Source organism: Mustela nivalis (assembly GCF_964662115.1).
Source record: "Mustela nivalis genome assembly, chromosome: 15".
Classification (NCBI taxonomy): Eukaryota; Metazoa; Chordata; class Mammalia; order Carnivora; family Mustelidae; genus Mustela; species Mustela nivalis.
In genome coordinates, this window is record NC_139034.1 from 59,656,399 (window position 1) to 59,800,577 (window position 144,179).

Below are 144,179 nucleotides of genomic sequence, written 5' to 3' on the forward strand. Positions count from 1 at the left end.
TCAGTCATAAAATTTGCAGATTTCTAGCTGAATTTGAACTTTTATTTTGTTTTAGCAGGAAAGAAGGTCTTGATGAACTTATCAATGTAAGCCCCAAAGCTGTCAAAAACATGGCTGGGTAAGAGAAAGATGTTATTTGTTTGTTTGTTTTGGCTTTTTTTTCCTCTTTAAGTACAGTACGAACGTAAGTGGTTTATAGTTATTCTGTGCACAAACTGCATATAGGTATTAAAAAGCCATCACAGTTTTTATATGTTCCTGGAAATAAATATCTATTTGTTACTAGCAAGAAAGAGCGATAGCTGGAGAAAATAATGTGGTAGTGACTTCCCTTGTCTCTGGAACTGATGAAAATATATTAATAATAGTTCATGTTTATAAAGACCTAGAACATTTTATGAGATTCATTATCAGCAATACCATGCACTTCATTTTTAGGGAGTGTTCTCTGGTAGTCAGCAGAAATTTTATGAGCCGTATTGTTCCTTAGATCATTTGATGCTTCCAGCCAAGTTATGGGCCTAAATTTGTTATTTCTTTAGGTGGTGTCTATAAGATGATAAAACTCATATTTTCTCTGGGTACATGAGGATTTTTAATACAGTTTCACACTAAAGGAGTATATAGATAATATACACATTATATAAGATTATATATTATATATGTCATATATAATATATATACATATATACACATGCCACTTAAGAATGTTCTCATGATTTCCCTTATTGAGTTTAGCTGGTACATATAAAATTGCAAAATTTTAGAGATGAAGAAAGGAAGCTGAGAGAACTCCCAGCCCTGTTAGTTTGAATAGTTTTGAAAACTGCTGTTCCAGTCAAATTGATTCCATTTCCAGAAGAGGAAGCAGACTCACGAAGGCTAAGTGATATGACCAGGATCACAGAGAAAACTGATGGAAGACTGGTAGTAGTTCTGTGATATGCTAGGCAGAGAATAATTACTGAGCACCTACTGGGTTTGAAGCTTACAACTAGGTATCATTAGTTGCACATTAGGTATAATTATAGGCCATGGACGCCAAAAAGAGAATTCAGTAGACATATTCAATCTTATTAACAGCAGGCAATTATCAAAGATTAAAGCTAATTATGTACTGGGGGCACAGAGATGTTACTCCAAGAGAATAATAGGGTGTCAATTTAATATATTACATTTTGGAACACTCATATTCTGCTTGCTGAATATAGAATGCATTGTCAGGACATTGCATTTAAAAAGAAAAGGTGACATTAACTAGCTAGTATAGTAAACATGACAGGCAGTCAGCTTCATATTCATAGATTCCTAGGAGTAGATGTTAGGGATGGGTGGATTCTTACAAATGGTCTGATCTCCTTATTTTAACAGATGAGAATAGTGAGGCCAGGAACAAAAATCTCATAGTCTCCTATGAGTTCTTCTCACTCCCAGACCAACTCCTGGTCTCGAAATCACAGACACAAACTTTGATCTTAAAATAAATCAAAGTTAATTAAGAACCTATGGAAATAGAGACTTATAAAGCTAGGATTGTTGCTCTTGCCATGGGATAGCCCAGAGATGTCCTTTACTTCTCTTCAGAGTCTCTTGAAATACGGCTTCATACATGACAATGGCACAAATGTGCAAATGCCTGCAAACTTTACAACTCTTCAACTACGTGGAGGTAATAATGGCTAAATATTTGGATATATCTCTTTACTACATCCTTGAAGCAAAACAAATGAAAGCAGTCACTTGAGTAGGAAGAACGTTACATTTCCTGGATAAACTTTAGATATAAGATTCCTTTGTATGCAGGGATCCAGGGCCTTAAAAAAAAAAATAAGGTCTATACATTTGTTATTTTTAGTTCATTGAGATAAACCACATGATGCTATCAATCAAGGCAATTCAGAACTGACACCAAGATCTTTATTTTGTTAAAAACGCCGTGCTGTCTTTTTAGGAGTAGTGATGAAACATAGCATCTATTTCTATATTTTCTAAGCTAGGATTTCTCAAACTATAGGTCAAAACCCATTAAAGCGTCTTGCAATTAATATAGTAAGTGGCAATCAGCTTTTTTTTAGTTAAATTAATTAAATAGAGGGGAAAATATGAGTGTTCCTATGTAGTAAAGGTGTTATTTAATGAAATTCGTGTTTGCTTCTGTATGTCTGTCTGTCTGAAAAGAGAGTATTGGGCTGTGATGCAAAATGTATTTCTTAATGGGTTTTATGAAACAGTAATTTGAATATCACTGTCCAGGCTGTTAGATAAATCAGATTTTCTGTGCTCATCAGAACAGTGAAAATGGAAGTTCTCATGGTTGTGTGTGCAGCTTATTCTAATTTTGCTGGTACATGAATATTACATGCAGTTATACTAAGAGATATTGTGATTAATTTATATGTTAAAAGACTGTGACCTTTGAATACTTTTTCTTCTAATATATGAAATTAACCTCACTTTATTTTATTTTAATTCCAGTGTAGTTAACATACAATGTTACTTTAGTTAGAGGTATACAATAACCTCCCTTCAGACGAGATCGGGCGCGTTCAGGGTGGTATGGCCGTAGACCAATAACCTCCCTTCAGAGGTTATTGTCTTTTAGGCACCGTTGAGCTTTATAAGATTTGCAGTCAGCTCATGCAAGGAAACTGTATTTTGGATAGCTGTCATATGTTATCATTCCTTTAATAGTATTTGTAGACACCAACTGATTATCTTTAATTGCAAATACTATTATTGGAGATAATTCAAAATAGTAAATATTCAATTAGCAGCTTTCTGTCTACCATGAAAATCTGAAAAGAAACTGAGTGAAGCCAGGAGCTGGGAAGCACATTCTATGGAAACGTTAGGGTTGAGGGAGGGAAATGCAGAACTTTCCTTAGAATTTTTTGGTGATGAAGCTCTAAATGCCTTCCCGTCAGTTCTTAACTTTGTTCCAATCTTTTTGATGGGTAAAATGTCTCTTATTTTTCTATAAGGAAAAAGGGCTGCTGAGGGGGTGGGAAAGGGGAGACAGGCAGTTTGTTGTCCAAGAGGGTACGGAAAAGCCAGTGTTCTCAGTCCTGCAATTTCTTGCCAAAACAGGCTATCTTATTTCCCGGAATAAATATTAAAAAGGGGTTTAAGAGAACACTTTGAAAAATCATCACTTAAAACAAGGTATTATACTGAGGCAGTGAATGGCAGCAAACTTTGTAGGAAGAAATAGTGTTCATGACTGAGAAAAGGAACTGGTAGGGCTTACAGTAGGAAGTGGACAGTCTTCAGAGTCTGTAAGTCATTTGACCATGAGCAGCTGCATTTAATTCAGTTTTTTAGTTACTGTAAAGGAAAAAAAGTCACCAATTTAATGGATTGCTGGGATTCTCCATGCCAAGCCTTAGGCTAAGTATAATCCCAATTTTAGAATTTATTAAAAAAATATCTTTAGTTGGTGAATAGGATCTTAAAAATTACAAAGAAAAGGACATGAAAATCAGCATGTATCTTCAGAATGCTAAAACACTGCAGAGTGCTAAGTTGTTAATCACCAGATGTTTGCTGTGAATGCCTGCCAACGTGCCCCTGTGGATGTGCTCTGGCTATGAAGTATGTAAATTCAGAGCAGCTTCTCTTCTAATCCAGCATAATTTGTCCCCCTAGATTAGCTAGAAAACTTATTTCAAGGCTGTTCTATGCCAAACCAGTATGTATCATACTACACGATAAGATAGCTAATCTTTTCTTCTAATTCCAGCCAACTTGAACATGCATTTTCTCTAACACAAACTTCTTTAAATTTTTTTCTACTTAAAGAAATCAAGATCTTGATAAACTCATCAGAGTGAATCCTGAAATTCTCACCAACAACCGGAGGTAACAGATCTATATTCATTTTTGTGCTTTGGTCAGGAAGAATGTTTTGTTTTATTGTTATTTCAAGCAGATTTGTAACCCGACTGCTCCTGCCAAAAGAACTTTATCATTAACCTGCTCGCCTTTTATTTTTCTATTTAAAGAAACCAGGATCTGGATAACCTCATCAAAGTGAATCCTGCAGTGGCCAGAAGTCGTCAGAGGTAATCAGATAAAAGCAGTCATTTCATGTTTTCATCTGTCTGTTGCCCCTGGATGGAGTGGATTTATAATGTTGCTTTATTGATCTTGCCCAACCAAAAACCTATCCCTAATCTGAACTTTTTTTTTTTTTTTTTTCTCTTTCAAACAGTGAAGGCTTGGACAATCTCATTAAAGTGAAATCTTCAGCTCTCAGAAACCCTGAGCGGTAAATGACTTTGCCTAAGTATCTTGATAGGTCTCAACATTCTGGTTAGGAATTTTGTTTCCTTCTCTCCCAAAAAAGAGAGTTTTTCTTTTCTCTTTCTTTAGTGTTCAAGTGAAGACACAATTGTGACTCATGTTTCTCCTGTCAGCAAGGAAACATGTTGCATTCTTCTGGAATCAACAATCAAACCACTCTTGACTCAGTTTTAACTTTTTATTTGCAGTAAGACAACTTAGTGTTCCCTGTCTGTAGCAAATGGAGTGTTAAATCAGGAGAAAAAGTATTTTGAGGAATTGAACCAAACTGGTGGCTCATAAGGATGACTGTAGAGCATCAGAAAGGATATTTAGGGTCCTCAAAATCACAGGCTCAACAGTCTGTGTGGGCTCACAAAATATTACAGCAGATTTTGTCTGTGAACTTCCAGTTTGAGTTCTACAAATATCTTACAATTTACTATCTTTACGTGACATCTTTCACCTAAAGTCCTTTATTAATAAACAATAAGATAATATACGCTAATAAGATAATATTAGCTAATGCCCCAGAGTACATTATATTAGAAATTCAAATTCAAATTGTTCACAATGTTATCATGATAAACACAGAGCTGAGAACTATAGTCTCAATATTCTAGGCTCAGAAAGCAAGTTAATCTAGGGAAAAGTGCTGCAGACCACTGGGAGAAAGAAGACCTTTTAATACACACTCACTGGCTCAGATCTTCTATCTCCTAGTTTGTTGTCTACATTCATGCATGATTTTGCCATTTCTGTTTGTATGTTTTTATCTCTGTGCTGCTGGGGTCTTTGGAATAGGCGGGCATAAAGAGGTTTGCAGAACCATCCCTATTGAGAGTAGCATTTATCGAGCACCTCCTGTGTGACTGGCAATTTCTATACATTTAATTCTTACAACTACCCAAGAGAAATTTATTCACAAACCCTGTTTTATAGAAGAGGAAACTGTAGCTCAAAGTCATTAAATGACCTTATTAAGAAAGAAAACACATCCCAGATCTAAACATCTAAACTCACACCTTTCTGATGTCACTGTCTAGAAGAAGAACAAAAACTGTGGCCAAAACAGTTCAGACCCTCTTTTTCTGTCCACCCTTCATATTCCCCACAGTCTCTTCCCTTCTAAGTCCCCACCTCCCACTCTGCAGCCAAAGGGCTACAATTAGAAACATTTACTCTAGAAAGTTATCACAAAAGTGACAGGGAGGAGAGAAAGTAGCCTCATAGAGGTTTCCTGATAGCTGAAATGACAGCAGACTTCTGCTGACCCTGCTACTGAGAATTGTATGGGAATATCTTTGTTAAGTAAAACCATTTCTTCATAGTGGTTTTGGTGGGGACAGATTTTTCTTTTCATTAGTAACAGTATGAGGAGGTTCCCCACCATGTTGGAAGTGATTAGGTTTACTAACCACATGCAGAATCACTAACAGTGATTACTGTAGCCAACTCTTCCCTCAGATTCCACAAAATGTACAACTATCTCTGACACACGCGCACACACACACACACACACACACACTTTCCCCTTTATCTCACTTTCCCTTCCTTCTCTCCCTACGGCTGGCAAATGTGCTTTGTGGACAGACAATGGCAACTTTCTCGTGTTTCTTTGCCTATTGTTTCTTAGAAGACACTAATTTTATAAAAAGGTAGTTCGTATTTCAGCAACTTCTAGAACAATTTCTATAGAAAGAATTTTCCTTATATGGATGAGATTCCTAAGAAAAGGAAATTTTAAAATCTTGGCCATCATGTGGCATTCAGAAGGCAGCCATGAATCCATGAATGGAACCTAAGCAATGTCTCACTGTTCTTTAGGGGTGACACCAGATTTAATGATGACCAGCCAGGTTGTTCAAGAATTAGAGCAGAACAGACGAACAGGAAAGCTGCATATTTGAAAAGAGTGACTTCATTCAATTGGCACAGCCACCCGCAACTATAATGTATCTATCGTACCCACTTGATTTTAGCAGGGCTGGGGGAGGATGGGGTGGGAGGGGGGAGAGGGGCCTTTTAAAGGGTCTCCCAGAGGAATAACAGCCACAGGCACTTTTACATCCAATTCAATGTGACAGGAGCACCGATTATTTAATAGTAGAACAGCAGTGAATCAGAGGCCTTTTTATGTGATTTTGCTGACATTTCCAGCAGCTGTATATTTAATTCACAGTTAGAGGCAGAATAAACTTTGGTCATCGATCTGAATGTAAGTAGGTATCCCTGAGCTCCTTCTAGGAACACAACAACTTGAACAAATGCAGATGTGCACAGAATTTTCATTTATTCAGGGAGAAACTACAAGGCTTTTAGCAGGGACAGTTTCACATTTTCGTGAACCAACATAAAAGGAAGACATTCAGTTATCTGTCGCGTATAAACTGCTGCTCCCAAATGAAGATTGAAAAGCAGCTAGTGCCATTTAGGCCTTTACAGTTAGAAAAGGCATCCTTCATCTGAAGTGAAAAAATATTCTGAAGTATTTGTATTTGTATTTGCACTTCCATATTTTAAGGGCTTCCTATTGACTAAAACATACACCTCCAAGTTTTAGTACTCCAACAAGAGAAGAGGTTCTTGCTATCTTCCTGATGCAGATTTCTCATATAGCTGCTCAAGAAAAAAAGCTGGGGGGGGGAGGGATAACCTCAACTCTTTCCAGTGCTTCATTCCCCACGTAATCAGTAGGCTATTTTGGATGCTTCTATCTCAGGGACTAAGACACTTGATCTTCCCTGATACTACCATAATCAGATTGCAAATCGGTCTCCTAACTGATCCCTCTGCTGTCAGTTTTGCCTCCTGATCTTCAATCCATTGGCAACAGTATAGAGTGACCTTCCTAAAACACACATCTGATCATGTCATTCTGATCAAATCCAGGGGCTTTCCATTACCATTGGACAATGACCATACTCCTTAACATGGTTTCCAGTCTACCTTATCCTGCCTCCACAGGTTTTCCCACGCCTACCTCCCATCATGCTCCCCCCACCAGCAAACCTCACCCATCCTTCATCTGTATTGCACTAACTTTTACTTATCCCTTAGGTCTCAAAATAGGTGTCTCTTATTTAGCTCTGGAAGGTCCCCTGGACCCACCACCTCTGCCTCAATTGCTTCTTCTAGAAATTCTCAAGCTCTCTGAACTTCCTGTCCTATGGCTTTTGTCTCATAGAGGGAATTATTATTTAATCACCTCCAAGAATTGGGTCTGTCTTACTCCCTTCTTTATTTGCAATGCAGAATATAATGCTTGCTCCCAATTAGATGCTTAACAAATACTTTGTGAATCAAAGGTCAAAATCTCAAACTAATAGAGGACCTTTGATCATCCAGCTACTAAAGCTTATTGCTTTCCAGGTCTACCATTCTGAGTCCCCCAGAAGTGAAATCAGATTGAAGGAATCTGATATCTTGGGATTGGTCTGCTTGCTTAAGCCAAAGACTAACTCTTGCTCATGGCATAATCTCAATCAACCATGGTGAATTAGAGTCACTAAAATTCTTGGTTACATCTTATATTTAAAATACCTATGTTGTCCAATTTCTCTATGGACATGTTAATTTCTTAAATATAAAATATTAAAGCCTCTCTCATTGAAAAGAACTATATATACATTGAGCCCATTTTGCTGTGTCAACAGAACCGAAGAGTTATACCAGTAATTTCACTGTATTCTATACTCCTTTCAGAGAGCCAAATATTCCCTTTGAACTAAAGTTTAATGCCTAAGATTTAGTTCTTGGCACAAAAGAACTGCCATAGTAAATTTTTTATATGGAGGCTCTTAATTTTGCAAATGTGTTTGGTACTCTACAAAAGCAATTTAAGTAAGCTGTAGAGAGAGAAACATATTGCAGCTTTTAATAAATACCTCCCACACCCTCATGAGAGAGGAAGAGCAGTGGTGAGTGAGCTGTTAACTTTTTCTCAGGCAGAGCTTATCTCAGGAAAAGTTGTGTAATACCAGACATAGTAATACCTATTTTTTTCTTAATCTGATCTGTAAGGGACGTGTCACCGTCCTTAATGAGACAGTGGAAAACACATTACGATAGCAAGGATAAATGGCTTATATTCAAAAGTTGTGCTGTGACACTACATAACAGAGGACTCATTCCCCCTCCCCCAAATTTTCAAATCTACATTAAAAAAATATTTTTCGTTGCAAAAATTAAAATTTCTTTTTAGCATTTCTCATTGTATCCACAGAGAACTTTCCTTGGAGCTAATTCCAACTGCTCATAAATGTACACAGGTCTTCCTTCCACTGCAACTGCCATGAGAAGGTTCACAATCAAGTTTTGCTCCACCCTGCTGCCTGGGCCTGGGTTTCTATAAAAATCCTCTTGTCACACTTTGGCTCACAGTGTTTCATTTTCTGCCATAGTGTAAAAGACAGGATGCAGTAGATATGTTCTTTTTTTTTTTTTTTTTAAAGATTTTATTTACTTATTTGTCAGAGAGAGAGCAAGCGAGAGAGTGAGCACAGGCAGACAGAGTGGAAGGCAGAGTCAGAGGAAGAAGCAGGCTCCCTGCGGAGCAAGGAGCCCGATGTGGGACTCGATCCCAGGACGCCGGGATCATGACCTGAGCCGAAGGCAGCCGCCCAACCAACTGAGCCACCCAGGCATCCCAATATGTTCTTAATTAAAGAGTGAAAATTTATTTTTATATCCTTCAACTTGAGCACTTTATGGGCAATCTGAACTTCTTTTATTGGATCTTCAGATCTAGCTGATGACATCAGTCAGGGTGAACAACCACAGCAAATACACATTCCTTGCTTTTCGTAATCTGGAACTTTTCATCTTGCTTTAAATATTGGTATAGATTATTCAGAATAAAATCTTATAATTCACTCTATCGAACTTGATATGTGATGCTGTTTAATAAAAACACCAAAAATTCTATGAAACCACTAATAATATGGCTTACTTGATGGTTCGTAATTACATCACTTTGGGAGCATGCTTCTTTGAAGATGTGCATAGGTTCCAATTTTGAGTTACCTACTTGTAGTTATTAGATCTGCTCACTTCTTATTCTTCCTCAGGTCCAAACTCATTCCTGCTCTCCCTCATGAGAGCTGGGATCCAAAAAGGCTTGGGTCCTGAGGCAAGGGTGAGAGGATACACAAAGATCCAGTATCTGCAGCAGCCAGGAACAAATGGAAAGTACCAGCAAAAGAGAGGATGTCCAGGATCAGAAACAAACTAAATGTAATTGTGTTGTGAGGGCAGAAGCAGATCTCCGTTGGTTTTCTAGGGTTGTCATAACACATACCACAGACGGAATGGCTTAAAATAGAAATTTTCTCACAGTGCTAGAGGCTGAAAGTCCAAGAATAAGATGTCTGTAGGACTGGGTCCTTCTGAAGATGGAGAAAGAAGACTCTATGTTTTTCTCCTTGGCTTCTTGAGGATTGCCTTTATCCTATAACTTCACATTGTCTTTCATCTGTGTGTGTCTTCAACCAAACTTCCTCTTCTTGTAAAGACACCAGTCCAACTGGATTAAGGCCCACTCCAATGACCTCATTTGAACTTGATGACCTGTGTGAAGACCCTATCTTTAAAGAAGGTCGCTTTTTGACCATACTAGCATTAGGACTTCAACATACGAATTTGGTGGGAGAATACAATTTGGCCCGCAACAACATCCCAAAACAAGGAAACAAAGCCAGAGTTGAGAGCTATAATAAAAAAGAAATATATGTAATTTGGGGGTGAGGTAAGGCAGGTTCCAGGTGACTGACACCAATGGAGATGAAATATCCATCACTGCCTTTACTGATCTTTTTCTACAAGGTCATGGTGCACACTGTGTCTAGATGTGGGTAGAGCTGACTGCCTTAAAGGTTCAGAGTCTAATGTCTTCCCCTTGGGGCCCCTTTAATATCTTTTCCCAGAGCTAGGTAAGGTAGTTAAAGATTTCCACTGGGGAAGTAGAAAAAGAGAATTTAAGCTTAATTTCCTATTTCAGTATGTTAGGAGAAGCTTCCATGTACAAGGCCATGGAAGGCCATGGTAATGAGGCTCTACTCGCAAGTTGTAGTGAAGACCACCAGAGTCCTTAAAAAATGGCACTCAGTTCATCCTAGGTTAGTAGTGGAAGGAGAATCATTTGCTAGGAAAACATTCTAATTCCTCCAAGATTCACAGTTCTGGTGATATCACTATTTACTACTGCCAACCATCTCCTAAGAGAGTAGATAATATAACATTATGGTTCATTTTTTAATTTTATTTCACTATCCCCCAAGTATTTAGTAAAATATTATTTTAAAATGATAAAAGGAGGACCACTTAATGCCAGGTTATTAAAATAGTACAGTGGTCCCTGAGGCCACGGAGGTAGCTTTAATAATCTGGGGCCAAGGACCATCAGGGTGTCAACAAAAGCCTTCTGTCTCCATTTCCAAATTTGAACGATGTGATCTGGGAGGTTTCCTTACATGGTTCTAGCAGTTATGTTGAGGGAGTAAGATCTGAATTTTACATCATTCAGACTGCAGCATCAAAAGATTGCAACACTTCTGAGCTACTTCTGAAACCTTGTGCTTTTGACATGTATTAATTAGCATGTTTTCCTGACTATAATTCGCATGAAAAAATAATCTAACTAATTTCTACATTTTCAAAATTATGCAGCTAGTATTTTAAATGTGAACTTTAAGTGTGGCTATGGAATGCTGCCTAATTTACAGATTGAACAATTATTGAGGGTTTGGATGTTATGTAAAAAGAGCATTACATCTTGTTACACTGCAAGAACTTTTTAGAGTATTTTTCATCCTTATCAATATTAATTTTAGGAGTGATAATACATACTCTGATTCCATGTATAATAATCTTATTTAAATCTACTATTTATAATCATGAGAAGGGAGATTTATGAAAACTAGTGCTAATTAAAAAGGTGAAAAAAATTAGAGCGGAAGTAAAAATGGAAAGGTAGTCCGTCAAAATATTGGAATCAATGGTGCCTACTGCTGTGTCACCGAACTTCTAGTAATTATTTACTTAGGCTTATTCAGTTCACCCACGACTGGGGGCATTGTGCCATGACTCTTATTTACATTAGCTCATTCATTCTCACCACAACCTGATGAAATTAGGTATGATTAGTCTAGTTTACAAAAAGAAGATTAGGAAGTTTGATTAACAAGGAAATAGAGAAAGAGATGACTTCATTGTTTTGACTCCTAAAAGCTTTCTCATCAATTGGGTTCAGGACAAAGGCTTTTCCAAACTCATGGGGAAAAAAAAAATCAAGAACCACCAGTGTTGTAACCAAATATATGAATAACTAATGTATAAACAACATACTAGAGGATATTGTATATCATGAAAGTATATCAGATCATTACTGTAGCTCAAGATTCAAGAATCTGATTGTCCCATTTATTCTCCACATTGTGAATTGTTTACTAAAATTTTGGGTTTCATGTTTCTGTGATCTACAAAGCTGGAATGAAGACTCTAATTAAATATCCAAGAAGTGATTTCAGATGGGCAGGTGGCTTGGCCTCAAATCTTGACTCTTTTACAAATTAGTTAATTGACCTTGGAAAATTCACTTAGCCTTCCTGAGCCCCAGATGCTGTCCTGCAGGATTTTGTGAGAGCTGAATGAAATAATCCATGTGAAAATACATAGTTAGTACTTTGTGACACAAAGTTAGTAATCATTAAATGTTAACTGAATGGGACTATAAATTGGTTGTCTATTTTCATACCAGATTTCTTAAAACTACTAAACATTAGTTCTTTATTTCTCTATCACGCATAATCAATGGTTTTATAAATGAGTTGTATAGATCAATTAACTCAAAGTTGGATTTCCAATGTCCCATATAATATACATATTTTATATTTGTACATATATATTATACATGTTAATTATATATATTTTTCTCCTATAGAGACCAAGATCTGAAAAATGAAGTAAATTCTAATGTGCCTAAAAACAAAAATGGAAGGTAAGAGTTATTATAATTTCCTTTTTTGTTATCAATCCCGTATAAGTCTACATAAATTATATAATCTTAAATCTTAGAAGATTTGCTGAGGAGTTATATTATGGTATTTAGTTATAAATGCTACTGAAATACAAAAATTAATATACAGGGTACTTAATAGTTGATATGGAAAAAAGTTAACAAAATTTAAATTCTGTTGGAATTTCTGTCAAAGAGCCTTCTACTCAATTCCTTCATGTTAAAGGTATCATGGAAATTCAAAGCTCTGCACTTGGGCTGTGAAGATTTATTTTTACTTTTTGTTGCTTTGTAGTTTTCAATGGTGCAGAAAACACTCTGGGACTCTCTTCCTTGGATACCTAGTGCTAAAAGAATGTACAAATTCTTCACAGCTACAAGACAGGACCTAGTTTTGAAATTTCTTTACACCACAGAGTATAATGACATTAAAACTGTTGTACTTTTTTTTTTTTAAAGGGCAAGTATACTTCATTGTTGTTACAGACTGTTTAAGAAAGAATTAAAAATATTTTTCCATGTTTTATAATCCTCCCACACACATATAGGAGACCCAAAACCTATAGGTTCTTATTTTTTACCTTTGTAAGGGGCAGTTGTCTTTTCCAGTAAAAATTTTTTATGCAAAGAAATGATATTGCCAATATTGTATGGAGAGTAGAAAAGCAAAAATGATCTGGGTCACTTTTTCCCCCATAATGTCTACAAAAGATTGCATCTAATGGGTAATTTCGTTCTGTCCCTTAATTCCCTACATCATCTTCTGCCTTCTCTTCTTGTGGTCACAAAAAAGCCTTTGATAAAATGAGGGAGGGTAAATTTTCAGTAGGATCTGTTTATCTTAGAAAAACATCCGTTATTTTGAGAATAGGATTGGGTTTACAATTAACCAGTCTTCCAGATAATTTGAGTATTATATGGAAGTGATCAAGGTAAAAAAAAATTACAAGTAAATGATCATGTATGCTTAAGGAATGTCTCATTTAATATGATTTGAAAGATGGTCCAATTTCAGTGTGGCTTTTTCACAAAATGGGTTTTATTGGAAGTATTAATGAAGAAATGAAATTGTATGGAACTTCAAGAGCAGGAATGGTAGTATGCCCAGGTCTCATAGAGACCTGAACTGGAAGGTTGTTCCTTCTTGGCCAGAGAACATTCCATCAGGAATCCCTGAACACTAACCCGAGTTCCTTATCATTACTGTAACTCAGCTACTCCCTGAATTTTGGCTCATCCCAGTTTTTCTCCCAGTCTTTCTTCTGCCCGTTGGCTTCCTTATTCTCTACTCTGTATCTGTTTGATAACCAAGATTCTTTGCTGCCTCTCAGTTTCTGCCTCCTCATACCTGGAGCTTACTTTAGCTTTCCGTGGTCTGTTTGGCCTCCTAAAGCAAGGCAGTATGGGTTTGGCCATCTGCATTAAAGATGGTGTGTAGAGGGAAAACACCATGGTTGAAAATAAGGTGCACAGTCTCCTTTCCTTTCCAGCAATTTCATCTGTGTCTCCTGCCTTCCATAATCCAATGATGACAGAAACGTTTGCAAACACACCCACTCTTTCCCAGGGAGATGGGAATCAGCACAATCGGTGTCTACATCCAGATGCCTTAACACCACCATTACAAGACATTTGTTGATCCCTGAATTCTGTTTTTAGGTGGTGTTTATTCTCCTTCAGATCTATCACTATCCTGTATGTGTACAATTTCTCATGGTTCTGCTATCTAAAAATTAAATGGAAAATGACACTCCCACCCTGGCACTGACACAACCATCATAATAAAAATTTTCACCCAGAAAAAAGTGGAAAGAAGAAATCTCTAGGCCCAAATTTTATGCCCATGGAATGGATTCTGACTGCAAAAAGGACTGTCAAAATGGGTGAATGGGTAAATCTCGAATAGAAAAAAATTTGAGAAAACTCACAGAGAGTAAGAGACGACTAAGTGTGGAAGATTACTAAGTCAGAGAGGTAGGATGAATCCAAGTGTTAGGGCAGCAAATCCTCTCTAACAATTTTTACAATAGAGTACTTTTTTAAAAAAATATTTAAAATTTGAAATTTTTACAAGAGCTTAAGACCTTGACATTTTGTAGAAGTAAACCTAACACATATCATACAAAATAGTGGGCTTTTAATAAGAATTTTATTCTTTATGCAAAAGAGATTTATAAAGTTCATAGGGGCATAGATGTTTATCTGTTGAAATTGTTTTATGGTAGTTAACGTCAGGCTGCCAAGTTTAATCTAGTAAGACGATGGAAATCTAAATAAGAATCTTGGGCCAATGTGCTAAACAGACTTGATTCACTTTAGGAATGCATTCACTTTGTATAGTAATTGGATGTACGAGTAAATATATGTTCCTAATCAGTATACGCATGCAGATGTGCAACCATCACCACAGTCCATTTTAGAACATATTTGTCACCTCAAAAAGAAACCCCATATTGTTAGCAGTCACACATCATTTTCTCCCCAACCTTTCATCCTAGGTGACTGCTAATCTACTTTCTGTCTCTGTGAATTGCCTATACTGAACACTTCATATAAATGGAATCATACAATATGTGGTCCTTTATGACTGGCTTCTTTCACTTTTTGTAATGTTTTCAAGATTCATCCGTATTATAACATATATCAGTACTTTGTCTTTTTATTCCCAAATAGTTCTTATTCCACTGTATGGCTAAACAGCATTTTGTTCCTTCATCAATTGATGGGCATTTGAATTGTTTCTGACTTTGGAGGTGTATTTAACTATTGTGAACAATGCTGCATACATAGCTTTTTCGGGGGGGGGTATCTTTCATTTTTCTTGGGTATATATTTAGGAGTGGAATTGCTAGATTGTATAGTAAATCTGTGTTTAACTATCTTAGGAACCGCCAGACTGTTTTTCAGATCAGCTGTACAATTTTATACTCTCATCGGCAATCCATGAGGGTTTCAGATAGGTAAATTTTCAGGGTGAATTTCCACTGCAGGAAACATTTTCTCAAGAGCAATTTCATTAAGAATTCTGTAAGATCCTACGCAGTGCTTGAGTTTATATTTTGTAGAGTTGTTATTTAATTGAGACAAAACTATGACCATTAATTGGAAGTTATAATTCAACAATTTTTTTCAATGAAGAATAGATTCTTAATCATAAAACTGTTTTTTATCAACAAACATTGTGAGTCATGAGTTCTCCTTTATGAGGATTATTCAAGGCATCTGAGACAAATACTTGATTTGTACTGGTTCCCAAACTTTAGTGCATGTCACAACCACCTGCTGACCCAGGGATCACACTTTGAGAACCAGTGCTCTTTTTGGTAAGATGTGGGGCTGCCCAACCTCTAAGGTGTTGGTTTTCAACCTTCACTTGTGTGTGAGACTCACCGGAGAGGCTTAAAAGAATCCCAGTACCTAAGCTGCTATTCAAGCTAATTAAACCAGAATACCTGGTGGTAAGACCCAGTAGCATTAATAAAAGCACTACAGGTGATTTCACTGGTTGACAAAGTATTTTCTAACTATTTCTATGGTTCTAAATAATAATACAAAATAGATCACCACTTATTGGCATCAAGATAGATGTGTAACATCTATCACCATCTCACGAAGAGCAAAGAAAGACTTGGCAACAATCACAGACCCTAGAACACTAGAGAGACATGATGATTTTGTGAAAGATATATCCTGGTTCTGATTCTGGAACTGAGAAAGGGTATCAGTAGAAAAATGGACGAAATACAAATGAAGTCTATAGTTTAATTAACAGTATTGTACTGACGTTGATTCCTTAGTTTTGACAAATGTACCATGGTTATGTGTGATATCAGTATTAGGAGAAGCTGGGTGAAGGGGTGACACGGCTTGGCCACATCATCTTTGCACTTTTTCCACACATTCAGAGTTACTCAAGAATAAAAGATCTCTCCCTTTTTTTAATTAATCTGTCATCTTCCAAACCTAGTGGCAGAGCAAAATCCATCAAAGAGTTTGTTGTTCCACATTTCAAATTGGTTTACCAGTGTTTGGGTTTTATTCACAATTATAAAAATTAAATCTTCACGAAGGCATTGTTATTAATCTCATAAACACAACTAGGAAATGCTACTCATATTATCACTCTGTCTGGGCGGCCATAACAAAAATACCACAGACCAAGTGGCTTAAACAACAGAAATTTATTTTCTCACAACTCTGGAGGCTAGAAGTCCAAGGTCAAGGTGCTATCAGGTTTGGCTTCTCCTGAGGCCTTTCTCCTTGGCGTGCAGATGGCCACATTCCCACAGCCTTGCATGGTCTCTCCTCTGTATTTGTACAAACACACGCAGATCTCTCCTGTCACGTCCTTTGTTTAAAAGGACACAAGTCCTATGGCCCCTCCCATGACCTCACTTAACCTTTTTTACATTCTTATAGGCTCTGTCCGCAAATCACATTGAGCATTAGGGTTCCAACATATGAATTTTGTGGGGAGACAATTCAATCCATAGCAATACTGTTTGCAGATTAATTCCCTTTCTTATTTGCTGATTTTGCTAACTGGTGATACTCAATTTTATCCTGCCAAGGATGGTACAAACACATTTCAAACTCACGGACAACCTTTATGCTTTGAAGCAGTTTATCTGTTAAAATTGGGTTTTGCTTTGTATATGATATGATTTGAATGTTTCCAAACAACTGCTAGTTAGGTTAATAATTCCTGGAGTGACATATTCTAATAATTAGGTTAGAAAATCTAATGTAAATTCTACTTTCTCATTACTTAGTATCATTTTAATGTAGCTGTATGTTTTGTGAAACATCCATCCTAAAACTTGAAGATGATCTTCTGTATGCCAGAGATAATATGTGAACAAATGTTTTCCTCTTCTTTAAGAGCTCTCTGGGAGGGCGCCTGGGTGGCTCAGTGGGTTAAGCCGCTGCCTTCGGCTCAGGTCATGATCTCAGGGTCCTGGGATCGAGTCCCACATCGGGCTCTCTGCTCAGCAGGGAGCCTGCTTCCCTCTCTCTCTCTCTCTCTGCCTGCCTCTCCATCTACTTGTGATTTCTCTCTGTCAAATAAATAAATAAAATCTTAAAAAAAAAAAAAAGAAAAAAAAAAGAAAATTAAAAAAAAAAAAAAAAAAGAGCTCTCTGGGAATGGAAGGAACAGCGTGTTTAAAAATGATAAGGCTTGATTAAGATCAAAACTATCCTCTTGGTTATCATCTCTTCTATATCAGAGTTTACTAAATTGCAGGGAGAAAAGTGGCTAAAATTCTAAAGCTATTCCTGCTTTAAAATTTTCCTCTGTTCCAGAGGAAAAAGAAAATATGCCTACAATTTGTTAAGCATAGTGACATGTTTTAGTTGACTGAAATCTAGGTCAGGGTTCTGTAATCCTCAAAATATTGCTTTCCATTAAAAACAAGATGGAAACTGTAATTTCCAAAAGCAATCCCTGGATAATTTTCATCAAGTTGATAAGCTCAAGATACACAAGAGAAGCTTCCTACAGTGGCACTGCTGGTGTGACAATGTTACTGGAACCAATTTCAGATGGTTTTTGCCCTTGGTGAAAAGGTATTCTGTCCTAGTGTTAGAAAATATGACACATGCCTGAGGATTATTCTTAAAGGTAAGACAGTGGTTGCTGTGGAGAGTAATTCTATTCGTGTATCTGCACAGAAACCAGAAAAATATAGTGAGGTTCACTGTATGTAAAGAATGTTAATTGAACAAATTTTAAAAAAACAGAAAACTTCTAAGTGGCCTTCGAAATGCCAAATATCCGCGTTTGCTTTCCCAGGCTAGATGGCCAAGTCAATGGATCCACGGATGCTTTGAACGACCAGCTCACTGGATCTCCTGCCCATTCGTATGAAGCCAGGAAGAATCTCAGGTACTGTAGCCAAATATAAAACAAATGACAGGTCTACTCTCCTGTTTTTAAAAATCATCTTATATATAACCTGACCGCTCCTTTGAAATGCTTAAGTTTCTAATTTTATCAGTGGCTGTATGTAAACTGCTTCACACAAAGGCATTAAGTCAGAAACTTAGTTATTGGGAAGTTTTGATATCTGGATAGGAAAATGCAAATGTGATTTTTCCCTGAAATTTTTACTTTTTTTTTTGAAGAGCCTCTTTGTGACAGTAGTGTTGAGATTCTCTAGGTAGATTTAAAGTTTTCATTAAAATGGATGTTATCATGTTAATTCATTAAGGTCAACTTTTTGAGGTTTGTGGGGAAAGAGGTGGTAGAGGTGGTTTGGAAATATGAATGAAACACCCAGGAAACAAACACCAAAATGTATGATACAGATACTCCAAATAATCTTCATGCTCTACAGCAGATATTCTGAGTGACCAATTTTCATAGTGTTCTGGAAGTAGGCCAAGACAGTGGAAGCTAAGAATAAAATAGGAGATATGCAGACATTTTGCAGAAGTGGGTTAATACCCTTTTAACAATTACATTTCAAAAGTTATAATTTAAAAGGAATATATAAGCACTGTTTGTTTGCACTGAATTGCATAACAGCCTAATTATTTTTGTTATCCTTGTAACTGAACTTTAAACATTAAATAAATGGTTCATATTGCAGCTTCAATGCTGAAACCAGGCATGCAGGACCAAAGGATACCTTTGTGTATACAAGGACATATGTGGAAAACAGGTACTGGAAATTTATTTAAAATATTTTGCTCCATTTATTCCAATTTTGAAATAATCTGTGTGTAAGAAGAGATGCTATTATTTTGGAGTAAGCTTGTTTTTTGTTTTTGTTTTTTTTTTCAAATAGAAGACCATTTTAGAATATATTAAGTTCTAGGCATATAATTCTTTATAATAGATCCAGTGTTAAGTTTTTTGGCAAATAATCATAAATAGTCATTGGTTGAACCAAATACTTGAATATAACAACTGTATACATAATAGGATAACCATTTGTCAGTTCTCACATAATTGTATGTAACTATTTGTCTGTAACAAGCTTTATAAAATCATGCAATACAAAATGACTCCATTATTTCTATGGTAATTTTAAGTCCCATTTTAATTAAATAACTCTAGTTCTATCTCCTCTTGTTTACTTCCAATCTGAAATAGGGGGTATTACTTTTAGGAGATACACTCTGGCTCAAATTACAGAGAATTGGTATCTCCAAAAATCTGCTGCTTGGGGTGATGAATGTTGAGGAAAACATCAAACAAGGTCATTAATTCATAACTCATTCCATTTTAAGGAGTTCAAAAATAAGAATTAGCCTAGCTGTGGGATAATATACTGATGGGGACTGCAAATGTGATCTATGTGACATATGTGTTAACCAGAGCCCATTTCAAAGAAGGGAGAGCATCTGTGGAGAAGGCTCCCTGAAAGGACTCAAGGAACTTCATTATATGTCAGGAAGTGGACAATTTTCCAAAAAAGGTTTTTCAAAGCACACATAAGTTACCTTGTAAAATGTAGCTTCAAGTTTGATTTTTCTGTCGAATCTAATTCTCCCTAAATTGTACACTGATGTTGCAGTATTGTGTGGAGATCCTGGCTTCAGATTTGGGATTGAATCTCTATCATTTACTAACCATGTAGTCTTGGCAAAAGATACTTAATTTCTTCACATCTCAGTTTCCTCATCAATAAAATGGGAGTAATAATATATGTATGTATCTTGCACAAATGTGTGCAAACTCTTACTTAGCATTGTGGGTTACGTATTCTGACAACAGTCTGCCTGTGGGCAGTTTGAAGGGAGAGAGAGATTTCCTATTTACAAATTTCAGGGGAAGGTTGTGGAATTACCACTCACTGTATGAAGTAATAGCAATGTATTGCTTCCAGCCGTAATATACTCCAGGTAGCCCAAGTACTGGGAAGCAATTTTGAGTGGCCAGCTGGTTAGTGCATTGCCAGACTCCGTTGGTCTCCCGGAAAGACTGACATTTACAAACTGGGGCAGTCTGAGAAATGGAACAAAGAGACTTAAAATTACTTTTTTTTTTTTTTTTTGCTTTCATTCTGGACCATTCTTTTTTGGGTGTTTTCAAGTAAAAACAACATTTCTACCTACGAGTCTCTGCTTCCCTACCTGAATGGTGATGTTTGTAGGTGCTTATACTGGTTCGTGCTTTGTGTATTCCCTTTTCTCTGTTAGATTACATGTGGCTTTCTTTTCGTAAATGAACAAGGGAGGGGCAAGTATAAATTTCATGAGAAACAGTAACTTCTTATCCCATTCACCCTTGTCCCTGTGCTCTTGCCCTATTCTCTGTTTACTTCAGTTGATATGTCAACTTATGTCATCTTGGAAATGGCTTATGTGTTAGATCTTCTCTGTATTAAAAAAAAAAAAAAAGACATTAGTACATGATGTTGGTAACATCACAGAGAAGAATAATAAGGCTGCATGAGGAGGTATGTGTGCTTTGTCACCTGCATATCGGTGTGTACAATAAGACTATGGAAATCGCCCAATTCTCACATGTCCATGTGTGTTTGTTTCTAGTAAATCACTGAAGGATGGATATCAGGAGAATATCTCCGGAAAATACATACAAACTGTTTATTCAACTTCAGACAGGTGAGTTTGTCTGTATTTCCACACCTAAAAGTATGTATACACACATACTTACACAGACATATGTTCACTTATATAGACATATATGTGTGTATATACACTTTTAGAGATAATATATATTTTATTTATTTTACTGTATATGTATATATGTATGTATGCATACATATATGTTCATATATAATATTTTATATTCACATTTGATGTATTTTTATTTTATATATATATACTATTGAAATATGTGATTCTTGTTGTCCGTTGTACTTAGAGATGGCACTCCTGACAGTTACTGTTGCATATGTGTACGAATGGAACAATGTACAACAACCTCTGAATCCAGGAATTAATTCTTTGACTTCCTGGCTATTGCTGCTCTCTGATTTTGATGTACTTGATGTACTTGATTCCAACAGAGCTTTGCACACCTTCCAGCTTCTTCACAGACCAGCCCCTAGACTGTTGCTGATTCCCAGGAATTCCTGTTGATGTCACATTTTTAGTGTCTAGGCTTCATTGCATCACTTGACTATGCCCTCAACCCTCCCTTCTTCTGGTTTTCAAAACCCAGCTTACTTACCCACCGCTGCGTGGATTTGGATATGCTGCTATGACCCACTCTGGGCCCACTCTCAGTTCTCAAGACAGGGGTTACAGTGCATATCAAGTTAGTTCTGGGAAAGAGACGCCAGGCTTTTGCGGTTGGTGATCCTTTTTTACCGTTTAATGTTCAGGGAGCACATAGGCGATGCTCATGAGAATATAGCCTGCAGATTGCCAGTGGACAAAATGAAAATAATTAGTATTTCAACCCAACCACTGGAAACCAGCTATAGTGCAAATTTACAACATTCTATGAATGGTATTTCTTTATAGCAGAGGCTGGACATATGACTTATGAGGGTGAGGGCTTATCTTATTTTTATGCACAGCCTCAGCCTGAAATGCAGTGTTTGGCCCCCAGCAGGTACTCAGTAAATGTTTTCAGAAAAAGAAAACTAATGCTCTATTTGCTACAGAAAACACAGATAGGCCAGCCATCAAAATTATACCCTTCTTGTCTCTTTTATAAGATCTTGTAGTACTAGTCATCTTTCAAGTGTCTTGCCTTTAAGTCACACTGCCTTGAGGAATAAAGTCATCCCTGCAAGCGTTAGAACTACAAATACTGTCTAGATAACTAAAAACAAACAAATTTTTAAAAAACAAAGTTTGGTTTTTTGTTTTTTTTTTTCATAATGCTTTGAAAAAGGTATTTGACTAACAGTATGATCTTAATAAGGACAATACCAACATCAGGGCTTTCCCTTGGCTCATATTGTTATTATTAACTTAAGGAAGGAAAACATTCTTCACAAAAGCATTGCTCTTAATGTGAAGAATTTCAGTTCTGTTACTCAAGTGGTCCTTGAAATTTTATCTTAGTCCTCAGAGCAAAAGTCAGTTCTCTGCAAGACTAGCCAAGCAACTTTTTTTGTTGATTATTGTGTGAAATTAGCTGAATCCCCTGAGTTCTTATCTAAGCATTTCAATCCCATTTAAAGTGGCTTCCCCCTTTACAGGATAAAGACTAATTCCTTTGCACAATTATTTAAGGGCCTTTAGAATTGCTCCTTCTGAATATTAACTGATGTTTAATGACTTCAGATACCCTCTTGGGTATATCCTGTTCACTCTGTTGAATTCCTCTCTCCTGCCCCTCTACACCTCGCCGAGCTCACCTTGAAGGCCCTCTGTCTTCAAGCTTTAACTCATGTGGCACTTTTTCCAGCAAGACCTCCCTGACTCCAGCCTGGGGAATAGTTGCTTCGTGGGCCACGGTCTCCTAATTCTCTCCATGTAGCCATAATACGCTGTGATCATACACTTGAATCATACACTTGGCTGCCCTCATGAAAAGAAGGAGATCATTTCACTCTTCTTTATATTCCCAGCTCCTCCCTCAGTGCCTCTGGAATGGAAGTAGAATAGAGAGTGCCTGTTTTCTACTCTTCAAGAGCTTGCAGTCTTACAGGGGAAATTTATATGTGTGTGTACATATGTATGTATGTATATGAATTTTCCATAGGAAAATGCTTGCCAGGAATATATACCCAAGTACCTTTAGAGTTAATTGAAAGATGAAAATATTTATTGATATACATAAGGACTAGAAAGACATGGCTTAGAATGACCGAAAGTATAAAATTGGACAATATTCTTCTACTTGAATCTTCTCTCCTACCTCCTTCTTCTAACCATTTTCCCTCCTCTCTGCTTCTGGTCCTGGGCTTGATCCTAGGATCAAGGCTCCCGGGCATGCCTAGTTCACTTTTCCACAGGGAGTCTGAGAGTCTTTGTGGGCAGGCCTAGGTAGCACAGGGACTCTAGGGCCACTCTGCCTTCACTCAAATCCTGCTGCTGCCACTCAGCTAGCTGCATGACTGGAACAAATTTCTTACCCTTCTGTGCTTTAGTTTCTTCTTCTGTAAGTTGATGTAAAAATAGTAGTACCTGCTTTTCAAGACATGTGGTGAAAAATAAATGAGTTTAAGTGAGCCAAGTGCATGGAAAGCGCACTGCCCGCATAAAGCCGATTAGCACTCTGTAAGTATTGGTTATTTAAAAAAATATATTTATTTTAGAGAGAGAGCACGCATGAAAAAGGGGAAGGGTGGAAGGGAGGGGCAGAGGGAGTCAAGCAGGCTCCACGTTGAGAACGGAGCCCAAAGTGGGGCTCAGTCTCACGACCCTGAGATCGTGACATGGGTCAACACCAAGAGTCAGATGCTTAACTGCCTGAGCCCCCCAGGTACCCAGTATTGGATATTTTTATTTTACCACCCCATTGTGTATTCTACTGTGGAAATTTCAGGCCTGCCTGAAACTAATAAACTTTGTGAGGTGCTACATAAGACAGTTCTAGTACCTTCCCAAAGGAAAAGAATTGCAGAGCTGTTGGCCTTCTGTAAGGTGCTGACGCGAGGTCTTTGGGACTTGCTGATCGTATCTGTGGTTCATGTTATTGGACACTATTTTTTGAAAATAAATAACAAAACTCTTTTCCTCATCAAATATGTGAGTTATTTCTGATTGGAGAACATAAATTTGGTCATGAAAGCTAGCCCTGTATTCTGAGTCTTAAAAGACACCAAGAGATTATAGGAGTTGTAGGGGAGCATTTTGGGGACTCTAGACCCTGGAGTCTGGGGTAATACGGGCCCAACATTTGTGAATTTACCAAAATATTTTTGAGTGGATTTATATTTTTATCCTATTAAATGTTTCGAGACCTAAAATTTTATATTAATCTACTGTATAATTTTTTCTATGATATATGCAAATTAATAATTCAAAACCTCTTCTAGCTTCAAGGGGTACTCATGACCTAGTTCAATTAGGAAACTGTGAACATCTTTGCCCTGTTCAATTAGGAAACTGTGAACATCTTTGCCCTGCCCAGATGCACCCTTGATTGCTAATGAATTAATAATTTGAGACTTTCCTTCATGTTAATTCTTTGATATCATTTTGAGGTAACTAGAAGAATAAATTCTATCAATAGAATAAGTAAGTCCCAAAATTTCCTTGATTTTCACACAATTTCCTAAAGTATCAACAAAATTAACATATTGCTTCTACATGACTTTATGGGGAAAACATCCATCTCTTGCATGATGACAAATGTATCTGTAATTCCTTACATCCCTCTAGGTCTGTCATAGAAAGAGATATGTGTACTTATTGCCGGAAACCTTTGGGCACAGAAACAAAAATGATTTTAGATGAATTACAAATTTGCTGCCATTCCACTTGCTTCAAGGTAAGGACATGTTTATTGTAGTTAATGAAATATAAAACTGCATAATGATGGCTGGAATCAAAATAATTATTTAATGAAATACATGAGATGAAGTTAAAGCCTTCAGAAACACTCTCATCCACATTAATAATGCACTACTTAAATATTTCTCAGAGTTCTGCAGCCTGAACCTCAAAGGTTTATAATTACTATCTTGGCTTTAGGCTTAGAGTTGATTACTGACACATTTATTACTCTTACCCTAGAGATTTAAATCTGTAAAAATATAAACACTTGTCCTCTTCCATCCATGTTGTCGCAAATGGCAAGATTTCATTTCTTTTGATGGCTGTAGGAGAAGAATAAATGAAACAAGATGGGTTTGGGAGGGAGACAAACCATAAGTGACTCTTAATCTCACAAAACAAACTGAGGGTTTCTGGGGGGAGGGGGTTTGGGAGAAGGGGGTGGGATTATGGACATTGGGGAGGGTATGTGCTTTGGTGAGTGCTGTGAAGTGTGTAAACCTGGTGATTCACAGACCTGTACCCCTGGGGATAAAAATATATGTTTATAAAAAATAAAAAATTAAAAAAAAAACACTTGTCCTCTTTATAAAAGCTTTTGCAACATTTTAATGAATCATGCGTTGCATAAAAAAGTCACAAAATCCAAAAAGAAAAAGAAATTGTTGAGAAGAAACCTAGCAACTTTTTACATGAGGCATGTGGTTAGGACTGATAAGCTTAATAGTTGAAACTCAGTCTGCTTTTGAGAACATGGTTAGTTATAACTAATTGTGGCTTAGTGTAATAAAAATAAAGCTTATGCAGAAGAATGCTTCAGCTTGTGCTCATTTGCCATTTCTTTTGCTTCTCACAATAATATTGGGTAGGTCAACATGACAGTTGGTGTAACTTGATGAGCACTGGATTGGGAGTCTGAAGGCCTGAGTACAAGTTCTCACTTCCACAAGCTGTGACTGTCATTTTGGACCAGCCCCTAATTAGCTTGGCTTCAGTTTCCTTTTCTGTTAAATGAGGTAGCTGACTAGACTAGTGGTTCTCAACTTGGCTGTACATTATCATCACCTGGGGGCAGTTAGGAGAAAAATAGACTGCTTAGGACCAGCCCCAGTTAAATAAAAAACTCTCAAAGATTCCTGAGCATTGGTATTTTTAAAAGCTCCTTGCATAGATCCAAGGGCAACCAGTTTAAGAATCATTTGCCTAAATCCAAGTGTCCTTTCTGTGCTGACCTTCTGTGGTTGATATAAATTACCTAATGTGGTCAAGCACCTGTAATTCTTTAGACAACTGATTGCTTCTCCTTCAATTTGCTTTTAGACAGTGACACATAGCAATCAGATATATGATGCCTCATTTTGAGAAGAAAAGTCAAATTTTAGGCCACAATTTATAGAATTCCATATAAAATAAAATGTGAAATTTGCACAATTAATTATGGGAAAATGAAATTTCCTTTTAGTTATGAAAATTTACTCAATAAAAGTTAGTCCACATTATCTTTATTGAAAGTTATTATGCAGAAAACTTTAAAATAAAATAATTCTCCCATTTATTTTTTTGTAAATAACAATAATTTCCATTTATTATATATTTTTAAAAGATTTTATTTATTTATTTGACAGGAAGAGAGAGGTCGCAAGTAGGCAGAGAGGCAGGCTGGGGGTGGGGGGGTGGGGGGAAGCAGGCTCCCTGCTGAGCAGAGAGCCTGATACGGGCCTCAATCCCAGGACCCTGAGATCATGACCTGAGCCGAAAACAGAGGCTTAACCCACTGAGCCACCCAGGCGCCCCATTTATTGTATTTTGGATGATTTATTTCCATTTTTGGTTTAATTATAAAATACTACTGAGAATAAAAATGTCGCCACACTCCTCGGAAAAGAGGTATTGCTCTTATAGCCATGATAATAGAGAACCACCTGGACTTGTTTAAGCATGCTGAATTGATCAATGACAATTTGCTGCAGTGAACTCACCTCTGAAAGCCATCCAATCAGTAATAGCCTCATGCCTGAAAGTCAGCCATCAGCAGTGAACTTGTTTCCAAAGAACACAGGTCAACATTTTTCGGCCTCCATAACCAACACAATGCAAAACAAACTGTTCCCTAAAGCCTATTTAAGATCACAGGTCTGTTTTGTCCAGTGAGACTCTAAGCAGACAACATAATTCATCCTTAGCAAGCCAGCGATACGCTTTGTGCTTTTGTTTGAGATATTGAGTGGTGATCTTGCTATTGACATTAACCCATTTTTGAAAAATTATATCTACTCTGTTGTGAGTTAAATGGACGTTCCGGTGCTAATATGCCCTGAAATGCACATTTTCAGAGTAGCGAGATGTCGTAAGAGTTTGTTTGAAAAGTTCAATGTTTGGATCCTGGACAAGTACATTCTCACAATCCCTGAGGGTTCTCTTTCATCTGAGTGTTACTGTGCTGAATGAAGTGAAAGGGCTTTTCTATCCTGTTGCACTAAGAATCTAGACACCATGCATAATACATGTTAACTTCATGTATCTTTTTTTTTTTTAAAGTGTGAAATATGCCAACAGCCTTTGGAAAACCTACAAGCAGGTGACAGTATTTGGATTTATAGACGGACAATACACTGTGAACCTTGCTACTCTAAAGTTATGGGTAAGTGTTAAGCACTTTAAGAAATGATCACTGTTACAAATAATAATGAGCACTTGATGTTGAAATGAAAATGTAAAGTAAATAAAGTAAAAAATACTTAAATAAATAAAATAATAAAGTAAAAAAATATTTTATTAATTATACTTAGCTAAGAATTCAGCTGAAGGTAGTTACACTATCATAGTGTTTTAAAGTATATAATCAGTCAACATGTATTATTGTCGCCTGATATCAGACCAGGCATAATATAACTAAATAATGAAACCACTTAATTTGGGAAGTTTTTTTATTTTTTCCAAACAAAAATAAAGATCTTCTTTGTTCAAATAATTTCTTGACTTGAAGTCCATTTCTGTGAATGACCTTTTATTTTTGCACTGAAATATAATTTTGTACCTAATTTGTTTATTACAGAAATCCTTTAATGTTATTTTTAAATGCAAGGTTTAGAGCTAGTTCTATATAATTTTATATTAATATAGCATCTAAGTATTTTTTAATGTGCTCTTAATTGTCATAAATGATATGAAAAGAAGGACTGGTATTTTTAACTCATTTTCTTCAAACAGTGTGAAAACTGTAAAAGTTGATCTTAAAGTTATGTACAATGTACACTAAGATAGTAAAATAAAATCCTATTAAACTTGAGTAGTTTTTAATAACCAGTGTCAGCATTTTATTTATTTATTTTTCTTTTTTTTATATATATATTTTTTATATATAATTTTTTATTTTTTATAAACATATATTTTTATCCCCAGGGGTACAGGTCTGTGAATCACCAGGTTTACACACTTCACAGCTCTCACCAAAGCACATACCCTCCCCAATGTCCATAATCCCACCCCCTTCTTCCAACCCCCCTCCCCCCAGCAACCCTAAGTTTGTTTTGTGAGATTAAGAGTCACTTATGGTTTGTCTCCCTCCCAATCCCATTTTCTTTCATTTATTCTTCTCGTACCCGCTTAAGCCCCTATGTTGCATCACCACTTCCTCATATCAGGGAGATCATATCATGCTTAGCGAAATAAGCATTTTATTTTTTAATTCAATGGTACATAGAATAACCGAGGTGATATTGGATACCAGGACAACAGCCCTACATGGGGGCAAGTTCCCTGACATCTTACTGGTGTGGTAAATAAAAGAGGAGCATGTGGGATTCTTCCATGGGATCCAAAATATGGAATTTAATGACAAATGTGTGACATTAATGAGGTACTGGGAGGCTGCATCTGGAAAATGTTCTGAGAAATACTCAGAAACCCACGTTCCATCAGGCTGCAGTATCAATTATAAGAACAAACCCAATTATATTCACACTTTGCTTTCTATTTCCTGCTTTCCCCAGCCAGTTCCCATATTCTGTTTTCTTCCTAATTTAGCAGACTTATTATGATCCAGTATTGTATCAAAGGCCTTGGTGTGCATGGTGACAATCTGAAACTTTCAGTCTTCTAGAAATCCATGACATGGATTGGGAGATATGATTACCAGAAGACTCAGAAATCTTTGTATCTTCCTCCCTGTCTAGGTGCACTCCACAGGCATTGCCTTTTTTATAGTATGTATCAGTTGTCAAGACAGGACTCTCAAGACATCTCATAAGTACAAGTACCAGGCATTGGTAACTTTGTGTTTATGGTGTCTGACCAAAAGCCATAGTAATGAATGCAGTAGAAAGAAAACATTAAATGCTTAACCCACCACTACCCCGCCAATGATAGTTATTTAACATTTTTTAATTGTAGGCTTATGTTTGTACTGAAGTCGTATTTCTAACTGTTATTTTCTTTCAAATTTTCAGCAAAGTGGATTCAATAATTCTGGCACATGGAAATCAAGAGAAAAGCATACATCAAGAAGTTAAAATTTTATTTTAAGAATATGTCATCTAGAAAAGGATTTACACTGAAGATTGACTCTTGTATCTAACAATGCTGCTATTGCACAAATAATCTAATTGCCTTCAATAAGGTCATATACAAAAAGGAAACCATCTGGTGTCTGGCTAGATTTAGCCATGAAAAATTCAAGAGGTTCCAGCTACCAGTGTCCAAGGAATGATTGTTCTGAGGGCAGTGAGCTGTGTCAACCTTAACTAGGTCCATGTCTGTCCCCTATGTGTGTGTGGATGTTGTGGTTGCTGTTATAGAAGAGTTTCCTTTTTCTCATCTTTGTTTCCCTAAGGATTTGGATTTACAGACATTATTGATATCCTGACAAACTGTCAAAAAAGCAAAATATGTTTCTTTTATGCTCAAAAGAAATGTTGATTGAAATTTTTTATGAAGTTTGGCAGAAAGATGTTTCATATAAAGTTGTATGAACCTCAGAGAATCACTTGACCCTTCCAAACAAAATGATTTCTAGGGTCCCTTTCTGCTCCCCAAATTATCTGATTCTAAAGCAAGTGTTGTTTTCTTCTCAAAACTACAACTGAATATGTGTTTGTTAAGCATATTGAACTAAATAGTACATTCTAAACAATTTGATATTATCCTTCAATTTGCCAGAGATATAATTTTTATAGAATGTTTTAAAAATAGACATGGATTTATGGGTAATGGGAAAAATCACATGATGTGGATAGTTTACATATGATAAATTGTTCAATTTTCTTTGCATGTATTTCAAAATCCCGGTATATGAATAATCTCTGAGAAATAATGGTTGTGGATTACAAAGACATGTTCTTCTGCTTGTTGCGTATCTATTCATACTACATAGCACTTTACAGCTACAGACAGCATATAAATAAAAATAAAATGAATTACCAGTTACACAGAATCTTTTTGTGGAATATCTATAAATATTCACTGACTTTGATGTCATCAGTTACAGAGATCACAATTTATTATATTCTATGCCATACTGGTTAACTTAATTCTTTAACTACTTAAACTGTAGTTTTTATTTTATTATATTATGATGATGATGATGATGATGATGATGATGATGAGAGAGAGAGAGAGAGAAGCGCAGTGGGGGAGGGGCAGAGGAAGAGAGAAAATCCCGAGCAGGCTCCATGGCCTGTGCCTATCCTGACACAGAGCTCCATCTCAAAACCCTGAGATCATGATCTGAGCTGAAATCAAGAGTGGGGTTGCTTAACTGACTGAGCCACCCAGGCACCCCACAGCATTTATTTTTTAAGAGCTTTTTCTTTTCTTTTCTTTCTTTCTTTCTTTATTTATTTGACAGACAGAGAGATCACAAGTAGGCAGAGAGGCAGGCAGAGAGAGAGAGAGGGAAGTAGGCTCCCTGCTGAGCAGAGAGCCCGATGTGGGGCTCGATCCCAGGACCCCGAGATCATGACCCGAGCCAAAGGCAGAGGCTTAACCCAATGAGCCACCCAGGCTCCCCTTAAGAGCTTTTTCTTGAGGAATTGAAAATTCAATAATCCTATATGAGGATCTAGTATATTTGTGAGAAATTGTTCTTATAAACTATATTATGTGCACATAGAACTGCTTTCTCAAAGGAAGGCATACAGAACATTGAAGAGAGGGTGGAATTTTAGGGAAGCCTAAGGTAGTTGTGAAAAATGGACATCAATTAGGGAGATTAAATGATCATCATATATTTTCCAAATGTTGATAAATTTAAAGAATTATTCTTCTGTGTAATGATATCAGCATCTGTTCCTCTTAGAGACTGGTCTGCAAAGTGTTAAATACAAAACCCTTATCAAAACACAGCAATGTATAATTGTCCTATGGAGAGGAAGCCAGAAAAAAACAATTAATAATAATTTGATATTCATTAATTCATGCTTGATGAGAAGCAGTGGTAATTGGGCCATATGTTTTATTGTTCTTTTATTACATGCTATCAGAGTGGATCAAAAGAAATAATTTTCTTAGGGTTGGAATTTGTGGCAGAAAAGGACGGATGGAAGAGTATCCCTCCCTTTTATATAAAGTCTATTAACATCTCAATGCCTTTGTAGTAATTAAAAATCATTTGAACAACATTTTAGAAGTATTCTAATTTTTAATGCTGCATTTAAAAAAACTTAAAAGAAACATATTTCTACTTTTCTGTAGCTGTTTAATGGACTCTTCCTTCTATAATAATGTATTAAATGAAACCAAAAACTGTTGTAAAAATGGAAAGAATACAGAGTAGAGAGAGCAAGGCTTCCAATTCACTAAGACCACTTCATTATGTCTGGGTTTATTTGCACCATCAGAATACAGATTTCTTTTTTTTTTTTTTTTTTTAAAGATTTTATTTATTTATTTGAAAGACGGAGATCACAAGTAGGCAGAGAGGCAGGCAGAGAGAGAGAGAGAGAGGGAAGCAGGCTTCCTGTGGAGCAGGGAGCCCGATGCGGGGCTCGATCCCAGGACCCTGAGATCATGACCGAGCCAAAGGCAGCAGCCCAAACCACTGAGCCACCCAGGCGCCCCAGAATACAGATTTCTAAGACGATTTGGAAGGTTATAGTTTTTTTGTTTTGGGTTTTTTTTTTTTTTTTTGGCAGCAAATTAATTATGTTATAACTGCTATACTTTTCCTGGGCACGATTGCCTAAATCTCAAACACCAGGTCCTGAATTCTATTGCTAATTAAGAGATGCTTCTGAAAAGAATGGCTGCAACATAGCAATATCCTTCTAAAAAAGCAAAATGGAAGAAATATAATAATCTCAGAAATAGGATTTGTTAAGATAGTATTCTTTCTTTTAATAAGGTTAAGAAATAAAAACATAGTCAGGAACTAACTTGTACACCCTAATTGTTTGATTGCAACTACTCCTGTCCTTAAATATGAGTGATGAGTTATGGTCCAGCACTTGCTGTCAGTGTGGTCTCTGACTTGTCTACTACCATAGAAAATCATGAGTGTTTGGAACATTTTCCTATGTGGCTTGATTCAGAGTTCTACCAAAACAAGTGACTGTTTGGTCTATATTATGGCAAACTGACAATGCCGATGTTGATTTTTATTTGTATGTGTGTGTCCTACTGAATTTACTGGTTATTTTGTAACAATGTAAATAAGTTAGTTTTAGAATTCTACCTATTCAGTACTCAGCATTTCCCAGGGGCACCCCTAAATGTCTCCTTTAACTTGGGGCATGCCCTTTCCCCTGTGGTCCTATTCATTACTTAAAATGTGAGATTCAGGGGTGCCTGGCTGGCCCAGTTAGTAGATCATGCAATTCTTGATCTTGGGGTTGTAAGTTCAAGCCCTATGTTGGGGATAGATTTCACTTAATAAAAAAAAGTTTTAAATAAAAATAAAATGTGAGATTTAGAACACTTAGAACATGTACCCTACCAGCTCCAACATTGCATGGATCTGTGAACCTGCTGCTTGCCTCATTCTGAGATAATCTCTTTCATTAGATGCCTACAGGTTGTTGAATGTTTTATATTTTTATTTTTTCTTTATGTCTATGGACTTGATGGTGGTGGTGGTTTTCGGTTTTGCTTTTTTGTTGTGGGTTTTTTTTTGAGATTTTATTTATTTATTTGAGAGAGAGAGAGTGCAGGTGAGAGGAAGAGGGAGAGAGAATCTGAAGCAGAACACTGAACACAGAGCCAATGTGGAGCTCGATCCTACAACTGTGAGATCATGACCTGAGCCAAAACCAAGAATTGGATGCTTAACCAACTGAGATACCCAGGTACCCCTTGTTTTTGTTTCTTAAGATTCCACATATAAGAGAGATCATTTTGTGTTTGTTGTTCTCTGACTTACTTCACTTAGCACTGACCTTAAGATCCATCTGTGTTGTTGCAAATTGCAATTTTATTTTCTTTGAATACACACCAAGAAGTAGAATTGCTGGATTATGGGGCAGTTTGATTTATGTATTTATGTATTTATTTATTATTCAAGAGGCAGGGTAAGGGAGGGGTGAAGGGAGAGGGAGAGAGAGAGAGAGAGAGAGAATATCAAGCAGACTACCCCCTGAGCACAGAGCCTGATGCAGAGCTCAATCTCGTGACCCTGAGAACATGACCTAAGCTAAAACCAAGAGTTGGATGCTTAACTGACTGAGCCACCCAAGGAGAACTACACGGTAGTTCTCTTTTTATTTTTTAGATTTTATTTAGTTGAGAGAGAGAAAGAAAGAAGGTGGTAGGGGAGAGACAGAGGGAGAGGGAGAGAGAAACTCAAGCAGACTCCTGGTGAGTGTGGAGCCTGCCACAGGGCTTGATCTCATTGCTGAGATCACAACGTGAGCAGAAACAAGAGGTGGACACTTAACCAACTGCACCATCCAGGTGGTCCTATTTTTTAATGTTTTGAGGAAACTCCATACTGTTTTCCACAGTGACTGCCCCAGTTTACGTTCCACCAACAGGAATTTCCTTTTCTCTGCAGTCTCATCCATAGTTGTTATTTCTTTTCTTCCTGATAATAGTCATTCTACCAGGTGTGAGGTGATATCTCATTGTGGTTATCTGGTATCTAGGAATGCAAAAGATTTTTGTGTATCAATTCTGTATCCTGCAACTTTACTGAATGAGTTTATTAGTTCTAACAGGATTTTTAGGGGTATTTTTGTTTGTTTGTGTTTTGTTTTTAGTTCTAACAGTTTTTTGATGGAGTCTCTATGGTTTTCTGTGTATAATATGTCATCTGCAAATAGTGACGTTTACTCCTTTCTAGTTTGGATGCCTGTTATTTCTTTTTCTTGTCCAATTGCTTTGGCTAGGACTTCCATTACTATGTAGAATGAAATTGGTGAGCTAGGCATCCTTGTCCTTTTCCTTATCTTAGAGGAAAAGCTCTCAGCTCTTACCATTGAGTATGATACAAGCTGTGCACTTACCATATATGGTCTTTATTGCTTTCTCTCTATAGCCACTTTGTGGAGAGTTTTTATCATAAATGGATGTTGAATGTGTCAAATGCTTTCCTCCATCTATTGAAATGATCATATGATTTTTATCTTTAATTTTGTTAAGATGATATATCCCATCAATTTGTGGATGTTGTACTATCCTTGTGTCCCTGGAATAAATCCCACATGATCATGTATGATCCTTTTAATCTATTGTTGAATTCGGTTTGCTAATATTTTGTTGAGGATTGTTGCATCTATCGTCAGCAGAGATATTGGCATATAAGTTTTGGCTCCTTGTCTGGTTTAGTATTAGGATAATAATGGCCTCATAAATGAGTTTGAAAGAGTGCTAGAAGGATTGGTATTAATTTTTCTTCAAATGTTTGGTAGAATTCACCAGTGAAGTCATCTGGTCCTGAACTTTTGTTTGTTAGAGGGTTTTTGATTACTGATTCAATCTTACTACTAATCAGTCTATTCAGATTTTTAAAATTTCATCTTGATTCCGTCTTTTTTTTAATGAAGATTTTATTTATTCATTTGACAGAGAGAGTGAGAGAGCACAAGCAGGGTGAGCAGCAGAGAGAGAGGGCTCCCTACTGAATTCAGTCTTATTAGGTTGTATGTTTCTAGGATTTATCCATTTCTTCTAGGTTGTATAATTTGTTGATGTATTATTTTTCATAGTAGTCTCTTATGATTCTTTGTATTCCCGTGGTATCAGTGAAACATCTCCTTTTTCATTTCTGATTTAATTTATTTGAGTCCTCTTTCTTGGTGAGTCTAGCTGAAGGCTTGTCAATTTTTTCAAACAATTTTTCTTTATTCTCCACAAAGAATCAGCTCTTCATTTTACTGAATTTTTTTTTTCGATTGTCTTTTTAGTCCCATTTCATTTACTTCTGCTCTAATCTTTGTTATTTCTTTTCTTCTACTAATTTTGGACTTTGTTCTTTTTTCTAGTTCCTTAAGCTGTAATGTTAGATTGTTTATTTGAGACTTTTCTTAATTCTTAATGTAGGCATTGTCACTATGGACCTCCCTTTCAGAACTTTTTTGTTGCATCCCACAAACTTTGGTATACTACATTTCTATTGTTTGTCTCAAAGTGTTTTTAAATTTCTTTTGATTTCTCTTTGACCCATTAGTAGTTCAGTAGCATGTTGCTTCATCTCCACATATTTGTGAATTTTACTTTGTGTAATTAGTTTTTAATTTCATACCATTGTGCTTGGAAAAGATGGTTGATATGATTTTCATCCTCTCAAACTTATTAAGGCTTGTTTCATTGCCTAATCTACAATCTCTACTTGAATGTGTTCCATGTCCACTTAAAAAGAATGGGTATTCTTAAAAAAAAAAAAAAAAGATTTTATTTATTTATTTGAGAGAGAGAAAATGAGCACACAAGCCAGGGGGAGAGGCTGAGGGAGAAACAGACTCCTCTCTGAGCAGTAAGCCTGATGCAGGGCTCGATCTCAGGACCCTAGGACCACGACCTGAGCTGAAGGCAGAGGCTTTAACCCACTGAGCCACCCAGGCACCCAAGAATGGGTATTCTATTGCTTTTGAATGAAATGTTCTGTATATTTCTGTTAAGTCCTTCTGGTCTAACATACCATTTAAGGCAGATGTTTCCTTATTGATTTTCTGTCTGGATGATCTATCCATTGATGTAAGTGGGCCATTATAGTCCCCTGCTGTTATTGAATTGCTGTCTATTTCTCACTTTAGGTCTGTTCATATCTGCTTTATATATCCTGGTGCTCCTATGTTGACTGCATGAATATTTACATGTTATATCTTCTTGTACTTTAGAATTGTATGTTAGCTTTATCACAGTACAAATGTTTGGCACCATCTGAACTTTATTTTTTATTTTTTATTTTTTTAAATGTCATGTTAGTCACCATACCGTATATCATTAGTTTTTGATGTAATGCTCTGAGATTCATTGTTTATGTATAACACCCAGTGCTCCATGTAATACAGGCCCTCCTTAATACCCATCACTGGGCTCACCCATCCCCCCCACTCTTCCTCCCCTCTAAAACCCTCAGTTTGTTTCTTGGAGTCTCCAGTCTCTCATACTCCCATCTTGCTCTGCAATTTCCCTCCCTTCACTTTTCCCTTCCTTCTCCTGAGGTCCTCCATGCTATTCCTTTGGTTCCACAAGTAAGTGAATCCATATGATAATTGACTTCCTCTGCTTGACTTATTTCACTCAATATGATCTCTAGTCCCATCCATGTTGATACAAATGTTGGGTATTCATCCGTTCTGATGGATGAATAATATTCCACTGTATATATGGTCCACATCTTCTTTATACATTTGTCTGTCAACAAATGTATATACATTTGTCTGTCAGCTCTTTCCATAGTTTGGGTATTGTGGACATTTCTGCTCTGAACATTGAGGTGCTTGTGCCCCTTCTTTTCACTACATCTGTATCTTTAGGGTAAATAACCAGTAGTGCAATTGCAGGGACATAGTGTAGCTCTATTTTTAATTTTTTGAGAAACCTCCACACTGTTTTCCAAAGTGGCTGCACCAACTTGCATTCCCACCAACAGTGTAAGAGGTTCCCTCTTTCTCCACATCCTATGCAACATTTGTTGTTTCTTGCCTTGTTAGTTTTGGCCATTCTAATTGGTGTAAGGTGGTATCTTCTTGTAGTTTTGATTTGAATCTCCCTGATGGCTAGTGATGATGAACATATTTTCATGTGTCTGTTAGCCATTTGTAGGTCTTTATTGGAGAAGTCTATTCATGTCTTCTGCCCATTTTTTGACTTGATTATCTGTTTTTTGTGTGTTGAGTTTTGAGGATATCAGCCCTTTGTAATGTCATTTGTGAATATCTTCTCACATTCTGGGGGGGGGGGCTTTTTTGTTTTTTGACTGTTCCCTTTGTTGTGCAGAAGTTTTTATCTTGATGAAGTCCCAAAAGTTCATTTTCGCTTTTGTTTCCCTTGCACTAACAATGAAACTGTAGGGGCGGCTGGGTGGCTTGGTTGGTAAGCGTCTGCCTTCAGCTCGGGTCATGATTCCAGGGTCCTGGAATTAAGCCCCACATCTAGCTCTCTGCTCAGCAGGAAGCCTGGATTAAGCCCCACATCTAGCTCTCTCTTGTGTTCTCTCTCTCTCGCTGTATCTCTCTCTCTCTGTCAAATAAATAAATAAATATTTCTTAAAAATTGAAGAAGACACAAAAAGATGGAAGAACATTCCATGCTCATGGATTGGAAGAATAAACATTGTTAAAATGTCTGTGCTGCCGAAAGCAATCTATACTTTCAATGCCATCCTGATTAAAATATCATTAGCATTTTTCAAAGTGTTGGAACAAGCAATCCTAAAATTTGTATGGAACCAGAAAAAAACCCAAATCACCAAGGAAATGTTGTAAAAGAAAAAGCTGGGAGCATCACATTGCCTGATTTCAAGCTTTATTACAAAGCTGTGATCACTGAGACAGCATGGTACAGGCACAAAAACAGATACATAGACCAATGGAACAAAGTGGAGAGCCCAGATATGGACCCTCAACTCTATTGGTCAAATAATCTTCGACAAAGCAGGAAAAAAAAAAAAAACAGTGGAAAAAAGATAGTCTCTTTAATAAATGGTGCTGGGAAAATTGGACAGCTATGTACAGAAGAATGAAATTCGACCATTCTCTTACACCATTCACAAAGATAAACTCAGAATGGAAGAAAAACCTCAATGAGCAACAGACGAATGGATAAGGAAGATGTGGTCCATATACACTATGGAGTATTATGCCTCCATCAGAAAGGATGAATATCCAACTTTTGTAGCAACATGGGTGGGACTGGAAAAGATTATGCTGAGTGAAATAAGTCAAGCAGAGAGAGTTAATTATCATATGGTTTCACTTACTTGTGGAGCATAACAAATATCATGGAGGACATGGGGAATTGGAGAGGAGAAGGGAGTTGGGGGAAATTGGAAGGGGAGGTGAACCATGAGAGACTATGGACTCTGAAAAACAATCTGAGGGGAATGAAGTGGTGGGGGGGTGGGAGGTTGGGCTACCAGGTGGTGGGTATTATAGAGGGCACAGATTGCATGGAGCACTGGGTGTGGTGCAAAAATAATGAATACTGTTATGCTGAAAATAAATAAATTTAATTTAAAAAAAAAAGAGAGAGAAAGGAATCCATCAAAATCCTAGAGAAGAACAAAGGCAGTAACTTCATCATGAGCCACAGCAACTTCTTTCAAGACACGTCTCCATCTGAACTTTATTTACTGGATCTTTGTCCTGTCATTTGAAAAGTATGGCTCTCAGAGACATTACAGAAAAGTTCAAAGACATGAGTCAGATAATGGTTTCAGTTTTTCACTAGAAGAGAGGAAACTAAACATTATGATTGCCTTATGAATGATATGAGAAGGATGTTTTAACATCATTGCCTCTGTAGTTTCTTTAATACATTCTTCTCCTTATAATATTGAATTGCTGAACTGTTCTAGGTGCTATATAAAAAAATGCATGGCTTATAATCTATTATTATTCAGTTGATCAGTCATTTGTTTTGTTATTCAATAAACTTAAAAACCTTCATTTTAATCATATGTTCCAGATCTTAGAGATGACCAATACCACCAAAGTTCCTGGCCTCATGAGATTTATAGGCTAAAGGAGCAGTTCAAAGACAGAAAATAAACATAGTAATCTCTGAGACCAATAAGACCCATGAAAGAAATAAAACATAGTGATCAGGTCTTAGAATTGGCCAAAATCAGAGCATTTTCCCCTTTAAAACATAATAAGGTAGAAGTTCAAAGATGCCAGGAGGCAAAGATCAACCAAAACTTTTTAAGCTTCCTCTGGTCTTCATCCAAAACAATATTCAAATATTACTCAGATAGCTTTCAAAAAGGGGTGGATTACATCAAATGGCTCCAGAAATCCTGGTCCTCAGGCTGAAGTGCTCACTCAGAGAAAGGAGCCAAAGGGCCTGTTCTGGTGACTCTGCCAAAGGTGGTGATGGGTGAGACGGAAGTCTGAACAAGCCCTCAAATGGATTGGAAATCGTGGGCATGACCTTTCTCACTTCATTTGAGGCACTAAGGATTAAGTCACTTTCTGTTTTCCAAGTGGAAACATGAAACAGCCAGCATCACTTCTGATCTGGGAGAGACTTCTCCTAGGAATTTGATAAACATTACATGTTCTCTTGCCTTCTTGCAATATGAATAATGGATCTGGTGGAAAGAAACATTCATATCTTGGTATAACTTTCTTGGCAATCACAGTTTGTTAATTTTACCTCCTTTCTCAAGAGAAAAGGGATTCATGAGCTTCAAGGGTCCTTCAGGCTCATAAAACAAGAAACTATCAAATTTGCAGAAACAAAACCGGGCGATTCACAGACCTGTACCCCTGGGGATAAAATATACGTTTATAAAAAATAAAAAATTAAAAAAATTTTAAAAGAATTATTCATAATAGAGCTCTTACACTAATAGTATCTTGGTATATTTCAAGGATGCATTTGGTTCATGCCTATACTTGTGAAATTAGGAGATGGCTTACCAGTGTTTTTATTCTTCCTTTTAAGTTTTTTTCTCATAATCTTGGATTATAAAAATTTCTCCACATGATTAAATTATTTGTTAAAAAAAAATTTGCAGAAACATGGATCCTTCTTAAATGTTCTTATATTGGTAAATGAACAAAGTCAGACAGAGGCTCCATGCCATATGATTCCACCTATACAGCATTCTGGAAAAGACAAAACCACAGAAACTGTAAGCAAATCAGTGAATGCTGGAGGTTAAGGGACACTGGGTCTGGGAAGCTGGAGAGTTGAGTAAGTGAAGCACAGGGAATTTTTTAGAGCAGACTAGTCTACGTGACACTGTACTGGTGGATAAATGACACTATGCTTTTGTCAAAACCCATAGAACTTCACAGGACAAAGAAGGAACCTTATTATAAGCAGATTTAGAATCTCATTTAGGTGGTCAGGGAGCGGAGATCTCAGGATAGAATGCCGAATGTACCAAAAGAATCTAACTGTATTAAAAATGTATAACACCATCTCACTGAAGGGGCTGAGTGGAAACATGCTGACCTAAGTAACTTTGGAAATGAGTGGCCTCTACAAGATTAATGACAGAAGTATCTATATATGAACACCGTATTCTAGCCAATAAAGTTGTTTTCTGAGGGGTCCAGGTTAACAATTTTTCAGCCACTATAACTGTATGCTGGAATTGAACAATTAAGTAAATAGTGGATAGAGGGGGTCAGATATCTCATAGTTGGAGGGGGAGATTACAGATAAGCAAAGGGAGGAGGCTAGAATGATCTGTGTGATAGTGAGTACATCCATTTGCATTCAGGTTTAGTTTAACATGGATACAAATGGTCAAATATAGAAGTATTTCCAGTATGTACATATACATGGATTGCTGTACATGCATATATTGTTCTGTCAACGGAGAGGGCCTACAAGCAATGAAACTCCAATAGCAATGGGTGTAGCTGGTATCTAGATTTGACTTCTAATGCCATTCTCCAGTATAAGAGACTAAGGCTTCTTGGAGAAATGGCTGGTTCTAGGACCGGAGCGGGATGTATGTAAGATGAATCTGGAGCATCTTATAGTGCTAGAAAATAAGGAAGTGTTCAAATACACATGTATGAATACACACACACACACACACACACACACACACACAGAAACACACCCCTCAATGTGGATATGCTAAAGGCATATAGGATTCAACTGAAAGAGTTTCCAATGCCCAAGGCTGGAACAATTTGAGTAACTAAATAAATAATGAAGTACTGAATTATAACCCAATGTATAAAGTGAACATTTGCAAGTCGATGATGGTTTAAATTAATGATTGAGCAAATAAATTCAATAAATGCAGGAGACACAAACCTCCCATGCAGAAGAGTTTCAAATAATTTCTATAACTGCTCTGTCTTCAAGGAGGTAGAGTATACTTGTCCCCTTCTTACATGTGGGCTGCACATAGTGACTGCCTTCCCCAGTACAGTGTGGGATGAAAGAAAAGAGTAACTTGACAGTGGAGAGACCTGATAAGCACTTCCTCAGACAGGTTACCAAGATTAACATCAATGACAAGAAATTATCCTGCTAACAGGCATCCATGATAAAATGTGATAAGCATGACACAATTGCTCTCTGATTTTCTTCCCTAAAAACCTGTAACCCCAGTCTAATCATGAGGAACACATGAGACACATCTTTTTTTTTTTTAAATATTTTATTTATTTATAAATAACCCACTGAGCCACCCAGGCACCCCCACACGAGACATATCTTAATTGAAGAGCCAACATGCCTCAAATCAGTCAGTCATAGGGGCGCCTGGGTGGCTCAGTGGGTTAAAGCCTCTGCCTTCGGCTCAGGTCATCATCTCAGGGTCCTGGGATCGAGCCTCACATCCAGCTCTCTGCTCAGCAGGGAGCCTGCTCCCCACCCCACTTCTGCCTGCCTCTCTGCCTACTTGTGATCTCTGTCTGTCAAATAAATAAATAAATAAAATCTTTAAAAAAAAAAAGGGGGGGCCAGTTATCAAATACGATAAAGTCTGAGAAACCATCACAGCCAAGAAGAGCCCAGAAGAATTGGTGTCTAAATGTAATGTGTTCATGGATGAGATACTGGGGGGGTGGGGAGAACTTAGGTTAAAACTGAAGAGTTCTGAATAAAATCTAGGCTTGAGTTTTAGTTTCTGTCTTCTGAATTTCTTTTATCCCTTCCCCAAGAATCACAGAATCACAGGCTCTGTAGCTAAGGTAAGTGAGAACTCTGCCAGATGTTGGGCCCTGGTGTAATCAGGGTTGGGGATTCCCGGCCTGCAGGATGTCGTTCCTCCTTCCCTCCTGCATGAGCGATTAGCTAACACCACACGATTTAGGCTTTTGTTTGAGAGCGTACTCGTTTTAGCCCCAGTTTCCAAACAAGTGAGGGGACAGCTAAATGGCTATAACAAAGTCCAGTGGCTCGGGCAAGATGCTCTGTTCCCTTTCTCATGGTAAAAGAGGAATGTGCCGTATCCGTGATGTTGACTAGAGCATATCCTTGCACTGCTGTCCCGTAGCATCTCACCTTCAATGCGGGCTCACAGGCCGCAGAACCATGGCCCTATCTGAGGGGAAGGAAAAGAAAGCAATGAAAAGCCACCCTGTTCCTGTGGGTCACACCCAATTGGCAACTCATGTATCATCAGCCACACCTCACTGCTAGGTGAGTTGGTCCCATGTCGGTCCTAGCCATGTGCCTGCTAAGACAATTTGAGATTTCTGTTCCTAAAGGAGGATGGACCCATGAGTTGTGGGAGCAGGTGGTCGTTTCCGCTTCCTCCAGCCCCCGTGAGACTTATCAGTGGATCTGAGCACAGATCCTCCTATAAACATTGCTTTGTATACAAAGGCATTGTGATCCAATTCTCCACAGCCATTGTTTTTTTGTTTGTTTATTTTAACTATTATTATATTTTATTATGTTATGTCACCGTACAATACATCATTGGTTTTTGATGTAGTGTTCCATGATTCATTGTTTGCGTGTAACACCCAGTGCTCCATGCAATCCGTGCCCTCCTTAATACCCATCACAGGGCTCACCCTCCCACCCCACCTCCCCTCTAAAACTCTCAGTTTGTTTCCCAGAGTCCAGAGCCTTTCATGGTTCCTCTCCCACTCCGATTTCTCCCCTCTTTAATTTTCCCTTCTCCCCATGTCCTCTGTGTTATTCCTTATGCTCCACAAATAAGTGAAACCATGTGATAATTGACTTTCTCTGCTTGACTTATTTCACTCAGCATAATCTCCTCCAGTCCCATCCATGTTGATGAAAATGTTGGGTATTCACCCTTTCTGAGGGCTGAGTAATATTCCATTGTATATGTGGACAACAACTTCTTTATCCATTCATCTGCTGAAGGGCATCTCAACTAGTAATGTCTTTTCCGGATGAACAGAGGATTTTAGATTTGTATGGCCATTTGAGAATAATTCTGGCCTGATGCCCCCAATTTACAGGATTTATGGATGAGGAGAGTTGGGGGCTTGAATTTTTCAGTGGCAAAACTGGATTAGAGACCAGTGTGCTGAAGTCTTTTTCACTAACTGTGGGGTTTTCAAGTGAATACAATAATCTAAAATTGATCTCACCAGAATAGATAACAGTGGCAGACTAAGCTAAGCCTCCCTTGCCATTCTCCTGTTTAGAGAATTTAGTGTTTTATTAGCTTTTAGAATTACAGTGACACACTGCTAACTCCTACTGATCTTGTGGTTTTTGTGATTCTAAATCAATTTATGGCATACATTTGAAAAATAAGTTCTGTCCTAGCTTGCATTTGTATGGATTTCTTCTTCTATGAGTTGCTTTTTGTACTCTCCATGTGTCATTATTGAATTAGTTAAATTTATAGTCCTTTGGCTCCCATTTAATATGAGATGCTTTAGAGTCAAATCCTGGGACCAAATAAAAAGTTTACTAAAATTCTTATGTGTTATATCCATTACATACCTCCCAATGTACTATATTTATTCCTATTACTAAAAAAAAAAGAAATTAGATTAGGATTTACTCCTTTAAAGTCTACATTATTTTCCACATTTTCCTATTTTGTGTATGTATTCCCATATTTCTTCTAGAAATATAGCTGATTGGACTCCAATTCTGGACTTATTCCCTTCGAAGTCTGATTTTCTATTTCACTTTAAGGCTTTTCCATAAACACTTTATTTTCCATTTTCTGCAGAGATATATTTTGCCACGTGCTTCTGCAAAGTGTGGGTTTCCAAGACCATTCTCGTTTCTGGCTTCTACCACAAGTTCAAGTGTTTTTCTAGACCACTGTTCATTTCCATAATTCACAAGAAAGATTCCTAGAACTCAGAGCAACTATTATGGTTATAGTTTATTATGGTGAAAACGTACAGGTTCATATCAGCCAGGGCAAGAGGCACACAGGAAACAGCAAACACGGATCTTCTGGTGTCCTCCCCCAGTGGATTTGTGGGGACTGCTCTTGTTTCTATGATAGGTGATGATAGGCAATGAGTTGTGACAGCCAGGGAACCCCATCCTGGCTTGGTGTCCAGAGTTTTTAGTGGGGTTCAGTCATGTAGACTTGGTTGACGGCTTGTGTCGTTGACCTTAATCTCCAGCCCCACTAGAGGTGGAGCTGATACCATGAGACCCAAAGCCCCACCATTGTTAGCTGAGGGTATCTGGAGTGGCCCAAGACCTCCAAGTAAACAAAGATACACATAGCAGGCAGAACATTCTAAAGACACCCCCTCCCCCCAAGAAACAGGGGCAAAGGCTTATTCTCCTTAGGCAAGGTCAATCTTTTACTGTATATAAGTTTCAAGTAAATAATAATATAAGCCTGTAAATTCAGACACACTTGGGATTCATTCCCATAACAATGCTACACTTAAGAAATATAGTTCAATTCTTAAAATGTAATTAAAAAGAGTTATCTCTTTAACTAGTGACTCTCAAAGGACATTCAAGAGGATCCAAATACATGCTCCACATCCACTTTTATTAAAATCTGCTTCCCTCGTTCCCAACCTTTCCTGCCCCCCAAAACCCTCTTAGACTCCCAGAGTATCTTAATATTGCCCTCCCTCTCTCCTCTTTCTCCTAACATTATTTAGTAGAGTTTAGTCTTAAATTCAGCACAAAAGTATCCATCCCCTTTGGAACTTGGAAGAGGTGGAAAATTGGGTTCCATGATGCAAATTTTCTTTGACAGTCCGGAAAATGGGTGAAAATCAAAGAATATGCCAATACTATTTTTTTTTTCTGATACAATAATAGTAACTTCGATTCACTGGATACCAACTGTTTCATTTTCCATGCATATGTTTCTGGGTCTAATATCTCACTATTTCAGAGATGTCGCATCTTGGGGAAAGTGAAGGCAAAACCATTTAAGGAATGCTACAGGTGTATACAGCAAAGGGCTTGATTCCATGATACTTTGATATGGAAAAGGAAATATGTATCATGGGAAGAAAAAATATATAAGTATCAAAATATTCAGCCTTGAAGATTCCTTTTTCTTTATTATTTCATACTCTTAAATGGTTGTCTTCTACTCTGAATTGTATGGTTAATTTAGGGAGAACAGGGGGAAAGTCTTAGGATTCTACCAGCCTCTAACAAACACAAAATTCTAAAATGCAGGCATATGCCTGTATGTTTAACTCTCTCATGAAGTGTTGACTTCTATTCTCTAGTATATGTGGAGATGTTTGAATCTGTGACAAAGTTTCAATATGCTTTCTTTACTAGAGAAAAATGGGCCAGAGAGAAAACTTTTTCCACCATCTATGTGTTTTAACAGCATCGTGGGTTCATTTGTTAAACGACTCATGCGCATGCTTCAGGGTGAACTAAAACCAAGCTTGAAATACATTTTATAGTTTGTTCTTCTGGAAAAAGGAGGCAGCAACCCTTCCTTTCTACCTCCGTGACCCGCCTCCCCCTTACTTCAGGCTTCAGGAGACTGATTCAATGGTGGTTAAAATAGGATGCTTTCTGTATGACATTTACTATCCTTACACTTTTAAAACATGACACCATATCACCAATATATTTCCCAAATCAGCTACAATTCCTTAATCCCCTCAAATATCCAATCAGTGCTGCCATTTCCCAAATTGTACTATAAATGTTCTCTATTTGAGTTTTTTTTGAATCATGGTTTAGAAAACTCTGTACACTGCATCTGGTTAACATGCTCTTATCTCCTTTAATCTATACATGTTGTCTCCATCTCTCTCTTTTTTTTTCCCCTTTGGAATTTTATATGTTTTGTAGAAGAAGGAGAAGGGGAAGAAGGGGGAGAAAGAAAAGAAGCTGCGTCACTTGTCTTATAGTTTCCTGTAGTTTATATTTTTGTTGTATTTTATAAGTGTTTCCTGGCCTTATTCCCATATCTTGAGATACCAGGTTTGGTGGTGGTGTGGCGCGAGTATGAAGACTACCTAGGAAGTGGTATTGGGTCCTTTCATGAGAGGTGCAAAATATTTCTCATTTTGTGATATTAGCAATTTGCCTGAGACTATAAAAAGCGATATTCTCCTCTATTGTTCCTTGTTCATTTGTTAGCCAGATCACAGCCATTGAAAGATACTTTCTCTCATCACTAATTTGGTTACCCATAATTTGTATAAAAAAGATAGAATAAAGTCTTTCCCCTTTATTTACTAGTTTTCAAAATGATAACCCAAAGCCCTTCATATGCTCCAAAGATGATCTATGTGTGTAAGTGTCAGTAAGTATATTTGATGCGCTTTAATTATGGCAGTCCCTGTCCTTATATTGTCACTTGAGTTGTGTAATCTTCAGACAGTGGGAACTTATTGAAGTTGGTTCCTGGGTCTTTTTGACACAATCCTACTAGCTCCTGATAAAAAGTTTCAGGATCATCTACCACATTTTGTACCTCAGACTTCCAACCAGGTTTCAAGAACCCTGATCTCTTTTTGTGGGAAAAAAAAAAAAAAAGGTATTTTAAGACCAAAACCTAGGCACTAGGGTAACTCATTGCTATTGTGGTGGTCAGGATCTCTAAGCAATTTCAGTGACTAGTGCTAAAAATAAATATTTTGTACTGCAAAGGAGTTTGAACTGATACTCCAATTCAGTTTAGGATAAGAAGTTGAACTCATGATCTTAGTGGAGATCCCTTTTCTCCTATGCTATTAACACCAGTACTCGGGGACACAAATGTAACACTCATTTGCTTTATGCCTGAGTGCACACGTCACAGTCTCTAAAGAACCATATCGACACCACGATCAACAATATATGTCTCGCAATTTCTTCAATTCAAATGAAAGAACTCTAGGAAAAGGAGAGACTCTGAAAACTGACCCTATGGATGACTCTTTCTTAAGCAAAGACAAATCGCATGGGTTAAGCGTAGTTACCTGGTGTTATGTAAGATCAGTGGAAGTATTGTGTATGTGTGAAGTCCAGCTCGGAGGATGGTAGAATCTTCTTCTCAGGATTAGCACCTCAAGGGTGCCCCGGTGGCTCAGTGGATTAAGACCTCTGCCTTCAGCTCAGGTCATGATTCCAGGGTCCTGGGATTGAGCCCTGCATCGGGCTCTCTGCTCAGCGGGGAGCCTGCTTCCCCCTCTCTCTCTGCCAGCCTCTCTGCCTACTTGTGATCTGTCAAATAAATAAATAAAATCTTAAAAAAAAAAAAAGAATTAGCACCTCATATTCAGATGATTCACAAGCACGTCTATAACTAATTCTTATCTCCCCTGTGTGTGACGCCAGGGCTAACATATTTGCAGAGAAACTCTCTTGTAATGTGACAGGACTCACAATGAGTTGGTCTCCCTCCATTAGAAAGGAACAGTAGGGGTCAAGCCATACCCAATTACACCATGCTTCTGTCTGGTCTCCCCGAACAGTTACCTTCACCGTAGCCACTTTGAAGCACTGAAGGAACAGATGGTAAATTTAAAAGAACAGCTTTTGAAATTTTAAAACAAATCCAAATGTAAACCTCCCTCCTCTTCTCCATCCCACTCTTTGCCAAGAAAGGGGAGAAAAACATCACAAGTATGATTCCGAGATGTTTATTTTAAACGTATCATTTATCCTAGCTTTCAAAATCCATTACAACTCATCTTAAACAGTGGGCTGTTTGTGGTTTCTTTGGCCAGCTAGTGCTTGATTTTTATCGGCTTTCTTTCCCTCACTCGTGACCAAGAGGTAGGAGCACAAGAGTTATGAGACTACAGTTTCTAGGAGGCACCAGCAGAGAGAAAGCTGCCGCCACGGCCCAGTTGACTCTTCTAGACTGACACAGAGAGCATATCACTATACCTAAATGCATGTGATTTGTTTTTTTTTTTTGTGAGAAGATGCTTTATGCAATTTACCTCCTGGTTTTTACATCAGAGAGAGAAGTTTAAAATCACCGTAGCTTCCTCTCATTCTGTGATCAGGGACAACATACCCATGAAATGGCATACCGTCCATGGCGCACTAGAGGCCAAGTGGGGTTGTAACCTGCAGAGAGAGCTAGCGCACAGTCAGACATCTGCTGTGGAGTGGGGCTAGGATGAATGCACTAGGGTTTTTTTTGTTTGTTTGTTTTTGTTTTTGTATCATATAATGAAAGAGTGTAGACCTCTTTTCAAAGTGGCAAAGTTCATATTTTGAACCACCCACAGATTCCACATCCCAGGGAATAAAATTGGGAGAAAAAAGTTCTCTGTATGGACCAGGAATGGAAGAGAAATACGGGACAGAAGCCACAGGACTGCCATTCTCAGCACCACGTGTGGCCGAGACAGTGCGGATGCAAGTGCCTCAGACTGTGGAGAAGTGGGGTGGAGTGGCAAGTCTTCTCCCTCCTCCATCCTTGGTCTCCGTCCTGGGAAGAGAGGCTGCAAAAAGGCCATGCCATTTGCTTCCCAGAGCAACAGCTGATAAAAATCTGAGTGCCAAGACAGACATCAGGATGGACTCAACTTTCAAGGCCAAACGTAGCCAAAATATCTGACTTTATACTATTCCCAGTGTCATGGTGGAATAAGAACCCTGGACATCAAGAGGAGATCCGGTGTTGGACTCTGGGTTGTAGGGGCTGAGGTGAGGCAACCACAAAACCTTTTAAATAAGGAAAAGTAAGAGAAAGAAAAAGAAAAGTAGCACCAAATCCAGGTGGATCAAAAAACCAAAATTTCAAAACATACAAAGAATATTAAAACCAAGAATGAAGCCAAGTAAAACCAAATATTGGGAAATAAAATCATTCTGCATGAAATAAAAATAAACATGCTATCTTAAGAAGACTTCACGATATCTAGAGTTATCAAAGAGATATAAAAAACACTAGCATCTTTCCAAAAAGGAGTGAGAAATGATGCAAAAAAAAAGATGGTCTTTAAAACTTAGTTGGGTGGATAAACACTAAACTGGGATAATCAAAATAATACAAATGAATTGGGAAACAATTCACAGGACTTCACCAAGAATATAGCAGAGAAGCGAAGAGAAAAAACGCATATGAAAGATCAATTAAGAGATATGGAGATAGAGTGATATGGAGATAGTTATGAATGAATGAATGAGTGAACACATGCCAGGGGCATACAAACACACATGCACACATGTGCACTCACACTCACACCCCCCTCCCTCCCCCCACAGAATCCCAGAAGAGAATGGGTGCAGAAGTAACAAGAAGAGGGATAAAAACTGAGAATTTTCAAAGCTTATGTAAAATATGGGCTGTCAGATGGAAAGAATACTCCAGAAGACTAAAAGTAAATGCACCTTTAGACACATTAACATGAGACAACAAAATGCAAATATATTCTTAAAATGTACCAGGAAGAAAAGACAGGGTAGCTACACCTGGACTTCACATTGGCAGGAGATGACAGAAGCGATAAAATTCTATCTTTGAAGTTCATAGGAAAATATCTATCTACTCAGAATTTTCATTCCAGTAGTTAACATACAGCGTTATATTACTTTCAGGTGTACAATTTAGTGACTCAGCAGTTCTGTACATTGCTCAGTGCTCATCGTGATTGGTGTATGCTTACTCCCCATCACCTGTTTCACCCATCCCCCCCACCCACCTCCCCTCTGGTAACCATCAGTTTGTTCTCTATAGTTAAGACACTGTGTCTTGGGGCACCTGGGTGGCTCGGTTGGTTAAGCATCTGACTTGATGTCAGCTCAGGTTAAGATCTCAGTGTTGTGGGATCAAGCCCCATGTCCGGCTCTGTGTTCATCAGGGAGTCTGCTTCTCTCCCTCTCTCCCTCTCTCCCTACCGCTGTTCCAGCTCTGTCTCTAAAATAAAGGAATAAGTCTTAAAAAAAAAAAAAAAAAAAAAAAAAAAGAGGGCTCCTGGGTGGCTCAGTGGGTTAAGCCTCTGCCTTTGGCTCGGGTCATGATCTCAGAGTCCTGGGATCGAGCCCCACATCGGGCTCTCTGCTCAGCGGGGAGCCTGCTTCCTCCTCTCTCTCTGCCTCCTTGTGATCTCTCTCTCTCTCTGTGTCAAATAAATAAATAAAATTAAATTAAAAAAAACAGAGACAAGCAGTAGAGCATTTAAAAAAAAAAGAGTCTGTTTCTTGGTGTGTCTCTCTCTCTCTTTTCTTTACTTGTTCATTGTTTTGTTTCTAACATTCCACATATGAATGAGATCATATGGTATTTGTCTTTCTCTGACTGACTTAGTTTGCTTAGTGTTATACTCTGTAGTTCCATCTCTGTTATTGCAAACAGCGAGTTTCATTCTTTTTTATGGCTGAGAAATATTCCATTTATACACACACACACACACACACACATATATATATATAATATCTCTTTTTTATCCATTCATCTCTTTTTAAAAATATTTTATTTATTTATTTTACACAGAGAGAGAGTACAAGCAGGGAGAGTGCAAGAAGAAGGAGAGGGAGAAACAGGCTCTCCGTTGAGCAAGGAGCCCAGTGTGACACTCGATTCCAGGACCCTGGGATCATGACCTGAGCGGAAGGTAGAAACTTAGCTGAGCCACCCAGGCTATCCCTATCCATTCATCTGTTGATGGACACAAGGGTTACTTCCATAATTTGGCAAATGTAAACGATGCTGCAATAAACATAGGGGTACATATATCCTTTTGAGATAGTGTTTTTATATTTTTGGGTAAATACCCAGTAGTGTCATTACTGGATCACAGGGTAGTTCTATTTTTAATTTTTTGAGGAAACTCTATAGTGTTTTCCACAGTGGTTACACCAGTTTGCATTCCAACCACAGTGCATGAGGGTTGCTTTCTCTCCACATCCTCACTAACACTTGTTGTTTCTTGTGTTTTTTATTTTAGCCATTCTGACAGGTCCGAGGAGATATCTCACTATGGTTTTGATTTGCATTTCCCTGATGGTGAGTAATGTTAACCACCTTTTCATGTGTCTTATGGTCATCTAGATGTCTTCTTTAGATAGAGAAATGTCTGTTCATGTCTTTTGCCCATTTTTTTTTTTTTTTTAGTAGTCTCCACACCCAGCTTGGAGCCCAGCATGGGGCTTAAACTCATGACCCTTACGTCAATACTTGAACTGAGATCAAGGGTTGGGTGCCTAACTAACATAAAACAACACAATTAAGCCACTGCGGCACCTTCCTGCCAATTTTTTAATGGGCAAAATGCATAATTTCTAAATCAACAGAATGGAAAAAGTGGACTATAAAAAATGTATAAATCTAAGAAAAAGCAGAAAAGGAAAAAATATGGTAAACAAAACCCACAAAATATTATGATAGAAATAAGTCCAGAAATGCCAATAATCACAAGAAATGAATTCACTTAATAAATAACAGACCATCAGACTGCATGATAAAACAGAATTTAACTATATGTACCTTATGCAAATCTCTTCTAAAATAAAGCAACATAGTAGGATGAGAAGATAAAAATACTAACTGAAAGAAAGCTGGTATAGCGATATTAATATTATCAATGTTAAGCGAATTATATTTTAGGGCAAAAAAACATTGAAAAGGATGAAGGAGACATCACATAATAATAAATGGAATTATCTACAAATATATAAATGATGACCATGTATACATAAAATAAATAATACAACAAATATATGTGTATTTATATATATATTCTTACAATAGGACATTTAAACACTTTTCTGTCAGTAATTGATAGATAACTTAGACCGGTAGAAGATCTGAATAATATAAGCAACATCATTTCAAAGAAATACACACAAATTATATATTTTTATAAATATAACTTTAAATAAATGTAATATTTATATGTATATAAATTATATATGTCGGTATGTATCCAACAAATTAAACATATACATACTATTCAAATACTCATAGAATATTTCCAAATATTGACAGTGTACAGGATACAAAGGAAGTCTCATCAAATTTCAATGAACCGGAGTGAAATAAATCAGACAGAGAAAAACAAATACCATAGGATCTCCTTGATACTAGGAATCTAAAAACAAAACAAAACAAAACAAAACAAAAAACCCCATAGATAGAACAGATTGGTGGTTGCCAGAGGGGACATGGGAGAAGGCAAAGTGGATGAAGGTGGTACAAATTTCTAGTTATAAAACCAATAAGTCATGGGGGCATAACAGGCAGCAGGAGGTACATGATCGAACATACTGTATCATATATTTGAAAACTTCTAAGAAAGTAGCACTTCAAAGTCCTCATCACAAGGAAAAAATGTTTGTAATTGTGTGTGGTGATGGGTGTCAACCTGACTTATTTTTCAATATATACAAACCATTTTGAAATATATATAAATATCAAATCATTATGTTTTACACCTGAAGCTAGTATAATGCTGTATGTCAATTACACCTCAAGAACTTTTTTCAGAGAATCGGATTAATGTAGATCATAACCCCTAGTCACCATGCCATTAAATTAGGACACGATATTGTAAAAGGTGATTTATTTATTTATTTATTTTAAAGATTTTATTTATTTATTTGAGAGAGAGACAGTGAGAGAGAGCATGAGAGGCGAGAAGGTCAGAGGGAGAAGCAGACTCCCCGTGGAGCTGGGAGCCTGATGCGGGACTCCATCCTGGGACTCCGGGACGGTGACCTGAGCCGAAGGCAGTTGCTTAACCAACTGAGCCACCCAGGCACCCATAAAAGGTGATTTAAAAATCATATATATATATACAAACAAAAATTTTCTTTAATGTTACAAACAAACCTAAGACACGATTGCAATGAATTTACAGGCAAGCAACCACAAAAACAGGAGATTGCAAGATTTATGGACTCTGCCAAAATATTTGAGGTAAGATTAAGCTTAAGTATTTTTAGTAGCAAGAAACATTTACGTAAGAGTGAATTATAATTCGGTGTGGTATACTAAATATTTCCAGTTCTTTTAGTCACGTGGTTTGATTGCATCTCCATGGTGCTGGGAAGTTATGTGCAGCCATATGACTTGCTTAGGTCAATGAAACGTAAGTAGAAGGCGTTTTTGCCATGTTTTTGAATTAGGGTACAGTTGGCCAGACCCTTTGTTCTTAGGCTGGCTGTTAGAAAGCATGAAGATGGAGCCTCCCTGAGCCCAGGTACCTGAGTGAGGTTGACACTCTTCTGAGGCCTCCTCTCACTCTCTTCCTGTCTGTCCACATGTGTAAGGCATCAAAGGGACAGATTGCCACCATCTGATATCCAAGTTAGGGTTCCAGTTACTCTCTGGGTTTTTGTCTTCTACAAGCTAAATTATTTTCAATTTTCTTCTTTGGCACTGCATTTGCAATCTATTGACCTGATCACCTCGTCAGCCTGTTTTATTATTTCTTGTTTGCTCTGTCTCCAATTTTTTAGTAGCATCGGGGAGCTTTCAGATACTGTATTCCACAGACTAAGAAAAAGTGCTGGGGCACCTGGGTGACTCAGTCCACTAAGCTTCGGACTCCTTTTTTTTTTTTCTTCTAATTTTATTCATTTATTTGACAGAGATCACAGGTAGGCAGAGAGGCAGGCAGAGAGAAAGGAAGGGAAGTAGTAGGCTCCCTGCTGAGCAGAGAGCCCAATGCAGGACTCGATCCCAGGATCCTGGGATCATGACCTGAGCCAAAGGCAGAGGTTTTAACCCACTGAGCCACCCAGGTGCTCAAGCTTTGGACTCCTGATTTTGGCTCAGGTCATGATTTCAGCGTCATGAGATCTGAGATCAACTGTACATGCTGGAAGCCCAGTATGGAGCCTGCTTAAGATCCTCCCACTCTCTCAGCCCTCCCCAAACTCCAACACCCTTTAAAAAAAGTGCTTAAAATATCACCAAATAAAGCCCAGAGTCTGAAAACAGAGGCTTTAAGCTGATGATAGATTTTGCAAAACTGCTTGGTGGCTAATTCGTCCCTGTCCCAACCATTTGGCTCTCTTCAGTTGCCAAGAACGCATTCATCTTTGAGCTTTTTTGTATTCTGTTTTGGTGAAGGCAATCATACCTTTAATAAAGTATTTTCTGCTAATTGACGTATCTTCCTTTCTGAAAACAAACAAATCATATTTCTAGAGATCAGAAATAAGAACATATCTATAATCATAATGGCACAATCCTCTAGGGCACGATTAGAACCACTGTAACTGGGAAACATTTAGGATGAGATTTTATAGCTGAAACACAGACCAGCCCTTTCTGGTATAATTACTATTCTTTTCTGAAAATTAATTGTGCACAGACCATCGTTAGACACTCGCTGATTGTTTATTTTGGATAAACTTGTAACTACTTTTTTTCAGCCTGGTTTCCGACCTCTAGAATGTGAACAGTTATCTGCTGGAGAGAATGCTGAGGTATTTTCTGTATGCTACCTTTCACTGCCATTTACTTAGATTTGGATAGTCATGTCCTTGAAACCAGGCTAGTGCCTTGAAGGAGGATGGAAGAATCCACTATCGTAGGAGGGCTTGTTGCCCTGAATGTCACACAGTCTTTGAAATAATTTCTGACTTTGGTTTGCAAGACTCTGCTATGACTGCAACTTTTTTGCAAGGGAGTTTTACAAACACCCTGGAAATTATCAAAGAAGAATAACTCTTTTGAATTAAAAAAAGAACACTCTCTACCACGTTGACTTTTATGATAGCAGGAACATTTGAGGAAAACAAGAAAATAGATTGTTCTATATCGGAATACTTTCAAAACCTCTAGGGCAGATACCAGTATGACGGTGGGTAGCATACAAACCGATTTTTGCCAGTGAGACTCAAGCCCTATAGATTCGTTTTTCTCTCATGAAGTTAGCACATTTTGAAAAAAATTCCAGATGCTTTTCAGCCTGATGTTATCCTTCAGGGTTGAAGTTATCTCACACACTCGTTTTCAAGAAATGCAAACCATCTTGTGGTTAAAAAAAAAAAAAAGTTTCTAAATTTGAAAAAAGTTTCTGAATTTTTGTTTTTCTTTTTGTATTTCAATAATCATGACGGGATCTGTTCGGGGGGACATAGTCCGACATTGTTCGTTTTGAGTATTCTTCAGAGTGGAATTGACATAAGAAGAAGCTAAATGGCCAGAAATGCAGGACAAAGCAGTGACAATGAATGCTGTTATGCTGTTTGTGCAGAAAGAAGCATAGAATGAGTGTGCCCATGTACTGTTGCAAAGGTTGTACCAGCACTGGCAACTTTGTTGATCTTGGAAACCTACTGTTTTCTAATCTGTGCTGGGTAACTTTGTAAGTTCCAGTAATATTTGCTGATTAATGTATCAGACTTTGTTCAAGATGTTCCTTGCTATTGATTTTGCATTAGTAAATAGTTTTTATTGATAAGCCACTGTGACCCGAACAGGGTATTCTGGTCGGTGCTGCCTAAGACTCAAAGGGAAATACTCCATTTTACAAGCCCAGACCCTGCAGCCAGACCGCCTCTCTTCAAATCCTGGTTCTCCTGCTTACTGGCTAGGTAAGAGTGTTGGACCTCTCTGGGCCTCAGTTTCCTCATTTATAAAACAGGGATAATAACAGAAACTACCTCAAAGGGCTATTGGGTGATTAAATGCCTTAATGCCAGTAAAGGGTTTGGAACAGGTACTAGCAGTTAGTAAACACCAATTGCTACTATTAAGGTAAATTGTAAAAAGTTTCATTTTAAGGGGAGTGGTAGATATGTGAGCTATTTATAAAAACGAAACAAAGTGACTACAAAGGAAATAATACTGATCAGAAATTAGAGATGGGCGCCCTAACCCTAGTTCTATTATTGCTTTGATATCCTGTCTGATAAATGAATGTCACAATACTTGTCCCAATGCCCCATGGCTTCTTCCTAAATTTTTTAGCCAAAATTAATTGCCTCTACTTGGACACTCCCTATACTGTTGACTTGTATTTTTGCCATGACACTTAACACACTAAGTCTTGTACTACAGTTAATTATGAATATGCTTCTTTCTCCAGCCAGATAAAGGTCTTGGTGGTGGAGACACTGTCTTACTCACATCTAAAGAGACACTGTCTTACTCACATCTAAAAATCATCTAGCATTGTGACTTGAACATAATAGACATGTAATAAGTATTTATTAAAGAGGTCTCTGACAAATATAGCTTGCCATATAAACAGAATAACTATCATTATTACTATTATAACTACTACTATATGTAACTTTACAGGGTATAATTAAATGGGTTATTGGCCCGAATTCGAGAGGTAGAGTTGGGTGGGGTTTGAACACGGCAACCCACACAGGGATTATTTATATAATATGTGGCTTGCGTATTTTTGTTTTCTCTCTGCATTATCACTGCATGTTAAAATGAACACATTAGATGCAGCAAGTATGATTCTAGCTTTTAATTGGTCCAGATGTGAAATAATCAATTATTATGGGGTTGCAAAAAGCCCTCTAAATCCTTCCATGATGTTACCACACAATAAATGAGGCTTATGGAAATATCTACTTACGTTTTTGTCTAAATTCCAGCTAAAACTTGAGGATTGATTTATTTATTCATTTATTCTTAAAAAAAAATTCAATGTGTCTTTGCTACGTGCTAGACACTGTGTGGGGAACTGTATCAGGGCAGTGGGGACCCACAGTATTCGAGTCTATTCTATATGGACAAACAGGAATCTTCATTAAGAGGCAAACGAAATCAAACACCATAGTCTGATTGAACTTGAAAACACAGTTGGGGATCTTTGATCTTAGGTTAAACACTTAAAGTGATTTCCTCTTCTTAGAGTAATTGGATCTATGGGCATGATAAATGTGGTGCCCATCTTAGGGTATGTCCATTGCCCTGATGGAAAATTTACATTTAAAATGTATGAGGCTCCCTCTTAGAGGACTTTTACCCTAAGACAAGGATATAAGGAAAAGAGTGGTTGCACCACTAAAAACTATGCTGAGAGCCGTCATTGTTTTCATGCCTGAATTTGGGCGAGTTGCCTAACCTTGTTAGGTCCCATCTGTAAAACTAGGATAATAACAAGCTGTTCCTAGATTCCCTCAGAGAATTAGATTTACACACTCAAGAAGAAACTGCTGCCTTTTCAGTTCTGTGGCGAGGTCAATTTGATGTCCATAGACAGTGTTAAAGATATATGCAAACATACAAATCAAAAAAAGTTATTTTTTTCTCTTAAAGTTCAATAAAATGACTTAGTGACCATAGTTCTGAAGCTTAAGCAATGGGAAGCAATAGAGAAATATGCATTTGTTTATCTATCTGGTTTGATTGTGTGATATATGGATGTTTCTCATCACTTTATGGTATTTCAAATACATTGTTAAAGCAAAGTTCTTAATGAGATGTGCACTTTTATATTTCATAAGCCTCTGAAATCATATATTATATATAAAATAATAATAACTTAAAGTGGAGCAACTATGCATGCAATTTCTTTCAAAGCATAAAGCTTTGCAAATTTGCATCAAAATAAAAAATCAAGACTGCTTAATTAAAACCTTGACACCATCAACCTCTTTAATTACGTGTTAAAGAGACAGGCATCCTGGGGATACCAAGTTAAAATCTGTGTACATTCTGGTCCTCTCTGGTGTGTGTACATGAGTAGCTCACAGAAGGGGAGACAAAAAAAGATGCTTTAATAGAAAGGAAAAGAAATTGTTTAAAATTTCTCTGGACAGGAGTCATTTCATACTTTTTAAAACAGTTGTGAAGAGGGCAAATTTGTCTTTTCAGAAGAAGAATGAAGAAAAGAAATTTAGGGCAGAATGTGTCATCTCTATTCTATGTTTAAATTGCAGCGAACACTTACTTTTTAAACACTAATGTTTTATTTGATAACTGTGACTTAGAAGACACAGTTCTAAGACTTGACTACTGGTTGCTTGGCTGTATTCTGTAGACCGTAGTGAGTAAATGGAGGAGGTGTGGGCTGTTTATTTCACTGCTTCTCTAGAGTATAACATTTTGTAGTGAAATGACTGCTTTTCTTTACATCTGAATTCTTGCTGTCTTCACTATTATGTGTCTCTTCCCAATTTCTTTTGCTAATGGGGAAGCCCGCAGCTCTTTGTTCTCATTGTGTCTGTTGTCTCCCTTTCTTTGTGTTGCAGGGTTCCTGCTACCCGCATCTGCCACTGAGCATGCGGAAAAATCCTTCAATAGATTCTTTACTTAGGACTTTCAGGAGTATTACTCCACTTCTCCAGGTTTTAGTAGTCACCAGGATATCCAAAAGATAGGCCGAAACTTGGAAAGGTGATACAGGTGGTTCAGTGGTGGTCTAGCAATCGGGAACTCCAGACTGAAAGGGTCTGAGTAGTTATCACACATACTTCTCCAATTTATGGAAGCCCTCACCACGCAAGTTAAACGCAGATCACCCACCCTACAGGCAGAAGCCACAGATACTGATTGATAACTGAGAAGACAAGTGTTTCAGAGCAGGAGGGCACAGAGCCAAATCTAAAACCAATGATAAAATGTGCATGCAGTTACAGAGCGATGTGGAACATTGGCACAATGATCAGTATGCAAAGTCCTGGAGCAGGAACTCTTACTAGATGGCCTATCATCTGAGGATGAGAACCAGTTGTGTGGACTTTTCTCATAATAAAATCTCAGACTTTTTCCCGATCGTGTTAAACACTTGCAATGCTAGGTCAATACTGATTGATGGAAACGGAATTCCATTCTTCTGCCTAAAAGCTTCCCCGCTCCCCTCTCCCGGGCAGATTTGCCAGTGGTTTCCAAAAGATAGAAAAAGAGCGGCCTTGCAGGTGAGTTTAGGGATATGGGAAAGAGTCCGAAGGTTTTCTTTTTCTCATTTCTTTTGTTCTCCGTCCCCTTCCACCCCGTAAGTGTGACCTAACAGCTTGTCAATTATTAAAGAGATGGAGCGCTATACAATTTTACTCAGGTTTCGCCTGTAATGATTTTTGCTTGTTTTTTTTTTTTTAATATTTTATTTATTTGAGAGACAGAGTGAGCGAGAGAGAGAGCACGCACAAACAGGGGAAGAGGCAGAGGGAGAGGGAGAAGCGGACTCCCTGTTGAGCAGGGAGCCCAACATGGGGCTCGATCCCAGGACCCTGGGATAATGACCTGAGCCTAAGGCAGACACTTAACTGACTGAGCCACCCAGGTGCCCCGATTTTTGCTTGTTTTGTTCAATGCTCGATGGCCAGCTCTTAGAATCGTGTCCGAAACAGTTAAGTGCTCAAATATCTTTTGTCTGATAAACGTAAGAATATACATAGTACGGAAAATGCTCTAGCATTATTATGACAAACATCGGTGGTAACAGAATAATTTGAATTCGACTCTTTTAGAATAAACTAAACACCTGGCTCTTCAGCAGCGGGCCACTCTCAGGATTTCTTCTTTCTCCTTGCGCTCCTCTCCCACCATTTTGTCTCTGGGTTACCAATTAGTGGATGAATAGCATGGTCTCCAAGTCTTTCTGTTCCACTTTCTCACTTCCCAGCCCTTAGGATAACGGTCCCCGGCCCTCTGGTGCCTCAGCCAGTGGCTAGTGGCTAAGGTCATTGAGCACAAGCTCCTCGACCGTCGCAAACGAGAGGGCGCGGCGTGCACTCCTCCAGGGCAGACACCTGCAGCGGCTTTTTTGGAACAGGCTCAGAGATCCGCACAGTTCGCTCTCCCCGCAGCTGCGGAAGCGCCTGAGGCGGGAAAGTTCGGACCAGGTCCAATCAGGCACCTAGGGCTAGGTAGCGCGGGCGGCGGCCCCAGGACCCCAGCCTCCGCTGCCTGCCCCGCCCTCCCGAGTTCCTCTTTCCCCCGCGGCAGGTCCTCCACCGGCCCCGCCCCCCGGCATCGCCCCGCCCCGCCCCGGGGCCGCGGCTAAAACCCGGAGCCGCCGCGGCGCCCAGGGGACTGGAGGGACGCTCTGAGCATGTGCAGAGCTGTTTGGCGGCGGCTGCCTCGGCCGGAGGCTGGGGCCCGGTGCTGATGCGAACAGCCGGCTCGGCCTCTGTCCCAGCGTGGTGGGCGCCCCGGGCCCGGGTGGCAGGGAAGGAGCCATAGTCTCTCCGCGGCTCGAGGAGCGGGGCGCGGCGGCGCGCACCACCCCGGCGGCCGCGGCGCCTTCGGGGCCCACGATGATGGCGGAGCAGGTGAAATGCGCCTCGGCGGGGGGCGGCTCCGGAGCGGGCTCCGGGCCGGTGGTGAACGCGGAGCTGGAGGTGAAGAAGCTGCAGGAGCTAGTGCGCAAGCTGGAGAAGCAGAACGAGCAGCTGCGGAGCCGGGCGGCCAGCGCGGCCGCCGCCCCGCACCTGCTGCTGCTGCCGCCGCCGCCGCCCGCCGCGCCGCCCCCCGCCGGGGCCTGCAGCCCGTTGGGTCCGCGGAGCCCCCCGGCCGCCGCCGCCGCCGCCGCCTCGGGGGCTCTGGGGCTCGGGTTGGCGTTGGGCGCCGGCGGCGGCGGCAGCGGCGGCTCCAGCCCCGCGTTCTCGGGGACCTACTGCCTGCCCAGCCCGGCGCCCTCCCTGCTCTGCAGCCTGGCGCAGCCCCCCGAGGCGCCCTTCGTCTACTTCAAGCCGGCGGCGGGCTTCTTCGGCGCGGGCGGCGGCGGGCCGGAGCCGGGGGGCGCGGGGACGCCGCCGGGGGGAGCCGCCGCGCCGCCCTCGCCGCCCCCCACGCTGCTGGACGAGGTGGAGCCGCTGGACCTGGAGAGCGTAGCCGCCTGGCGGGACGAGGACGACTACACCTGGTATTGCCGGGCTCCGCTCCTTCCCCCGGAACCCCGGCCTCGGAGGCCCCGGGACGGCGGGGGAGGGCGTGGGCCGGGGAGGAGAGGGGGACCTCGTCCTTGCCCCCGGACCTGGTGGCCTGGCAGGTGCCCAACTGGGCGAGGAGCGGAGGCTTTTCACGGGGGCGGAAACCTGTTTCTCGTAGCTCCGGCTGAGCCAGCTGGGGATGAATGGGTCCCCTGCATCTCCCTGTCTTCTGCTCTGCGCGGATGACTCGGTCCCCAGCTCCCTGTTAGCATTAACTAAAAAAATCCGTGCCATCTTTTTGTCACTCAGTCCTGCCCCCCCCCCCCAGTCATTTTTGGGAGTAGCGGGGGATGGGTAGGGGTTGGCCTCAGTCTGCGACTGTTCGTGGTCTTTCCTTCCAAACGAACGCTGGGCAGGATTTGCGAGCTCTGCGGGCTCGTCCCGTGGCGTCCCGAGCCGCCCAGGGACGGATCGATCTCTCCTTAGAGAGTCGTGCTTGCAGCTGGACTTGTGCAGTCGCGTGTCCTCCTGCGCTGCCTTTTCGTTGATAGCGTCTCGTTTCAAAGGCTGACTTGCTTTTTGAAATAGGCTGCCCTCACGGGCTTTCCTGTCCGTAATGGTGTCAAAAACGAGGGCTTTTTCAGGGAATGGAGTGGCAGCATGAAAGTACGGTTACTTAGAAATCAAGGACCTTTCTTCAATTTTTAAAACTGAACCGTTGATTAAAGAAAAGTGAGAAGCAACTTTTTATTTTATTTATTTATTTATTTTTAGAAACCGTGAGTTGGTTATCAGAAGACTTGTGGTTGGCAGCATCTTTTCATTTGAAATCTGGCTAGCTCTGTTTTCCATCAATGAGTAACTGTGGGGGGGGGGGTCCGATTCCCTTATTTTTCATGCTGCTTTCTCATGGGGTTAGTCCTTTCATGACTGACTTCTGGTTGGTTCCTTTGCTTTCCTCCATCAGGAGAGGTAGTGGGACATGGTAAGATGAGTTGAAGCCTCAGAGGAGGTCAGACTTAAGTTCCTGCAGGGAAAATGAACAGCCTTCACCTTTCCGGAGCTGCGGCATGAAGCACAGTTGTCCTTTTACTTTGGGTCCTTCTACTTCTGACCCTTCCTGGTTTTTGCAAGCTGGGTTTTTCCTACTTTCTCTGTGGTCCTGTTGCATGATCCCACAGAGGGAATGAGAATGGAGAACCCTACCGGTTTCCCCGTTGAGACCTGTGGTGTTCCCTTATACTCTCAGAACTCTTGATGGTAACGTGCATTAACTAGTTGGCCTGATTCGGAGAATCAAAATGGATGGAGCTACAATAAAGCATCCTTCTCTTCCTCCACCTCCTCCTCTTCCTCCTCCTTAGTGCTCCACCTGTGGGCAACTGTGCTGGTTGCTCAAGTTGTAAAGATCAGAACAACTCACCACTCTGCGTAGCTTTGAGCCATTCTTTAGAAATGACACCTTTGTGTTTGTGGAGCCCAGGCTGTATTGTAAACAGTTTCATCCTGAGCATGGTACTAGAAAGTGCTCTCATGGCGGTTCTTGGGTTATGATCACTATAAGCCCTTATGCTACTTCCAAATTATATTATCTTGATTTAGGGCCCACTTGGCCTTTTCTGGAGATACGTGAATGGTAGAAGGCAACTTATTTGTATTTTTGATGGGCATCAATCTTATCCATTAAAAATGTTAGCATTTTAAAGCCTGTGATATAGTTATGATTTTATAAGTGTATTCAATTGGGTTGGTATATACATAGCTAATAGAATTATAATTTTTTTTCCATTGAATGGACTTCTACCTATTTATTTATCATCCAGCTACTGCTAGAATTTTGATATGCAGGCTTTTCATAGTTTAATTTTTGTCAAAATAGTATTGGAATAACTTTGGGGGAAAAATGATCTGCTTAATGGAATTACTCTGTTAGCACTTGAGATGGTTTGAAGTGGTTGTAAAATATAGCAGGTTCTACTAATTTCACTCATCAAATATTCAGGGGAGTACATGAATCAATGTTCCGACACTTTATGGATGTTTCCACAGACAAGCGGCACACTGTTTTACAGCATGTCTTTCTCAGAAGAAATTTAGGACTAGAATCCCATGTGGAAAAACGGAGGGATAATTACTCTTTGGTGGAATGTAATTAAAACATTTTTAAGGTCACCTGATTTACAGAAAACTTTCTGTCCTGACACCTTACACATTAAAATATTTTTGTTTTACATTATCTTGGCCTATTGATGAACAAATAGCAGGCCTCATTCTCCAAGTTGAACCTACTTGTTAATGCTGATGACGTTCTTGATCGCTGTAAACTGTGTACGTCCCTGTCCTGTAGTCTCACAAACAGGGTGTTTTTCATTTGGATTGCCTCATATGTTTGCAGGGAGACAGCTTACCTTTATTTCGCCTGTTAGGAAACCACTGTAGTGGATAATAAGTACCTGATTATTCTAAAAATACTTAAATAGTTTTACATTTTCACCGTGGAAGAAAAAAGCCCTCACAGATGTGAGTATGAAGTCATAGGAGTCTTTCCTCTTGTCCTGAATTCATTACCATGATTCAGAGTTTAACTGTTAACATTCTGCAGAGCCTTCAAGATACAAACATAATTATCCAAATCCTTAAATGCACATCAGTTTTGTTTAAACTGCCTTTCACTGAACCTATCTTGGACATCTTTGTCTCCCTGTAACAGTTGCATCATTGTTAAAGTAACCATATTTATTAAGGACCCATGTACTGTTGACTGTCTCCCCTATAATTTTTCATGCATTTTTATCATGGTTTCATCCTGATGACTTAAAATTGATATTTGATTATTTAGAACAGTATTTCTCGCAAGATGTCTTATCTTCAGGAAAGAAAGTTCACAGATGTAGATTAATCTTTGAATATTTTAGAAGTTCTTTCATGCAAGTCCCATTTTTTTCTAATAAAACCGTGTAACTCTTCACCTTTTATTAACAACCCCGACAATACTTGGCTCAAGAATTATGTGTAGGAGGAAAACCGTTAGTTGTAGAATCAGTATTTGCTTGATGATAGTTCATTAGTTAATGAATGATCAATCAAGTCTCTTAGGTCTTTTTTTCCAAACAATTATTTAACCTACATGTATCTTCTGTTTATAAAAAACCAAAACTTTGTGAGAAGTATAGTGTGTTCTCCTTTTCATTTTGATGAAAATCTTTGAAATAAAACAGTTGTCTCATTTCTTCAAATATTTATCTCAGTTGAATTTAAATTATTTTTTCTTTAATCTTAGCATAGGGCTGCTAGAAGTAAATGTCTCAGGAAATTGGATTGTGGTTCCAGGACCTTAATTTTTTTTTTTTAAAGACTTATTTATTTTAGAGAGAGGGAAAGCACATGAGCAGGGAGAAGGGTAGAGGGAGAATCTCAAGCAGACCCCCTGCTAAGCACAGAGCCCCACGCTGGGCTTGATCCCACAACCCTGAGGTCATGACCTGAGCCAAAATCAAGAGTCAGATGCTTAACTGACTGAGCTACCCAGGCGCCCCCTAGAACCTTTAATTCTTAAGTCCAGTTGTTATAGTCCCATAGTAAACTTCACGTCCTGCTACATGGGCTCTTCAGGGATGGCTACTAATTTGACAACCTTAGCTCTCCAGGAAACCATAGGCTAGAAAGCGGGGGGTTCTGAATTTCAGGAGCAAATTAAGCTCCAAGGATGGTGACTTTGATACATACTTGGAACATATGCCTGGATGATTTGCCAGTGTGTATGGAAGGATGTTTTCAAAATCACTGTCCCATGTCACCAAGCTGAGAAGCAGCAGGGTATCAGGAAAAGAGAGCAGATTGGTGTGAAGTGGCCAGAGGAGCAGTAAGTTGTTAACTTCACTCTAGACCTTTCCATGACCTATTTCAGCTCCCCTATTTCCTGACTGAGGGACTGAAGTGTGCGATGAATCGACTTTAAAAGCTCCTCCAGTTATTTACTGAAAGGTTAAAACCACAGTTCAGATGGTTGAGACTGATTCCGAAGTGTGTACAGCACGGCTGTTCTTCCCGAGCTTGGTTATGAACGTCAGCGTGTCATAAGGTCAGTTTAGTGGCTTGACCAGCATTTCTTCTTTAAAAAATGAAGAGCAGTAGAATATAAAATCAGAAGGCAGCATATCTTGTGATACAAATTTGTATCGATTGAACTTGTTTCAGTTTTACATGTGTGTGCCCTGGGCCGAAATAGTAAATATATTTGTGCGTTAAGGTCACAGTCAGAAAAACTCCATTTTATACCATCTGAAAGCAAAATGGTGTTGAAGAAAGCAGGTGGAGAAGCCCAGCTCTCTGAAGAGAGAGGGTAGCACCGGGGAAAGTCAAGTCTTGCGTAGCTCAGTCAGGGAGAGAAGTCTATATTCAGAAAATGTCAAGATAATGATATGCCAGCTAACAGAAAATACAGTCCTGTAGGGCCTTTATTTTAGTGGAATAGCAATTAGAAGAATATTGAAACTTATGTAAAAGGGACGTGGCAGAGATTTTAAACTTACCCAATGGAAAGGACAGTAGAAAAGTCATGATTATAAAGGGGAAAGAGTGCTATGTACAAATTAAGGAAAATTTAATGAATGAGCTATTCATCTTTCGAGTGTAACACCACGACCCTCGACAGCTGGCTGAAATCCTTGCCAATTCTCCATCAAAGCTGCTGAACACCTTGTACTGTACATATGGCACAGCTAAATGAGACCACCTGAACTGGTCTTTTTTTTTTTTTTCCCCCATAATTGATTTTCAGTGAAAAGACCAGAGGGTGCTTCACTTTCTGACAATGCTAATTGAAAACCACAGTGTTTTCTAGAGGCAAACGGAGTGGAGTGAAGTATGTGCTGAGGTCTTTGAAACCCTGCTGTGAGACACCAAAATAGAATCCAGCTCTAACTGTGGAGGGACAGTGGTAGAGTCTGCTGTAGGACAATTCCGTAACTCCCATTTGGGCTTCATGTGTCCTTTTAATAGCTTAGTGGTTGTGAATTTGCTTTGCGATGGCTGCCGAGTGTGGCTCTAGTGGGCGCTGGTGAATCAGATGCTTCAGTTCCCCCGAAGATTGATTGATTGCCTATCAGTGCTGATGCTTCAGCTTTCCTTAAAATAGGACTTGTGATGCTTGAAAGCTCTTAAATTACACGTCTGAAAATTGCCATATATTCCTTCTCAGTGTCAGGCATGTAAAACATATGCATATGTTTTGCCGTATCATTTGTTTTTGTTGTTATCAGAAGGATGACTTTAGAATCAAACATTTACCTGAGAATAACTGATTTTTTTTTTTTTTTCTAGATAGTTGTAATAGTCCTTTGAAGCACTCAGGTGATTATTCTGATGGCAGGTTTGATGTTGTTCCTGTCCTCCCTGTGTTAGCATGGGAGTGAAGTTAAGTGAGGGCATCCAGAATGTGAAATGTACGGAGATTCTATGAGAAAGCTAATTGTTTCTAGTCACATGCCTTTGGAAGGTCTTGATGCAAAGTTAAAGAAAATTAGAGTGTGACGTTTTCAAAGATAGCTTTCCTAATATTTGAAGAATTCTCAAGTTTTAGGTGAGGGTTTTTCTTGTCTCTTGCTAGATTCTAATATAGTTTCATCAGTGGAACTAGAGAAATTGAAAGAGCAGTTTATAAGTCACTAGGAGGTATGTGGCATTAATGATGGCAAAATGGAATATTGTAATGACAACAAATAAGGTGGTTTTTATGACTTTTTGGAAGATTGGAGCTATTTGGGGCGAATACAGGTTTTACCCTGCTTATCTACTTTTGGTGTTATGTCACACTCAAGGAGTTTGTAGCTCTGTGATCTCCATCTTCCTGTTTCTTTAGGTCCAGCTCTCGGCCTCCCCATAGAAATAGTAGGCTCAGAGCTATCCTGGGTGCGTTGTTTGGAGACTGACTCTGAAAATGATCCATTGTCTTCACGCTTTGCACAGTGCTTCTAAAGTTTTATCAAAGTAATGCAATAAGCAGAATGTAAATAGCGAGGCTTTTTACAGAAAGCAGGAGCCCTCTATCATTCGGACCTCTGAGTCCTCTGCACAGGCATCACTTGATTCTCATATGGTTGTTTCTTTTGCTCTTTATTTCTGAGCAGTCGTTTGTACTATATGATCTTAGACGTCTGTAGACTTGTTTTGGAAGATGAAGACTAAGCTCTCTTCTCCTCACCCCCACTCCACAATGTCATCTTTCCCTTCTCATAATGGTTTTCATTATTTTTGTGTTAAATGCTATATAACACTTGTATTATGACTATAGTGGTTATTAACTGAGCCCTGTTAATTATATGTTATTTTCCTCTCATCCCTTTTTTCCTCCAAGAGTTACTAATGACCTCTCTTTCCCCCCTTCAATTTCTTTAATCCCTATTACGAATTACTTTTTCAAATACTCTCCTGGAGCCATAAATTCCTTGATAAGGTCATGCATACTTGACAGTCTTTTAAGTCTGTTTTTACCAATTTACTTTGTAATGCCATCCCTTCTGGACCTTTTAAGCCCATTGCTCTGGTCTTTACTGTTTACTTCTTAGGCTGCATGCACAGTGCTGTGTTAATGGGAATTTCTTAGGTTTCTTGCTTATGTAGGACCTCCCATTTTTAAAATTCTTTGTCTTCATATATTTTGTTTAATCTAGTGGGGGCGGGCACAGCCTCCAGTTGTTTTCTGAGAAAGGGCATTATTATGAGAAGGATAATGTGAAATTCTGCTTCTTTAAAAATGTCTTTATTCTAGCCTCATGAAAGATTCATAGTTGGGCTGGGTATAATAAGCCTAAGTCACTTTCTCTTATGTTTGAAGGCATTGTTTCATTTTGTTCTAATTTTTATTAGGTTTTAGATATTGAAGTGTCCTGTGGTTTGGATATCTAATCCTTGACTTCTTTTTTAGTGTTTTTTTATCCCTAGTTTTTTTAAAATGCCATGTTGTATCTTGGTATGGGCCTCTCTTATTTGTGGTACTGGACATTTATGGGTGTTCTCACTCGAGAATTCAATGGCCTGCCTTCAGTTCTCAAAATTTTCTGTCCCCCCCCCTTTTAAAATAATCTTCTCTCCATGTGTGTGCATATATATATGTTTGTGTTTTAGAACTTGCAATAATCAGATGTAGGCCCACCTGATGCAGTCATTTAATTTTTTTTGTTTGTCTTCTTTCATTGTAAATCTGTGTCTTTGTTTTGCATCTGGGAGACTGCTTCAACTTGATCTTTCAAACTCACTTACTGAATTTTTTGTATATGCTAAAAGTTTTATTTTCCAAGAATGAAGAATCTTTCTTTTTTTAATATCTTATTATTATTATTATTATTTGTGAATGTAACTTTTTCTCTCAGTTGATACCAGTTATGGTTATCTCAGATTTTTCATCAGTTCTCTCTGTTGTTTTCTCAGTTCTTCTTTCCCTCTACTTTTGGTCTCAGCTTTCAATTTAAAAGGAATGTTCTAAGTTTCTGGTGTCACTGATTATTTGCATCAAAGAGGGGGGCGTTGAAGTTGATCTAAAGCTCTGTGTGGGTGGAGCTCTTCAACAAGGGTTTGGGTGGGTAGCCAGTTCAACTTTCAGGATGCCTCGGTCTTTTCTTGGGTTCATCTGTCTCTGGACCCAAGTTTCTGTACTCCTGGGAAATAAAAGAGTAACACAAGACAGGTCTAGGAATAGTAAAGGGAAAATGGGACTAAAGTTTGAGCCAGTCGACATGGAGGTGTTCATTTCACCTCTCTGTTTCAGTAAAGTACTTCATCCCTCCTTCAGCTGAATTTGTGCCTGAAGTCAGAGCTTCTGGGCCATCCTCTGGTCTTGGGTCATGGTGGGGAAGAGGTGGTGGGGGCAAGTGCTGCTTTTGAATATGCTATGAGTCTGTGTGGTCCAATGAAGGAACTATAGTGCATAGACCCTAACAGATAAAGGAAATTTTCGGAGTTCCCCTATAAGCAAAAACAACAAAACAAAACCCCACAGAAAACTACCAGAAAAAAATCCAACTCGTGGGAGTACCTAAAATCCTTACCTTCTATTACAAAGGTAAGAGCAGTTCTTATGATGCTAGAGGTAATGAGCAGAACAGTGCTTCACCCAGTGGCTTCTTGGGGCATTGAGAGGGGTTTGAGAACAAGCAGAGACTCCGGCAGTGGAATGAATTTGTGTGTATATAAAACAGTAGGGATAACTTATTAAAGAAGTCTAAAGATAAGTTCCATTCTCTCTCTCTTAAAAAAAAAAAAAAAAAAAAAAAAAAAGCTAAGTAAATAAGAAAAAGGCACCTGGGGGCACAGTCAGTTAAGCATCCAACTCTTGATTGCGGCTCAGGTTCTGAGATTGAGCCCTGTGTTAGGCTCCGCACTGGGCATGGAGCCTGCTTAAGATTCTCTCTCCCCCTGCAATCTCTCTCTCCCTCACCTCTAAAAAAAAAATAAATAAAAAAAAATAAAAAAAAAAATAAAGTTCCATAGTTGACTAGTTTAGTGGCCCATTTATGTCAGGGCTGTGGCACCTACTCGTTGTTTCACCTGAATTCCATTCACCTGGAAAGGCTGCTCAAGTCTCGACACAGAAGGACAGAAAATAATTGCTTTTGTAAGATCTTTTTTTAAAACTTTATTGAGGTATAAGTGAAGTGTAAGCTGCATATATTAAAATGTACTATTTGATAGGTTTTGGCATACATATATATCCCCATAAAACCATCACTAGAGTCAAGAGAGTGAACCCTATCTTAATGCTCCAAGTTTTCTCGTGGCCCTCTGCATTTCCTCTCTCCTGCTCCCACTTACTTCCCACCAAGGCACCCAGCCACTGGTCTGCTCTCCCGTCAGTCTAGATTAGTCTGCGCTTTCTATACTTTCATATCTATGAAATTATATAGTATGTGCTGTTTTTTCATTTGTTTTTGGTCTGGCTGCTTAGGATTGAGAGTTATTTTAAAATTCTTCTGTGTTACATGAAACAATAGTTCATTTCTTTTTATTGGGAGAACTATTAGATTATACGCATGGAACAATTTTTTTTTTTTTTTTTATCCATTCATCTTTTAATGAACGCTTGGGCTGTTTTCAAGTTTTGGCTATTACAAATAAGTCTTTGTGTGGACACATGCATTCATATCTTTTGGATAAATACTTAATGGCTCTTGAGAGGCTGGAACAGGAATAGGTGTATGTTAACTTTTTAGGAAGCTGCCAAAATCTTTCCCAAAGTGGTTAGGCTGTTTCCTATTTCTGCCAGCACCGTATGAGAATTTCATTTGTGCATGTCATGCTTGCTGTGGTCAGGCTTTTTAATTTTAGCCATTCTAATAGGTGCATAGTAATACTTCAGAGTGATTCTACTTTGCATTTACCTCATGACAAATGATGAGCATATTTTCTATATGCTGTTCATTCATAAATTTTCTTTGTTGAAATGTCTGTTTTAATTTTTTGTCCACCTTTAAAAATTGGGTTTATTATTGAGTACGCAGAGTTTTTGCATCTGTCTACATACAAATTTTTTTTTTTTAATCATATGTGATTTGCAAATATTTTTACCCACTCTGGTTTATCATTTATGCTTCTGTTAGTGTCTTTCAACGAGCAAAGTTGTAATTTTAGTTTTAGTGAAGTCGAATTGATAAAAAATTTTTTTCTTTAATGGATCATATTTTTCCATGTAAGAAATTCTATGTAAGAAATATTTGCCAACCCAAGGACACAAAGACTTTTCTTATGGTTTCTTTTAAAAATTTTATAGCTCCAGGTTTGACGTTTTTATATCTCTGTTTTGCGTTAACTTCGGGTATTGTGTAATGTATGGCTCAAAATTTATTTTTTGTATATAGAATTAAATGCAGTCATTTAATTCATATATTAATTCCTGTCCTCCCCATGTTAGCATGGGAGGCCAGGCATTGAGCACTCCCATGTGGTGCTTTGGGAGTGCCGTAGTGGAATGGAGTGGTTGTGACATTTGTTTCAGCATGATTTGCTCAAAAGGCTATCCTTTCTTCATTGAATTGTCTTTATACTTCACCAAGAATCAGTTTTCCGTACGTGTGCAGTTCTGGACCGTCTTGTTTCCCCATTGATCTGTTGTCTTCACTGTCCTCAACTGTCTTCACTGCTATAGGTTTGTAATGTGTCCCACTCACCGGTAGCTCTCCAACTTCACTCTTTTTTTCCAATGTTGTTTCGACTGTTCTAGGGTCTTTGCATTTCCATATGAATCTCAGAATCAGCTTTCAAATTTCTTCAAGAAGTTTACTGAACTTTTGGGATTTTATTAAATGGATACATTTAAGGATAACTGACATCTTAATATTTAGTCTTCTGATCTGTGAACATGGTCTGTCTTCCCATTTATATCTTTAATTTCTCTCAGAGTGTTTTGTAGTTTTTAGCACATGGGGCTTGACATCCTTTATCAGATTTATCCTTAGGCATCTTATGGTTTTGGTGTAAATGGGAAGTGAATTTTCAACAATACTGATTGTCCCTAGCATAGACATGCAGTTAACTGTAGTATGTTCATCTGGTATGCTAGAGTCTTTTTTCCTAAACTCCATCGTTAGTTCGAGTATCTTTTTTGTAGGTTCCTCAGATTTTTTGCAGAGATGATCACGTCATCTCTGAATAAAGATAGATTGACTACTTATTTCCAGTCTAAATGTTTTAATTTATTGTGTGATTGTACTAGCTAGAACTTCTAGTCCTTGTTTCGTTCCTGATGTTAGGGGAAGAACATTCAGCCTTTCACTGTTAAAAATGCTGTTTCTGTACATACCTTTAATCAGAAAGTGTTTCCTTCTTAATTTGCTGAGAGTTTTGTTTTGTTTGTGTGTTTGAATCAGGGATGGGTGTCAGATGCTTTTTTGTTTTTGAGATTATCGTGCCTTTTCTATGGTAAGCTACACTGACTGAATGTTAAACCAACCTTTCATTCCTGGGATAAACCCCACTTCCTAACAATGAAGTATCCCTTTTATATGCGGTTGGACTCAATTTGCTAAAATATCCAGATTTTTGCTTCTTTGCTCATGAGGCATATTGGTCTTCAATTTCTTTTCTCTGTGGTATTTGGTAGAATTCAGCAGTGAAACCTTCTGGGCCTAGGCTTTTCATTGTGGGTATTACAACATATGTGCATGTGTTGTAGGCAAGCATATAAATGGGTCTTTTGTGACAGCTTTAAACATGAGAAACTTGCCCATCAGAATATTTCCCATTAGTTTTTAGTGGCTAGAATTGTATCCAGAGCTTGTGCCCAAGCCAGTGATGGGGCAAACAGGAATGCCGCAGTGATTCAGATTGGCTTAGCCATCTGAGATTGGCAAGCCATCTTAGCCATCCAGCCATTGGTGCGTACATCTCCAGGTGAGGTCTCCAGACAGCAGTACGAGCATCACCTGGAAACTTGTCAGACAGTCACGTTCTTTGACCACAGTCCAAACCTTCTGAATCAGGTAGATTAGACCTGCCTGCAGTCGAGTGTTAGCAATTTGTGTTTTAACAGCCCACTAAGAGATTTCGATGCACCAGAGGTTGAGAACAGCTGACTTAGGCTAGCTTGAACTTGGGGAATTAGAGTGAGCTACGTGACACTGGACTCTTCAGGGGTCTCTTAGCGAGGGGGGGGGGGACTGTGGTGGTGGAAAGGATGGATTTACATAGGTGGGTGTTAATCTTGTCATAGGAGACTGAGTTGTGCCCAGGAATAAGAATTTTCAACTAATCCATATACTCCTGATGAAAGGAGGCACCATGGTCCACGGAGGAACTCCTGAATGGATGAAACGGTGTTTCAGAATCTGCACCTGTAACAGGAGTTAGCAGACTGTATCTTGGGGCAAGTTGGCCCTGCTGCATGGTTTGTATGGTTGGTCAGCTAGACATTTTTAAATGACTGAAAAAAAAAAAAAGGCAAAAGACTACTATTTTATGACTTTGAAAATTATGGGAAGTTCAAGTTTCAGTGTCTCTAAATGGTTTATAGGAACACAGCCTACTGTTCACCTTGCGTACCCTCTGTGGTGCTTTGGGGCTGCCATAGTGGAATTGAGTGGTTGTGACAGAGACTGTGTCCCATGAAGTCCAAGTACATACTGGCTGCCCCTTTACAGAAAAAGTTTGCCAACCTCTGATCTGTAAGGATAATTTTACTGAATACTACCATTCCCCAACCGTCTTGGGTAACTGAGAAATTATTTTGACAGGTGGGGGTCCTGACTACGGTGGCATGAGTGTGAATAGTGCAGTATGGGATTTCAAGAACATGTACTCGTTAGAATTATGGTAACTTTGTTTAAAGGAGTGTTACTTTAGACTTTAGTGTGATTTATAATTATAATCCAGCTTCGTAAATAAGTTAATTACGAGAAGCAGTGATTATAATTCTTTCTCTTCCTTTTTTAAGTCAGCTAAAAAGATGAACTTTTTTTGTATAACCCTGTGACTGAAAATATGCTATAGTTTACCTCAGCACCATATGTCAGAGAGAAAATCTTTAACTTAAAGTGCCTCATGGTGGTTATTTTGAATTCTGTGTAATGTTATAGATGATGAAAGCAAATTTTTCCTAAAACGTATCTTTGAAAGCTGTTTGGCTTTTGTAAGAAAGAAGCACATACCAAGTTTAGTACAGATTTGAGACAGGGTGGGGGCAGATACCTGATTATTTAAGGGTTGAGAGAATCAATGGACTTTCACTAATTTTTAGACTTTTTTTTTTTAAAGTACATAAAATTTGCCTAGTTTGTCATGTCATGTTTACATATTAGCCCGGTTCACTTAACATTCTGCTATCAAAGAAAGAGATGAAAGTGTTCATTTCTACAATGAGGTAGTCAGGTCATCATGGTATCCATTCAGAACATCATGGCGTCCGTTCCAGGCTAGTTGAGTAGCAAGAGCCTCCGATCTCAGACTCTGAGACATAGTTTCTCATAGTGTTTTGAAGTCCTCCTTCCCACCAAGCTACAGAAAGCATTACATTTTATTTGGGGGTATTTGCCTGTTAAAAAATAATTTTGGTATTTGAAGTAATCCAATGTGAGTTTTGTGTTAGTAGAAACTGTGAAATACATGTTGTTTTCCCTAGAAGGGAGGTCATGTCCATATACCTATATAATACCTATAATGTAGATTTCTTTTTTTAAGGTTATACGTTGGCTCTTCAAAGACATTCACATCATCAGAGAAATCCCTGAGCCCTTTGCAGTGGTGTAGACACGTCCTAGATAACCCGACTCCGGAGATGGAAGCAGCAAGGCGTTCCCTGTGCTTTAGACTGGAGCAAGGTAATTTCGAACCTGTACATCTACGTTCTCAGACTCTTGCCACTGTCAGCTCTGTTAGTCGCTGGTTTTGGAATTGACACTTCAAAGGAAAAGCCTTACCCCAAGGGGCAGCTGTTGCATGCGATTTTTCCACACTCATCCCACATCAGACTTCTCAAGGTAGAATATAGTTTCATGCTTGTTTTTAGCCACATTCTTAGCTTGTTTCAGTTTGTATTGAAAGGTAGGAAGGCATATTATTTTTCTGTGTTTTTTTTTTTTTTTCCTTTCTCTTTGCAAATATACCAATAAGTAAAATGGTTTAGCCTTAAATTTTCTGGGGACAGCAATAGGTGGTGTGGCTGAAATCCAAGATAGAAAATGGAGGTTTCACTGGGACCTGAGTACTGACCTTTATGAGTTCCATACGTATTTAATTGGTTCTATAACTGGAAGTCCTAACCTTTAGAAACTGGGAAATAATCGTCCTATTGTATATGACATTAGTTAACTTAAAGGGCTGAACATAAGTTTAAGGCCAAAAAAAGGGAAAAAAAAGAGAGAGAGAGAGAGTACTGTCGTGGAAGGAAAATTTACAAAGGAATTCTAGTCCTTAGCTTTTGTCATTTTGTATTTAATTAAGACTATGATCACTGAGGATTTTGCTCATCTCTTAACCCCTCGGTATCTTCTTCATTACCTCGGGGACTCTTTCCATTCCACGGATTCCCTGTATCCAAATCACACTTGAGCTTGGAAATGCAGAGTCCTGCCTTTTCCAGATTAAATAATCAGAGTCCCTGGGAGTAGGGCCGAGGGAACCTGCACTGACAAGTTCACCACTGTGATTGTGGCCCACAGTGAAGTTTGCGAACACTACCTGTAAAGCCCTTCAGGGATAATAATGGGTATCGAAATCTGGACATGAGACAGAGTATAATAGGTGACACTTCTTGAGCTCTGAATTCTGTGACCGTCAGTACATTTAGTTCTTGCCATCCTCTTATTCAGTCTAACCACACGCCTGTGAGCTAGGGACACACTCACTTTTAGGGAAGAGACAGGTGAAGTTGAGAGAAGGTCAGATTACTGGGACCAGCGTGATACCCCAGGGACAGAACCGGAAGCTGGGTCTCCCCAACCTTAAAGATTGTCCTTCGTCAGTGGTCTCTGCTGCTTTTTTGGCACAGTCATAAGTAAATATCAGCAGAAATTTGTTTAAAATATTTGGGAAGCATCAAATTAAAGGGCACATTTTATTAATATTTTAACTAAAGCAAAATGAGGGATTTAGTAAGAAGTTGAATGGTGGGGTAGGAGCAAAGGAGTAGCATTAGGGTAAAAATGTTGGAGACACGCTGATCTAAGAGAGCAGCGCTGTGAGGCAGCAGACTCCAACCTTCACTCTGTTCCCGTTTACCCGACTGACCCTGAGCGAACCATTAAATCCCTCTGGACTTTAAGGGCTGTGTAGACTGTCTCTAACATCTCTTGATTCAAGGACTTTTCATATGGACATTTTTATATATGAATTTGCACAATTTTATTTGAATATATAAAATTCAAATGAAATTCAGAACTAGAATCCTTTAGTTCAGGGGTCGACAGATTTTTTTCTGAAAGGGACCTGATAGCAAGTATTTTAGGCTTTGCAGGCCACACATTCTCTACAATCAGTAAAAAGCAGCCATAGAGGCAAACATTAGCAAACAAGGCTGTGTTCCAATAAACCTTTATCTGTGGATACTGAGATTTGAGTTCTCATGATTTTTTTTCCCATGTGTCACAAAATATTTTTAACCATTTAAAAAAGAACAAACCCATAAAAACAATTTTTAGCTGGTAGGTGTTACAGAGCTGGGGGGAGGTTGGATTGGGCCTCCCAGGCCACAGTTTGTGACCTCTGCTTCATTTGCCCACAAGGAAGAGTTATATACAAAGTTGATTTAAAAAATAGAGGCTTTGTTCAATTTAATGTAATTAATTCTTATTGGTGGCTGCTTTTGAGATTTGAGACTAAGTGCCTGATCAGCTAATTTTCTCTTCATTGACGAGGGGCTGAAGCAGAATGGTGAGGTTATGAGGACATGCATTAATGTGTTTATTCATAATGTAATGTATTTCAATTTCATGTAAGAGTTTAAGTAGAGAACTAGCTTTTCAAAACCTACCTTAGTGTTTTCCAAAATTTGTTTTCTACATCTAAATCCTCTCTTGCTGTGATACTAAATGCTTTTGTTCTGAAAATCAGTAATCCGTTCATGAGATAAGAAGTCACTGTCTACAATCCGTTGTTCTTTGGATGAAATTTTTTTTTTTAAATTTAACTTCTATTTTATAGGGAAATTTTTCTATAGCTTAGAAAGTATTAATCTTACGGATATTGTAAGGAAAATAGCAGATTCCTACCCCGGCTCTCGTGCCCATGTGATTACCCAGATGTGGTTACTTAACAAGAGCTATTTGTTGTGGTTTTGCTATTTATCTCTCATGATTCCCATGCCCATGTGGCTGTGGCTTGAGTTGTCAGTTCATTACTTTGGATGTTGAAGGTTTAATTCTTCAAACACTTTTTTCCCCTTACACTTTCTCTCTGCACATCTTCCTTCCCATGTAGCTTTTTACCAATTTGGGGATACATTAATATTGATCACAATACAAACAATCATATCTCAGCCATGCCGAAATTTTTATTGTTCTGTTTCTCTTTTTTGGTCTAACCTTTTATTTTTCCTAGAGTTAATTGTGAAAAGACACTTACTTACTGTTTTTGGTTTTTGTCATTAATTTACCCCCAGACGCTCCAAATGAACTGACCACTGGTATAGTGAGGCAAACAAATCCACCAAGGGTGTTAATTGTTTTATTTCCCTTTTTTTTTTTTTTTTAAAGATTTTATTTATTTATTTGACAGAGATCACAAGTAGGCAGAGAGGCAGGCAGAGAGAGAGAGGAGGAAGCAGTCTCCCCGCTGAGCAGAGAGCCCGATGCGGGACTCGATCCCAGGACCCCGAGATCACGACCTGAGCCGAAGGCAGTGGCTTAACCCACTGAGCCACCCAGGCGCCCCTCCCTTTTTTTTTTTAACTGTTCCTGCTGGTGTCTCCCTCTGATCCCCTGTCAGGCTCTGAACTCCTTCTCTGCAGGACCCCCCCACCCACCCCCAACGCCTCACCTCAGAGCTGTCCTGGGAGGACGTCCCCCTGCCTTCATCCTGGGAATTCTGTCCACTCCTTAGTTTAGCCCTGCCTGTGTCCCAGATGCCAGGGCTCCCTTTTCCTTATGTTTCCTCTCTGTGCAGAATTCCTAATCCTGTTGCCTTTTCAGGGAAGCAGGAGAGGAAAGAGGAAATGGGGGAGGGAGAATTTGAGAACCTTCTGTGTCTGAAAATGTCTTCATTATATCTTCAGTCTTGATTGTTCTTTGAGCTGGGTGTAGAATTCTAGGTTGGAGACCATGTCCAACAGAGTATAGAAGATGTTATTTCATTATATTTCAGCTTTGGGATTGCTGTGGAAGGTCCTGTAACATTCTCATTTCTGATTCCTGTGAGCTTTCTTTAAAATAACTTTTAGGAGCTCCTGGGTGGCTCAGTCGGTTAAGGATCTGCTTTCAGGTCAGGTCATGATCCTGGGGTTCTGGGATTGAGCCCTGCATCAGGCTCCTTGTTCGTGTAGAGCCTGCCTCTCCCTCTCCTCCTCACTTGTGCTCTCTTGCTATCTCTTTCTCTCTCAAAATAAATCAATAAATTGAGTAATAGATTTTTTTAAAGGATTTATTCAAGAACGAAAAACCTTTTAGATAGAATCTCAGACTCTTTTAATTTCTAGTACATGACATTTTCATTTTTTTGTGCTGGTGGGCATTTTAAGCAGAAAACTTGAGTTCTGCAAAATGTCCTGATTTCTTTCTCTGTAAATCCCTCCTGTCCTCCAGTTTTCTCCTTTCTTTCATGCTAGATACTCCTTTTAGTCAGATGTTGAATCCCCTGGATTGATGTTCAGATTTTTATATTCTGTCCTGTTACCTATCCATGCTACTGATGTTCTCTTTTCTTGGAGGTTTTAAAAACTCCTCTTTGAGGGACACCTGGGTGACTCAGTTGGTTAAGCAACTGCCTCCAGCTCAGGTCATGATCCTGGAGTCCCGGGATTGAGTCGCGCATCGGGCTCCCTGTCCAGCAGGGAGTCTGCTTCTCCCTCTGACCCTCTCCCCTCTAATGCTCTTTCTCTCTCTTATTCTCTCTTTCTCAAATAAATAAAACCTTTAAAACAACAACAACAACAACAACTCCTCTTTGAACTCCTCTGCTGCTCCTCTGAGCTCCTCCTATTAAGTACAGGCTGTGTGCTAGACACTTTGTAGGGGATGGGGACGCAGCAGTGGCCAAACAGATAAGTCCATGCCCTCATGGAGTCTGCCTTCTCGTACACAGACCTTCTCTTGATCCTCCCGTGTTTGTAAGGGACCATTATTTGTGTAAGGTATTTTAAATGTAGTTGCTTTTCATTTTGGCTTATTTAGGCAATAAAAGTGAAAGAGGAGCAGCTGCTTGGGAAAGGGAGGGAGCTGAGGGTCCAGGTATTTTCCTAAACAGTCCTCCTGTTTATGCGTCACTATAAAGCTTTCTGCCTTCAGTGGTAGGCTGTACATCCAATTCCAGAACATTCCAGGCTCTTGTTGGCTTGTCCCCACTGTGGGCCCCTACAGCAGAGAATGTCAGAACCCAAGTCTGTTACCCAATGTTTATCCGTTTTCCATTTCGAAATGAAGTTCCCTTCTCAGACTGATAGGGACTCCTCTCCGTTCCATCTTATTTGCAGGTTTAGAAGACTTGGAGTTTAGCTGTCATTCTAGTGTGTTTTTACGGTTAATTGTATTGTTTAAGTATAACTGACAGTTTCAGGTATACAATATAGGGATTCAGAAATTCTGTACATTTTTCAGGATTTTTCAAGATATGTGTATTCGTAATTCCCTTTTTCTGCTGCACACATCCCCCAACCCTTCTGATCATCACCAGGTCTCTGTATTTAAGAGTCTGTTTCATGGTCTCTTTTTTCTGCATTCATTTGTTTTGTTTTTTAAATTCTATGTGAGTGAAAGCATTTGGTATGTGTCTTTTCTGAGTTTCTTCACGTAGCATAATACTCTCTAGCTCTATCCATGTGGTTGCAAATGGTAAGATTTCATTCTTTTTATGGCTGAGTAATATTACATTGTATATATACCATATCTTCTTTATCCCTTCATCTATCAGTGGATACTTGGGTTGCTTTCATATGTTGACTTTTGTAAATAATGCTGCATTAAACATAGGAGTGTGTGTATGTTTTCAAATTAGTGGTTTCATATTCTTTGGGTAAATACCCAGTATTTACTGGAATTATTGGATCATCGGGTAATTCTACTTTTAAAGTCCTAGCTACAGCAGTCAGATAAGAAAAAGAAATAAAAGGCATCCAAATTTGTAAGGAAGAAGCAAAACTTTCACTATTTCCAGATGAAATGATAGTATATATAGAAAGCCTGAAGACTCCACCAAAAACTACTAGAACTTGATAAATTAATTCAGTAAAGTCGGAAGACACAAAATTAATATGCAGAAATCTGTTGCATTTCTATACACTAGTAATGAAGTAGCAGAAAGGGAAGAAAACAATCCCAGTTTTAATTGGCACCAAAAATAATAAAATACCTAGGACTACACTTAACCAAGGAAGTGAAAGATCTCTATATTCTGAAAACTACAGAACATTGATGAAAGAAATTGAAGATGAGGCAAAGAAGGGGAAAGATCGTCCATGCTCACGGATACAGAACCAATGTTTTTAAACTATCCATATCACCCAAGGCAATCTGCAGATGTACTGCAATCTCCATCAAAATACTAACAGTGTTTTTCACAGAACTAGAACAAATAATTCTGAAATTTGTGTGGAACCGCAGAGGACCCTGAATAGCCAAAGCAATCTTGAAAAAGAGGAACAAAGCTTGTGGTATCACAAGATATACTACAAAGCTGTATGAATTGAAACAGTATGGTCCTGGCATAAAAATGGGTGTGTAGATCAATGGGACAGAATAGAGAACCCAGAAATAAAGCCATGCTTTATGGTCAATTAATCTGTTAACAAAGAGGCAGAAATATACAATGGGGAAAGATAGTCTCTTCAACAAACCATGCAGGGAAAACTGGACAACTACATGCGAAAGAATGAAACTGGGCCACTTCCTTAAACCAACGTGGACATAAACTCAAAATGATTAAAGACCTAACTGTGAGACCTGAAGCCATAAAATTCCTAGAAGAAAACATAGGCAGTAATCTCTTTTTTGATATCAGCTGTAGAAACATTTTTCAAGATATGTCTCCTCAGGCAAGAGAAACAAAAACCAAAGTGGACTACACTAAAATGAAAAGCTTTTGCACAGTGAAGGAAGCCATCAACCAAACAGAAAGGCAGCCTACTGAATGAGAGCAGACACTTGCAAATGATCTATCCAGTAAGGGGTGAATATCCAAAATATAATGAACTTTTGCAACTCAACACCAAGGAAACGAAATAATGCAACTAAAAATGGGCAGAGGACTGACCCCAATAAACGTTTTGCCAAAGGTGGACAGATGGCTTGGCCTGCAGACACATGGAAAGGTGCTCAGCATCCTTCATCATCAGGGAAATGCAAATTAAACCTTAAACTCCTCACACCCATCAGAATGGCTAAAATCAAAAACACAAGAAACAAGTGTTGGCAAGGAAATAGAGAAAAGGGAGCCCTTGTGTGCTGTTAGTGGGAATGCAAACTCGTGCAGCCACTGGGGGAAAGAGTATAGAGTCCTCAAAAAAGTCTTGTGTGGTTTTGTAAGAGAATAGGGAGGAATTAATAGTTAGTCTTCAATACCAATTCTTACTGGCTTCCAATTAAGGGAGTCCTTCGTCCCTGACAGCTAATTAACTGATACCAGAAATTGTGGTTTTAACTTTATTCCTATTATAGCATAAATATTTAATTGGGATAATGTGAGCATGCCATATTTTAGAACTTTCAAATAATTCTAATAAAACACCTGTTTAGATCTCATGTCTCTCTTAATCAGCATTTCCAAGTAACAAAAACTTTGAGATCAAGTTTGTTGCCCTTCATTTTAATATAAATTTGCCCTAGGACAGTGACTTTGTTTCACACTGGCTAGAAGGGAACCAGACACCTTAACGATTGCTGTTGCTAAAATAAATAATTTTTGTTTAATTCTTATTGAATTAAACCTTACAGTTACTGCTGTTACATTTTTAGTTTTGGTTTCCAACATTTTAAGGTGAGGTGGAGTCTTTGCACTCTTTCCTCACTGGCCATCTCTCGCTTATCAGTGTCCTGTGAAGCTTAAAATAGTTTTTACTTATCTTACTGCATTTTGTTGCAGAATGATAAGTGCCTCTATGCTCCCCTCCCTCTTCCCCCTCCTGGAATTTAAAGACCTTCGGTGAGACCTTCCACTGCTGTGACCAGGACAGATGAGAGATAGATTTTTTTGAAAGGATAGTTTTCTTCCCTTTGTCTTTCTTTTCCTATCTCTCACACTTCGTAACCAAGGGGTAGGGAGAGTTTCTTCTCTGGGCGTTCAAAAGAGATGGTGCCTTAATTAGAGAGCAAGTTAGCGGTCTCCCTGCTTAAGAAGTAAATTTCCCTGGGAACACATGTGAGGTCGGGCTTGTCAACCTCGGTTTCTGTGGGTACGTTGGATAGCGTTTCTTCCAAGGCTGTCCCTAATTGTGCAGCTGCTAATGAGTTTATGTGGATCCTGACTTTGGGAAGGGCCCCTGTCTCTCTTCTTGCTGTCAGCCTTCTTGGGGAGGGTCTTCACATAGCCTTCACGCTCTGATAGCCTCGTGACCCTGCATCTAGGTAAGGTAACAAAACTTAGCAAATTATGGGAGTATGTATGGGAAATGTTCATGTTTTGTTGAGGTTGTGAGAACAGGCTTATTAACATCCTACCCTTCTGAAGAAAGTTTGTTTTTCTGGAGAAAACGAGGCACAGAAAGGAATATTTCGTTATTCAATTTTATTGGAAGACAGCACCTGCATTTAAGAGCTTTTTAAAGATATTGCTGAAGGTGTATACACACACACACACACACACACACACACACAACTAATATGAATCTGATGCCCCCAAATTCTCAATTGACTAGGTCAATTAATATTTTAATTGAAAATTAATTAAACTGGAAGTTTATTGGAAGAATGAGATCCCAAAACTTATTTCCTGCTGTTCCAGACTGGTCTTTTCATACCAAATTTCATACTTTATAAGGTCTTCTATATCAAGTGGTCAACACTGTCCAGTTACTTAAGCATTCTCACCCTCTTCTACTTTAATGTTTGTTTTCTATGGTTGTTGTCAGGCAATAAATAAAGATGTTTATAAAGCAGACATATTAAAGGCTTAAATATCAGATCTGTTTACTAATACATTTGAAAATGGAAATGGCTTTTTTGGATAATGTACAGAAAGTAATGTTAAAATAATTCATCATTGAAAGTTAAATCTTTTAGTACCTTTTTTTTTTGTCTCCAAGATTTTATTTACTTGAGAGAGTGAGAGAGAGAAAATATAAGAGAGGGGAGGGTCAGAGGAAGAAGCCGGTTGCAAGAAGCAATCCCTGGACCCTGGGATCATGACCTGAGCCGAATGCAGATGCTTAACCCACTGAGCCACCCAGGCGCCATCTTTCAGTACTTTTTAATCTGCATTGGACCCTGATTAGAATATGCAGTCTTAGACATATTCAGTATCTTGGTTGGTTTTTCTCTTTGAAAATGGTCCTAACAATGTTACTTTCCATTTGGAAGTGTCTTGTTTTGTGTGAGCATCTTTTTACTTAATTTTTAATGTATCTATGCCTTCTTTCCAACTTGGTGAAGAAGCATCTGAGGACAGGAGCCTGCCCTCGTTTCCTTTTGGATACCAAAACTTAAGAAATTCTCAAACATGATTTAAGTTAGGAATGGGTTTTTTTTTAATGATTTATTAATTTGAGGACATTTAAATTTCTTACATGAGCAAAGAAACTAATTGAACATTGATGTTGTAAAAGACATCCAACAAGCCAAGCTGGAAAGAATTACCTGATGGTGCTCAGTAAAATGTTAGTGTTGGCACCTGGGTGGCTCCGTGGGTTAAGCCTCTGCCTTCGGCGCAGGTCATGGTCCCAGGGTCCTGGGATTGAGGCCCGCATGGGGCTCTCTGCCCGGCAGGGAGCCTGCTTCCTCCTCTCTCTGCCTACTTGTGATCTCTGTCAAATAAATAAATAGAATCTTTAAAAACAAAAAACAAAACTTAGTGTTGGGGGTGGATATTTGAGTCTGTTTTGTTCGCTGCTGTTGACCCAGCCAGTGCCTAGAACAGTTCCTGCCCTGTGGTCCGGACTGCCCTGTGGTCCGGACTGAGTGATAATTGTGGAGTGAATGAATATGGTGGGGGGCATTTTGATTTAGTAGTTAGACATGGGGCTCACTAGGCCTCCGTGTTCCTTAACTCTGATTAAGAGCAGGTCACGGTCCCACGACTTACTTTATAACTGAACTTCTGTGCCTCTTTAACCCCCTTACGTGTGTCACCCCCACCCCCCTTTTCCTCCTGGCAGCCAGCAGTTTGTTCTCTGTATTTGAGTCTGTTTCTTTGTTCATTTGTTTTGCTTTTTAGATTCCACATAATAAGTGAAATCATACAGTTTTTGTCTTTCTTTGTCTTATTTCACTTAACGTAATACCCTCCAGGTCCCCTCATGTTGTTTCAGATGACAAGATTTAATTCTCTTTTATTGCTGAGTAGTATCTGTGTGTGTGTGTGTACACACCACGTCTCCTGTATCCATTCATCTGTCCATAGACGCTTAGATCGCGTCCATGTCCTGCCTACTGCAGATCATGCTGCAGGGAACATAGGGTACATATATCTTGTTGAATTAGTGTTTTTTTCTTTGGGTAACGTAGAAGTGGAATTGCTGGATTGTATGGTGCTTCTATTTTTAATTTTTTGAGGAATCTCCGTGATATTTTCCACAGCGGCTACACCAATTTCATTCCCACCAATAGTGCACAAGAGTTCCCTTTTCTCCACATCCTCGCCAACACTTGTTTTTTCTTGTTTTTTCGACGCCAGCCAATATGACAGGTGTGAAGTATTAGCTCGTTGTTACATTTTAGTGAAGGAAAGAAAGAAAGCATGCCACTTGTTTCTAGCCCATTGCCTATTAAGTGGGGGACATTTAACAGATTTCACAGGGCTATTAGAAAGATTTCAGGCAGTGTTGAATGTAACATTACTTTGATAAGTGTGAAGTGCTATGGGATTATGTGGACACAATCCTACTGTGCAGTTCTTTATTCAGAATGTGAACCAGAACATAAAGGGAATCCTCTTAGTTTGGCTGTTTATACTTTATAGGAAACTAATAGCATTTTTTTTCTTTGGGCTGGTGGGGGGGTTTGTTTTCTATACCTGTAAGTCAACATATCTGTTCGAGTTGGGATCCCAGATTAGAAAGTTTTGAGTATCATTTAAGAACAGTAGAAAGTTTAAAGCAACTTCATTAACTATTTCTTTTTCTTCTGCTGCTTCTTAGATCGATATGTATTCCATTTCTGACATGCTTTTCTCTGGTCTTCATCACTTCCCCCACTTGTTTATTTTTTTAAGATTTATTAGAGAGAGCGAGAGAGAACACGGCATGGGTGTGGGGGGGGATTGGACAGCAGAGAGAGAAGCAGACTCCAGACTCTTCACTGAGCCAGGGGGCCTGCCTGTCTGGGGGCTCGATCCCAGGACCTCAGGATCACAACCTGAGTTGGAAGCAGATGCTTAACTGACTGAGCCACCCAGGCGCCCTTACCCCCACCCTGTAGACTGTAAATAACAAACACCCATAGAAATTTCATGAGCCTTAACTCACGTGACACCCTAAACTGAAGTAAGGCTAATTGAGAGCCTTTGGTGAGTCCCTGCCATGGGGCTGGGATGTTAAATAGCCAAATAATGATAAAAAGAAATAAAAAAAAAAAAGCTTATCTGAGTAATTTGAAGCACCCAGTATGTGGCTTAGTTAATTTGGGGCCAGTTAATAAAAGCTTATCTTGCCTGAAGATCCTTGAATATCCATAACTATTGAATCAGGACAGGTCACATTTGAGGAGTGTGGGTGTAATTTTCACAAAGAGTGTAGCCCTACACAGTTACCGCCTTGGGTCATGTTTCCTTATGAGCATCTTTCATTTCCTCTGGGATTATATGCTAAGCACATGGAAATAGATACTGCTTCTTAACGGAGTTTTTCTTTTATCTTCCTATGATACCGGTTCCTGTGCTTGCCTTGGTTGTTATGATGTAGCATTCCTCTCTAAACTTAGTCGATGGAAAAGAAAGTTGTCGACTAATCCAGTGCTCTCAAGGTGGTCTTTTCATTTGTTAAAAGCCGCACAGATTGAACTGAAACATTAGGAAGTTATTGAGTGTCTGTCTCCTGGACCCCATCCAGCCTCTCCTTGCCTGGCCTGAGATGCTATCTTCATCAGCTCATGTTTCCAATCTCGAGGTGCTCTGTCAAATTGGGAACACAAAATTAAAACTTACTCTGTGCAATTCATGTTAGGTAAACTTTGTAAGGGAGTGCCTTTCTAATCGGAAGAATAATCTGGAATCATACCAACATCTGCAGAGATGGGGTCTCTTGACATTTGCAATTTTTTATTATTATTTTTTTAAGATTTTATTTATTTATTTGACAGAGAGGAGCACAAGGAGGCAGAGAGGGAAAGGGAGAAGCTGACTCTCCACTGAGCAGGGAGTTTGATGCGTGGCTCGATTCTAGGACCCTGGGATCATGACCTGAGCTGAAGGCAGAGGCTTAACCACCTGAGTCACCCAGGTGCCCCACTATTTATTATTCTTGTGTGGCAGAAATGGAAGACACATTGTCATGGCTGTGGCCTTTGATGGCATCTTTGCTTTCTCATATGTTCAGAATAGTCCCAAAGCGCGTGCTTCAGTATTGGGAATGATGCTTGGTACAATAAGTAGCAAATCAATAAGGATTGTGGTCCTATGAAATCTGCGGTTTCTATCCCATTATATCCAGCAACATGGGCATGTGTTTGCCAGACACTCCTGAACAGCCCTCTTCCTTTCCTTTCTTTTGCCGATTACATGTGTTTCTCTGTGTTTTCTCGTTGTTCTGTTTTTATTTTGCATTTCTAGCACAAGGAAGTTATTAAAATAAGCAGTAGCTTATGACCACGCATATAATGTTTGTTACAGTGACTCTCTATCATCGACACACTGTTTTCTTACCCCGTTGAAGAACAGATAAAGCAATAGACACTCTCCCACGGTAGTCGATTGCTGCTTTCACAGTGCTCTAGCGATTGACAGTGAAATTTTATTCTGGGAGATGTTCATGCCTGTGTCTTGGGACCTTTACATAAATTGTCCTTTTAGGCAAGAATTCGTAGCCTCTCCTTTTCTGCAACACTGGGCCTCGATCCAAGAGACGATTCAGATGCTTCCTCGTGCAGTAAAGGCGCGGGGCCCTGGCTGCACGCAGGCGCCGTGCTAGGGACGAGGGGCTCCGTGGTGAGGCGAGCTCAGGACTTTTCCTCAGAGCCAGCAGTCCAGTATCACGGACTGCGCAGGTAGCCGCTCTTGTTCTTTTTTTTTCTTCCTTTCTTTTCAGACAGGCGTGATGGTGCTGGCGGACCTGAGTCTGAGGGGTTTGATGGCCGGGAGACGCGTTCTCAGGGATGTGTGCGACGTCAGCAAGGGTTAGACTGTAGGGAGAGTTAATGCGGGTGGTGGGGGTGCGGGAGGGCGACCCAGGCCGGCAGCGCAAAGGTCTGGCGCAGGGGTGAGACTCCTGATCCGGGAGGAGATGGCAGGCCGTTGTGGGAGTGTAGGAGAGACAGGTGAAGGGAGAAGAAGGGAGCCCAGGGATTCTGCATGTAACGGGGGAGGTGTGCGGCGTGTGCAGGGCGCCCAAGGGTTTCTGGCTCTAAGACGGCTTGGAAGCCTTTGCGTAGTTTTCAGCAGAGTGACCTGACCCTGAACGGAAAGTGTCAGAGTGTTAAGTGAACTGTTGATTTTCTAGCCTTTCTTAAGTCTGGCAAGATGTGGAGGATGCAATGGTGATTTTAGAAATTCTTAGCCATGTGAGTGAAGTTGGGCTTTAGAGCATGGTTGTGTGTGTGTGTGTGTGTGTGTGTGTGAATTTTGTTTGTGTTTTTTTGAGGGAATTCTTTAATTTAGATACACTTGGAAATGTTTTCTTCCATTAATACCCTGTATTTCTTGTGTGACTTCTTGTGAGCAATGGTCATTTAAAATATGGCCACGCTCTTCATGATACTTAATTGACTTTGAAAATACAAAGCTTTGAGGGCGCCTGGGTGGCTCAGCGGTTAAGCCTCTGCCTTTGGATCAGGTCATGATCCCAGGTTCCTGGGATCAAACTAAATCCCCGGTTGGGCTCCCTGCACAGTGGGACGGTGGGGAGCCTGCTTCCCCCTTTCCCACTCCCCTTGCTTGTGTTCCCTTTCTCGCTGTGTTTCTCTCTGTCAAATAAATATATAAAATCTCTAAAAATATATATATATATATGTGTGTGTGTGTGTGTATATATATATATAACACTTTGATCTTCTTGATTACTTAAAATACATGGAGCTTTAGACTTTTATATAGTAATAGGTTTCATACATTTGAGTTTTGGAGCTCTTGTCAGCTTTTATTTGTGAATTTAATTTTTTTTTATATTGTAGCTGTAAAATTTTATTTCGAGGAACAGGGTGTGTGTGTGTGTGTGTGTGTGAGTGAAATTCAGATACGTCCTCATCATACATGTGTCTGTATTCATATTACACACGTGCGCCTGCGCATGCTCAGTCTGAGTGTCCATTTTTATGGCAGTTTTAGATAAGCTAAGTTAGATCAGTAAGAGGATACTCCGCTTTAGGAGTTGCTGGCGTGTGCTAAAAGTGGTGACTGCAAGTAGTTGGATGTTTAGTCTTCCAGAGAAACCAGATACCTATTCTTCAAGAAGACCGAGAGTTCTAAGTGTGGGATCCCTACCCCTGACTGAGAAGCAGAGCTTGAGGGAACTTAAATTTTGATGTCCAACGGTAGACTGAGCTGGGGGACTAGTAGATGAACTCATAAAGCATTCCACTCCTGCATAAAGACCGCCCTCCTTTGCACTGTTGGGACCCTCAGTCACTCTGCTGCTGCATGTCGAGGCATCTCGTGGGAAGTTTGCTTACGGAATAACTCAGGCATTTATGTAGTGTCTGTTGTCCATCTTTAAGCTGGAGGCCTATCAGGGTAATACCTATACTGGTGCAGAAGTTGTTTGTGCCAGTTACTTATATATACAGATAAGCATAGTCTGTATTCAAAAATAGAGACCAGTGGGCCGAGTCTCATTTGTTTTTTGGGGAACTTAATAGCATAAACAAAATAAACAGATCAGCAACTTTGTAGGAAATAAGAAGCTAAGGGAATAAAGAACTCCATGCACTTAGATTTAAGTGAATACTGCACCTTTAAATAAGAACAGATTACTGGAAAAAAAAGCAGCAAATCATTATTTGTAGTCATTTTTAACTTCTTAGCAGTAGGGAATTGGAATGGACAGGGCTAAGAACCAAGCTGCTTATCCGTATTTGTCAAAAGAGATCCCCCTCAAAAAGAGAAAGTATGAGAGAAATTAGGGGACATGGAGGGCAGATTCCAACTTTTAATCTTCAGCAGTTCTGTAAGCAGGAACAGCAGACAGTGAAGAGGAAGGAAGAATAAATAATAGAAGAAAATTTCTTTGAGCTCAAAGACAGCTCCCTGGTATGAACTAAGGCAGATGAGAAGAGACCTAAACCCAGACATCCTGGTTGAATTTCCAGGGTTAAAGCCCTACAGATGTTCAAAAAGAAGAGACATTATCTGCAGTGTAATAGACCTCAGGCATTTCATGAGGAATGCTGACTGCTTAGCTGGGAAATGAATACAGTCTCTGTAGTTTTGAGGAAAGGTATTTTTAAACTATGATGTTGTGCCCAGACATATCATAGATTGGGGAGACAAATGGAAGGGGATTTGGGTTTGCAAAGATTTAGAAAATGTACCATCTGTACCCTGTTTCAGTGGCGGAGGAAGTACAAGGACATGAGATCCATGAGTCTGGAACAGAGTGGCTCTGGAGGTGCCCCAGGAGAGGCCAGGAGCAGGGAGATGAGGAAATGGGTAGGCTCTCAAGGCTTGTGACGTTCTTCGCTCAGTGGTTGGGGGCTGGTGCCAGACAAGTCCTTTCCTTTCCCTGGCCCCTCTGACCATACTCAGCTCCCCAGTGAGCGAAGCTTCCTTCAGAACACTGAAATGCCACCTCTGTGTTGCTTAATGGTCACCTTAAAGTTGTCCCGTTCACAGCTGTCCAACAGAATGGGCAACTTGTAGTCCTTGACAGTGTAGCAACAGAACTGTGAGATCTGGAGTTGGGAGTGAAAGAGAAGAGGGATTTAGCATGGGCTCAATATCTGACTTTCTCACTGCCACGAATCAGCGGGCAACAAGGTGATACTGGTTTATCTGCTGAAAGTCACATAGTAGTTACAGAATTGTCCCCAAGTTCCCAAACAAAACTCCGGGAAAGCGGATCTGGGTGGGAAAGGGAACGAGATTCCTGTTTTAGACCTTCGTGTATATTCTAATATTCTTCCATGTGCAGGCATTAAATTAATTTTGGGGGGTTGGTGGTGAGGGAGAGGGAGAGAATCTTAGGCTCCATGTAGAGCCCGACACAGGACTCGATATCATGACCCTGGGATCATGACCTGAGCCGAAATTTAGAGTTGGGTGCTTAACTGACTGAGCTACCCAGGCACCCCGGTATGCAGGCATTTTAATAAAATCATGCAGCCATTACTTTTAGGGCCAAGAAAATAGTTTTTTCCTTATCTAAGTTCTTAATTATATATGCTTACTTTCTACTGCTTCTCAAGACTAATGGGTCAGAGGCTTTTTCTCCCATGGGACTATAAGCACATGTATTGTGTCCCTTATTGAAAGAAGAGTATTTTAGCCCAGGAGATACCGAAGAGGAAGGAATATCCAAATTCTGTTTCCATCACTCTTTGTATTCAGGAGCACACAGGGCTTTCTAGTAGCTTGTGGGGCTCGCATTTCCCAACACACTGGACATGGTCAAGGGCAGGGAGGTTCTAACCGGTGGTCTAGTCTATCTTTCTGAAGAGGAAACACACTGTTTTCAGACATGAGAAAATCAAGCCTGTTTCTTGTAGAACTGGACTGTAGTGTCTTCCTCGACTTACCTTGCTATAGCCATGTGGAGCTTGGAAGTCACTCTGGCTGGCAGTCATGGCTTGACGGTGGCTGGCGTCCAAATTAGGAGCAGCTGTCTAGAATCCGCATGACAACATTGCGTCATTGGCAGATGATTAGGTCACTCTTCTCCCTTGTTCTTTTCAGGTTAAATTAGGACTTTCACAAAGGCTGACTTTTCACATTTTGTGACTATTTTCACTGTCGTTACGTTACATTAAAGTCATAGTCATCCAGTCTAAGGAAAAATGGGGTCTCTAAAAGAACATGCCTTTGAAGAGTAATTACTGCTGAAGTCAGTGTGTTTTTAAATCCCCCCCCCCCCCCGTTAATTGGAGATGGGAAGTCTGGTCATCTGTGCAGTTGCAGGCAGAGCTTGCTCCAGGGATGGGCAACACTGAATTTGGTCCATGTGTGCTTGGAGCTGGCAGCTTTTCTTTCGTTTTGACCAGTGATGAAGTAAAAACATGTTAGCTGACAGTTCAGAGAAAATTCCCTTTCCAATCCTCATTTTTCAGTTCTCAGACCATTGTCCTGGTTAGAAAACACCCACAGGAGCAGTGGGAAGAGCGTTTGGCAGTCCCAAGACTGGTGAAGGTCTGAGAAGTAGAAAAAGTCCAATGGTTACATGGTGACGACTGGACACTTGAACCAGCATGTCTTACTTTACTACTAAGACCTAGAAAACGTTTGACCCATTAAATTTAAGATCACGAATAATTATAAAAGTCAAATCCCTATGGAATAAATGCGGTTAAAACTCCTTCATGGTGAAATCTTATAACTCATTCAAGTAGTAAACATTTATAAATATTTATCTGCCAGTCATTGCACGTATACAATCCCTTAGTTTCTTTTAAATCTCATACATTTTAAAACTTACTCCTAATTAATTAACTCTAGTATTATTTGTAGGTGTAAATGATCTCTTTTATTGATATTTCTTTAAGATGGTGTGTATGTCATGTTTTTGTAACTTGTTACATTTTGAATACAACCGCAGGTTTGAATATTGAGTATTACAGTGTTCTGTAATATTTCATATATATTTAAACACATAAAATGTATATTAGCATGTAACACACACCCATTTATGAACATAAGTATGTGTTAACATGTAACAAACACAGGTACACATATGGACATGTAACAAGTATACTAATGGGTACAACTAACTTATCCTGAATAAACGTTCACTAAGGATAGCAATTAGGGAGGGAGGTTTACTAGTTCCGTAGCCTTTCTCCTTACGTGAATATACTGGCAAATGTATAACAGTTGAATCTCCTTTACTTTGTGACTGTCTGGAGAGAATGCTGAGAACACCTGGTCCGGAGAAGTAGTAGGCCTTTCCAGCCCCCGTGTGCATGTTCATTAGGTCATGGAGAGTGGCGGAGAACTTAATGCTGCTCAAGTTTACCCAATAAAAGTAAGGGATCAGATAAGCTGCCAGCCATATGTTCCTGCCCCAGGGGGTTTGCTCAAGCTGGGGCCAAGTCCGCAGTGCTTACTTAATGTGAAGCGCATTAAGAGCCCCTTAAGAAGACTTGTATTTCAGTCTGGGCAGTCAGTTTATAAGAGTGAACCAGTAAAATGCTATCTTTACCTATGTTCCCTAATTCCTTTAAGTTTAGCGTAAATATTCGAGCACATCAATGTGCAAGCATTTCTGCAGGCTCTGGCCTCTAGGTATGGACAAACATAATGTGATCACCTGGGAAGTTTATAACCGAGAGGCTGGTTTGTGAAAATACAGTGTTGTTGCCCTGGTGTTGTGTGGGTTTAGGTCAAAATGCTGTGGTCTAGATAAAACTTCCTGCCAACCTAAGAGAATAACAGGTACTAAAAGATGTGGTGTCCCCCATCCCTTCCCTGATATAAGTCCACACTGTTGCTGGTGTAAGTGGAAGACCACTGGCTTAGTACTGAGGCCTGCCCACCTGTTGTGTGAAGAAGGAATACAAGCCGAGGATTGAACGTTTATCTTCCCTTTCTTTCTCGGGCCTTATTTTCCAGGACTCGGTGGTAAAGAACACCATTAAAGTGTCAGAGACATTACTCTAGAAGCCTGTGGTTTTGAAGAAACCATATTTCTTAAAATGTGCTATTTGGGACATACGTTTCCTCTGAGATGAGACTTTGGATACATACGCGAGCACTGTTGACCTACCCTGATCAAACTGTGGCATGTTCAAGGTTTAGTACTTTGCCTCTGACTGAGCTGGGGAAAGACTGAGTCTGTGAAATTGTCTAGATAAGAAGGTATGATGTAGAAAGCATGCCCTTCATTTTGAGAGGGCAGGTTAAAATGCCCAAGAATTCAGAGTTAAGGAGCAGAATATTTTTAAACTCTCCTTTCTCCTAGTTAGCTTCTAGAACATTCCCCCTCTGGATTTAGAGTATGGTTTTCCTCCAGCTAGCTGTAACTTTTCCGTACGTAGGCTTCTTTAAAAAAAAAAAAAAAAAAAAGCATTATAGTTTGTGAATGCATGCCACAAACTGCAAACTTTTTTCCTGTGCTTGCCACAGCCCTACGTACTATTAAATGTCCCACAAACATGCCTTGTCACATGGGAATTCTGCAAGCACCAAGATGTTACATGACTTGCTCCATAGGAGAGCCAGCATGTGGCAGGGTGAGACTGGAATTCTGGTATCTGGATTCTTGAGCCAATCTCCTTATAATCTTTTGTTGGTCTTTAAGTTATGAAAAATTGCAGTAAAGAAGTACACCGTTGGCTGTCATTGCTATATCCCAACACCTGAAATATCCTTACAATGCAGTTCTGTGTGTTGGCCAACTGTGGCCATATCTGGCCTTCAGCCTGTTCTTGTATGGCCTGTGAGATAAGAATGCTGCTCATGTTTTCAAATACTTGGAAAAAATAAAAATTTATGACCCATAATTTTTATGAAATTCAACTCTCAGTGTATATAAATAAAGTTATATTGGAGCACGGTCACATTCCTTTATATGTAGTCTTTGACTGCCATATTGCTGAGCTGCAGAAGGAAGTAGTTGCAACGGAGACTGAATGGCCAGCAAAGCCTAAAATGACGACTAGGCTGGCCCTTTACAGGAAGCGTTGGCCCACCCTTGTGATCTCTGATTTTCACCAGCATTGAATACAGCCATCTGGCTCTTCATTTAACTCCCTTTACCAGGATCTTACCAAAGACCTCTAAGATTCCCCAGTGGCAGATGACCTTGCAGTCAGTAGGGTACAGTAGTCCCCCATCTAAACAGAAACACCTTTCAAGTTTTAGACTCATCCCTTGTTACAGATCCCGCTGGGCCATCACTTGGACTTCTCCAGTGGGGGGTCAGGCCGTTTCTACTATGCTGGTTCTGTATTCGAGCCTCTGCCTGTGAGCACGTTTATTGCCTTCTAATTTACGGATCAAGGAGGCCATTATTGTGTTCTCTGTGTTCTCACTAGCTCTGCCTCCCAGTTGTGGGGGAGGAAATAACCCTCCGTTCTCCCGAGGCCGTTCGCTCCACCTTTGCTCTCTGTCCCATTCCTCCTGATGTCCAGGACCCCGCGTCGGTGCATCCCCTTTTCTGTAGACTATTGTTTTCTCCACTGTTTCTCTTCTGTTCTCGTTCTATTAATATGCTGGTCTTTTCCCTTATCCTAAAACTCTCCTCCCTTGAATTTCATGCTCTGCAAACTACAACCCTGTTTCTTCCTATTTTTATGGCCAGATCTCTCTAGAAGGAGTTATTTTTTTCTTCCTCATCTTCTATCTGCTTGACCTTGTAACACGGATTTCGGGCTTTAGCTCCTCTGTTGAATCTGCTCCCCTCAGTGGCCCAGTTGTCCAGCGAGTTGCTGTTTCTTAGTCTTTATCCTGTGGGACCTCTCTGCAGTAATTCCCATATTAACGGCTCTTTCCAGGTTGCTGTCCCTCATTACCTTTAGTGTTTGGGGGCTCTACTGATCCTTGAACTCCTGAATTCTCTCAGTGACCTTTCTTGGTCTCTGTTACTGAGTCTCCCTTTATCCACTCGTAACTGTTCCTAAGTCCTTTCCTTAATGTATATTCCCGTGGGTGATTCCATCTCCGCCTGTGGCTCCATCTAACATCTGCTTGTTCATGTGCCCCAAATTCTTCCTCTCTAGCTTCTTTCCCGAACTCTCAGCTCCTACATCGCCGGCACGTCGGCATGTCCTGTAACTGTCTCAGACGGCTCATCTCTCCTCTCATGCAGCGTGCGTATCTCACATTGCCCATCTTAGCGGATGGCTTCAGTGTCTTCGAAACCGTGGTGTTAGCCGTGGCCGCTTCCTTTCCTCCACTTCCTGTATTCATTAGGGTACCGGTGACTCCTCCTCTGCTCAGCTGTGGCTTCGTTAACATGGTTCTCATCGAACGTTCTGCTGATCCGTCTTGCTACCTTGTGATGTCCCACCAGCTCTGCTGTGAAGCCTCCTAACTGGTCTTCCCGTCATCACTCTCTGTCCGTATCGTCCATCTTCTAAGTGACGATTTATGTCCTCTTCATAAAGTGTGTATCTGACCATGCCTTTCTGCTTTTCAGTCAGAACATGAATTGAATATTAAAGCGCATCCTCTGAGGGCAGTAAGAAGCTGCTGGGCCCAGCTCTCCTCCCTCGAGCCCGTGCCTCAGTCCGAACCACATTCGCCATTCCTTGGCCATGCTTTTTGTCTTTGTCTTGCTTCCCTGGCTTCACATAAAAGTTATTTCTTACTGGAATGGCATTGTACCCTGCAGGATAAACCCCTCAACCTTCAAGAGCCATGTTGAACATAATGTCTTCTGGTGAAGTCTTTGGACTCCCTCAGAAAGTGAGTCACCATCTTTGCTGTGTGAGCGTACCTCACGGTGCCTTTGTTCCACTTACTCTGTCACGTCACGTGCATATCTGTCTGACTGGCCTGCCTTCCGCACTAGCTGGTCTTCAGAAATTGGAGTTGGGGAGAGGTGAGCAATCATCATATTTTATCCATCTCCGTATCGGCAGCATCTGGTACGTTAGAGCCCCGTGGTGGGGGCCTGCTCAATTGACTAGAGAAATGAATTTTATTTTATTTTATTTTATTATTATTATCATTATTTTTTAAAGATTTTATTTATTTATTTGACAGACAGAGATCACAGGTAGGCAGAGAAGCGGACAGAGAGAGTGGGGGGGGGGAAGCAGGCTCCCTGCTGAGCAGAGAGCCCGATGCGGAGCTCATCCCAGGACCCTGGGATCACGACCGGAGGCGAAGGCAGAGGCAGGCGTTAACCCACTGAGCCACCCAGGCACCCTGAGAAATGAATTTTAAAAAGCCAGTGGTAGCAACGGGGCCAGATTTCTCAGAACAGCTGTGGAGCAGGGAGATAACCATGTGCTGTGTGTGTCTTTGGAAGATATTTGCATCATTGCTGGAGACTGACCTTTCATGTTTTTGGGTTTGGGGTCTTTTAATATTTGAATGAAGGAATGATCTGGAGGTGCTCTGTAAATATTGGGTGTCTGAGGCTTTCTGGAGAACTTCATGTTTTTTGTTTTTTTTAATTTTTGGCTCGGGGTAAGTACACAGGGTCTTGCCTGTGAAGATTCCCTTAAGAGTTGGCCAGTCTCTCAAGGAAGATCCTGGGTTAGGCAATGAGGGAGGAGAATATAAATTGGGGTAGCTGAGAGGAGCCACGAGCAAGGAGATACAAACTTATGACTTACTTAGATAGCAGTTCTGTGAATTTTAATACAGCAGATCTGAAATGTGGTTTTAATGAGTTTTCATCAGACTTACTAAGAACTGAAGAAGTAAAACATGTCGTATAGGGCTGCTCTAGACTGTTTTCTCCACACTTGCTGGGATCATCCTGGCCTTCTCGGCGATGACCCTGCATCTCCTGCTTCGCATGAGAGAGAAGAGGATGTGGCGGGTTAGACTGAGCCACCGCCCTGCAAGCTGCGGTTCTGCCTTTACCCTCTTCCTCTGAGGGGTGAAAGGGTAGAAGTAGGAAAGGTGAGGGCTTGTTTCCTAGAAAAACCTCCTCCCGTATCCTAGTGTGCTCCCGCTGCTGTAACAAAATTCCACAGAGGAGGTGGCTTATAAATGGCAGTGGTTTTATGGCTCGCAGTTCTGGGGGCTGGCCCCTGCGATCCCGAGCTGGTGGGGTCCAGGCTCGGGCTCAGAGGGCCGTCTGCCGGGTTGCGCACTTCTCCTGGTGCCCTCGTGTGTGGAAAGGGCTTGGGAGCTCCGTGGGGCGGCCTCTGTAAGGCACTCGTCCAGTTCACCAGGGTTCAATCCTCCGGACATAAGCTTCTCCCAGAGGCCCCACCTGTAATACCTTCCTCTTTGAGGGTTAGCATGTCACCACGCATTTTGGGGGACACAGACGTTCAGACCACAGGCCCTGATTCGAAATGCTGCTGCACGGTTAGAAGCCCGCAGAAGAAGTAAGAGCGCTGCCCTCCAGGACTGACTGCTTCACCTAACTCAGAGGCTACACCGTTGGAAGTGGGGTTGATAGAAATTCCATGAAACGCTCTCTTAGCTGTTGGTGAACAGTTTCTTTGACTGTAAGAAGTGGTAGCGTTTCAAGAGTCTGAGGAAGCTGTGTTGCCTTCTTGCACGGTTTCCTGCCCACTCTTGTTCTCGGCACATCCCTTCACCTTAACTGTGCCACGCAGCGTTGCAGGAATGAGCTCGTCATGAGAGCGCGACCCCCATTTGATCTTGATGTGTCCGTGACCCAGCCGTAACGCCTAGCCCTCAGTGATATAAAATCACTTAGCTGGACACCAGAAGCTCACACGAACGTGAACACAAAGCTCAACAACTTAGTAGTTATTAGGAAGTATTAAAAAATTGTGCTCCTATAGGTGTATTTCTTCATGGAGTCTTTAGCTGGGCTGAAAGGTCAAAACTAACTTCTATCTTCAAAGATACTGTGTATATTGAATTATAGTTAACAAGTTTTAAAAGTTGAGCAGAATCATTTAGAGGTTAAGGTAGGAATGGTAGAATGGTTTGAAATAAGGAATCTTAGGAAACTCGGCTTCGACTGTTTACTGTATGCCAGACGGTGTGCTAGGTACCGAATGGCTCTCTCTGTAGGGAGAAGAACGTGTGAGGAGGATTGTTCCTGGAAAGTATTCTAGCCCTGCCTTATTGTTGAGCTCGTAGCTTCATGGGGCACCAGTCTTTTGAGGGTTGTCACTGAGCTCATTCGATCAGTTACACCTTTTCCTTTTATATAAATGAAGTCATATTCTTTCCTAAATTTGATTTTGATTCTATGCAGAAACCTATATATTCAACAAAAATTTGAATATTTACTGTGTTTTCTATGAATTTAGGTAAGATATGGAAGGAATGTCATTGTTGCTGGGCACTTTTTTATTAATAGTTTTCAGAGTAGAGACATAAACTTAGATTCTTTCTTTTTTTTAAAAAAATTTTTTTTTAAAGATTTTTATTTATTTATCAGAGCGGGTGGGGGGAGAGCAAGCACAGGCAGACAGAATGGCAGGCAGAGGCAGAGGGAGAAGCAGGCTCCCTGCTGAGCAAGGAGCCCGATGTGGGACTCCATCCCAGGACTCTGGGATCATGACCTGAGCCGAAGGCAGCTGCTTAACCAACTGAGCCACCCAGGCGCCCCAACTTAGATTCTTTCTTAAACCTATCCTGTCCTTTGTGAATTTGCTCTATATTATCACTGGACCATTTAGCAAATTAAAGTTTCTTTTGGGGGGTGTATTATACTGAATGATGTACAAAAATAGCTTCACAGATTTGTAATTTATTTTTTAAGTCTGGCAACTTTAGAGATGTACCAAAAATAATTGACCATTAGACACTATTTTGGCAGAAAGAGGGACCAGTCTGTACATTAGTACTTGATCAGATTTTTTTCAGTAGAAGATGCTTTTTAGAGGAGGGAGGCACGGTAGAAGGTTTTGCTGCCCGAGGGTGTTAGCAAGGAAGCCGGAAATGCTAGAGTGGGCAGCAGGGCCCAGTAGCCGGGAAGGGTCCTGGCAAGATGATCCCGTGTGCCTTCCAGATCCTGTGTGCTGTGAAGAGCCACCGCTGTACTTTAATGGAGGAAAGAAATACAGTTTCAGTAGTATCTGACAGACGCAGCTGTGGTTGTGAGTTCAGAGCAGGCTGGCGGGGGGCAGGCTGGCGCGGGCAGTGGTAATGAGGGGTAGGCTGGTGGGGGCAGTGGTGGTAGGGGGCAGGCTGGCGGGAGGCAGTGGTGGCAGCCACAGGCTGGCTGAGGAGTAGACGGGCGTGCATCTGGTGCAGGGTGGCGAGCATCTCGATCCAGAAGCTGCATGCGGGAGAGAGCGTCCCGGGAGGCAGCTCAACTTAAGGTGTTTGGGAATGAAAACCTTCAGTGCGCCCTGGTGTTTGGGCCTAGCTCTGCTCTTCAAGGGTCGGAATAGAACCAAAAATTAGGAGTCCATGCCACCTTCAAGTTTGAAAAGCATTGGAGTTACAGGTAGCACTTTGTAGTTGGGAGTATAAGACAACATAACTGCTGTTCAGAACGTTATTAGCGATTTTCTCCTATAACAGCACTGTCTTATTCCATTTTTAGGGTCATCGCAACCATCACTGAGCCTCTCAAATAACTTACCATACTCATATGAAAAGTCCATGAAATTGATTGAAAAAGATAAAATGGCCCTATAGAAGGTTCTTTTGTTTTATGCTCTAATGCTTCCTGGGGGCACCTCACTGGCTCCCTCAGTAGAGCAGGTGACTCAATGAGTTCAAGCGCCACATTGGGGTGTAGAGTTTTCCTCAAAAAACAAACAAGCAAACATAAAAATGCGTCCTGTTCTAACTTGTGGTAATCCTCCGCTGCATAGTGAAGCATGACTAGGATGTGATGGCTTCCGCTCCTTTCCCCCCTCTGACTCGCCACAGCCTCGGGCACTGTTCGAAAACTGTTGTTTTGTTAGCTTGCCCCCAGGGTAATTCTCCTCCTTCTTCTTAAAACCCTCCCTGCCAAGGACAATGTAGAGCATTCTTTCTTGCAATAGATGCTAATTGTGTTCTTAGTGGGATCTTGCTGTCAGAGCCACAATCACTGTGCCATTGTGCCGGGAGGCTGGGGCACAGTAGTCACTGTGCGGAGCAGTGAATGCTGTTTACTCGGGATGCGTTGTCGCCCGCATCTGTGGGTGAGAACACGCAGTTACTGTAATTTGCCTGGCAAGTGATCAAACATCATCTGTTAAGCCAGTTAGCCGTCACAAAGACTATTGATTTTCTTTTTTAAATATAGAATTTTAATGAGAAACGTGGAGTCCTAGAGATTGAAGGTGTGAGAGTGGTTACGTCTCGTATTAACCCCCATCTTTCAGGGTATCTGGGGATGAGGTTCACGTATCTCGAAGTTAAGGGACTGGGAATGCTGGCTTCACGGGTCTCCGCTCGTAGTGACATATCGGGGAAGTGAGGTGACTGTGAGTTAGGGAGGAGTCTTCTCCGTAGTGGCCCTTTCCAAACACTCGCGAGTTCCAAAAGTGGGGTCACTGTGGATGCAGTTTCTTCGCTTAGCTCGTTCACCTCCAGAGGGAAATGATTTTGTTTTACATAGTTGTTGGAATAGGATGGTACTTAAGGCAAGAACTCTTGCTGAAACAAGAGGAAACGTTTTGCTCTTTTAGATCACCTTGGTGATTGTTTGCAAGGATGTTAAGAATCCCAGTGTGGGAGCCGATGATTTTCTCGGTCCCCACGTCCCACAGTTTCTCTCTCTTCACCCCACTGCCCATCTGTGAACACTTTTCAGCTGTCTGTGCATCAGCAGTGCTGGCTGAGAGTGGTCTGGGGCCTTCCTGTCACAGCAGTCCCCTGTACACTTGCTTCTCCAGGTTTTGTCCCATTTCCAGCAAATACAAACCCAGTTATTGCTTTAAGTGAAGTTTAACCTCATCTGTATTTCTTAGGTGTTCCCTCCTGTCCTGCTTATTAGTACATGTTGAAATGGTTGCTTTTCAGAAAAACAGATGTTCCTAGCACAGTAATTTGCATCCCTTGAAGGGAGAGTATGTGACGTTTGTTGCTACTTAGGTTTTTACAATTTGAGGTCTTTTTCACGATCACTAGAACTTAGGAATAGCAGGGGCGGCAATTTGGGAGATGGGATGTAAATTAAATAGGCCAGGTGAAATAATGTAGGAATTAAATCATTTGCCCACTAGAGGTAATATTCCTTTTTGGTCCTTATTTTGAAGTATTGATGTAATAGTATGTACCATCCTATCTTTCATGTTACATAAGTAACACGTGTTCCAGATAACTGGGAAAATATTTTTTATAAAAAAATAAACAGCAAATCACCAGCTGATCTCTTCACCTGCCATCAGAAATAGCTGTCATTAAATTTTATATCCTTCTGTGATTTTTGAATTGTTTTTCCCTAAGTCTTGTTTTGGACTCATGGCAGCCATTCAGAAAGGCAGTCGTCCTGTTAGGTTTGTCCTGTAAGCCAAGAGCAGGTTCCTATAAAAAAATTTTGACCGACATTTTCTGATGCTAAATGGGTTGGGAATTAATTTTAGGAACAAAAAGATATAGGACATATGTAGTTAATATTAACATTCCCCACAGTTTCTAATTTTGACATTTTTAAGACACTGACCTTTTATATATACTATAAAACACTTAAATCCTTGTGCAGAAATACAGAGTAGAAAATAAACATTTCCAATGTAGAAATTCAAAACAAGTTTTCATTATTACACAGGTATATTGGCTTTAATCAAGCTGATTACTAATTCTTAAATGAAGGTATCCATAGGAATTCACAAATGGCCTATACTTACATATTTCTGCCTTAACAAATGGAAGTCATTTAAGATATCTTTATGAAAAGTTGCTTTGTCTTTTTTTTTTTTAACCTCTTCCCTTTCTCCCTCTGACAAATCAACATCTGCTTCCGGATAGCTAACTGCTGCTGTTTATTTTCTGCTTCTGTGACAGCGAGCCGATGGCGGAATCCCTTCTCTTCAAAGGTCTCACTGGCTTTTCCTTACAGTCCTGTTGCAAGACTCAGCCCTTATAGCAATGGCATTAATACTCCCAGCTTCTCTAAAACCTCAAATAAAGCAATACTAACACCTGAAAGAACAGGTAATCTTTCAACTTCTTGACTAGCTGCTTGCCTTGTCAGTCCTTAAGAACAGCATAAATATCCTCTTCTCTGGACAGTGGAGGGCGATCTTGTGCTGGACAGTGTGTGCTGCACACTTTGGGTACAGAGAGGAGCCCAGCAATCTGTGTTTTAGCACCAGTAACGTGCTCTCCATTGTGTGTCGTAGGCAGTTTTCCCTTGTTAGCAAAGATGTACGTGTCTGGTGACGTTTCTGAATGCCTAACGTGCTTTTAACATTCAGTGTTGAACACAAGTTAGGTATTTTGTTAGGATTCAGGAAGATAAGGCTTTTGTGTCTTTGGTTTTTTTAATTTTATTTTTCTGATTACCTTTTTTTTTTTTTTTTTTTAATGAAGCCAGGGCTATGCAGAAAAAACAGCCACAGTACCTTTTTGTGAGATGATGTTCTCTTCCTTTCCCTGTGTCCGCACCGGTGTGATTCCATTCCTACAGCTTTTCTCCCTTTGGGTCCTCTTCTTCCTTCGTTCTCTTACCCAACTTGTTGCTTTTTTTTTACTTTTGTGGGTGACTACAAGTCTCCTGTGACTGCTGTGCTCCCTCCTTTATTAAGGTTTTGTGTATGCTTCTGTGTATATATGCGGGTCTTTTCTGTGTGATATTTGTATTCAGAGCATGGCTTGTACCTGTTTGAGAAAAATTTATTTGATTATAATTTAAAAATCAGTTACTACTGGAGATAAGCATATCTGATTATTAATTGAAAGCGAACATGGATATGTATTATATAATGCCTTTAGATCTCTACTTCTGTAATGGGGTGCGGATTTCAGCATTGGTGACAGATGTTTATTTTCTAATTTTAACTCCGTCTACCCTCTTAACAGTTTTTTCTTGGTGTATAGTACAGAGTGATTTTTTTTTTTAACTGTGAAAATTGAATTTGTAAAAACAAATTGTTTATGTGAATTATGGACATGTGAAAGATATGCATATTGTCTCCCTGTTAAATAGTGATAGGTCGGTCATTTTGGGGTGACAGGAAACTAGAGAAAAAGTTGCTGACTTGATACAGGAAATGTCAAGCATGATGTAGACACCCGTTCTCCAGGCTAAATAATAAACTTGTTTGCTTTGGGTTTTAGGTCACAGCTCCAGGGGCTCCCCTCTCAGCCCCCAGTCCTCTATAGACAGTGAGCTGAGTACTTCGGAGTTGGAAGATGATTCTATCTCCATGGGATATAAGTTACAGGATCTCACGGACGTTCAGATCATGGCTCGTCTCCAAGAAGAAAGTACGTTCTTTTTAAATTAGAAAACTTCTTGAACTAGAGGCTTCTGCTTGGGATGTAAGGAGGCAGGGAGGCTCAGGCACTTCTCCCCAGGCAATGGGTAGACATTAGATGCTTTTTCTCATACCAGCCCACCTTGGACGTGGGCATTGGAAGGTGTTAGGATGTACAAATGTATTATATATAAAGGCATCAATCAGAACGCATTTGATATAAAGACATTGTGGTGTAGCTGCTATGGAAACTGTTTCTTAAAAAACCCAACACGCAATTTCTATAGGCCCCAGCAAATTGTAGTCCTGGGCACGTATCCCAGAACAGCAGAAATTTGTGTTTGCACAAATAGCTGTACATGTTTGCGGTGCTTCATTTGTAATAGCCCCGAACTGGTGTGACCCCAGATGCCCTCTGGGCAGTGCATGATTCATGAAGCTGCGGCGCCCCATACCCTGGAGTGGCCCCGCACACTCCGCCGCAGGAAGGGGCAGACTGCTGGTGCCGGCGGCATCTTGGATGAGGCTCTGAGGAATGATGCTGCGCGAAAAAGGATGACTTCAGACTGCATAATTCCATTTCTGTAACATTTTAGAATGAGAAAATTTTAAAAATGGAGGACAGATTAGTGGTTGATGGCATTTACAGACAGGATGTGGGATCTTGGGGGAGGTGGATGCGGTGAAAGGGCAGCACGAGGGATATTTGTGTTTTGCAAGTTTTTGGAGCTGTTCGATATTTTGACCCTGGTGGTAGATATTTGATCCTACAGGTGATAAAATGCAGAGGACTTAGTCCTTCCATGTACTGAGTAAAATTGGGAATATCTAAAAAAAAAAAAAAGTTGGGTTTATATCACAATATCCCAGGTGTCGTATTATTCTGGTAATTTTGCAGAATGCGACTATTGGGGGAAGCTGGGCAGACTGCACAAGCAGTCTCTGTGTTCTTTGAACTGCATGTAAGGGTATAGTTATCTTAATATAAGCTCAATTAAAATGCATTAATAAACTTCTCAGGATAAATAATGATTGAAGAGAAGATAATTAGAAATGGGACAGTTTATCAGTGGTTCTGCAGTAAAGTTAACCTGTCATCTAGGAGTGAACTATGGCAGGGGTATTTATTATAAAGGCATCAAGAGGCACAGTGAGCTGTTGAGCACTGGATGGGGCTTGGTGTGTTCTGGAGTTATCTTTTTAGGTCAGCATAAAGTAGAAACAGCCAACTATCGTTTCACTGAAGCATGACCATTTCCTGCTTTCAGAATTAGTCAAGGCTATTATGAGATACAGTGTAATGATTACGGAGAGTTTCAGAAGATACACTTTGAGGGGCAAAGAGACGGTTTTATGTTACTATTCCATAGTAGTAAGATAACAACGACTTATTCTGAAAACATATGGCTAAACGATTAATGTCACTTCCTGCTTTTAAGAAATTGTGGTATTGGTAATAAGGTGAATAATTAGAAACTTCCATTTTGACTAGTTTTAGATGGTTGTCATTTGGGATGGCCCCAAACTATTGAAGTGTCAGTATGCTTTGAAAAAGATAGTATTAGTAATAAGTAGGACAGAGAAGCGACCTTGTAAGAAAATATTTTGTAGCTTGGGTTTTGAACTTTGCTTTGACTTTGGAAAGTTGGGGCTAGGGACAGGAGGAGTTCCTCCCCGGTAGGAGATGTGATTATTTTTATTATCTAACCCATAAAATACTATTCATAATGATGATGCGTAGCTTTTCCTAAGTATCTCTCCAGATTTCAGAAGGGATCATTTGGGGAAATTGACAGACACTGACTGATGAACTGTGGCAGTATATCTAGTCTTCTCTGGAATTAGGGCGGTCTTTTTGCAGAACAGAACATTGTAATATTGGACACCTGTTTGCTGGGTAAATGTGTCTGTTTTCTTGGGATTTAATAAACCATGAGCAGGATAATGGCTCTTAATTTGAGTTGTTTACCTGGCACACGTTTTCTTCTGATACTTCATTGCCACTTAATTTTTGCTAGGTTGAACAGTCTCCATAGGTAATACTGTTTCTTGTTGTCCCAGGTCTCAGGCAAGATTACGCTTCCACCTCAGCATCTGTGTCCAGACATAGCTCCAGTGTGTCACTGAGTTCAGGAAAAAAAGGGACGTGTAGCGATCAAGAATATGACCGCTTCAGTCTGGAGGATGAGGAAGAATTTGATCATTTGCCACCACCGCAGCCTCGTCTTCCAAGATGTTCGTCTTTCCAAAGAGGCATTCCCCACTCACAGACTTTCTCCAGCATTCGGGAGTGTAGGAGGAGCCCCAGTTCCCAGTATTTTCCTTCAAATAATTACCAGCAGCAACAGTATTACTCACCTCAAGCCCAAGCTCCAGATCAGCAACCAAATCGGACCAGTGGAGGTAGGTTATATGTGCCCTTTGGACTTTAATGTGCTTTGAGCTTTATGTGTAGTAGGAAATGGCTTTTAGGTCAATGTAAATAATTAGTAAATGTTTCCCAAACTTACGAAGTAAGTCTTTAGGACCTTATTGGTTTGGTCTAAGTTAAAATCTAAAACTGACCAGCGTCTGATGACGTGTCCCAGATTTACAGATTTAGGGCTTCAAAAAAACACTGTGATGTGGCCACCACAGAATGGGTCATGCGTGGGGGGCATCTTTGTGCGGTGGCTCATTCAGGGCAGGATGGGCAGGGGGTGCTGGTGGAGTTCACAGGGGAGTCCCATGGAGGCCTCCACGCCGAGCCGTGGCTCCTTCTGTATCCCACCAGCTGAGTGTCCGGCCTGTTCCCAGCACGGAGTGAGGAACGGGAAACGTACCCAGTGATGCTCATGTGCGTCCAGATTAAGACAAGTCTGGATGTGTCTCTCCCTCGGACGTCTGGAAGTGGGGTCTGTGTAGCAGGAGGGGTAAGGAGGCTGATGCTTGGCTTGCTAACCGCAAGTTGGTCTGCCCCAGTGTCACGTGGTGGTCAGAGCACGTGTCCTCTCCTGTACGTTTTCCTTTCTTCCACTTCGCCATTTGTTTTCCAGGACTTACAGTCCTTGACCTTCAACAAACTGTAGGGAGAACAGTCAGGTCCTCTTCTAAGCCTGGTATGCTTTTACAATAATGACCAGCCAGACTTCATCCACAGATCCCATACAACATGGAGAAATAAACCAGATATATAATTATAATTATAGCTTCTGATCATTATATAGCGCCATTTCTGGGCCCAGGAGTGATTAAACAGCTTACTTCAAAGTACTGCAAGGCCAAATACAGATCGTATTTGTGATTACCCGTTACCATTTTTTTTAGTTTTCACCTTTTCTTCTTCTGTATTTTTACCTTTCATGCTAACTGAAAGATCATTTGAAAATATTGAACATTTAGTCATAATTTCACTTTGAGAACCTTTAGATTCCAGATTTAAAAGAAAAATCGGCAGCTATGTCATGTCATAGTAACTCAACTTACTCAACCTCATAATATCAGAAAAAGCAATATGTTTCATGTACTTAATCAAAGTCAGCCTCATTTTAAAACTGAGGAAAAGCGCCCTAAGAATTGTTGCTCTAAAGGTTGTCAGGTGTCCTCGAACAGCCCAGCCATCCTGCAGATGCCAGCTCCGCGTCTTGATCAGCGTTGCCAGCGGATCGTTGTCTTACCTTAGAAAAGTGGCTTTACCTTACACCAAACACCACGGTGAAAAAGATTAGGTTTCCTTGGAACTGTGCTATGATGGTTCCTGTTAGGAAAGCAGAGACCTATCACCGCTTAGTGTCCTGACTGTGGTAGTTTTAGTTTTCCTTAAAGTCTCCACATACAAAGGAAAATGGACTACAGAGGCAATCGTCTGGACTGGACTTGTGCCACCTAGTAGTGAGAGCACAGGCTCACGAGTCCAGTCCCATCCTTAAAGGTTTCTCAGGTCTGTGAACTTTGATTTCTTTGGCTATCAATGGGCCAGATATTACCTCTTCTTAGAAAACTTAGGTATAATTTTGCATCAAACCACCTGGTGCGTATTCTTCCAACTTAAGGAAGAAACAAAATAATTACTCTTATTTTGGAGTATATGTACTGAAGAAAGGGAAAAAGGTTGCCTCCCACCCACTTTTCAAAGAAAATAGGACTCACTGGGGCGCCTGGGTGGCTCAGTAAGTTAAGGGTCCAACTTTTGATTTTAGCTCAGGTTGTTATCTCAGATCAGGAGACTGAGCCCCGCATTGTCCTTCCTCCGCGCACGTGTGTGTGTGTGTGTGTGTGTGTGAGAGAGAGAGAGAGAGAGAGAGAGAGAGACTCAGGTGAGCCTTTATCTGTTACCACAGAATATCATTTGAGCAAAAGTGTGAAATATGAATGATTACTTGGAAACTATCAAATATTTTTCTAAATCACCAAAATAGTATGGATAGGAGAGAATAATTGTTCAATCATTGATTCATTTAAAAATAATTAAAAAGAAACCAGAAATGCATGTTTATATTTATTGCTTCCATAGCTCCTACACTACCTAGATTCAGAAGGGAGGGCTCTTAAAAAGTTACCAGAGTATTTATAGGGGTAAAGAATTAAAAGGAGCATATTTGGAATCATTTGCCAGATGTGAAAAATGACTAAATCTTGTAGGATCTTTACTCAATGTAAAGGGAGTTGATTGGGCAGGGATTGTCGGTGGCGTGATGTAAGCACTGTTGGCTCGAGGCCCTCCCTTGCACCCTTGTAATGATTGGGAGGCCAGATCGGATTGGTGGGTAACTGAGTATCTCCCTTCCCAAGGATTCTTTAATCTGTTTTCCTAGAGGGGTAAGTCCTGGTGTCACTTCATTATGAGAAAACTCATTCAAATTCTTGCCTTGGTCTATTCCTCCAGCTTCCTGCTGCGTTCTCAGTCCTTGAGGGTAAATTGCTGATTTCTTGTGAAGATAGAAATAGAGTGTTATTTTTGATTCCTTGAATATTAAAGTATATATGATCATTAACATGTTCCAAATTGTTTGACAGGAAAGGGTACTTCATTTCCAGATGGTCCCTGACACAGCTTGGAGGTCACAGCTAAACTCCCGGAGGAGTCATGTTTTAAATATTTACACTTGGTAGCCTTTATTTTTAAGAGCGTATTTCACGTTTAAAGCTTTGTGAAGCTGACTTGATGCTCACATGAATAAAGATTGGTTTTGAAAGCCAGATGCGTCTGGATGAACAGATTAGAAACCTAACCACCACATCTAATGCGTGAACCTTGATTGATCATTGTTTAGGGGAAGAAGTTTAAGAAAGACTTTCTTAATGTTTGGAAAATTATGTGTATGGATTATTAAAAACTGTTGTTATTTTGTTTATATTCATGACAGTATTGTGATTCTACAGAATTTTCTTAGGCGCTTCCAAAGATTTCAAAGTACCTGAGTACAAATTTCAAAGAAAAGAATTGCAGTTAAGGAATGTCATAGTTAGGGACTAACTTATTAAAGTTCAGAATATTAGGAAGAAAATGAATCCCGTGTGCTTCATGGAAGTCAAGGCATCATATTAAAATTGAGGGAGAGGGTCACAGGTCAAGATGTCTGCAGCTCTTGTGTGGTTTAACAACCACAAACAAGTGTGTGTTTATATATGGAGATGAATTAATTATGGCAGAATGAAAACAACTAGTATATCTAGGTGGAAAACAGATATTTATGATACTACCTTTCAGCTAGATATATGGAAACTTTTATGGTAAATAGTTTGGAAACTTAGAACTACAGAAACACAATGCATATTCTAAATAATGGCTTATCATTCTTTCCCGGTGCCTCCCTTCAGCTTAAATATATATAATCGAAGTAATTTAGTCTTGTACTGAGAGAGGCCCATCTTTCATGCCAGTTATCGTGATATTTAGAAGATCTAAGCGTTGACTCTAAGATTTATCCATTCTCTCTCCTTTCTCCAGCATACATATTAATAACATTTGCAGAATGTATAAATGCCTCCTACCCGGGGTTAGCAACTTTAGCAAGAATTTGGGAATATGAGGCCTATAGTTGTTAAAAGTAGGTTTCAAGGAGATAATGAGGAAAATGGTCAAGAAATCTAACAGTAACTGGCAGTGTCTGAGCATAATTACTCTAGAAGTATCCACAGGGAGTAAGGACATGGTGTGGGGGTGGTAGATCCCTCAGCTCAGGGCTGTATAGAAGTTAGTGAGGTCGATATAATTCTTTCTGGTCTCCTATCTTAGTCCTCTCTACAGTTTATTATACTTTTTCATGTTTATGATGTAAGTATCCTTACTGTATTTGTTTAATTTTCTGTCTTTTCCCTAGACTGTTTCAAGGAGGCAAAAGTTGCTGGATAGGGCTACAGAGGCTGGGTCTAAGTGATATAGAATGAGTAGTGCAGATGGGTTTGGTTTTGTCCTCGGACACGCTTTGCATGAATGTTCAAGTACATCATTCGTTTTCTGATTTAGCTTGAAGGAAAGTGACCACAAACCTGAATGTCCTGACGAGTGTGTCTCTTTGTGCTTCAGGGCCTATACCAATAAAAATGAAACTATCGAGGCGAGTGGGGCATGTGTGAAAAGCACGAGATTATTACAATGGTTGGTGGTCCTCCAAAGTTCAAAATGTTTGAGTTTCAGAATATTATTTTCAGTATTTGTTCCATTTGGGAGAGAAAAGGTTAATGTTAAATTTATTTTAGGTTTTCTTCTTGGGATCGATAGTGGAAAAAAAGATTATGAAACCCTGGTGTAGATTATAAAACTCAGAGTCAGGGACTGTACGTGTCGTACACGGCCCGTACCCCCAGCAGCTACCATGCCTGGCACAGAGTATGTACACAGTGAATTCTGGTGCCCATATTCATTCGCTCCCTCCACAAAGTGGGGACGCGTGGCCAAGTGGAGGGACCAGCGCGTCACAGGTGCCGGGGAGTGGGGAACATTTGGGAACTTGGCTCATCCACTGGGAGGCCAGTAGGCTGAGGGGTGGGAGTAGCAGGAGATAAGGCTGGGGAAGGAGGACAGAGCCCATACCTTGAAGGGTCTCACGTTGGCCATGCCTAGGGGCTTTCAGATGAAGGTGGGAGTGGCGAAGATGGGTAGGAGGTACAGGAGAGGGTGCTTGGAGACCAAGCAAGAGGGTTTCGTGACAATGTGGCTGGTAAATAGTGAGGTCGGAACCAGATGTAGTGGAACATTCATTAACTCTTGTGCAGAACTGACAGGACTTGGGGGTAAGGGTATAGAAGGGGGGCGATTCAGAGGAGATGGCCCCAATTTCTGGATTAGAGGACTTGCTTGCTTGCTTGCTGGTCAGGGCAGCCAGCAGGGTGGAGTAAGTGTGGAAGGAGCTGTGTGTGAAGGGGAGGAAGGAATGAATCCAGTTTCGTACTTGAACGGGGAGGAGGGGGGCTCGGCTTGGTGTTCACATAGATGCTTTGTTTCCTGAGCTTGGGTGAGTGACCCGGAACCCGGACTTTAGTTTGGGGTCCCTGTGTCTTTCCAGGGTGCAGTCCTGCGTTGAATTACCAGCTCAGCCTCACTGAGGTCTGTAGGCGGCTCTCTGCTGCCCCTTTGTGGCAGAACGCAGACTCAGCAAGGAGAATGACTGGAAGCAGTCTTTGGTTCATGTCTCAGGAGGTTTAGAGGCCGACTCCTAGTTAAAACTTTACAGAACTTAATGGGGTCATAGTGATGTGTTGAGTGGGTATCTCAAAACACATCAGGGTAGAATTTTAATCATTCTTCCCATTTTTATATGCTTTTTTTTTGTTAATTAATATGTAACAATTTCTAACTAAATGGCTGTAAGAGGATTCTCTAACCTCCCTTTGATACTATTTTATCCACCCACTGTATAGAAACAAATAGCTAATTGATTAGCTAATCCCTACTTCTTTTTATGGAACACTTTTTTTTTTTTTTAAACAGTATATTTGGTAGAACCTTCCTGGAGTTACTGAGTGTGTTCACAGAGAAGGTTAATTCCATGGTAGCTTGTTACAGTCATAACACACGTGACAATTTTTATCTGTTTATGAACATATATCATTTATGTTTACTTTTGAAAGCTACTATTTTAATTGGCATAAGCTTTATGATTTTTAACTAAAATCCTTTTCTAGACAAGCTCCGGAGAAGTATGCCTAATCTAGCTCGGATGCCAAGTACAACCACGGTCACCAGCAACGCCATCTCTCCGGTCACCGTGAGAAATAGTCAGAGTTTTGACTCGAGCTTGCATGGAGCCGGCACCGGGATTTCGAGAATACAGTCTTGTAGTAAGTATGGTGATTTGTGATTTTTTTTTTTTTGTAAGTTTCATTTGTAACACATGTTTTTTTTTTTGAAGACATAGCAGGAAAGTTTTCTCCTTTTATTTTTTAACTTCATACGATTTAGTATTTTCATAAGTGCATATATTAATAAATTAATAATTAGTCAACTATATTTAATCTTCACTATCCAAGGATAGCAGTAGAAGTACTACAGGATGATTCACTTGTTCACTCATTGTCTAAACAAAGATAACCTCTGTTTTCCTCGCAGGTCTGCCTCTTTCTAGCTCTATCTGCTCGATGCCTTTCCTCTGAAGAAAGCACACTTGTTCAGTCTTGCTGTTACTTTGGTCTTGTTGTTCACCAGTCCAGAGCTTTGTTCTACCCAAAATGAAGCTCTGTTTCAGCATGTAGAGTAGTATTTATCTGCTCCCCTTCAGCTCACTACAGTCTGTCATTCATTCTCTGTATGCTTTACCCAGCAGTGAACAGTGCAGTGAGCGTGAAATCTCAGATGCATGTGTTTTTATTTTCTGTGGGCATGTGGTGGTTCAGGTGTCCCCCTCCCATTCCGACTCATGCTGTTTATGTGGGTAGTTGGGATTAAGTCTGAGAATGACCCCTGGCAGGCGGACTGAGGGTCACAGTCCCAATAATGATGTGGCCCAAACACAGGAGGCATGAAGTGTGTTCAGAGTGGGCCGACCAAGGTCATCAGCCAAATGTCTAAATCTGCACCCAGAGTGACTTGAAGCCCTCCTCCCCAAGTCCAGTTTTGGGGTTCAAGTGGTATTTTGCCCCATGGGACCGTTTTTCATTTCAAAATGGGAACATTAACTGAGCTGGAGGAACGGTGCTAACCAGTTTTTATCTGTTGTCTTACTTAGCTCTGCCAGTAACCCTATGAGGTGGTTTCTGACCTGGCTCCCATTTTGCAACTGAAGAGAAAGCAACAGTAAAAGCTGTGCAGCTGAAGGAATAGAGCTAGAAACTGTTCTGATTACCCTGGAGTTTATGCCTTTAACTGCAAGCGTATTCTGACTCCCGTGTGCTGTTCTTTCCCTTTCTTTATGCAGTCTTTGCTGTTTACTTTTATCCTGCAGCGCAAACACCACACACGCTTTGAAAAGGCTCCATTGATGACCTCAATAGATTTCCCCATAAAGTTCCGAAACAGATCTAGGGTGGATTCGATTTTTGGTGCTCCCCTTGTTTGGTGTGTCATATTTCACAGTCTTTGTATTTATGGTCCAGGCTAGCTCATCGGCTCCCTCTGGGCTTGGGCCCTAGCTTAGCTGATTTTCTGTGCCCTGTACCTGGCACCCTGCCTGGTATTTGATGAGTTTGCTGGGAAGGTTTGAATGCATGAGTAAGTGAATGCCCCAGGGCTATCTTAGGCCTTGATCTGTTAATACTGGAATTAACGACTTGTGTCAAGACACCGAAGACAACCTACGGAATTTGCTGAGGGTGGTGGGGTGAAGGGAGAGCTGCCACTTGACTGGGAGGCAGCTGGGGAAGCCGGCCAGATAGAGCACGATGACATTGAACTGAGGTGAGCACACAGCTCTCTAGTTGAGTACAGGAGTCGATAGTATTAGCGTAGAATGGGAAAACAGAGTCGTGACAGTCACAAATGTGGTAATGATTAGGAATTTTTGTTAAGTCCAACTCCGTGTGGGTTAATAGCATGATTTGAGTGCCCGAACAATGTATATGGATGTCCACAACAGAAAGTGGCTAGTTTTGACTGAAGTGCTCAGAAACTAATGGGAATCTGTCAGAAGGACATAGAAAATGCCTTGAAGTGCCCAGACACCGAATCTGTGATGCTGAGGTCACAGAAAAAAATAATTCAAAAAGATTCTAACCAGTAGAGTAAATAATTACAGGTCCATATTTAATGGACAAAATATATAAATGGAGAAGGGGAAATTTTTCTTTATAGAATTCCAATTCATCAGTGTAAAAAAAAAAAATCAATGTTTGAAAATCAAGCAGTATAACAAGAGAAGAAAAACCCTTCAGAGCACTGCTGTGTAAGAGAAGGTCAGTCATACACTTCTGTCAAATCTCAGGATTCTCTTCTCATTTACTTTTATTCTTAAGTGTTCCAAGTGATTATTATGTCTACATTCTGGGTTTATATCTCGACGATCCCTAGTTCTGGGCCTTTTTACTTTCTGGGAAACACAAAGGTAAGATAATAATGTTGAAAAGGCAACGTGATACACTGGATTTGCAGTAAAAAAAAAATCTGAGTCTGGGTCTTAATCATAAGTTCTTGAGGAAGTTATATGTTCTTCTGATTCTTGTTTTCTTACTTGTACAATTGGGATTTTGTCTTAACTCACATTGTTTTTTTCCACTTCTTTTAAAATACTCAAGTAGTTATCTTGAATAGGTATTGGTTTTGTATATAGGAGAATTTATAGGATGCTTTTCCTGAGTAACTTGTGTAATTTCATTTCAAATGATATGGATTGGGGTCACTGAAACTGTAGATAAATTTTAGAATTGCAATTTTCATAATATTCTTCTGACTCACTACCCTGGAACCCCTTTTCATTTTGATCTTTTTCCATGTCTCCCACCAAAGTGTTTGTAGCTTCTTGGTGGAAGTTTTCTGCCTCATAGTTAAATTTATTCCTAGGTATCTGATTTTTAAAATTTTTTTATAGGTAGTGTTCTTTTAAAGTTTAGTTTCTGCTTTGCTGGTATTTAGAAATAGTTTTTTATTTTGATGCTGTATTCAGAGACTTAGCTAATAACTTTATCCTAATGGTTATTGAATTTGGAATATACCTTACCTAATGAGTAGATATGAACACTGAAACCTATTCAAGAACGTTGCCCAGACCCGACACTGAAATAACCCAGCCTTCCGTCATCAGCCGAACAGACTGACATTCAATATAATGTCATATAATGCAGAGTAGTGCAGACAACATGGCTGAATCTCAGAATCATGATGCTGAGTCAAAGAAGCCAGAGAACGTACTGTGTAATTCCATTTCTATGAAGTTCAGAGTAGGAGCAACCGATCTGTGGTGACAGAGTGAGAATAACGGTCACCATTATGGGAACAGTGAGTGGGAGTGGGGGTGAGAGCCTTCTGGGCTGCAAGTAAGGCTCTGTCTTGGTGTGACTGGTGGTTCCACAACGTGTTCACTTTGAAAATCGAGTGCTAGACTTAATATACATGAAGTACATAAATCTTAAGTTTTTTAAAAGCGACTAAGCCAAATTCGCTTTGGTTTTTTAAATCTAGGCTTTTTTTTTTTTTTTTTTTTTTGTCCTGAGCAATGTAGGCTTACCGAGCAATTAAGAAGTATGGAGGCGTCCATATATCCCTGTCTCTCTTCTCCTTCCCTGGATTCCCCTGTGAACCTCTCAAGTTAGTTATGTTGCATTAGTTACTTGGGGCATTTGTTACACCTTGACTAGCCAGTGTATCGAAATACTCATGGTTAAAAACTACCTAATTAAGGAATTGTAGAATTGGTTGGAAAAGAACTTAGAGATTATCTGTCCACTGACAGAGGTTTTATGTGTCATGGAAGCTCGCTGGGATCAAAACTACCCAGAGTCTTGTGAGGACCTTAGTCCGTGTTGAGTTTCGACCGCCATACAGGAGCGTCAGCGTTCCTGTTTATGGACTTCACCTGACAGACGCTTCAGCAAAACTATTTTTTTAAGGAAATAATTTAAGAAACATTAGCTAAAACAAGGGACATTTTTTTTTTTGTCTTTCTCACTTCCTATTTTATGGTTAAGTTCAAAATCCATTAAACTACTTTAGAAAATGTTGGGTGTGTAAGTATATTGATGTAGTTTTTATGCATTCTTACCCGGAGGGCTGTTGTTCTCAAGGTAATAATAGTGCTGGTTGGGTGGTTACTAACTGACAGGCACCACTTAAGGCTTCATGTGGATTAACTCATTTACTCTTTCCACCAACCCTAGGACGTCAGTCAATGCCATGACGAAAATATTTAACCTGTAATAAGCTGTTCGTAACCTACTGATGTCACCTCTGTCTTTCTGTCGTCACAGTATTAATCGTCCCCTCATTTTATTTTCATGAAACCATCCCCAGAGCCACCATCAACATCCTAATGTCTTTCCATCAAGCATGGAAGAAACTGTCCTGTGAGAACTCAGGGCTGGTTCCATTCATTAAAGGGAAGGAAACTGTTGTTAGATGGGGCTTCTAGATAGAGTTCCGTGCTCAGAAATGTTGCTAATAGACAGGACAGGTGACGTGTCAAGAATTAGAATTTTCAGGGCGCCTGGGTGGCTCAGTTGATTAAGCCTCTGCCTTCGGCTCAGTTCATGATCCAGGATCCTGGGATCGAGCCCCACATTGGGCTCTCTGCTCAGCGGGGAGCCTGCTCCTCCCTCTCTATCTGCCTGCCTCTCTGCCTACTTCTGCCTACTTGTGATTCCTCTCTCTGTCAAATGAATTAATTTTAAAAAAATAGAATTTTCTAGTACTCACTACTGGCTGGAACCCACATTTCAATTCTGTGTGTTCCCTTTCAGACTGTACTGGCCTTGAATGGGAGGTACATTTCCTGAGTTGGGTCGCCATGTAAGTTTTCTCTCTCGCCCCTGTCCTTTTCCTTTCTAGTTCCCTCCCCAGGACAGCTCCAGCACAGAATCCACAGCGTGGGGCATTTCCCCGTGTCTGTGCGGCAGCCGCTGAAAGCCACGGCCTACGTGAGCCCCACCGTGCAGGGCGGCGGCAGCAGCACGCCTCTGTCCAACGGCCTCCAGCTGTACTCCAGCTCCGGCATCCCCACACCAAACAAAGCCGCCGCGGTCGGGAGCGTGGGCCGCAGCGCGCTGCCCAGACCTTCACTGGCAATAAACGGGAGCAACCTGCCTCGAAGCAAAATTGCACAGCCTGTTAGAAGGTACGAACCTTTGTCCACTCCACAGCCGCTTTTGCAATTTGAAATTGGAAACCGCAGGAACCATCCTCCCTTTCGGGGTCTCCGGCACGCTGCCGTGCATGACCTGACCTCTGACCCCCTTCCTCTGGAAAGTGCTGGGGCGGGGGGCTGGGGTGTCCCTTCCTCCCTCCTCACTTCACTCCTGATGCACCACCTTCGCTTCAATTCTCCAGGTGCGCTCCGTCTCTGGGGCCTCCGTGTATTTTCCTTCCCCCCAGTAATTTGCAGGGCCTTTCCCTCCTTCAGGACTTCGCTCAGATGACCCCTCTGTCCACAAGGGCAAGTCCAGGGGCGGTTGTAGCTCCTTTTCTCCCCCCTCCTCCTCCCCCTTTTCCCCCATAGCATTGATCACCATCCGAGGGACTACAGATTCTCCTGACTTCCTAGTTTACGGTCTGACTGTCCTCTCTAGAAATGTAAGCTTCATGGGGACGGGGGAGGGGGTGGTCATGAATATAAAACCCCAAGGCTAAGGACTGTGCCTAGCACGGGATAGAATTGTAAATATTTGTCAAAATAGTAATCTTTCATCAAAACAGGCAAATGCGTTAGGCAGGCGTATGCATGCACACGCTGTCCCCGGCCTGGCTGGGGACGGCGCCTTGGTGATCCGGAGCTGGGCCTTTGTTAGCTTATGCTGGTAAGGTCAGTGTGGTCCAGCTGGAACTTTCCTTCTTTAAAATTTCGGATTAGTTGCAAGGCACATATCAGACAAGCTCATGGTCACGATGTGCCCTTCTTGAACTGGAGATCTTGAAGTGTTTTAGGTCAATGACAATTGCATGTCAGGGATAGTTTTGGAAGAGGCGACCGTGGAGGCAGTAACCGCAGTAATCGCTCCGGACCAGGAACGAGGCTGTGGACCCAGGGGTGGGGGTGGGTAGGGGGGTGGATGGGTCACAGTGACGGTATGAAAAGGGCTGTTGCATGAGCAAGCAGTTTTCCCTTCTTTCTGTGGTAATATGTATGATTATTTTCCGATTAGAATAGGTGCTCAGATAAAAAAAAAAAATTCAGAAACTATTAAAAGTAAACAAAAGTGAATGAACGCCTAATCCCATTACTCACATAGAAAGCATTTTTTATTTGCGTGTTTAATAAATTCTGGCTTATTCTCCCCCTGTAAATGCACATGGTGTTATGTTCATGGCAGACTAGAATCCCATTATTTGATGGGTGTAGGTTACTGTGACTCTCCATTGGTCCTTGAATAGGTCTCCAAGCTAAGCTCGTCTCATGGTGGTCCCTGCCAGGCTGTAGGAGAGGACGTCCTCTCAGATTTAGGCCAACGCTGGGTATTCTTCTTTGCCAGTAAGCTAGGCACATCTTTATTTGTAAGGCTGCAGATTACTTCGTGTGAATTTGCTGTTTACATCCAAGGAAGTACCCATTTGTCTTTAGACTAGTTTCTCTTTCTGGTTTGAAAATACCCTTTGCCCCCGAAGGATATGTTGCAGTTCGCACGTAACAGCACCCACGGCAGTGCATGCGCTGAGAACGGCGTTTCCAGCTGCCGAGCACGTGGCGAGGGTCCCGTGCACGGCTCCCGGCACGCTCTGGAACAGGCCGGTCACGGCTGGCCAAGCGCGGGGACTCCTGGGAGTGTACTCACGGGCCGCTTTCCATCCCCGCAGTTTCCTTCAGCCTCCAAAGCCTCTGTCTTCGCTCAGCGCTCTGCGGGACGGGAGCTGGAGAGACGGCTGCTACTGATGCAGTTCGACGGGCCCCCGCAGCACGGGCAAGGAGTGGAAATGAGGGTCGAGGTACCTAGCTGGCTAGGTAACCGTGAACGTCGGGATAGTCTCTCCCTTTTGCATTTAACATATTGACTGCATTGTTTTTCAGCGGACCAAGCGCCAGAGACTAATGATTGCACTTAAATATTTGCCTGAGAGAATACCGCACCGGTCTGGGAGCCGTGGTCGTGGTATCGTGACACTTAGATCTAGGGGGTTTTTGTAGAACTGCTACGTACCTGAACACTTTTCGAGGGGATTGAGATGTGTCGATAATACTTTCTTTGTCCTGAGTTTGTTAAAGTAACTTGTTCAGTTTACTTACGTGTTCTAAACATCTTCCCATTACATGTTCGGTATTTTAATACATTGCATATTTACAACTAGGTTCTATAATTTATGCTTCGAAGTTTACTTTTTTATAGTTTACAGGAATTTTATTTTTTGTGCCTATTTCTTTTTACACCTATGTGAACCACTATGGAACAACTTAAATTTTGTGCCATAAAAATATTTTTGTGGTAAGGTACTATTTTTTTAGCTCTAGGGATAGATCAGCAAAACTCCACCATACAATTTGAAAGACCTAATTTTATGTTGAATGAGCACAACCTGAGCTGAAGCATCGCAAGGAAGTAGCCAGTTAGCGGCTCTTGTCGTTTTCTTTGTTAATTTATTGTCATACATGGGTTTCCGATTTATAAAGGCATCAGGGGCTCATTGCACTTAATACCTGCAGTGTTTGCTACTGTGCCACAATTGATTTTCACTACTTTATTACAGAGGATGAGAAACTGTAATGTTTTATTAACAATGCTTCTGGAAATGGATGCATTTTAAAGCAAATAAATCTTTTTGATAGACCTTTTACAAAACCCATTTGCACTAATGAATGCTTTCTTATGGTATATGACTTAATATTTGTTACTGTGTACACTGCTCTTTTGGAATGTTCAGAAATAAAGACTATTTCAGCAATACCAGGTCACGCATGGCTGTGCAGCATGAGCAGTAAAAACACCATCTCTGTGTTTCACTGTCGTTGTGAGAGCAGGTATTGCCGCTTCGTTCTTAGGCGGACCAGCTATAGCTGACACTCACGTTTAGGAAAACTGTTTCTCTAGAATACCCCTGGTAAGAATGGGTTTTGGTTTTGCAGTGAGGTGTCGGTTCCTTTTAGAATGGCGGTCAAGTCAGGTAGCCTCTTGCCCAGAAATACTTGCGGATGAACACCAGCCGTGATGAACATTTCGTGGGGGTTCGATTTGAAGTATCGCCGATATCAGCAAACTATTATTCTCTGTGACGTCTGATGCATGTTATAGGAAAACTTTTTTCACCTGAAGGTACTATGGAAAGGTTAGGCAAAGGTTTTAATGTTAAATATTAAAATAGAAACTTACATATAATCCCATCTAGAACGGCTTTAGATAACTCGCTGAGGAAATGAAATGTGAGCTAGAGGAGCTGTGAGATACTGAAGAGGAAGGAGTATTTTTTGAGCACTTCTTTAGTGAGAGCTGTCCTAGAGATTTCATGTCCATTTGTCTATCCCAAACCACCTGCTTCTCTCCCCACTTACAAAATAAACACACTGAGTCCAAGGTAGCATGTTAACCTTATACAGACGTTTCGCTAGTCGTAAAGCTGACTTAGGAATCCAGGTTTAGTGGATCTCAGAAATCTGTTTTCCCCACTGCTGTGCTCTCTTCCTATGAGCACATGTAGTTAGTACATTTTTTTAAAAAATGGATTTCTATTCTGCTAAGGAAATTAAAGGACTAAATTTCAATTTAAATTACTTCTATCCAAAAAAGTCTGTTCAGCTCTTGGGATGAAAAAGAGCTCCGTGCTTTGGATCTCACATTCCAGGTGAGAGACACAGTAAACGATCAAGTGAGTGAATCTCAGTGTAGATCCCTACTGCTCCGGAAGGGAACAAAAGGTGCTCAAAGTAAGGGGGGGGGGGGTCGTTAAAGCAAGAGAAAACTCGAGACCGGGAGAGCTCACACTGTTAAATGTCACCTGCCTAGATCTCATTAAGGACTTGACCCTTGCAGATTTGGGAGGTGGAGAGTTAGTCCTAAAGTTACTTCACAGACTCTTCCCCTGGAGTTCTCCAGAACACCAGCAGCCTCTTGTATCAGCATCTCTTGGGAACTTACTAGAAATGGAGATTTCCCACCCCCGAGGCTTACTGGAACTGCTCTCTCGATCTGAAGACATTCCTCCAGAACCACCCCTGCAAGAGCTTAGGAGGGGGCAGGCCCGGCAGCTGGAGGAGGAGCAGAAAGGCCGGCGCGGCTGCGCAGACGGGCCAGCAGGACAGGAGCGGAGAGGTCAGGGCGCTGTGGGCTGCGGTGCGGAGTTTCACGGCACTCTGCAAGGGGAGCTTGCATCAGAGCTCATGGTTTCACTTAGGTTTAAATAGATCACCCTGGCATGGCATTTGGGGAAGAATAGACTAGAAGATGGCAAATGTAGATTGAACTGTTTCAGTAATCCAGGCAAGAGAGGCGGAATTGAACCAGAAGGATCGCAACAGGGGTAGTTGAAGTGGCCAGCTTCGGGGTATATGTGAAAAGTGGAGCCATCAGGATTTCTTAATGGATTGGATCTACTCTGTTCACAAGTGGAAACAAGCCCTTCGGGCGGGCAAGGAGAAGGACGAAGTTCCAGGGGTGGAGACAGGGAGGGCTGGGACTGTGGCCGAGGTCAGCGAAGCGAGTCTGGATGGAGAGGAGGTCTAAGGAGTGGGAGCTGGGCACGTGGGCCTTCTAGCTGACGTGAGTTCCTGGCTCCCGTGGCTTGGCCTCAGGCAGAGAAAGACCTCAGAGCTTCGTATATGGAGGGGAATCAGAGATGGTGTCGGGTTAATGGATTTGAGCAGAGCTTAATCTGTACTAGTTGTCACCAGTAACCAGTTACCACAAAGCTTGGTGGCCTCACACAAGCTCTCACAGTTGCTGTGGGGCTGGGAGTCTGGCCACAGCCCAGCCGAGTCCCTAGGCATAGGGTCGTGCCCCAGACTGGCCTGGGAAAAGAATCCGCTTCCACGCTCACTCACAGGGCTGTGGACAGGATTCATCTTGCGTGTGCCGCTGAGCAGAGGCCACCCTCTGTTTCTTCTTCAGGGCCCTGTCCTGGGGCAGCTCCCAGCACTGTGGCTGGCTTCATCAGGATGCCTAAGTGAGAAGTTACAGGAGAGTGAAGCAGAAATGCGGAAGGCAGGCTCTCCCCGCTTCATCTTGGAAGCGCTTTCCCATCACTTGGCCATATTCTGTTCGTGGGAAGCAAGTCACTAGGTCCAGTCCCCCTTCAGGGTGATGGGTTTTTATTATTTTGCTTCCCACCTGTATTTTTATTATTCGTGTGGTGATCTAGTTGTCCTAATAACACTGAAAACTTCACCCTTACCCCAGTTTTAAACTGTCTGTTCTTGTAGAATCTCAGAACCATACTTTTTTTAAACACTGTAGCCTTATAGTAAGTTTTGCCAAACAGCAAAGCCATCTTTTTTTTTTCTTTTTGTTAAGGTTTTTATTTATTTGTTTGACAGAGAGAGGTCACAAGCAGGCAGGGAGGCAGGCAGAGAGAGAGGAAGGGAAACAGGCTCCCTGCTGAGCAGAGAGCCCGATGCGGGGCTCAATGCCAGGACCCCGGGATCACGACCCGAGCCGCAGGCAGAGGCTCAACCCACTGAGCCACCCAGGTGCCCCACAGCAAAGCCATCTTGCTCTCATGTTTTCCCTTAGGAGGGTCTTGGTTATTCCTGTCCCTTTAGCTTGTTCAAAAATACACATGGCCTTGCAGTCAGTGACATTTCAGAAAAACATCCTGTTGGAATTTTGATTGGAATTGCATAGAACTTAATCAGTTTGGGGGAAATGGATTTACAATATTGAGTCTTATAATCCATGAACTTGATCCAGGTCTTTTATTGATTGAAGAATTCTTTCATCTCTCAATTGTGCCAAGTGCTTCATGGAGTGCTTTTGTACTCTTTGCCAGATTAATTTCTAGGTATTTGATATTTTGATGCTATTGTGAGGGATATTTTTAAAAATGTCATTTCCAGCATTTTCTTGAATGTTTTATTTAATCTTAAGCTTATGTCAGTTCTATATAATTTATTGTTAGCCTTTACTTACATAGTCAAACGTATGAGAGTGAGTTTTATTTCTTCCTTTCCTGTCCTATTTTTGCTTTATCTTGACTGTAGTCATCAATGCAATATTAAATACAAATGATATTTTTCTTTTTGATAATTTCAAAAAGAAAGCGCTTTTTTTACCATTAACTTTCAAATTTGTTAAGAGCATTTTTAATTACAAAAGTGAATTTTAGCCATTGTCTCCTTCTATTAAAATATCTCTTCTAGTCTTAATATGCCAACTTGATGATTTTTTTTTTTTTTAATATTGAATCGACCCTGATTTAGATATGAATCCAAATTGGCCTGGACATTTTATTCCCTTTTAAAGATAGATGGATTTGATTTATGAATGTTTAGGATTTTTGTCCAATTTTTTGAATAAAATTGATCTGTAATTTTTTTTTTTTAAGATTTTATTTATTTGACAGAGAGAGAGCATGAGAGGGGAGAGGTCAGAGGGAGAAGCAGAATCTCCGCTGAGCTGGGAGCCCGATGTGGGAGTCGATCCTGGGACTCTAGGATCATGCCCTGAGCCAAAGGGTGTTGCTTAACCAACTGCGCCACCCAGGAGCCCTGATGTAATTTTTCTTAATTCTTAAACCTGATAGAGATAATTTAAGATAATGTTAGACTCATAAGATGACTTGAGAAGTACTTTGTGTTCTATCTGGACAAATTTATATAATATTGGAATTATTTCTCCTTTAAAAATCGGTGATAAATCTCAGTAGTGAAGTCATTGAGGCCTAGAGCCCAGGTCATGTTTTAAAAATCTGGTGTTGTGTCTACTTATTGTACTTCCACAAGCATTATGAGAAAACCTACCCCAGTGGTGGACATCTACACCACTGCCAAATTTTGCTTCAGGTCTTTTGAGGATGTAGGATTTGGTGTATATATATGTGGATATTCTTTATCTTCCTCACAGAGTGAACCTGTTATTGGAAATACTCATTTTCTTAAAATGACTAGGAATCTATTTTTCTGATATTAAGTAGCTATAATAGTTTTTTAAATATCTATAGGATATATATATTTTTTAAACCTTTGCTGTCAGACTTTTATCATTGTTATATTAAAATAGCATATAGTTCACTTCTCAACCTAGTATGAAAATCTTTGCCCCTCTGCTTGAGCATTTAAGCCAATAGTATATAAAATGACTGACATATTTAAAAATAAGTTTATGGGGCACCTGGGTGGCTCAGTGGGTTAATCCTCCGCCTTCCGCTTACATCATGATCCCAGGGTCCTGGGATCAAGCCCCGCATCAGGCTCTCTGCTCAGTGGGGAGCTTGCTTCCCCCCACCCTTGCCTGCCTCTCTGCCTGCTTGTGATCTCTCTCTGTCAAATAAATAAATAAAATTAAATTAAAAAAATAAGTTTATGAGTGTTTGTTACATCTGTTAGCTTTCTCTCCTAGTGGTTTGAAAATTATACCCTAATGCTCTTTTGCTGTCTATTAGGAATTAAAATTTTCATCCTTCACCAATCAAAGAATATTAATCTTAATTTTTTTTTACCATCCTCGTAGGCAACACAAGGACATCATTACATATAATCTGGTATCATCCTACACATTAGCCTCCTGACACCTAGTCTCTGTATAGGCAATTCAAGTCTCAGCCAGAGAGTGGGAAAGAAAAATCATATGTAGATTTGGGGGCTCTCTGAAGCTCTAAGAAAACATAGCCATGTAAACAATGCAACCAAAATAGGAGATGCTTGTGGAATGCGTAGTCCTGGTGACTTGGGGAATTTACTACAGGGCACCCCAGGACCTCTTCTACACAAGGCTACTACTGTCAAGACCAGGTGTAGCTGACCTCCCTAATACATGGAAACAAAATCAGATAAAATAAAGAGACAAAGGAAAATGTTCTAAATGAAAGAATAAGACAAAAATCATAGCAGAAGAGCTACCTGAAACAGATATAAGCACTGTGTCTGATAAAGGACTTAAATAATGGACATAAAGATACTCACTGAACTTGAAGAAAGAGTGAAGAACCTCACTGAAAACTTCAGCAAAGAGACAGAAAACATTATAAAAAGTGAAGAGTTCAATAACAATTAAAATTACATTAGATGGAATCAGCAGTGGGTTAGAAGATGCAGAAGAAAGGATCAGCGATCAGAAAAAGTAATAGAAAGCAACCAAGATGAGGAGCTCAATAAATAATAAATATAAAATATGCGAATAGGTGAAGGGGACACAGTGGCATCACCAGGTATCACAATGTTTGCAATTTAGGGATCTTAGAAGGAGAAGAGGGGGCAGAAAACTTGTTTGAAGACATCATAACTAAAAAGCTCCCTACTCTAGGGAAGAAAAAACACATCTAGGCCTCAGAAGCACAGAGAACCTCTAAAACATTAACCCAAGAAGGTCCACACCAAGACACATAATTAAAATGGCAAAAAGGAGTGATAAAGAGACTTTTAAAGCAGAAAGAGAAAAGAAGAAAGAGTTTCATACAAGGGAAACCGTGTAAGTCTATCACCTGATTTTTCAGCAGAAACTTTGCAGGCCAGAAGGCTGTGGCAAGATACATTTGAAGTGCTGAGGAAAAAAACCTGCAGCCACTTGGACGAGTACTCTGTCCAGCAAGGCCATCATTAAGAATAAAAGGACAGGAGCATCTGGTTGGCTCAGTGGGTTAAGCCTCTGCCTACAGCTCAGGGTCATGATCACAGGGTCTTGGGCTCGAGCCCTGCATTTGGCTCTCTGCTTCTCCCCTCTCTGCCTGCCTCTCTGCCTACTTGTGATCTCTCTCTCTCTCTCTCTCTCAAATAAATAAAATCTTAAAAAAAAGAATAAAAGGAAAGATAGTTTCCCAGACAAAAGTTAAAGGAGTTCATCACCACAGACAGCCTTACATGAAATATTAACATTCCTTGAGTGGAAAGGGAAGAACATAACTAGAGTATGAAAGGAAAATATTTCACAAGTAAAAGCAGACCTTAATAAAAGTAGTAGATTAATCAGTCATAAAGCCAGTATGGAGGTTAAAACACAAATAGTAAAATCAATTATATCTATAAAATCAGTCAAGGGGTACACAAAAAGATGTAAAATATATACATAAAATATGGAGAAGGGAGTAAAAGTTAAGTGCTGTTAGAATGTGTTCAAACTTTAACCATCAATTTAAGTGTTACTGAACTTGAACACAAGACTGCTATACACATAAGACACTGTACATGAACTTAATGGTATCCTCAAATCAAAAAACCTCTAATGGATCCAAGCATAACACTAAAGAAAGCAATCAAACCACAAGAAAAGAAAACTGAGAAGAACTACAAAAATAATCAAAACAATTAACAAAATTGCACCAAATACATACCTATCAATAATTGCTTTAAATGTAAAATGGACTACAGGCTCCAATCAAAAGACACAAGGTGACAGAGTGGATTAAAAAAAAAAAAAAAAACAAACTATGACCTGTCTATACATTGCCTACAAGAGACTCACAACTCAGATCTAAAGATATATGTAGACTGATTGTGAAGGGCTGGAAAAACATCTACCATACAAATGAAAGTAATAACAAAAAGCAAATTGGGGTAGCAATATTTATGTTGGAAAAAAATGTACTTTAAAACAAAAGCAACAACAACAGACAAAGTTAAGGGTGCTAGGCAATGATAAAAGGTATATCAACTGTAAATATTGCTGCAGTCTCTGCACTGGGCATGGAATGTGATGCAGGGCTCCATCTCCCGACCCAGAGATCATGACCTGAGCCAAAAACCAGTGAGCCACCCAGATGCCCAGAGATGCAGAACTTCTTAACAAAATCTTACCAAACAGAATCCAAAGATATATTTAAAAAGTACTTACCAGGGCCACCTGGGTGGCTCAGTGGGTTAAAGCCTCTGCCTTTGGCTCAGGTCATGATCCCAGGATTATGGGATTATGGGATCAAGACCCACATCTGGCTCTCTGCTCAGTGGGGAGCCTGCTCTCCTCTGCCTGCCTCTCTGCCTACTTGTGATCTCTGTCAAATAAATAAAATATTAAAAAAATAAAAAGCACTTACCATGATCAAATAAGATCAATTCTAGGAATGCAAGAATGGCTCAATATCAATAAATCAGAGGAACACAGATGCAAAAATTATCAACACGTTGATAAAAACAATTAAAAAACTTAAAAATTCATTTACCACAATCAAGTAGGATTTATTACAGGGATGCAAGTGTGGTTTGCTATTTGCAAGTCACGCAATGTGATACATTCACATCACATTAACAAGACAAAGGGTGAAAACCACCTGAATTGATGCAGAAAAAACACTTAACACAATAATACATGCATTCCTTGACAAGAACTTCCATGAAGTAGGTTCAGAGGAGACATACCTCCACATAATAAAGACCATATAGGATGAACAGAAAGCTAAATCATATTTAATGGAGAAAAACAGAGCTTGTCCCTCAAAGACCAAGAACAAGACAAGAAAATCCATTATCACCAGTTTAATTCAACACAGTACTGAAATTCCTAAATGTACCAGTCAGATGAAAAAAAAGTCATCAAAATTGGAAGAAAAAAAAAGGTAAAACTGCCATTAAGCAGATGACATGGTGCATGTTTTATAAACAAAATTCAAACTGCTTCAAAAACTATTAGAAGTGGGGCACCTGGCTGGCTCAGTGATTAAGCAGCTGCCTTCAGCTCAGGTCATGATCCCAGGATCCTGGAATCCAGCCCCGCACTGGGCTCCCTGCTTGGCGGGAAGTCTGTTTCTCCCTCTCCCACTCCCCCTGCTTCTGTTCCCTCTCTCGCTGTGTCTCTCTCTCTCTGTCAAATAAAATCTTAAAAAAAAAAAACAAAAAAGCCAACTATTAGAACAGATAAATAAATTCAGTAAAGCCAGAGGATATAGAATATACAGAAACAAGTAATTTTTATACACCAACAGAGAAACAGAGAATTTTTGAAAATATCCCATTATCAATTACACAAACATAATAAAACGCCTGTGATTAAATACTAACCAGCAGGGGAAGACTCATGCTCTGAAAATGAGAAAATACGGAGGAAGGGAACTGAGGACTACACATATTGATGGAATGATAGAACATGTTAAAGAATTGCAAGAATGAAAACTGTGAAAATGGCCATACTACCCAAAGCGCACTACAAATCTGAAGCAATCCTATCAAAATATAGTGTTTTTTTCAGAGTACTAAAAAAATAATCCTAAATCTGGTACCAAACTACAAAAAACCTCACACAGCCAAAGAAATCTTGAGAATAAAGAGTAAACCTGGAGGTATCATAGTCCCAGATTTCAAGAAATACTTCAAAGTTATAATTTTCCTGTGTGTGTGTGTGTGTGTGTGTGTGTGTTCGTAATGTTACTGACACCAAAAATAAACACAGATCAATGGAGGGAAATAGCCACAGAACAAACCCAAGCTTACTTATATGGGCAATGAAGCTACAACATAGGGGCAAGGATAGGCTATGGGGAAAGACGGTCTCTTCAACACATGGTGCTTGGAAAACTGGACCACTTTCTGACCCCTTACATAAAAATAAACTTAAAATGCATTAGAGACTCCTATGTGAGACCTGAAACCATAAAACTGCAAGGAGACATTTGGCAGTAACTACTTGGACATCAGCCTTTGCAACTCTTTCTGGGTAGGTCTCCATAGGCAAGGGAACCAAGGGCAGAATTCAAATACTGGGACCACACCAAAATGCAATGCTCTCGCACAGCAAAAGAGACCCTCAACTGAATGCAGAGACAACTCACTGAATGGGAGAAGGCTTCCGCAAATGCTACATTCCATAAGGGTTGAATATCAAAAGTATTGAAAGAACTTTGACAAGTCAACACAGAATACCACCAAATTGTTGGATGAAAATATTGGCAGAGGGGCGCCTAGGTGGCTCAGTGGGTTAAAGCCTCTGCCTTCAGCTCAGGTCATGATCCCGGGGTCCTGGGATCGAGCCCCGCATCAGGCTCTCTGCTCAGCGGGGAGCCTGCTTCCTCCTCTCAATCTGCCTGCCTCTCTGCCTACTTGTGATCTCTGTCTGTCAAATAAATAAATAAAATTAAACAAAACAAAACAAAAACATGGGCAGAGGCCCTAAATAGACATTTTCAGAGAAGACATATAGATGGCCAACAGACACACAGAAAAATGCTCAACATCACTAATCATCCTGGAAAGGCACATCAAATCCACAGTGTGGTATCAGCTGACAACTGTCCGAATGGGTATAACCCAAAGGGTAGAAATATCAAAAATTGCCAAGGGTATAAAGAAAACAGGAACCCTCATGCACTGCTGGGTGGATCATAATTTGGGGCCCCCTATGGGGAAAAGAGTCTAAATATTTTTTCAAAACTACAGAGAAATAATGTGATCCATTATTTCCACAGCCAGACACCATAGGCTTATCCTCATGTTTGGAACTTCAAAAACAAAACAAATCAACCTACCAAGAAGCAAACCAAAGTAGACTACTAAATACAGAGAACAAAGTGGTGGTTGCTAGTGGGATGGTGGACATGGTTTGGGGTAAAATGCATAAATGGTATCAAGGGTTGCAAGCTTCCAGTGAAGAAACAAACACTAGGTATGTGGAAACTGTTGCATAGGGAATATAGGCAATAATCTAGTAATAACAATGTTTTGTAACAGCTGGCAACTACACTTATGATCAGTGGTTACTAATGTTCACAATTTTTACATCTTTATGTGTACGCTTGACACCAATAGAACATGTCAATAATTCCATTTAAAAAGTCATTTTATATTGGGTTAAAGAGTGCAATATTGGAAGCGAGCACAGGTTCGTATCTTGTAAAAGGAGCTGTATATACATAGAAATAGTATGTACAAATTATAGAAGTGGCAGTGCTTGGTGAATCCAGGATTGTCTCATTAACTACACTGCAGGGTGCCAGGGAGTATTAGAAGAAAGAAGCTCAGGAATGGGCAGGATGTAGTTTAGGGATGTCCTTTTATCCTATCGAATGCATAAATGGAGAATATCATCTAATACTCTGTTAGCCAGGGTTTAATCCAGATCGCACAAACTATTCCAGTTGTTTTGAAGCAAAAAGTCTTTGATAGTAGAAATTAGCACCTACAAAATTATTGGAAGGACGGTTTGGCGGGGCCAGGCTGGGCCTCTCAGAAAGGCTTTCCTAGCACTGCCAACCAGGAGACAGGGAGGTGGTAAGGGACTGGGATACAGGGAACAGGAACCACTGGCTTCACTAACACTCTTTAGTTTGGTCTGTGGGTCAGACTGCGTGCAGGATGTCATCACGCCTTCCAGATCTGCTCTAACAAAGAAACAGTTTGGCGATGGGTCTTGTGTGTCTCACCTGTGCAAACAGTGACCAGATGGGGGATCTCTGCTCATGCTGCCACAGATTAGAGCCCATGCATCTGGCTGCACTTGTTAACAAAAACATGAGACTTCCCTGAATGCTCACCTTTCACTACAAGTACATCTGATTCATGGACTCTCGGTTGCATCCAGAATCCACTCAGCAAGGAAGTCTAAAAGATGAGGTTTTTAGCTTTATTTCTCTACACTGTAGGGAGAAATACCCAAAGAAGACCCATGTTCACCATGGAGATGACCGTGTTCATCTAATGGACAGTAGACAGACTGGAAGGAAACGATTAGAGAGACACAGAGAAAGTAAAATAGACAGGATTTAGTGACTTATGTAGGCTTTGGATTAAACAGAGCTAAGCCAGTTTATCAGGTCGGGCTGGAAAGATTCATTTAGTGAACACCATGTCCACTGACTGCCTGGAGGGGAGTGAAGGCTGTGAGGTGTCTCCTCCAGTCTCCCAGCAAGAAAAATTACTGGAGGCTACAGCTGGACCAGATCCTTTGCTACGGCATAACAGGTGTCTCCATTTTTCTAGCTCAGATGCCATTTTCCTTATCTCACTGCTGACTGCTAAGCCAATGACTTACTGAGAGAGAAGACTAAAATCAGATCAACCAGATAGTTGTACACCCAGGTTTGTGGTATCATTAGTCATAGGAGCCAAAAATCGAAGTAACCCAAGTGTTCATCTGCAGGTGAAGGGGTAAATTAAATGTGCTATATACATATAATGGAATACTACTCAGCCTTAGAAAGAACAAAAATTCTGACACATGCTTCAACATGGATACGACTTGAGTACATTATGCTAAGTGAAATAAACCAGTCACGGAAAGACAAATGTAGGATTCTACTTAAATAAGGTACCTAGATAAATCAAATATAAAGTTGTTGCCAGTGGCTAGAGAGCTTTTCAGTAGAGGGTAAAGGGATTGAGCACCACATTGGGTACCCCACCTTTTAAGACGTGCATCACAGAGACAAGCCTCCAAAACATCTTGTTTTTGGAAATCAACAGTGTGTATATCCATGGGACCAACTTTGAGAAATGGCTGTTAATAGGACTTTCACCCTTGGCCTCACTCACCCCAGGGATCAGTGCAGAAGCAGCTGATTGAAAGGTACCCAGTCTTATTTTCTTATCTTAAAGCTTTGATCTGAGGACAAGGCATCTAATTTACTGCCCACGTAAGAGTCTGCTGGGGTACCCTCTGGGGAGGATCATGTTCCCATTCTCCCTCTGTCATGCTCCTGATTACCAGTTTTTCCCAGGGGGGAGATTTCACATGCATCTGTGCTCTGGTTTTCATGTCTGGAACCACAGATTTTAAGGCTGTTGCCCACGGGAAACCCCTGACTGCCTAGCTCTGCTGGCCTGGGGCCATGGATTCCTGGATCCAATGGGGCTGTAACAAGTAGAGAAATAGTACTTCAGCAGGATACCACACACAGGGCACTGAACTAAAGCTCAGACTGAAGCATCCCAGTCTTTCTAGACAGGGCATGAGGGGCAGATCTGGTTTGGCACACATCTAGGAACATACTGAGGTGTTCCCTGGGGACAAAGGCTGGTGGGTGCCATCTTTGTGCTCTCCCTCTGCCTTACTCCAGGTTACCAGTATCTCCCAAAAAGGAATTTGTACACTTTCTGTCATCCTGATTTGCTGGCTGTCATCTAGGGAACATCTGTATACCACCTGGTTTTGGTGGCCAGGGAGATTCATGCCTGTGATCCCACAGACTGTTTATATGTGCATACTTTAAAAACTGCTACCTGAGGATCAGGTCTTGGCAAAGCCTCAACATGGGGAACCACTAAAAACAACACTCTACTTGGGCAATCATAGAGGTTTGAGAGACAACGAAGAGCTAGGGCAGGGGTCTACAGTAAGTTCCATCTCCTGCACAAGGCCCCTACTTCAAGACTGGGAGAGGTGGCTATTTTATCTAATGCACACAAACCAACAGAGGCAATCAAGCAAAATAAAGAAACAGTATGTTTTAAATCAATGACAAGATAAAACCTCAGAAAAGGTCCTTAGTGAAATGGAGATAAGCCATTTACCTGGTAAAGACTTCAAAGTAATGGTCATAAAGACACTCACCAAACTCAGGAGAATGAATGAACATAGTGAAAACTTCAACAAAGAGATAGAAAATACAAGAAAGTACATAATAGAGGTTCACAGACTTGAAGAGTGTAAAGCTAATCTGAAAAGCAGATCAAAGTGGTGGGACTTGCATTGTGGCCATGGATATGTGGTCCTCCTCATGCCTCCTCCCTATCCAAGTCATTGCTCACACTCACTCTCCTCTCCCTGTCCCCATGGAGAAGATGGAGCTGGTCCAGAAGGTGAAGCTGGCAGGTCAGGCCAAGCACTATGAGACCTGGCCACCTGCATGAACGCTATGACTGGGCAGGCATCAAGCTGTCCAATGAGGAGCACAGCCTGCTCCCAGTGGCCTACAAGAACATGGTCAGGGGCCACAGTTTAGCCTGGAGGGTCATCTTGAACATGGAACAGAAAACCAACACCAACAAGAAGTTGCAGCTGATTAAGGACTATTGGGAAAAAGTGGGGTCTGAGCTGAGGTCCATATGTACCACGGTGTTGGAATTGTTGGGTAAGTATTTAAGAGCCAATGCAACTAATCCAGAGAGTAAGGTCTTCTATATGAAACTGAAGGGAAATTACTTCTGGTACCTTGCTGAAGGTGCATGTGGTGATGACTGAAAACAAATGATAGATAGTTCCCAGGGAGCTTACCAAGAGGCTTTTGATATAAGCAAGAAAGAGATGCAACCCACACACCCAACTTGCTTGGGGCCAGCTCTTAACTCTTCTGTATTTTAAGAAGAGAGCCTTACTAACCCAGAGCTTGCTGCACACCTGATACACTGCAGAACATGATACACTGAATGAAGACTGCAAAGACAGCATCCTCATCACGCACTTGCTTAGAGACAACCTAACTCATGGACCTCAGTTTAGGAGAAGAATGTGATGTGTCAGAAGGGACAGAAAACTAAATGCGTACAAGGTGTCTCCTTCCCTTCAAGAAACCTTTTTTTTTTTTTTTTTAAGATTTTATTTATTTGACAGAGATCACAAGTAGGCAGAGAGAGGCAGGTGGGGGATGGGGTGGGGAGTAGGCTTCCTGCTGAGAGAGAGCCAGATGTGGGGCTCGATCCCAGGACCCTGGGATCATGACCTGAGCCGAAAGCAGAGGCTTAAACCTTTGAGCCACCCAGGTGCCCCTTCAAGAAACCTTTTTATTTATCTCCATTACTTATTCCACTTGGATTTCCTATAGCAAAGAAACCTATTGATGTGTATGGAATCTAATGTTTATAGTCTTTTCACACAGCAACTTTGGGAAAACTCCATTCCTTGATTTGTGTTTGTTTTGGCCTTCATGGTGTGCAGTTACTGCTGTAGAAAAGCATTAATAGGGGTGCCTGGGTGGCTCAGTGGGTTAAAGCCTCTGCCTTCGGCTCGGGTCGTGATCCCAGGGTCCTGGGATCAAGCCCCGCATCAGGCTCTCTGCTCAGCAGGGAGCCTGCTTCCCCCACTCTCTCTCTCTCTCCTTGCCTCTCTGCCTACTTCTGATCTGTCAAATAAATAAGTAAATAAAATCTTTTAAAAAAAAGCATTAATAGCTTCATTTCATATAAACATAAGTAACTTCCAAACACTTATATAGAGGAATAAAAATGTATCTTGTATTTAAGTAATTTGAACCAGTTCTGCAAGGGACAGTTTTGTATTACTGTGAAATTATGAAATTTAGTTCATTATAATTTAAAGTGTTCTATGTAACTTCCTAATTCCTAAATTCCCTCACTCTTCTTTGGGGGTTTACTTTCAGTGTGCAACTTTTCCATGCTCTTAATGTATTCCTTTCTGGTAGGAATCCAGAAATATTAGATTGAATGGCAAAGCATTTGGCATTTCTGCACTGGGGCTCCCAAACTGAAATGCGTCCCCATATCATATATGATGGAGGTCTTGTGTGTTTGTGACAACAGGAAGTTTCCTTATTCATTCTTCATTTGCTGCTATTTAGGTTGACAATGTCTCTTCCCAATAAAAGTTCACTTACACCTCCTGCCTTTGTAGTCCAGTATTCACTTTATTATATAATAAAAGTAGCATGTTGCTGCCAGAATGCAATCATTGTTTTTGGCAAATTAAAGTGCATGTAATTTATTACTACACTAGAAAGGGGAAATAAAGTACACCACTCCAAATGTAAAATGTCAGTACTTTCCCATGCAGATTTGTACACATGTGAGAGGGTGTCCAGGGTGTCTACTCCATGTAGAGTTGGATCACTATTATATGTTGTTGATTACTGACTGTAGTCCCACAAAGCTGTGCAAAAATGTTACGCCCTATGTAACAGCAGAATAACAAGATAAAACTACATTATATAATCCCCCTCCCCACAAAAATCTAATAGCTAATCTGGAAAAAAAATGTTAGAGTGGTTTAATAGCAGACTAGATGAAGCAGAAGAAAGTATCAGTAAATTTGAAAACACGGCAATTGAATTTGTCCAATCAGAGCAGCAAAAAGAAAAAAGAAAAAAGAGAAGTGAAGCTAGCTCTAAGACAAACATAAATCAGAATAATGTTTACATTATGGGGATCTCAAAAGGTGGAAAGAGAAAGAGGCAGAAATCTTATTTGAAGCAGTAATTTCTGAAAAATTTCCTAAACTGGGGAAGGAAATAGATATTCATGTCCAGGAGGCTTAGAGAGCTTCAAATAATATAATCCCAAAGAGACCCACACCAAGACATATTATAATTAACATGTCTAAAATCAAAGATGAGAAGAGAATCATAAAACAAGCAAGGGAAAAACAACTTACTACATATAAGAGAATCTCCATAAAACCATCAGACTTTTCAGCAGAAAATTTTTAGGTAGGAGAAAGTTGCATGGCATATTCAAAGTGCTGAAAGAAACAAAAAAAGCAACCTTACAACCAAGAATATTCTACCCAGGGGAAGGAGTCAAGATGGTGGAGGAGTAGCAGGCTGAGATGACATCAGGTAGCTGGAGATCAGCTAGTTTATCAAAGCATTTTGAACACCTACAAATCCAACAGGAGATTGAAGAGAAGAGGAGCAGCAATTCTAGAAACAAAATTGGCCACTTTCTGAAAGGTAGGACCTGCGGAGAAGTGAATCCAAAGTGACAGGAAGATAGACTGTGGGGGCGGGGGGGGGCAGCTCCTGGAAAATTGGTGGAGCAACGGAGCACAAAATCAGGACTTTAAAAAGTTTGCTCCACTGAGGGACATCGCTCCAGAGGCTAACTGGGTTTGGAGGCCTTGCAGGGACAGCGTGGTCTCAGGTCCTGCAGGGTCATAGAGGGATCGGGGGTGTCTGAGTATCACAGAACTCGCAGGTATTAGAGCAGGGAAATCAGCTTCAGAGACAGAGCTGAGGAGTGAGCTTCCAACTTGGGGTTACCTTAAACTGTGATCCGTGGCACAGTCAGACCACTGCTCTTTGAAGAGGGACCCCACAAGTGGCAGATCTGGGGAGATCCCCCCTGGAAGAGCAGCAGGATCCACTGAGTTTGGAGAATCCAGATGGCGCTGTGTGCCAGAGACACGGATGCTCTGTCACAGGCTGGATCAGCTTTGCGCCTGGCCTGAGGCCAGGGAGACAGGAGTGATTGAGCACTTTTCTCCAAGGGCGCACTGAGGACTGGGGTCCTGAGCTCTTGATTCCTCCAGGATGGAGATTAGGAGGCCGGCATTTTCACTCCCATCAGCTGGAACAATATGGAAAGTGGTCAGGGAACAAAAGCTCCCGGAAATCAAACCGGAGTTAATTACTTAGCCCGGCCCCTGGCAAGGGTGAGGCAATTCCACCTCGGGCAAAGACACTTGAGAATCACTACAACAGGCCCCTCCCCCAGAAGATAAGCAAGACATCCCGCCTAGACCAAGGTCACTTAACAAGGAGAACAGGGGAATTCCAGAGGAGGGGAAAGCAAAGCATGGAATTCATTGCTTTCTCTCCATTATTAGAGTCATATTGTATCCTTCATTGTATCTAACTTTCTTTCTTTCTTTCTTTCTTTATATGCTCACAGGGTTTTTTCTTCTTAAAATTTCTGGGATACAGCTTCTTCTAACAGATCAAAATATACACTAAAACTAGCACAGGGCTTTGTTCTAGCTCCAGCCTGAGCAAATACTCTCCATTTTCTTTTTCTTTCTTTTCCCAACCAAATTATCTTATCAACTCCTTTTTTAGAATTCTTTTTAAAATTTTTTTAAATTCTCATCTTTACAGTCATATTCCATCCTTTCATCATGTTTACCCATATACATATACATATACATATACATATATATGTATATGTATATATGTATGTTTTTCTTTCTTTAAAATTTTGGTTTCTTTAAAATTTAGTTTCTTTTAAGAGACCAAATACTCCCCAAATTAAGTGAGTGGCTCTGTTTTATTCACCAATCTAATATATATATTTTCTTTTAAAAAATTTTTTGAACTTCTTTTTACCCCCTTTCTTTGCCCCATGATTTGGGGTCTCTTCTGATTTGGTCAATGCACATTTTTCTGGGGTCTTTGCCACCCTTTTAGTATTTTATTTGCTCCACATATTATCTGGATAAAATGACAAGAGAAAAACTCACTACAAAAAAAAAAGAAGAAGAGGCAGTACAGAAGGCTAGGGACCTAATCAATACGGACATTAGTAATATGTCAGATCTAGAGTTCAAAATGATGATTCTCAAGATGGTAGCTGGGCTTGATAAAGGCATGGAAGATATTAGAGAAATGCTGTCTGGATAAATAACAACCCTTTCTGCAGAAATAACTAAAATCTAACCAAGCTAAAATCAAAAAAGCTATTAATGAGGTGCAATAAAAAATGGAGGCTCTTTTTGCTAGGATAAATGAGGCAGAAGAGAGAATTAGTGATATAGAAGACCAAATGATGGAGAATAAAGATGCTGAACAAGAGAGACAAACAAATACTGGACCATGATGGGGGAATTCTAGAGATAAGTGATACCATGAGATGAAACAACATTAGAATAATTGGGATTCCAGAAGAAGAAGAAAGAGAGAGGGGAGAAGAAGGTTGGAATTATTGTACGGAATTTCCTTAATATGGCAAAGGGAACAACCATCAAAATCCCAGAGGCACAGAGAACCCCCCTCAAAATCATTAAGAATAGGTCCACACCCTGTCATCTAATAGTAAAACTTAAAAGTCTTAGTGACAAAGAGAAAATCCTGAAAGCAGCCCGGGAAAAGAAGTCTGTAACATAAAATGGTAAAAATATTAGATTGGCAGCAGACTCTGTGGATACAGAGACCTGGATGGCCAGAAAGAACTGGCATGATATGTTCAGAGCACTAAATGAAAAAAACATGCAGCCAAGAATACTATATCCAGCTAGGCTATCATTGAAAATAGAAGGAGAGATAAAAAGCCTCCAGGACAAACAAAAACCAAAAGGACTTGTAAACACCAAACCAGCTCTATAGGAAATATCGAAAGGGGTCCTCTAAGCAAAGAGAGAGCATAAGAGTAGTAGACCAGAAAAGAACAGAAACATTGTACAGTACCAGTCAACTTACAGGCAATACAATGGCACTACATTCATATCTCTCAATCGTTACACTGAATGCAAATGGGCTACATGCCCCAATCAAAAGACACAGCATATCAGAATGGATTAAAAAAACAAGCCCCATCAATATGCTGTCTACAAGAAACTCATTTTAGACCCAAAGACACTTCCAGATTTAAAGTGAGGGGGTGGAAAACAATTTGCCATGCTAATGGACATCAAAAGAAAGCTGGGGTGGCAATCCTTATATCAGATCAATTAGATTTTAAGCCAAAGACTGTAATAAGAGATGAGGAAGGACACTATATCATGCTCAAAGGGTCTGTCCAAAAAGAAGATCTAACAATTTTAAATATCTATGTCCCTAACGTGGGAACAGCCAACTATATAAACCAATTAATAACAAAATCAAAGAAACACATTGACAGTAATACAATAATGGTAGGGGACTTTAACACCCCTCTCACAGAAATGGACAGGTCATCCAAGCAACAGATCAACAAAGAAATAAAGGCCTTAAATGACACACTGGACCAGATGGACATCACAAATATATTCAGAACATTCCATCCCTAAGCAGCAGAATACACATTCTTCTCTAGTGCACATGGAACATTCTCCAGAATAGATCACATCCTGGGTCACAAATCAGGTCTCAACTGGTATCAAAAGACTGGGATCATTCCCTGCATATTTTCAGACCATAGTATTCTGGAGCTAGAACTCAATCACAAGAGGAAATTTGGAAGGGACCCAAATACATGGAGACTAAAGAGCATCGTTCTAAGGAGTGAATGGGTCAACCAGGAAATTAAAGAAGAATTTAAAAAAATTCATGGAAGCAAATGATAATGAAAACACAATGGTTCAAAATCTATGGGAAACAGCAAAGGCAGTCCTGAGAGGAAAATATATAGCAATACAAGACTTTCTCAAGAAACAAGAAAGGTCTCAAATACACAACCTAACCCTACACCTGAAGAAGCTGGAGAAAGAACAACAAGGAATGCCTAAACCCAGCAGGAGGAGAGAAATAATAAAGATCGAGCAGAAACCAATGAAACAGAAGCCAAAAAACAATAGAACAAATCAACGAAACTAGGAGCTGGTTCTTTGAAAGAATTAATAAGATTGATAACCCCCAGGGGACCTGGGTGGCTCAGTGGGTTAAAGCCTCTGCCTTTGGCTCAGGTCATGATCCCTGGGTACTGGGATTGAGCTCCATATCAGGCTATCTGCTCAGCAGGGAGCCCGATTCCCCTTCTCTCTCTGCCTGCCTCTCTGCCTACTTGTGATTTCTGTCTGTCAAATAAATAAGATCTTTAAAAAAAGAAAAAAAAAGAAAAAGAAAAGATTGATAAACCCCTGGCCAGACTTATGAAAAAGAAAAGAGAAATGACCCAAATAAATAAAATCATGACTGAAAGAGGAGAGATCACAACGAACACCAAAGAAATACAATTATAAGGACATATTATGAGCAACTATACACCAACAAATTTGACAATCTCAAAGAAATGGATGCATTCCTATTGACATATAGACTACCACGACTGAACCAGGAAGAAATAGAAAACCTGAACAGACCCATAACCAATGAGGAGAATGAAGCAGTCATCCAAAATCTCCCAACAAACAAGAGCCCAGGGCCAGATGGCTTCTGAGGGGAATTCTACCAAACAGTTTCTCCTGAAACTGTTTCAAAAAAAATGGAAATGGAAGGAAAACTTCCAAACTTATTTTTGAGGCTAGCATTACCTTGATCCCAAAACCAAACAATGATCCCATCAAAAAAGAGAATTATAGACCAATATCCTTGATGAACACGAAAGCAAAAATTCTCACCAAAATACTAGCCAATAGGATCCAATAGTACATTAAAAGGATTATTCACCACAACCAAGTGGGATTTATTCCAGGGCTGCAAGCTTGGTTCAACATCCACAAATCAACCAATGTGATACAATTCATTAATAAAAGAAAGAACAAGAACCACATAATACTCTCAATAGACGCTGAAAAAGCATTTGAAAAAGTACAGCATCCTTTCTGGATCACAACTCTTCAAAGTATAGGGTGAGAGGGTACATACTTCAATATCATCAAAGCCATCTATGAAAAACCCACTACAAATATCATTCTCAATGGAGAAAAACTGAGAGCTTTTCCACTAAGGTCAGGAACACGGCAGGGATGTCCATTAACACCACTGTTACTCAACATAATACTAGAAGTCCTAGCCCCAGCAATCAGCCAACAAAAAGAAATTAAAGGCATCCCAATCAGCAAAGAAGAAGTCAAACTATCACTCTTTGCAGATGATATGATACTTCCTGTGAAAACCCCAAAGACTCCACTCCAAATCTGCTAGAACTTGTACAGAAATTCAGTAAAGTGTCAGGATATAAAATGAATGCATAGAAATCAGTTGCATTTCTTTACACCAACAACAAGACAGAAGAAGACAAATTAAGGAGGTGATCCCATTTAAATTGCATCCAAAACCACAAGATACTTAAGAATAAACCTAATCAAAGAGGCAAAGAATCTGTACTCAGAAAACTATAAAGTACTCATGAAAGAAATTGAGGAAGACACAAAGGAATGGAAAAATGTTCCATGCTCATGGATTGGAAGAACAAATATTGTGAAAATGTTTACGCTACCTACAGCAATCTACATGTTTAATGCAGTCCCTATCAAAATCCCATCCTTTTTTTTTTTCAAAGAAATGGAACAAACAGTCCTAAAATTTACATGGAACCAGTAAAGACCTCGAGTAGCCAGAGGAATGTTGAAAAAGAAAGCCAAAGTTGGTGGCATCACAATTCCAATCTTCAAGTTCCATTCCAAAGCTGTCACCATCAAGACAGTTGGCACAAAAACAGACACATAGATCAATGGAACAGAATAGAAAGCCCAGAAATAGGCCCTCAACTCTATGGTCAACTAATCTTTGACAAAGCAGGAAAGAATGTCCAATGGAAGACAGTCTCTTCAACAAATGGTGTTGGGAAAATTGGACAATCACATGAAGAAAAATGAAACTGGACCATTTCCTTACACCAAACATGAAAATAGACTCTAAATGGATGAAGGACCTCAATGTGAGAAAGGAATCCATCAAAATTCTTGAGAAGAACATAGGCAGCAACCTCTTGGACCTCAGCCACATCAACTTCTTCCTAGGAACATTGCCAAAGGCAATGGAAGCAAGGTCAAAAATGAACTATTGGGATTTCATCAAGATCAAAAGCTTTTACACAGCAAAGGAAACACAGTGGACAAAACCAAAAGACAACTGACAGATATTCACAAATGACATATAAGATAAAGGGCTAGTACCCCAAATCTATAAAGAACTTATTAAACTCAACACCCAAAGAACAAATAATCCAATCAAGAAATGGGCAGAGGGGGGCACCTGGGTGGCTCAGTGGGTTAAGGCCTCTGCCTTCGGCTCAGGTCATGATCCCGGGGTCCTGGGATCAAGCCCCGCATTGGGCTCTCTGCTCAGCAGAGAACCTGCTTCCCCCCCTCTCTCTACCTGCTTCTCTGCCTACTTGTGATCTCTGTCTGTCAGTTAAATAAATAAAATCTTTAATAAAAAAAAAAAAAAAAGAAGGGCGCCTGGGTGGCTCAGTGGGTTAAGCCGCTGCCTTCGGCTCAGGTCATGATCTCAGGGTCCTGGGATCGAGTCCCGCATCGGGCTCTCTGCTCAGCAGGGAGCCTGCTTCCCTCTCTCTCTCTCTGCCTGCCTCTCCATCTACTTGTGATTTCTCTCTATCAAATAAATTAAAAAAAAAAAGAAATGGGCAGAGGACATGAACTGACATTTCTGCAAAGAAAACATCCAGATGGCCAAAAGACACATGAAAAAGTGCTCCACATCATTCAGCATCAGGGAAATACAAATCAAAACCACAATGAGATACAACAGTACACCAGTCAGAATGGCTAAAATTAACAAATCAGAAAACTACAGATGCTGGCGAGGATGTGGAGAAAGGGGAACCCTCCTACACTGTTGGTGGGAATGCAAGATGGTGCAGCCACTCTGGAAAACAGGATGGAGGTTCCTCAGAAAGTTGAAAATAAGCTACCCTACAACTATGGAAAGAACCTAGATGTCCATCAACAGATGAATGGATAAAGAAGTGGTATATATATATTTATATATATATAATGGAATACTACATAGCCATCAAAAGAAATGAAATCTTGCCATTTGCAATGATGTGGATGGAACTAGAGGGTATTATGCTTAGTGAAATAAGTCAATTTATTTATTCCTTTCCTACCCCCTAAACCCCCCACATTGCCTCTCACTTCCTCATATCAGGGAGCTCATATGATAATTGTCCTTCAATTATCATATGAGCTCCCTGATATGAGGAAGTGAGAGGCAATGTGGGGGGTTTAGGGGGTAGGAAAGGAATAAATAAAACAAGATGTGATTGGGAGGGAGACAAGCCATAAAACACTCTTAATCTCACAAAACAGAGGGTTGCTGGGTGGGGGGTGGTTGGGTTATGGACTTTGGGGAAGGTATGTGCTATGGTGAGTGCTGTGAAGTATGTAAACCTGGCGATTCACAGACCTGTACCCCTGGGGCTAATAATATATTATATGTTAATAAAAAAATAAAAAAGTAGTCCTTAAAATTCTGGGGGAAAGAAAAAAGAATATTCTACCCAGCAAGACTATAATTCAAAATTGAAGGAGAGATCAAAAATGTTTTTGGACAAACAGAAGGTAAAAGAATTCATCAACATTAAACAAGCCTTATAAGAATTGTTAAAGAGATTTCTTTAGGTAGAAAATGAAAGAAAGGTGCCAATTAGTAACAGTAAAATGTATGAAAATATAAATTGCAGTGGTAAAGGCAAATACATAGTAAAATTTAGAATAATCTAATGTTGTAAAGATGGTAAATTAATCATTACAAAGCTAATATGAAGGTTAAAACACAAAATAAAATTATTAATGAACTAATTTTTTTAAATTTATAACTTTAAAACTTCTAATAATTATAAGATAAACATGAGAGAATAAAAATGTAGAGTTTTAGAATGCATTCAAACCTAAACTGTTATCAATTTTAAAAAGACTGAATTTATGTTTTTATATGTAATCCTTATGGTAGCCACAAAACAAAAACCTATAGTAGATGCACAGAAGATAAAAACATTAGAACCTAAATATGCCACCAGAAAGAATAATTAAATCATGAAGCAAGAGGGCAAGAAAAGAGGAACTATAAAATAGCCAGAAAACAATTAACAAAATGACATAAGCACATACTTTTAAATAATGATTTTAGGAGGCAGGATCAAGATGGCAGAGTAGGAAGATCCTGACCTCCTCTCCTGTCATGGACACCATTACACCTACAACAACTATCTCTGATAATGAATCAAAAACTATCCTAACAGATCATACACAACTAAGAATATAAAGAAAAATGCATATTGGGTGGGCATGAGGGACAGAGACATGGGTTAGTCGGGACCCATATTCTGGTACAACAAAACACAAGTGGAAGGAGTATCAGTCCCTTCCATGAGGAACAAGGGTCTGAGCTCCACACTGGGCTCCAAGTCTCGGGAGACCTGCACCAGGAAGAGGAGCACTCATAACCTCTGGTTTTGAAAACAAATAGGGCTTATGTTTAGGAGAGCTGGAGGGCCATGGCATACCAAGACTTTGTTCTTACAGAGTACACACACTACCTCACTGGCTGCAAGTCCTAGCAGAGACAACAGTTTGAAAAGACTGTGGGTTACACAAGTAGATCATTGACCAATTTTGGGGTATGTGTCTGCGGGGGAGATATCTGTTGGAATGTTCTCTGGGGATGGAAGCATTGGTGAATACCTGTTTTATTTTTTCCCATTTCTACCATTTCTACCTAGCTGCCCTGATGTTGGTGGAGGCCATTTCAGACACTCTCCATCTAGTATGCCAGCACCACTCACCCCACTTGGCATTCTTCTGCAAACTGACCTTGACAAATGGTCCACCCAGCCCAAAGACCATCCCAAGTGGGCCCCTGCCTTGCTGGTGCTGGTGCCCACCCCAACCAGCCCTCCACCCCACCACTCCTGGCAGGCAGCCTCAGTTGGAACTAGAGCTCCTCCCAAGCTCTCCTGTCTTGAGGGACCAGCCACATAACTCTAAAATACCTACAATAGTACAATGGGATCTTGCAGCAAGCCACACCACAGGTCTGTCCTACCCACGAGCATAACTGCAGCTGTCACAGCTGGGACTCACAGCCAGCAAACAGGAAACCAATTTGATATACTAGTATGCCTACAAAGTCATGGCTGGGCCTCTTAGCAAGGCAGGTCGCTCAGACGCCTCTTAGCGAGGCAGGGGCCACAAATGTTCACCAGAACAGTCATAGAAGTCACAGCCAGAACTCAGACAAACCCACACACTAGTTATTCTGCACTAATTGTGAGCCAGCCACAACAGGAGGGTGCACACAGCCAACATAGGAGTCACTGAGCTCAGATGACCAAAAATGTTTGCACTACTGGGCCTCACGAAACATCTTTGGCATAAAGCCACTCTTTGAGACTAGGAGATGTAAATGGTCTACCTAATACATAGGGAAAAAAGGCATTAAGGAAAAAGAGAAGACAGAGTAATATGTTCCAAACAAAAGAACAAGACAAAAATCTCAGAAATAAAACTGAATGAGGGTGCCTGGGTGGCTCAGTGGGTTAAGCCTCTGCCTTGACCTCAGGCCTCCCATGACCTCAGGGTCCTGGGATCAAGCCCCCCATCAGGCTCTCTGCTCAGCCGGGAGCCTGCTCCCCCCAACCCCAACCTCTGTCTGCCTCTCTGTCTGCTTGTGATCTCTCTCTCTCTCTCTGTGCAAATAAATAAATATAATCTTAAAAAAAAGAAATAAAACTAAATGAAATGGAAATAAGCAATCTACCTGATAAAGAATTCAAAGTAATAGTCATAATTATGTTTACCAAACTCAGGAGAAGAATGGGTAAACCCAGTAAGAACTTCGACAAATAGCTGAAGCCTATGATAACTGAAATAAAAAATACACTAGAAGAGATCAACAGCAGATTAGATGATGGAAAATACTGAATCAGTGATTAGGAAGACCACATAGTGGAAAT

General features: G+C 40.2%; 2 protein-coding genes and 1 pseudogene across 32 annotated transcripts in view; all 3 read left to right on the forward strand.

Moving 5' to 3' along the window:
* Window positions 1–30,098, forward strand: part of SCEL (sciellin) — a 329,124-nt gene extending 299,026 nt beyond the window's left edge. For 22 of the 29 annotated variants that reach the window (XM_082701429.1, XM_082701418.1, XM_082701430.1 and 19 more), the window contains 11 exons: window positions 56–118; window positions 3,799–3,858; window positions 4,002–4,061; window positions 4,211–4,267; window positions 12,221–12,277; window positions 18,090–18,182; window positions 18,889–18,960; window positions 20,795–20,869; window positions 24,554–24,662; window positions 27,206–27,308; window positions 29,116–30,098. In XM_082701429.1, the coding sequence (XP_082557555.1) occupies window positions 56–118; window positions 3,799–3,858; window positions 4,002–4,061; window positions 4,211–4,267; window positions 12,221–12,277; window positions 18,090–18,182; window positions 18,889–18,960; window positions 20,795–20,869; window positions 24,554–24,662; window positions 27,206–27,308; window positions 29,116–29,132 (766 nt within the window). In that variant the 3' untranslated portion in view covers window positions 29,133–30,098. The remainder of the gene's footprint in view (window positions 1–55; window positions 119–3,798; window positions 3,859–4,001; window positions 4,062–4,210; window positions 4,268–12,220; window positions 12,278–18,089; window positions 18,183–18,888; window positions 18,961–20,794; window positions 20,870–24,553; window positions 24,663–27,205; window positions 27,309–29,115) is intronic. The other 7 variants (XM_082701409.1, XM_082701410.1, XM_082701424.1 and 4 more) reach the window with 1 other exon arrangement.
* A 30,036-nt stretch (window positions 30,099–60,134) lies between these two features.
* Window positions 60,135–118,842, forward strand: SLAIN1 (SLAIN motif family member 1). Of its 2 annotated transcripts, XM_082701624.1 has the most exons (8): window positions 60,135–60,858; window positions 74,030–74,169; window positions 101,495–101,644; window positions 102,770–102,919; window positions 104,971–105,312; window positions 111,016–111,171; window positions 115,802–116,087; window positions 117,761–118,842. In XM_082701624.1, the coding sequence occupies exons 1-8, from the start codon at window positions 60,251–60,253 to the stop codon at window positions 117,834–117,836; spliced, it is 1,908 nt and encodes a 635-aa protein (XP_082557750.1). In that variant the 5' UTR covers window positions 60,135–60,250; the 3' UTR covers window positions 117,837–118,842. The 2 variants fall into 2 exon arrangements, with proteins under 2 accessions (XP_082557750.1, XP_082557751.1); XM_082701625.1 differs by lacking the exon at window positions 101,495–101,644.
* A 12,887-nt stretch (window positions 118,843–131,729) lies between these two features.
* On the forward strand, window positions 131,730–132,409 carry LOC309849204 (14-3-3 protein theta pseudogene; annotated as a pseudogene). Its single transcript has one exon. The product of its transcript is annotated as a 14-3-3 protein theta pseudogene (transcript).
* The last annotated feature ends 11,770 nt before the right edge of the window (window positions 132,410–144,179 follow it).

Coding starts and splice junctions, on each gene's coding strand:
- SLAIN1 (XM_082701624.1), top strand. CDS start 60,251: ATGATGGCGGAGCAGGTGAAATGCGCCTCGGCGGGGGGCGGCTCCGGA. Junction 60,859..74,029: donor GACGAGGACGACTACACCTG/GTATTGCCGGGC, acceptor TCTTTTTTTAAG/GTTATACGTTGGCTCTTCAA. Junction 105,313..111,015: donor ACCAAATCGGACCAGTGGAG/GTAGGTTATATG, acceptor ATCCTTTTCTAG/ACAAGCTCCGGAGAAGTATG.